Source organism: Enoplosus armatus, chromosome 14 (assembly GCF_043641665.1).
Source record: "Enoplosus armatus isolate fEnoArm2 chromosome 14, fEnoArm2.hap1, whole genome shotgun sequence".
Lineage (NCBI taxonomy): Eukaryota > Metazoa > Chordata > Actinopteri > Centrarchiformes > Enoplosidae > Enoplosus > Enoplosus armatus.
In genome coordinates, this window is record NC_092193.1 from 13,121,658 (window position 1) to 13,236,046 (window position 114,389).

Sequence of the window (114,389 nt, forward strand, 5' to 3'; positions counted from 1 at the left end):
GAGGACGACATAGCAGGCCCATTGAAAAAACAAAACACAATAAAATCCCCCTGTTCCCATATATGGAAGTGAAAAAGCTAGTTCTGTCTTTATTTTGTGATGCTGATATACGTTATCTGTGACAAGTATCTTGTTGCTGTCTTGTTGTACTCAGTTTGAGCCCCAAACCTCAAGTTTGCACACTTTCGCAAGAGATTTTTGGCAGCTTTACTTAATGCAACCATTAACAGTTTTACAGTGCCAGACGTTGTTGTAGCTTTGCAGAATATGAGAATGCTTTCTTACATTTCAGCAACTGGTAGTTACCATCAGCAGTGACTCAGTGCTGTTGTACAACACAGTGTTTGTTTATCTTACTTGCTTTTACCCTATCAGAGGTCAGCTGGATGTTGTCAAAGCAGTTTAAAGGACCATCAATGTTTTTACATGTTAAAGCTCCCACCAAATGGCATATACAGTTTCTATTATTGTTGACCATTTTCCAATGCAGAGGTGATGTTTTAGATGTGAAGATTTAGATTTAGAATGTATTTTGTCTAACTTTGAGTCAGTTCCTGGTTTACCATAATCTCAATACAGAATAAAAATCAACTTGTTGACACTTTAAAATTGGTTGCGATGGAAACAAATGTCATGTTTACTGTGATGGATTCTTTCTCAAGCAAGTTTACAAGACTACAAGTACATTTTTAATTTGTACAAACAGAAATTGAAATGCAACCCATTAAAAACACATTAAGCAGTCATGTTAAAAGTATGTGAATTTTGGTCAATCGGCTGAAACATGCAATAACACTAGTGTGGCACTTTAAAGATCTTAATGGTGAACAGTAAACAATATAATACTGCACACCAGAACTCTAGTCAGAAAATTTTACATAACATGACTCTTCAGGTTTTAAATGAGTAAGTGGCTTTTTCGTATGTTTTGTAATTGTGTTTTTGTCATCCAGCATGCCCCACTGTGGGCAGCTCTGCTGTAAACACTGAGTCATCCTCCCAGCCATTTTACACTTAGTTTAGTTTGAATAGTTTAACAATATATGCTGTATGTAAATTGTCACTTTAAATTTAAAGTTCAATAAAACCTTTTGTACACTGTGGAAATTTTTTCCAGTGTTGGACGAACTCATAAAACTCACAGTACTGTATATATTGTGTATAGTGTTGCTGCTTGTTTTATTGAAGCGTTATTAAATTGAGAGAAATATCCAATCTAAATTCCACTATATGGAAAGTTAAAAGTAGAATTTTAGATGTGTTGTGCATTGTTTTAGACACATTTCTGTGTAATGATGTTTGATTGATGCTTGGCTGCACAGCATGAATTTATAATGATGGAGCCATTAAAGCATGCGTTGGGTTGAATAGTTTGAGGTTAAATTTCCTTGAGGTACAGTAGTTTTGCTTCCTTCTACAGACACAAACAACCAAGCCTCTTACTGAGAAATAATAAATTAAACCAAACTATTAAACTAAAAGCACACAACTTTTTTCTTTCATATGAAATGATGTGGAAGAAAAGGACATCTAAATCTCAATTTGTTTTTTTTTCTTTTTTCCTATAAGCATAATACATTTCTAGAGGATACGTTTTGATTGTAGTTACATTCAAAGCTGGTATCCCCTTACAAGGTGAACATTTTAACCTCACTTCTGTTGACATATATAGGAAGGTGAAATCAGAGCTGGCTTGTCTAGCATCTTTCCACAGTGTCATCACAAACAGACCTGAGTTTGCTCAAATACAGACAGGACACGTCTTTTTTTGGACAAGGTACAGTTACGACACATGTGGATTGAATGAAGACGGGTCATCCGCGAGGTGTCACGTGGGGTCTGAAGCCAAGAGAAATGTGTGATTGGAGGAGGGGGAATTTTACATCTGGAATTAGTACTCCCATCTGTTTTTGTCACATTTTCTGATTTTCACACTAAAATCACTCTGAACATTGTCCTCCAACTGCTCAGCCAACACAGTCCAGAAACATGTTGATACACTCATCTCAGCCACCTTCAGTTATTTCTTTCTGCTCAAAGTAATGAGCTTACTTAGCAGTAGGAGATTTTTTATCTTATTGGTGGAGGTTGTTGGGGCTGTATGCAGCATGAAAGACATACCTGCAGACACTACTTTGGGGTTAAAAAGGGACCCCTTCACCTCCTTCACTTTTCGGGTTAAAAATCATGTAACCTATATTTTTGTTAACAGTTTATATTCTCAGTAAAAAGACAGTGCTGTTTGTAGCAGAGATGCAAATACAATATTATCCATCAGACAGTATCAGGTATCTTAAAATGCTCAAGCTTGGTAAGATTAATACTTCCATAATGGGTCATAGGAGTTGGAAAGAAATACATTTTTGTCCATGCATACAGCTAATAATTTCTTTTTTTACATTTGGCGTGGCATTGATTAACCCGATATTTGAGGCATGGAGAGGATAGTCTGCAGTATTTGAAAGAGCAGAGTGCTTTTACCCTTCTGCCATTGTATGTTATATTAATAGCATGACACAGATGAGTGCTTATTCGCTGTAGTACTCGTCTCATTCGATTGAGGTGAGATTAGAGAAATTGACAAATCATCCTATCATCCTGACCATTGACCAGCATCTGTATCTTAAGTCCTTCTTTACATGTGTTATTGTGTCCCTCTGTCTTTCTGCTGTCGTTGTGAATGACGTGGTTTTAAGAAGCGATTGTTTTAGGCAACTGACTGCAACTAATTACCCTGTAAATATACATACACAAAATGCTATACATAAATGCTGTAAAGTGGAATTATTCAGCAGTCCGCATGCCAGGTGAAAACCAGTACACTGTTTATTTTTTTATTAATGTGAGAGGGTCAGTTCATGTCAACATTCTGGTAGAATACAGTATGTTTTGGTCATGAATCTGTCTTGCAAGTTTTAGTTTAGCAATATTTTATTACATTAAATAATTACTCCCTGTGCCCTCTGCCATTGCCCCCTTTTTCCTCTTTTTTTTTTTTCCTCCTCATGCTCTTTCTCTCTCTGTCTGTCTCTGCATATAGTGGGGATTGGCTCTGCAGTAGGACAGTATAGTGGGAGCTGAATATACAGCACCATCACCATATCTGTGACTCTGGGTCTGATGCCAGCTTCCTCCCTCCCTCCCCCTCTCTTTACTCCTCTCTGACCTTTCCTTATTTGCATGGATGCTGTTGTTGAGGCATTTTGCTGACCTAAAACGTCCTTTTATGCACATTACACTTTGTGAGGGCATGTTCCCAAGGTAGCTGGTGCCATATAATCTTTTGTCTTTGTGGTGCAAGGTTATATGAGCACAAGGAAGGAAAAAATATTAGGTGTACAGTAAAATACTTTAAATGCAGCAGTGTGTTAAGTTCATGCTGCAGTAGAGGTTGTGCAGAATGTCTTTGTCCACTACACGGCCAGAAGAACGATGATGTCTCAGCACACAGCACATCCAAACATTTGTGTTTTGTCTTTAGTGAATCTGAATACTTTAAAGACTAGTGATGTACCATTCTCTCTCTTCCTCTCTCTGCTTCATGGTCAAATCTCAGTCTCTCTGCATCTTATTTTTAGCCTGAGCACGTTGTGTTGTGGCACCACCTAGAGTGGAAAGTTGCACATAGTTTTGCTTTTATGACAACTCAGTGCAACGCTGGTCATCCTGGGCCAAGTCGCATAGTGAGATTTTGAATTTTGGCTTTTGGATCATGATGAGCAAACAAAAAAATCTTTAGAATACATTAAAAGGAAATCAGATGATAGAAAGCACGCATTACCAATGTAAAATATTTTACACCAGTGTGAAATGTTATTGTTTTTCTGTGACGCTTCAACAATCCTTGTCTTATTGTTGATTACATTCAGTCCTAAAAGTATTGAGCCATACTTTCTAAAACCAATTTTGTAAGAGTTTGTTTCCGTTTTCCATTTATTATGAAGCACTTTTTAACTTTTATTTTGAAAAGTGCTTGCCTACTTACTCAGACAAGAACAACAAACAGTGGTGGAATGTAACAAAGTACAATTTTGAAGTACTTTACTTCAGTATTTCCATTTTATTTTACTTTGTACTTCTACTTCACTACAGTTCAGAGGAAAATACTCCTACTTTTTACTCCACTACAGTTATTAGACAGCTTTATATGATGATGTTATACATTCTGATGTATTCTGATGCAAATTAAACAACTCAGTAATATATAAAATAGTTAGAATTAGCTCCAGCTTGACTGCTACTTGTACACTGATTCATCAGTAATAATAATCCAATCATATAATACTATAGCACACATGAAGGCCATTTTCTGCATTGTGCTTTTGATACTCTTAAGTACATTTTATTTATCACACTATGTACTTTTACTTAAGTAATATTTTTCAATGCAGGACTTTTACTTGTAGTATTTCTACTATGTGGTATTTCTACTTTTACTTCCTCCATCACTGAGAACCAAGTAGGCCTACATTATTTGTGCTGTACATGTTACCGTCAACAAGTGACCACTACTACTTTGCCTCGTGCCACAGGACAGGGCTCTGATCAACTTTATTCACTTACATTCATCACTAATATCACGTGACTACTTTTATGTAAGGATCTGTAATTCTAGATAAAGTTAGGGTAGATTTTCTTTTCTTTTCTTTTCTCGCCCTGTTAATACACTTATGGCACACACACACACACACACACACACACACACACACTGAGGTGACCGCTGTTGACACCTGGGCTTCCGTAACGCAGTGACTGAGCCATGAACTTTCTGGTAGTATCACGCAGAGCCTACGTAAAGTAACACCTTTGTCTTTAAAGCGGTGGGCTGCCGCTGACGTAGGCTCTGCGTTGTCCGCTTGTTCCCAGTGGATCTGCGGGGAAGGAAAAAAAACACAATAGAAGAAAAAAGACAAACTATTGGCTGTTGGGCTCCAACATCTGTGCAGCCAGCCTCGGGTCGTGCAGCCCTCGTCGCCTTTTAACTGTCAGCTCCGCATTACCTCACTCGTGGCCGGCCTGCCACTTACCCCTGCAGTTTAACTTTGGCGTGCATGCTGCCTCTCCCCCTCTCGCTCTCTCACTTCCTCTCTCCTTTCCCGCTATTACGTCCGCTGCTGGTAAAGACGCGGGGAGACAGTGCTGTGTGTGTGTGTGTGTGTGTGTGAGAGTGTGTGTGTGTGTGTGTGTGTGTGTGTGTGTGTGTGTGTGGTGGTGGGGGGTGTACAATTAAGAGCACATTGTAACGTCCTTGCGTTGCCTGCCGTGGCGGAAGAGGAGTGTGCCGTGAACGCGAATGACCGTCGGTGGAGGAGAAGAGGATAGACACAGAGAGAGAGAGAGAGAGAGAGAGAGAGAGATAGGGCTAGAGAAAGAGAGAGAGAGAGGGGGGAATCACTCAAGATGCCTCGTTTTAGCGTAATTTGTCCTGCAGACTGTGCCCTTCCGGCGTGCTGAGGGCTGCTGTGAGCCTGTGGAGAGAGAGGCTGGCTGGCTACGCTATGCTGCCTGACCCTGCTGTGTTGTGATAGCGTTGCCCGATTGTTTGGATTGAGGAGGGCTCCCATCAACCCAAATCAATGAGGATTCTGAGGCCATTCCTTCAGAAAGGAGCGCATATGCTGCAGTGTTTCTGTGGACAACGATCGAAGTCGACCACTATCACCAACGGTGAGAGACAAACACAGCGCCATAGCTTTGTAGCTGCCTTTTGCTTTGCATGCTTTCTCTCTTGAGTGATGTAAAGAAAAGGGGGGAGATATAGGGAGGGGGGGTGGTTTCATTGGCCACTCGACTGTGTGAGTAACATCTTCCGAGTCTGCAGTAAAGAGAGCCCTTTCCTTGTGCTCCTCGCATCTGTCCCGAGCGTTGTGTGGTGCGGATAGCTGCCTGGCAGCCAGCATCCAGCCGCACCGCTCCGGAGAGGGCTCCAGATACTTCACCAGACCCGAGCTGTATTTGCAGAGGAGCGCGTTCCAGTGCTGCAACCGAAGCGGGCCAAAAAAATGGACAATGCAGGGATCAAGTCATTAAACTTCAGGGGCCTTGGAGAGAGAGAGAGAGGCAGTGTTGTTTTTAGGGCCCCGAACAAGCAGCGCGGTTCAGCACCACGGATAGCGCCATAGCAGCGAGCACTCCAGGGCAGGGGGCTCCCAAACTTTTCATGTTTAAATAGATTTAAATCAAACCATGACCCCAAGTTCATTATATTTTGTCCCAGGTTCCCCATTTGACAAGACAGAGTTAAATCTCAATTTAAAACCACACAACTGTCTCTACACTTAGTGGATAATTGTAATTGGATGTCAGTTGAAACATGTGAGAAGTCTCCCGTTTCTTCATTAAGTTCTGTTGGTCAAATGAAACTACTCCTTGTTTTCCTCCCCAAACTATACTTAAGATTTAACTACTTAAACGCTTGTTGAAAACCAGGCCCAGTGTTAATATATAGTCACTCTAACCTGGAAAAATCAAACATTACTTTTCAAAATTACTTACTTTGCCATCCAGTAGGCCTATGTTCACTATAAAACATGCTACACCTTTGTGATGTGAAGTCTCAATGACACAACCAGCACTCAACAGTCTTTGGCAATAAGCCTAAGAAGCCAGCCATGTCCTCTAGTCATGTCTCAGCAGTCCACTGCATTGCTGCTGTTGTTGACTCGTAACATAACTACACCTCCAAAGTCATTAAAAAAACATCCTTCAGTATTTCCAGAGTGAGACAAAATGCCGTTTTACCGGGGGACAAATATGCAACACCTACTCCTGTCCCCCTCCTGTCACTTGCAGTACATAGGATCTCCTGTAGCTTCAGCTGGAGCGGCTCTCAAATTCAGGGCAGACAATTAGAAACTCCATTAAGCACAGTTGATTCCTCTGAGGTGGTTGGACCAAAAGCAGCACGCACACTGGGATCTGCAGGACTCGGATATAAAGCACCACCAGTCCTTATCCTGCATCCCTGTTCACTGTTAGATGAACCTCATGACCTCAATCCAAACTTTGAGTCAGCTCATAGGTGTTAACACACATGGACGCAAAGCATGAATTTACAAATCTAGTCAAAGCTGTTTAAGTTTAAGGCCGCGTCGGGCAAAGGCTTTGTTTGAAGTTTGTTCCATATTTGTCAACTTGTGTGCTCATTTACAAGTTTAATCTTTTCCTATTTGATTCTTTATTCTTGAATTGTTGTGGTTCTTTTGCAAGAACCCCTTTTTAAAGAGGAGTTCCACTGTGTCTTTGCTGCTCATCCTGTAACATCATCATAAAAATAGAGCTACAATATGATGACAGCAGGCCTTTTGGATTTTTAAATAGACACTGCCCTGCTCATGGCTGATTAAACAGCCAATATTAACTCCTATCTGAACTTGTCTGTCTATTGTACGTCAGCAGTTATGCATGATTGACTCAGTATGTAAATCACTCATCAGACAAAGAGGGATCACACACACTTCCACTTTCCGGAAGACAGGGGCCAGAACCCTGGGCTGGTAATCTGACTGCATCATTTGCTGCTCTGGGGACGTTGGCCCGTACAAGATCATGTAAAGCAGGAAGAGCAGAAAGTGTTTTGCTCTCCAGATTCAGGCACTGTGCCAAAATCGCCTCCCAAGGGGTTTTTCAGTGAAGGATGCTTCTGAGTTTGCTTAAATGTTTGCACCTGGCTTTCCTTTTGTAGTGTCAAGTTTTGCACCTGGCTTTTCTTGTGTTAAAGTTAAATACAGTAGTTGGGGTGTCTGGATTGCAGGACAGCTGCATGGTGGGTGGCATAATGGAGAAACAACCAGTAACAACTTGCGGAAACACATTTCTTTTAATGGCACTGTAATGTGGAATAGTTTTCATTTTGTCAGTTTCCATGTAACATCAAGTTTCATTTGAATTACTTTGGGAACAGTTTGTTTGTCTATCAGTCAATCCTGATGTCTTTGTAGACTGATGTGTGGCTTTTTTTTTTGTTGCATTCTTGTCAAGCACGATTTGTTTTAATGACAAACTTAATTTGTTTTAATAGTCTTAATTAGCAGTTGGTTGTCATCTCTCTCTGCTTGCATTTGTCTGGTTTTGTGGCTTTTTGCTTATAAGTAAGAACAACAGTTGGTAAAATAGTCTTTAATGTAATATACACACTGGTAAAATGTTGAAAAAAACGATCTTGTTTACAATGCAGGGATCTCGCCTCTGCCTCACATGTTGCTGCACTCCATTTAAATTCAATAAGAATCACTTTGTTTTTGTTCATCCATACAACCTGGGCTTTGTGCAGTTATAGTATATATAGTTATTACACTAACTACAATCAAACAGTAGCTGTGAATTGTGCTGGTAGTGATAAAGTGTGGTAACGAGCAGTTCCAGCTATTGTGAGTCAACAAATCTGTCTGGTATCTCAAGGACACATTAGAGTGGGGAGCTTTAGCGAATGGGAGCATCCACTAGTCTCTCTCTCGCTCCCTGAAGCACGCCTGTGGTTCATGCTTTTTTCCACAAGGGGGCAGCAGGTATAAAGGAATTACTGTGAACAAGAAGTTACTCCTGTAGTGGTGGCACCTGAATGAGGGCCACAGAGCTTTGGTTCATGTCTTTCAGTTTTCAGAGATATTTGGTTCCTCTGCTGCAGTGCACAGTGTATACAACATGGGTCATACTTTTAATGATGAAATCCAAAAACTAGTACTCATAAAATGAAAACACGCCAGCTGTACACTTAACACATTTAACATGTTTGCTTCATTTTTGCGCAATAATCAGAATTCTTCTACCACAACAACAAACGACACAAAACATTTGAAAATGTTGACGTCACACTGTTTCTATGCAAATGTTTACAGCGCCAAATCATTTTGATTGACAACTCGAATGAATATATTGCCTGCAGTGCACTCCATAGCAGCAGTGTTTTATTGCTTGTGGACGTATCTCAGCTGGAATGAAGTGAACATCAATTGTCTGTGGTAGAGGCAGGAAGCCTAGCAGATCCTCATTAGGGAATACTTTATCTTTCCTTGACAAAGATGTATGTCCCATGTCTCTATAGCGCTCCACGCCACAAAGTCCCTCCCATTTCTGAGAAAGGCTCTCTTCATACTCCAAACCACCAGCTGATTTTTTTTCTACAAGAAACATATATCACACTCCTGCATATCCGCCAGAATGATGAATGTTATATTGAAGTTGTTATTGATATTTCTTTATGCTGCAGTGACATATTCATTTCTACCACTCACTGGCAACTCAATAAGAACACAAAGCTAGATTAAGAGTTTTGATTTAGACGCCAGCCTTCACTTTCTAACTTTTCTTTTGCTGTCTGTATTCTCTCTGTCTGTCCGTTGGCCTGTCTGTGTTTTTCTGGGAAAAGATTATAGCTGCCCTCCATCTCTCTCTCTCTCTCTCTCTCTCTCTCTCGCTCTCACACACACACACACACACACACACACACACACACACACACACACAGGATGATGTGCTGTATGTTGCCACTGAAAGACATTCTTCACACACAAACACATGTTGTAAGCTGTAGAAACACACACACACACACACAAGTAGAAACACACACACACACACAGGGACGCGTGCACACACACACACACACACACACACACACAAGTAGAAACACACAAAGGGCCAACCAGGGTACCAGTGCTTCACATTCAACACTTTCATCCATTCTATCCAAATCTTACGTAAGGTGGTGGTGGTGGTGGTGGGAGGGGGGGTCGTCTCTCTCCCTCTCTCTCGATCTCTCTCCGGGGTTCGGTTTGGAGAGAGAATGTCAAACCGAGTCCTAGAAAAAGCCTCTAAATGTTTCATACTGTTTCATCACGGGGAAGAGAGAGGTTTGCTGTGCTGCTGAAGACTCACGTGTTCTTCCTCCCACAGTGTGTGTGTATGTGTGTGTGTGTGTGTGTGAGTGTGGTGGTGTGTGTGCTCCCCAGCCCATGCGATAATAAACAATGAAACCAGAGGCCTGCTCACATGCACACAGACACATGTTGGTACACACACACACACACACACACACACACACACACACACACACACACACACACACACACACACACACACACACATTTGCAGGACATATTTGGGAGCTTTGCCTTGATTTACCTGTTTATTCTGGTGACTTATCCTCAACTCTAGTCCCTTCCTTTTAATTTCAAAAGAAAGCAGAGCCATTTAACATTGTGCTGAATACAGCTGCAGTGAAAAACAATCAGTTGGTTTGCACTTGTCCCCAGATGTGATTTATGATAGATATATTCATGTATGCACTCCCCCTCTCCTGCAGGCTCACTCAAAGAGTGTTAAAGGGCAGTTTTCTAAGCTTTGGTGTTGCAGTATTTTTCATGGTTTATGATAAGGGCTATTGCGCTGTTGTTGAGGATGTTGTTTGTAATGTTTTGGTGTCATTTCCATAAGCCATAAATCACATTCATCCATGTGTCACTGTCTGGGTCTTCATGTGTAGCATTGGTATTTTGGGTGTGTGTGCTGCAACCTGTTGCAGGTAATCCTTTTAGCCAGATTTAATGTATTCTGTCGGGCATGTGTGGCCACGGGGTTTTTAGAAAATGAAATGCATGCTTATGTCCCTTAAGTATAAGCTATGAGGATAAGAATGCTGTGTATATCAGCCAAAGCTGATTAAGATATCTCTGTTCATGCACACTTCCTCCAGAACAGTTTAATGCGGCCCCTTTGCTGACCGACGTGTCCCATTTGAAAACTGACTTCTGAATGTATTTGTTATTCAAAGAGACAATTGTGAGGACTAAAAATCCCGCGCGCTGGCACCCACTTCCCCTTGAGTAAATACCCACCCAGCATTTACCCCCCTTTTCCCTTTTTGTTTTATATATTTGATATTCACGTCTTTTCTTGCTGGAGATCACTCCTCTGAGATTTCCTAATACGAACCTCAATCACGTATGATTGCGTTAAAAGAGTTGAAGAGGGAGAGAGAGAGAGAGAGGAGAGAGAGAGAGAGAGAGAGAGAGAGAGAGAGAGAGAGAGAGGCTATGGACCGCGACCGTCCACTCTCGCTGTCGGCGATGTAACACACAGACAGCATCCATTCAGGACGCGCTGGAAACGATTCTTAGGCTACTTTATTATTTGTGCGCTACAACAAAAAGCTCTCTGGCGTGTGTTCGCCTCAACTAATTGTTGCTTGTCTGCCGAGAATCCCTCCCTGCAGGCTGAAACTGGGCTACATCTCTGCAGCATCCTTGCAGAGAGTAGCCTCTGCTGCCGATTCCATTTTTCCCGGCTGCATTTCGAGGTGCCACCGACAGAACCGGGGGACCGGACCGGGCTCACAAATCTGGGCTCCTGGACCAGCAGCGGACGGGTCTCGTTCATCGATGTGCGTGGAGGAGTAAATGATTAGTGGAGGGAGAAAAAAAGTTAGGATCCTTTCTCCAGCCACGCACGAGCGTCTTGTGCATGGATTTAGGTTGATGCGAATTATTAAGCCAGAAGGATAGTGCTGGTGTGCAGATGAGGATTACGAAGCCGTGCTCGTCGGACGCGGCTCTGTTCACCTGGAATACCTGAGGCTCTCCAATGCCACGCATCTGCATCAACTTATCGACACTGTTGCATGCATTCACGGCGGATGTGTCGGCCCCTGTGGCCTAGCCCGTAGATGTATGTTTCATATAAGATCGGTCGCTGTTGATTCGAAGCGCTGAGTGCCAGAAACTCGCAGCAGCTGAATTACACGCCACTGTCCCCCTCGAGAGGATGCAGCCTGTAGCGCAATGATGCCCGGGACTCGGGAGGATTTTCTGAGCAGGATGACATTTGGTTGAAGCACTCGTGGACGGAAAACACAGAATCAACTCTCTCCGGGTTTTTTTTTTTGTTTGTTTATTTGCGCCAAGAAGCTGCACCAAGATCCGACCTCTGCCGAACTAGACTCTCGGTTTTCAGACTCGGTTCGGGGAGATGGCCGCGATCGCCAGCTCCCTGATCCGGCAGAAACGCCAGGCGAGGGAGTCGAACAGCGACCGGGTCTCCACTTCGAAACGTCGCCCCAGCCCCAGCAAAGACCCCCGCTCTCTCTGCGAGAGGCATTTCTTGGGGGTCTTCAGCAAAGTCCGTTTCTGCAGCGGCAAGAAAAGACCCGTTCGGCGGCGACCAGGTCAGTGCTGTAGATTTTCTTTTTCTTTTTTCTTTTTTTACTGATGTGTGTTATGTGTGCGTATGGAAGCGGTCCCCCCTACCCAACCCCCCACTCCACCCCGCCCCTCTTTGGAGCAGCAGATGCATTATACTGCAGTCGAGGGCTCCAATCTGAACCAGAGGAGAAGGTAGATTTTCTCCGCGGTGCGAAAAATCCACCTGTTCCATTAGGTCTCCTTGTTGTCTGTCGATCCACCGCAAGACACAACCCTCCCACATCCCGAGCAGCAGCAGCCTGAATGTATATAAGACATGATCTATATGCCGTGACGTTACCCCTTTACTGCTCTGATCAGAACAATCAAGATGCTTCTGTGTCCCAGTCAGAGCTTGAGTAGGGTTTGTTACAGCAGCTATATTGTCTATTTAAGCCTTTGATTGTGCACATTTTTCCAGCACCCCCCCCCCCCCCCCCCCCCACACACACACACACACACACACACACACAACACACAACACACATAGACCTACACACAACTTAATGAGGCTGCTTTACATTTTTTAATTCAATATTTCAGCAGATTGGGGTTCAGAGGGGAGATAAGTTGCACCGCAGTGCACCAAGGCTCTTTTGAGATTAAATGTTTTAATGGTAAATGTTTATTGCAGAGAGAGAGCTTTACTGCAGTGAAGGGAGGTATAGCTTTAGTGATTAAGAGCTACTCTGGCTGTATTGATAGACATAGGCTCCGTGCCTACTACACTCCACAGTATATAGCCTTCCCCTTTTTTTTATTCTCCCGGGTCTGCTCTGGTGCACAGATAACAAACCCGCGGTTGCAAGTCACCCCTCTCTGAATCCAGATCTCTCTCTCTCTCTCTCTCTCTCTCTGTTCTGTGATGAACAACAGCCAGGTAACTCTCAGAGTGCCTGCAGACAGACTGATGAGGCAGGAGGACAGACATCAATTTCTAAGGCAGAAAGAGGGAGGACGACAGAGACAGACAGCCAGACAGACTTAAATTAAAACCCTGTCACCGCGCAGCCTGTCCTCAGACAGACAGACAGACAGACAGACAAACAAACAATCCCGGTGCCAAAAACTGCCACAAAACAGCCTGAATAGAAACACGAGCAGACAGACAGACAGACAGACAGACAGACAACAAGCCAATCAGGCCTCCAGACACTGTTGGGCAGGTAGGTAACTCCTTTCACCTGACACATACATGGCTAGACAGACCGCTCAAAGACAGACAGCTGTATATCCTCTAATTGATCATCCTTATATTTCCACTGATGCCTTGCCATATATTTGCATATAAACCAGCCGACACTGGAGAATTTATGAATTCTGCCTGTTTAAAAGACTGTTGTTTTTCCTTCTATTCCCCCCTTCGTAAGATGCACCCTCGAAACCTCCACAGGTGTCCCATAAGGGCTGCAGGCTAGGTCAGTAGCTCAGCCTCCATCCGTGTGTGCTGTGTTTCTTCTCGTCTCCACCCCATCTCTCGCCCATGTCGACTCCCCCTCGGCCAGGGAGGGGGGGGTGGGGGTGGGGAAGGGGGTGGGCTGGGGAGGGACAGAGAGGGAGGGGAAGGGAGGGGCGGGGGGCTTCAACACCTGTCTGACAGCCGACGACCCTCTCCCTTTGCTGATCTCTTCTTTTTTTCTATCACCCCTCCTTCTGTGTGGCTTTCTTGGATTTTTTAAGCTTAATTTCTGACCTGTTTTTTTGTTTGTATTTTTTTCCTCGTAGCTAAAGCTTCTCCTATAGCCAGTCGTTTGTCGCTCCTCTGTCTCTCTCCTCTCCTTGTCTTTGGCTCTGCCTCCTCTCATTTTGTTTCTGCCTCATTCTCTTTGTCAGTCAATGTCGGATCAGTCTTTATCCTCGCTCCTTGTTCTGTGTCTGTAAATATGTGTCTAGTACTGCTGTGTAAGTGTAGTAGAGGCTCCTACTATAGTGTACATTGGTGTATATGGATATGATGTGTCTCTCCCTGTCAAACACTATATCAGAACAGGTGATCATTCACCATTTCATGGTCATGACACCATTTGTCGACGTACCTAAATGTTTTTGTCCTTCTGTATTGGTATGAAGTAAATTTATTGGCGTTTTAATGGCGCACACACACACACACACACACACACACACAGGATGATATGCTGTATGTTGCCACTGAAAGACATTCTTCACACACAAACACATGTTGTAAGCTCTGGAGTTTAGCTGGGAGCCCGTTCAGACCTGTGCTTACATGAACACACACACAAGCACGCAGCGCACACTCTGCTAAATGATTGGAACTGATGAGCCGTCTGCGCTTGGGGGAGCCCACGTTGAGGCCTTAATTTATGGAAGTGTAGTTATCACGTGTGATTTACTGATGTGTACACTCCCATGTGCTTTCTCACACACACACATAAGCACACACACACACACACAAGCATACACACGCATTCTCCTCACCCTGCCTGTGATGGATGATGAAGTGCCTGTCCAAGGAACTGATGGCCCCACCCCAGGGGTAGGTGAGTTGGGGACTGATGGTCAGGGTGATGTACAGTTGAGGTGAATCCACTCTAGCTGTGGGTCACAACACTCGGCTTAGTCTTTCTACGGGCTCTCCATACTTGTCTTCTGTACAGTATAAATCGAGCTTATGCTCCTGTAATTATTGCAGGGATCAGCTTTCAAGTAAAGACCTAACATCTGCTGTTAAAAATGGTACTGGCTGAAATTCTGATCTTTTTTCTCTTCTGATACCAAGGTTTGAAAATGTTTCTTTCTGCCAGAATCATTTTGGGTTTAATGTGCCAGACTGGACCGCACTGAACTGCATGACCTCCGAGTCTTGTTACGACCTTGGAGGACAGTCAGGCTCACTCGTATTGCTTTATTCCAATCACATAATTTATCGGAACATGTTGTCAGCCCTGCAGAGCAGGCACTTTCAGTTACTGAATGTTTATTTAGGCACATAAAAATGAAACCGAGCATCAATTCAGTTGTGACAAAATGCTTAATTTGTTTCTTTTGTCGGGCAGAGAATAAACAGAGGATTAGTAACATCCAGCATCTGAGTTGTTGTCTGATTTCAGTGGAGCTTGTCTCAAAATCTCTGCCATTGCAAAAACAGCACATTACTGTTTGGCTGTAGAGTTTCATTATTCACAGTAAACCTTAAGCATCATATCAACTGTATTAGTTATACTCTATCTCTTCTTCTATCTGCACTCAAAATGAGTTTCATGAATCTCAAAGCTTTGCCTCTCCAGCTTTTCCTTGTCAAAAGCCACAACCCAAGTCTTGTTCACGCTAATGGTGTCATCTGACTCCGGCTACGGCTTTTACACAAAATCAAAAGACCTGCCAGACATTAGACGGAGACCACACGTACATTTTTTTTACACATCTCTTTTCCTGGCATGGCCTGAGGCTGGGAGGCTTTCTTTGCCCCGAGCTAATCCTCCTGAAGTGTTGGGCGCTTTGAGCAGCACCCTGGCCAGGCGCCAGATGTCAGAGGTCGGTTCAGGGTTATTGCAATGAAAAACAACTCTAGAAACTTTTAGGTCAGTTTCACTGGAATCCTTTGGGGTGAACCTGTTGCCTGTAAAAACTCAGAACCTCCTGGTAAAGGGAGAATTTCATTGAATATCAGTAATATCAACCCAAAAATGCACAGTTGCTTCATACCAAATAAAGAAACCATTGGCATGTCGGTGTATATTACAAAGTGATTTTAAAGGGGTAAGGCATTATGAGAAAGTAAAAACATTCTCATTGATTTTCCGTCATGGTGTTCTCATTGTGAAAGCCCTCCAGTCAAACCTTATTGCCATATTTTGGGATTATGTGGTACAGCAGATGACTCATTACAAACTGCCCATCATAGTCGTATTGATATTCATCAGTTGGTAAGAGTTAAATAAAGGACTGAAGTGGTTCTAGTGCTGTAAGTTTAAGTTTTTTTTTGTTAGCAGGCTGGATTGTTCCACAAGAACAATAAGACTTTTTCAGTGTTAAATTTTTAAATGGTGAATTATAATTGAGTGTTTAATTGATATATTTAGAGATTCACTTCATAAAGTGATTGCTTAATTTTGTATTGCAATTATGCAATTCAAAAACAGTTTTAAAAGGCTTTAAAATCTGAGCAAATATCAGAAAACACAGGAGTAAATGTTTTTAAAGGCATTAAGTGATTTCAGCAGTGAAAAGTCTTGAATTGTTCTGTTGGAACACTCCATCTTCCTCAGCCAACTTGTCTTTTTTAATAAATTAAACACCGTGTATGTTTGTGAAACATTTGTTTGTAAAACATTTCAGCATTTTAAAATGCTTGACAAGAACAGCTGTGAGTGTGCAAACACTTAGCTGAAGGCAGAGGAATCAGCTGTTTTTGTGTGTTTTTTGTCACATTTATGAGGATGTTGCTCTGACATATTCTTGGTGGGGATGGGGCTGTGGCTCGGCCGATGGTTTGTGTGTATGTGCGTGTGTGCGTCTGTCGTGTGTGTGTGTCTCTGTGTGTGTCGTGTGTTTCAGAGCCGCAGCTGAAAGGCATCGTGACACGACTGTTCAGCCAGCAGGGCTTCTACCTGCAGATGCAGCCGGATGGAACCATCGACGGCAGCAAGGACGAGAACAGCGACAACAGTGAGTGGAGCATTATGGAAGCTTCAGCTTCCAGCATAAAACATTTAATGGAAATGAGTCACATGGTTATATAATATATTACCACATTATGCTTTATCATTTTTAATTCTTATATAACTGATGCCAGCCTAAAGCACTCCAAAATTAGTTTAAGATGCCCTTGTTGAATTGGATTATCACGACAAAAAACCCACAATTTTAAAGGGAACTATTCACCAAATTCCACAAGGCAGAATGCCCTCATTTCTGCATCTGGTTATGCAATAGTATGCATGAGATATGGCTGTAGACATTAATGTGTCAAAACCTACTCAGATGGTTTATGAATTCTTATCCAGCCTTCTCAAAAAACATACCTTTCACGGTAAGTAAATACAATATTTATGGAGTATCTTGTATTAAAATTTCTATCCCTAAGTGAAATTAATTCCAATACCCCTCGTCTGTCTAAGTAAACCATTTCTTCTGTGTACACTGCATGATTGTAAGTGTCACATTGTTTTGATTGATTCAGCTCTGAAGCGTGTGTGATTATCACAGCAGAAATTCCTTCCTGGAAAAGCCCATCGCCTGAAACAACTGTAGCCCCACGGCTTCACTCCCTGTCACAAAGATCCCTCCCAGAGCCACTTTTTTCTTTGCAATATTTCACCGCCGATCGACTTTCCATACTGGACTACCAGAGGATAAATAGTCTCCAGGGTATAGTCCCCTAAAGCCTCCGATCTCACAGGGACAGAAAAGGGGAGGATCAGCAGAGTCTGTAGAGAGTCTTCTATATTAAAACATATGGGCTTTTTGTAACAATATGAAGGATCAAGGAAGAGATATATGTCAGTGGAGAATGGTCGCCAAAGCGATAATGACGACACTCCCAGTCTGGAGTGAAGCCAGACAGGAAACCAATCATGACCTTTCTTCTTTAAAACATCCTGCCAATCTCAAAGGAAGTCAGAGCCAAAGCTGCTGGACCGTAGCAGTCATGCGGTGAAAAGAACGGCCTCTCCCTGTCGCTCGTCGTTTTATATTTTTTATGAGGAGATAGATCTTCAGTGAGAACTACTTATAGCATAAATGAAGGGTCTTCAGAACAAAAAGGATTACTGCACAAGCAGGGGGAAAAAAAGGAAAAAATTTCCACAAAATGCATCTCCTCTGTGCACCTTTAACTCACTGCTGTGTTTTTGGAGCCTCCATTGTGTTCTAAGGGTTTTAGCTCACAAGGTTTTCGTTGCAACGGAGGGTTTCCCCACCTCCTAGAAAATCCTCCTGTTAAGCAGTCCCTCTGGCCCAGGGATGGAGGAATGCAGTGAATAATTTAGCCACAGGAAACTAAAAATACCACCTTCTCCGTTTGTACCCAATGAATAATTCTCTATATGAGATGCCTCGAGCTCGGAGACGGTCCGAAGGAAGACACAGTAAGAGAGCAGAGGGGAGCAGGAGGTGCAGCTGGAGGAGCTGGAAGTGTAGAAGGATGGAGACAGAAAGAGTAAAAGACAAAGAGAGAGTGATTAAGAGAGATAGGAACGGACGTAGTAGGTTTGGTATTCAGGTCTTGCTCTGAACTATTGATTGCCCGGCTGGATTATTAGAATAATAGATTACCCCCACCCTTGAACCACACCACCCTCTGACCTGCAGCATCCTCAGCCGCAGCAGATGGAATACGGTAATTTGTTTTCAGGGGGTGGTTCAGTGGAACTGATGGGATTGAAGAGCCTGATGCCGCCTGCATACTAGGTGTGACCTGAGCCTGGAGAGCGTTCCAATTCCATTTTTTATTATTTGCTGTATTTCTGCGCTGAATGACAAAACGTCAGACAAGGAGACAACTGAACAGAACAGATTGTTACTGCAGTACATAAAACTGCTTTAGTGGCAGGCTGGCTGAGCTACGCTTAACTAACCGCAAGGGCTGTGAAACACCATTCAATTGATTAACACCCATGTTCAAATTTGACCAGTTATTAATTTAATTGTCAGCAGTTGATCGCCTGCAGTAATTACCTGCACACGCTGAAGCGCTAGAAGGATATTGCTGGTTAAGAGACACCTGCGGTATCAGGCATTCACACTCCGTCTCGATGCTCCTTGTTGATGGATGGGATGAAGCAAGCACTTTTTTTATTAGTAGAAGACCCGGTCACTAAATTCAAGCACTTTATCAACTCTGACACTCTGAAGGAGTGTCACCAAAATTGAATTAAATACATTATTAAACACTGTGTATAAGAAGACAGACTAACACACCTGTACTGTACTGTATATACACCAGCTCTCCCATCTTTGGATTAGCATTTCTCTCTGGATTTGGAAACGTGCCTGTGGCATTTGAAGTTTAGCTCAGTGTTTCTCTAAACCTTTCCTGCACGGTTTATTTCCTGCTGCTCCAGTATCCCTCACATCAAATGCACTTCCTTTAGCCTACCTGCAGGATTTGCTTGTAGCCGATTACTGCTCCACTGGAAGCCGTTTCAAGGATTTTGCTTTATTGGGCTGTTTGAACCCATTTTGCCTGGCCCTTTGACGATACAATATCCCTGGAAAACTCTTAAAGGATAATTCCAGTATTTTTAAACCTGAAAAGCTAAAGGTTCTGGAATTGGTCCAGTAGATAGCCTCAGCCGGCAGCCGCGAGACAGGCTGGAATGGCTGCAATGTCATCCTTGGGGGCAACTGCGCCCATCAAAAGTACATCCACTAAAAGTGACAGGCTCAGATTGTTATTCTATGTGTCTGACAACATTATGGAAAAGATCCCTACAGAGACCTTTTTGTTAAAGAGTAAGATCCTTTTTGTTTAACCAGAAATAAAAGTCTCACTCAAGGAGAAGTCCTGATCTGAAATCTCACGAGAGGTGAGTTGTTGCAGGAAGATGACGGTGGAAACGTGAGATAGTAAGTGAACGTACTTTAGACAGGCGCCGTTGTTCCCAAGGATTACGTTGCAGCCATCGCAGCCTGTTTCGTGGCTGCCGCCTGAGGCGAACTACTGGACCAATTCTGAAATTTTTTGTACCTATTAGTCATTTTAACCCCAAAATATGTAAAAATAAATAAATAAATAAATAAATAGAGCCCAGGTTTAAAAATGCCAGAATTACCCTTTAGCTCTGTCCCTGCACCAGCCTAGGCGCTCTCTTTTCTCGGTGAGAGATAGGATTGAGGTTATTAAGGAAGAGAAATCGCCTTCAGAATAGACATCAGGTACTCTAGCAGCAGTCAATGCAGCTGTAATTATGGAATCCATCAACGGCTGGAGCTGCAAATTAGAAAAGCTGGACATTTAGAAGGTAGCTGAGTGACAGCTCCTGTCAGTTGTGTAATATTTTGGCAGGCGAATGAGAGCAGGGACGGCAGATTGTAATTATAGCAAAATAGTGTACCAGCACTGCATATTTTGTGTCTCTTTCGCTCCCGCTTTTCAAGCCAAGCTATTATGGTGAGTCTTTTTGAGGGTCCTATTGCAAATATGACTGCTCAGAAAAAGCTAGAATATGTTTTGATAAGTTGAAAGTTGAAGGTGCTAATGGATTCACATTCTGCCTTTTATACCCCAAACATCGGCTCTCAAGGGTATAACTGCAAGAGAGGCCAGTGTGTATCACCCGCGCCAGTGGCCTGAGGGCAGAGTCAAACCATTGGCAGGCGAAGGCAGCACGTCGATATTTACTGAGTGAAATTGAATCTGCTCGGAGGACAGACCCATGTTGGCACGTCTCCTCTCGTCCCTGCCAGCTTTATCTGATAGTCCCCATCGGCACTTGCAGAACAATCATCCCAACAATACAGGGAGTCTGCAGTACTCAAAGAGTGTCCTGACACCTTCACCGAGCCAAAGCCCATGAAAGGCACAGTTCAGTACTCGCATTCAACAGAACTTACCCACAGAGATAACGGTTATTCATTTGTCGAATAATTAGACTTGTTTTACAGAATGAGTAAAGCCTCTTAGATGATTGGGCAAACATCCTTGACACTAAACAACATGTCTAGTTGCTATACTAATTCTAGATCTGTGCTGTTTTATCAGTGCTTGTATTACTGTGTTAAAGTGGCGGGGTACAGTTGGAAAAAAGTGATGTCACAAATTTCCATGCACCAATCACTCAGCACTCAGTAATAATTGAATGAAAATGTGACAAGAGCTGCGGGGTTGTTTGCTTATGTTGCCAGGCCACTGTAAACCAAATCTGATCACACCACACCCACACAGTCCTGATGAAGCAGATTAGCGTTTAACAAATAATACCTAAAGTTAATTATTTAGTCATGAATATTTAATGTTACAGAGAAATACTTGAAGCCAGGGGCTTTAAGATTGGCATATTTGCAACGGATGAAACTAGTTTTTCTTGCCAAATACTGTTCAAACCAAAGCTGTTGCATACAAAGTCACATAAATGTAAGTTAGTGTGAAATTATTGTCTTTTCGCTACATCTACATCGTATGTTGTCTGATTGGTTGAGGACAGTTTTATTCAGCTAGCTGGGTAGCCGTTGACACAAAACAATGACGCTTGTTGGATGCTCTGCCATCTTTTTTGTATAATTTCAGTTATCTGTCACCAGAGAGTTTTGGATTTCTGCTTTAACGTTAATGCTTCACTGTCACACTGAGGTGCGTCAGTGTCCCCATTGTCCATGTCCTGTGCTGTTCACTTTACTGCTGACAGATAGCCAAAGAACAGCGAGGCTGTCATGTCTACAAGAGTTAAGTGAAAACTCAATTGTCCTATTCTGTCCTTTCTGTCTGCTGTCTCTCTTTTGTCTCTGCCTCTTTGTATCTGTCTGTCTGACCCTCCCTCCCTCACTCTCCCTCATTCTGTCTGCTCTGCAGCCCTGTTTAATCTTATTCCTGTGGGTCTGAGAGTGGTGGCCATCCAGGGAGTGAAGAGTGGCTTCTACATTGCCATGAATGGCGAGGGCATGCTCTACAGCTCGGTAAGATACAACCCCTCGCACCAGTCACACTCATAGGTTGTGCACGTGTGTGTGTGTTACCAGCATGTGTATTTCGTTTACATGTGTTGTGTTTTGTTCAGTTTGTTGTCTCTTTTAATATCCCACTGCAGCAAATACTCAGCCCTTCCAAACCCTTTCATCTCTACTCTATACGAGAGCTCTTCAGATGTGCCTTTGTGTTGCTGTGCAGCACTTATTCCCCCCCTTTGTTGTTGAAGCAGCACCGCGCATGTTTTACATTTAATTTGACATCAAGTTCAGTGCTCAGCCCTTTTTAAAAACTGCTTCTTCTTCTTTTATGGGCTACTAACGTGGGCTTGTTAAGTAGCAGTGAAATTCCACTGAATTGTCTTTTGATGTGGTGACGGCGTTGCTTTGTTCAACTTTCATCTTGATCTCTATTCAGGATTTTTGCCGTCATGAATGGATACTACACTGTAAAAACATCCCTTTTTAGAGACTTTTCAGTTCACTCTGAGCTGTGAAATGCCATTACTTGTTTCTGATATAAATCTTTTATCAGAAATTTGAACAAAGTGTCATTTCTCATATTAGCCAAATGTACTGCATGATTATAGAAGTTCCACACTTGCCTTGAAAAGAAGTGGAATTATCTCACCACATTAGCAGAGATACTCCTTCGAGTTAAAAAAAAAAAAAATCATTTTAGGCTCAGTGGGGGAGTAAATATTGTGAAGACGGATGTTTTATTTGCAGTGTAAGATATGAGAAGCATATAGGCTAGTGTGGGTAGCAGATGCATGAGCGGGGGTGGACACAGTCACAGATGTCAGTTGGAGGAAACATTAAGTCGTAGCTGTTTTGACAGGCTTCTGGAGCACGTTTGTGGAAATGAGTTGCAGTGGGAGAGTGTGTGTGTGAGAGAGAGAGAGAGAAATAGGGGGGGGGGGGGGGCAGAGATTTAAAGACAGGAAGATATCCCTAGTTGGCATGGTTATATAACCCTCCAGTCTCATGGTTCCTAATCCAGTTGAAGATAGTGTTACAGAAGAAAGAAGAGGATGGGAGGGCTGCGTTACCCACAAACCTCTGCTGAGGGACTTTGTGATGGCGGCAAGACAGCTATGATAAATGAGCTGAAATTCACAAACTCTGCTACACATCAAGATTTTAAATATGAGAGGAGTTTATAGAAGTCAGGTTAGGACTCCTTTATAGAACAAGGTAACAGATTTAGAATTAAATTTGCATGACATTGTTACTTTAACTCTTATTTTTTGATGTGGGAGTTTCTTAAGTTGTGGTGAGGTTTTATGGATTTCAGGATTGTGTCGTTTAGTGTCTGGTGCTTCTTTGTGTTTTCTTTTGTCTTAACACCTTGGGACCATGTTGGAAATACACTTAAACATGTTATCCTTTGGATTTTTGTGTGTCTGATAATACATAAATTAAATCAATCAATCAATCAACTGCCCATCAAACTTTTTCTTTCTCAGAATACTCATAAAATCCTCGAAGGACGCAGTGAAGCGAAGGTCTGTCATATTGCAACTTACTTTTATTGATAAGGGAGCCGCTTTACTGCGAGAGCGACGGGAGAACATTTTGAAATAGACCACATAAATGGCGTACACGCTGCATTTTTTTTTAAATGTGCAAAGTCTAGTAAATTCAGTGCCATTATTTCAGAAGAAGGAGCGTTCTCGCTCAGTACAACTTGAGCACAGCTCAGTGCCTCGACAGATGTATGAGCACTCACAAGTTCACAGAAGGACGTGCAATAAATGCGCAGGCTGTTATGACTCACCCAGGTAGACGGATTCATTCATAACTAAAGGCTCATAAACAAGCGCACAATTCACAGCCCTGCTATGGGGCTTATAATAACCCTCCACCCGTCTATCTACGTCTAATTAAAGTTTAATCGTGCCCAGATAGAAATCTTTTAATTTATTAAATTGACTCCTAGTTGGGGACGCTGCATGACCCCCCACACACTCCCATCTTTGATGAAATCCTCATTTGCGTCATTTTGATTATTGTTAACTACAAGTGATTCACTACATCATTGTCAAACAGCAGCTTTCAGCTTGACCAACATGACTGTCCATGCATCATTTTAATCATCATTTTTATGGGCGGAGGAACACAATTTTTGACCTTTCTATCAAAGTTAGAGGGGGTGTTTGTCAGAAGGCAAGGCATTTTTGCAGTAACATTTGAAAGGCTGTTTTAATTAAAGCCACGCAGTGAATGCAGTCTCTGGCCATATGGAGGAGGTCCGGTTCCTCAGATGTGAAGTGTGGGAAATTAGCATGCATTGGTAAGCAGAATGCGGGTGGTAGGCTGGATCACAGGGAGGCTTATAAGCCTTGGAGAGCCACAGAGTGCTCATAAAGAGGCTAAATTAACATGCAAACCACTGGATGAAAGCACACATTGCCTCTGTTTCTCTCTCTAATTCCCATTATTTACCAGTTTCATTTACCAATACAGATTATGCATGTGATAAACAGTGTGAGAACTTGTTAAGCGTTTCCAGAGGGATGTAACAGGGAACATTTCTAATCTTTATTCACACTTTTATGAGAGCTCACATGGTGCAATCACAGCTATAAAAGAAGTCCTTCACTTTCATTCCTCATACTTACTCACATTTACTTTTATTATTATTTGTCCAGGTCTTTATCTTCTTCCCCACCTCCCTCTCTTATTCTTGCTCTCCTCTCTCTTCTTCAAAGTCTCCATCACACTTTTTTTTTTGCCTCTCTAAACTATAAAGTTTCTCGCTGCTTGTTTTGTTGCCTTGTTTTGTCTTCCTAACATCTGAGAGTGGAGATGCGCAGCTCTCTCCCTCGCCGCCCTCCTGGGAGATAATTACTGAGGGATATCCTCCTACGTCTCTAACTCTCGCTCGTTTTTCTTTTTCCTCTCCCTGCTTCTTTGCACTTGTCTTGTTAGTGAGGGAATGCGACAAGCTTTATCTTCTGTGTGTTTGAGATGATTGTGTTGCAACACAACTTTGGGAAGCCTTTCTCTTTAGTTCTTTTCATCTGGGTGTCAGGTAGATAGCCATTTTTTTAGGGGTGAGTTTACTATTACCGTTGATCAGTTAAGTGGAGCTGATGTAGCCATGGGTGAGCAGGGTGATAATGCTTGTGTGGAGTGTTTAGCAATGAAGTGCGTGGGGGCTGAACATCTACAATGAAGAGCTCCCTTCCATTATTTATAACACTTCTCAATATGACCTAGTTTGCTGCACAGCAGTAACCACTGTTTTCTCTCTCTCTCTGCTATCTCTCTCTCTCTCTCTATCTCTCTATCTATCTATCTCTCTCTCTATCTCTCTATCTCTCTATCTATCTATCTATCTATCTATCTATCTATCTATCTATCTATCTATCTAATCTCTGCATGACAAACATCCTCACAACATATCTGTCCATAGCCACAAGCCCGTACACTGCGGCCTCTGAACTGTTCTTACTTTCTTTCAATCGGCTACTAATTTTACTGCTTCTTATTTATGTCACCGGCAAAAAAATGATGTGTCGCAGTAAAACCTTCACTGAAGGCCCTGAGGGGACGAGTGAGAGAGAGAGAGTTGGTGTGGAAGGTCAGGGGAGAGCTTCAGAATTTGTTCGGGTGACAAATGATGAAGGGCTTTTGTGAGTCGCCTCTCTACCCCCCTCCCCTCCTCCCTTCCATGTCTTGATCTTTTTCTGTCTCTAGAACAAAAATGGTTAGAAGGAGTTGGTGTCGTTGTGTTGAATCAAAAAACTTTAGGGAAGTCTGTGTGTGTTTTTGGGTGCATTAGTGCTGCAACTAATTCTTTTTTTCAGTTTATTGGTTAATTGTGTAGTCCATAAAATGTCAGACAACGAGTGTGCATGCACATCATAAAGTTGCATGTTTGAGTTGACAGTGCTGATGACAGGTAATGGGTTGATGGTGCTGTCTAGAGAGAGAGACAGAGAGAGAGAGGGAGAGTGTGTGTTTGGCTAATAAGGGTGTTTCTCCAGGACATCCAGAGCATTAGTATGTGTTTGTGATTTGATTTTAGCCATTAACCATCAATGTCCTCCCCTGAGGAAGTTAGGGAAGGACAGAGCAGTGCCTTGCTTGAAAGTGATTGACTTTCAGAGTTAGACAGAGAGAAAGATAAATATGGAGGGGAGGAGAGGGATAGAAAAAGTGAGAAAGAGAGAGTTTTTCAGTTTAAGTAATGTCTAGACAATCCCCGACCTGAATCTCTCCCAGAATAATAATGAGCTCTCCGGGAGTTCCATGGCAGGCCTGCGATTCTCACAGAGGCCAAAGCTCTCTGATACACTAGTGGCTCAGGCCCATATTTAAATGGAGGCTGCCCCGCACCCACATATCCTCCGCATCTTTATCTAAAGCCAAAGGACGCCTTAATGCAGAGCCGGAGAGCTGCCTCCCTCCTCAGATGGAGCCCGTATCTGATTTGGATTCAGGATGCGTTCAACCCAGTTCTGTTGGCAACCCAGTTTCATATCCATTACATCTTGCTCTCTTGCTTTGTGTTTCATTTTACATTTCCTACACCTGCACCCCCCCACCCCCCTTGTCTTTCCTCCCTCCTCCTTCCTCAATCTCCACAACACACACAGACACGTATCACTATAATCAGTTTGAATGTACTGAATCATCTGGAATATTTGTTGCTGTTGTTTGACATTGTGTGGCAACAGAATTAAGACATCCGGATGATAAGATAAGATGGCTGACACGACAAAAAAAATCATGGTTGAACAGGTGGCTTAGTGGTTAAGTGATATACTATGAATCAATTCCAGCAAGATATATTTTGTTGCATGTCATACCCCTCTTTCCTCCTGCATTCCTGTTTTTTCAAACACAGTTTACATTAATTAATTAATTTTGAAACCTGCATCATTTACATCCATGTTTACCTTGGCTATCATAATTCTTGCATGTTTCTTTGGGCATTAACTCAACAACCATTCATCAGTGAAATAGCATGAGGCCATCATATACCTCTGCTTTGATAGACTTGATGTTAAAGCGTCCCTATAATTGTTAGTCACTCTTCTCCGCATCTTGTTTCACCTGTTCGTCTTCTTCATGTCTTATTGACTTGCATTGACTACAAATGTGCATATCTGCCCTGTGAAGTCAACATGTCTGTGTATTGCACCACCTGCACGCTCGTGTGTGTGTGTGTGCTTGTAGAGCAGGAGAAGCAAACAAAGTGGGGACCAGCTCGTCAAATCAGTGCCCCATTATTTCCTTGTTTAAGATCTGTGCCTGCAGAATCACATCTGTCTATTCTAAACTAGTCGAAGTTGTTGTAAATTCAGCTGGCAATGTTTGATAAAAATTGATGCAAATTGTTATGTGCTGAAACTGCTAAAACATTAATATTCTGTCCCCAGTTTCATGCTGTTTGCTCACCGGGTCTCAGGTGGACGTCTGTGTTTATTTGTCTTTAGCTCCCTACTGAGACTCCTAATGCTGGCGAGTGAGCAGTCTCACGCGCCCAGTTTCACTAACAAGTCCTTCGCCTTTCTCCTTCAGATCACCACAGAATATAAATAGGCGTCCTTGTAATCAGTTTACCATCACTAAGCACAGTCCTGAAATGTGGCACATCTTTTTTTTTTCTCCTTGTTTTGCGGCGGTAACAACTTTGGCTGATTATGTATTCCTGGCAGAGGAAGCGACAGGGGCAAACCTGTTGGCGTGCATTTTAATGTATGACAACATGTGTGTTGAATTAAGTTTGTGTGTGCAAGTGGCTGTTCGCCTTCCGTGCCTTTCCCTCCCTGTGTGTTTTCTGTGGTTCACGCGTGTCCATTAGGGAGAACTCATTAATCACGAGAGACTCCGACCCCGTCTCTTCACCTCATATTTCCACTCAGTCATCCACAAACAAGGTACTCTGTCAAAGACTTCAAAGTCACTTACATTCCACCCCTATCATTCCCAAGCCACAGCCAGGGTGCTTTCTAAACTGCTCCAAGCCTTTTCATAGACAGTAACAGAGTGTCGTCCTTGTGGACGAATTTGGAGGGGATTCTACAGCGTGTCAGCAAAGCAAAGTGGCCAATTGTGAAGGGTAGGACAGTAGAGCGCACTTACGTGTTTGTGTGTGTGTGTACTTGGCCTGATTTGGGCTCCAAACAGATGAAGATGGGATAAAGCCTGCTGGTGTGTAATGTATCACTGTCTTCCCCCCTGCCCACTCAAACACATATGTTCACACACAAACACAGACGCAGCCAGACAGGCGTGACGTGACCCCCAGTGCCCCAGCAGAGAGAGAGATGTCTGCTGTTGGACAGTGTGTCAGCAGGCACTGATAAACTCCGCCGCCTGCTCTCCACAGAGCTTGTCCTCCCTCCTGCTGACCAGCGAGACGTCTCCACACCGCCGACCATGTGACCTCACCTTGCAAGAGTCCTTTACACAGCCTGCTATGCACTGCTGTGTCTTAAAAAGGATGGTCATGAACACTGCGACTCATTTTGCCGAACAGTGGCGTGCCGTGCGAGCTAAGACACAGATGCACATACTCTTCAAACAGCATTGATTTTGATTGGGATTGGGAGTTTAAATCTGCACTAATCGATATTTTTACATGAACAATTGATTAAATTACAATGTGTAATGTGAAATATGTTGCTTATAGTGACAAACTCACAGAGAATGATCACCAAACTCTGCAGTTCCCCTCAGCTCTGCTGAACTTTTAAGCATCTTTCAACTAATTGTTTAGTTAAGGAGAGCACAACTGTACTATTTTGATTCATTCTCACAGTTCTCATCAACCCTGTATTCAGTCGCAGCACGCAGCTGCTCTGATAAATCAAATGTACGCTAACTGCCTGGCAACAAACGGCAGACAGGCTCGTGAACATAGTGGAGCATTTAGCAGCTAAAGAGCCAGATCATTTTCTCAGGAGTTAATGGAGAGCAAAAACAGAGCTGTTGCTCCGCGTCTGCTGGATGTGTAAATACGTTGTTTGCGGGAGGTTCACCATTACAACTGTATAAGGTGGTAATATGTCAATGTTTTGTTTACAGCTTGTTGTGCTGCCCCCAAGTGGCCAAAAAATATGTTTAACACGTCACACATGTTAGAGTTGCTTATTGCATAATGCAGGTCCTGCAAACAGCTTTTAAGGGTAATTTCACCTGAATTACAAAAACACATATTTTTTCACTAACCGCTATTGTCTAACCATGCAGATAGATGAGATTTTGAAATATCCTTTTCTGACATTTCTGCCTCCAACCCAATACAATGGAGGTGAAAGGAATTTTGCTTGTGGTGCTTGAATCATTGAAAAATGACATTTTAAAAATTCAAAAAAAAATTCAACATTTCTTTTCACCCTTTATTTTAAATGCTCCACAGACCTCACAGTGAGCAGTTGTCATAGGTACTATTCAAAAGAAAGTATTTGCTGAAAGCTATCCACAGCAAGAACAGCATTTTTTGTGGTCACCGCCTTTGTGTTGGAGTGGAAGTAGAAAAGTCAGAGACTGATATCTCAAAACCTGGGTGAATAAAATCCAAACTAACTGACAAATGAATTGTTTGTAGTATGGGTGATGCAACCGTTTAACATAATTTTCTCAGCCTCTCTCCTCCTCCTTCATTCTTTATCGTTCATGCTTTTACAGTCTATCTATCTATCTATCTATCTATCTATCTATCTATCTATCTATCTATCTATCTATCTATCTATCTATCTATCTATCTCACTCACTCACTCACACAGACACACACACACACACACACACACACACACACACGTAAACAGTCACCTCCAGCAGGAAGCAGAATTGGGCTGTCAGTCAAATGGACAACCTTTAAAGGGCACAGGACTCTGCAGGAGATATTAATGAATGAAATACGGCACCAACACCCAAACACACACACACACACACACACACAGACAGTACAAAGCCAAAACATCCACCAAGCCAGCTGTTCCACATCACCCGCGTCTATTTTTTGACACACACGACTTCCCTGCCCTTCAAACTGACTGCCATTAGTTTTTAATTTAGCCTCTTGCAGTCAGGAAGCATTCAGACGACGAGGAGAGCAGAGATGAGGCGTATGGGTGATGAGGTATGGCATCCACCTTGTCAGTGCACGTTAATCAGCTCACCTGCTTTATTAAGTATTTATTAAGCATCTTTTTGTTATAAGTAAGACGGTCAAGAGCATTGTTTCGTCTCTTGAACGGTCATGGCAGTAATCTGGCACTGTACTCATTCCCGACAGTGTATCCAATATCTGGTTCTTTCCATTTTTCCTGTCATTCCTCTCCTCCTGTGTGTCCCCTTGACACTTTCTCCTTGACTTGCTGCTTTGATAATGAAGCAGAGAGATAAAAATCTTCCATTGTCCACCATTATTCTAATAAGGCTATCATTCTCATTACTTGGATTCATAGAATATGTGTGTGTGTGTGTGTGCGTGCGTGTGTGTGAATGTCAATACAGTATGTTTGCTGACCTTGGCAATATACACATGCTAGTGGTGAGAGCCAATATTGGCAGAGTGACACAGACCAAGCTTTCTTTTTTTTCTCTCAAATGAGACTTCATTAAAATCATCCGTCTGTTTTGTAGCTGGTCTGCATGTGTCTTTGATATTTATGTGGGTACAAACAATTTTTTATTTTGTGTGTGTGTGCATTGATTCATATGTGCTGTATGCCTTCCTTAATGTACGAACCCACATGCCCATAAGTGTATCAAATATCCCCAACTCTCTCTTTTTACAGGAGATGTTCACGCCGGAGTGCAAGTTTAAGGAGTCCGTTTTCGAGAACTACTATGTGATCTACTCATCCACTGTGTACCGGCAGCAGGAGTCGGGCCGGGCCTGGTTCCTCGGCCTCACCAAGGAGGGACAAGTCATGAAGGGCAACCGGGTCAAGAAGACTAAGCCCTCGTCACACTTTGTACCCAGGCCCATCGAAGGTATGACAAATCTTGTTGAAAAATGTTTTTGGAACATTTTTAATGTTTCTCCCTTTTTGTGGTTATGCATGTACGTCATTTACTATAAATTGGGTATACTTTACAGGTAATTACTTTCGAAAGCATTCCGAAAAAAACATCTCTACAACAACCCATTACATGAAAATGTGGTATGAAAACTAGTTATTTAGTTATAGTTTTTAAACCAGCGCTGTGTACATCTTGTAGCAGTGTTTTTAAAAACGTTGACTAATGTAAAGCATTACATTAACAAGTCTTATTTTCATCAAACCAACTCCCAGAAAATGATCAATAAGGATATTGAAAAACTATTCATGCATTTAAAATGTTTCGATTTGTAGACGACTATCTAGTTTCAGATATTACACAATCCTCCGACAAGGAGTTTTCTCAATAAATGCAGTGAAACTACTGTACATTTACTGTGTTGGATGACATATCTGAAGCCAGCTTTAATGTCTGTGAAAGTTCCATTATTGAAATTAGTGGAACAGTGGTTGCTCTGAAGATAGGGAAGAATAATCAATTAATGGTGTAGTTTGGAAAAGGCGGTGGCCTATCATACTCTGTGCTCTATGTTTTACCTGGCTGCAAGACAAATTTCCCCTCAGGGACAATAAAGTCTGTTAAATTTGTAACGCTTAATATTTACAGAAATGATACTGCAATATACAGTTATAATAGGATCTGATGACAGATTAAAATAATAGTTTAAGAAATACACTTGTTCACTTTCTTGCAGGAGTTATATGTGACTTTCGATACCACACTCAATATGAAGCTACAACCAGCAGCTGGTTAGCTTCGCATTAGCATAATGATGTGAAACAGATAGCCTGGTTCTGTTCAAAGGTAGAAAACAGTCCACCTACCAGCACCTCTAAATCTCATTATCACCGTATATCTCATATCTTTTATCCGTGTTAAAACCGAAGTGCAAAAATGACAAGTTGAGGTTTTATTACAACATTTTTCACTTTGGTTTTTGAACGCATCAAACTAACACGATATAACAGGTTCATTAGTGAGATTTAGGGGTGCTGGTAGGTGGAATTTGTCACCTTTTTAAAGATCCAGGCAAGCTTTCCCCCGTTTCCAGTCTTTATGCTAAGGTAAGCTAACTGGCAGCTAGCCATAGCTTCATATTTAGCATGGACGTATAAGAGTGGTATTGATCTTCTCATCAAACTCTCAGCAAATAGGCATATTATTTTATTATTTTAAGTTCATTGTTTGTGTCGGGTTTTCTTAAGTATCAGGCTCATGAGAAATACCTTATTTTATCCTGAGCATTTTTTTAGCTGTTGTGGGTACAGGTTTATTTTTAAATATCACCTCTAACATGTTTCTAGTGAGAGCAGTGTTTGATAGATATTATTATGTGATAAAAAAAAAGTGCTGACATGGTCCTAATTCCCCGTCTTATCCCTCCCAGCCTGGTATAATTGTCCCTCCAGCCTCACACCTGACCTTGTCTCTGTCTTCACATCCATCTCTTCAATCTGCTCTCCATTGTCCCCTTTCTGAGCTCCTCCTCTCTTTGTCCTCTCGTCTCCTGTCCTTCCGTCTCCTTTCCTCTCTTTACATCTCCACTACAGTTTGTATGTACAGGGAGCCGTCAATGCATGAGATAGAGGACAAGCACCGCTCCAGGAAGAGCTCAGGGACTCCCACCATGAACGGAGGGAAAGCTGTCAATCAGGACTCCACATAGCAGCGGGGGGAGGGGCTTCCAGCAGGGGGGAGTGGCCTCATCCTGACTCAGGGGGAGGGGCCATAGGAAAACTCACCGCCCCCCAAAATACGCACCACCATCCCCTCTGACAGAAAAGAGGGCGTTGCTACGACGAGGAGCTATTACTGTACACCCAAGACAACAAAAACAGAAGTGAACTCTTGCCTGTGAAAACCTTTTAGATGAATTAATATGAAACCAGAGGATATATATATAAAAAAAAAACATTTTCAATCAGGACTTGACCAACATTTTATGCAAAAAAAGAGAAAAAGCTGTGATAAACAAACAAAGGAATGGTGGTCTCTCTTCACACAAATACAAATATCTATCATTTCCAATTTATGCTGTGAAAAACAAGCTTTAATACATGTTCAATTTTCATACATTGATTTCTTTTTCTTAATGCTATTGCACTCTCATGTGCTTTATTGTGTTATTGTTGTCAGTAAGAACTAGGACATCATCATCATTACTGATCTGTTTATCTTATCATGCCAGTTACTCTCATGGTTATTCGGGCTCTTTTTGTTTTTGTTCTTGAGACTAAAGAAAGTTTTTTTTCCAATTACCTTTCAATTTTTTCTCTCATAATTTAATCTTGAATGCACTGTCACACTACCTGCTCTGGTGTGAGGATAAGACTGAATGTATTTGATAGTTCTCTGTGTTGGACTCCAATGGAAACAGAGTGCTTAGGGTGGGATGTAATTTACTCAGGTGTGTACTGTAAGTGTAACTAATGTGACTAATAGGACGGATAGGGCTGTTTCAAATCCTCTTAACATGAACTCCCTCTACGTTGTTCTGCTGTGACAGGACAGGACTGACACAAGCAATACAATAGAGAGCAGTATAGCATGTCTCTATATAATAGTAATAACAAGCTGACGACACATTTCTGTGGTTGCTGTGTTTGAAGGCTGACAAAGAAAGTTGCCTAAGTATGTAAAAGTCGGAATCATAGGAAAACTGTTTTAATATAGCTTCAATATACTCTCAACATTTGTAAGGGTTATTAGGTTTTAAGTAAAGAGATGTCCAAACTTGCCAAAAATGGCAAAAGAAGAGTATTCTCTATAAAAAAAACAGAGAGGAAGCTAACGACCAGCATCAGCACTATGAGCCATGGCCAAAAACGGCCACTTCACATTTGCACCTCAAGAAACACAGACCCCTTTCTCTGCTGTTAGCTAGGCTATAACAACAACTCTCTGAATATAACTATATAACAGTATTCAGGCTTTCAAACTATATGGACAAATCATTAATTAATCCTTGATAAAAAAAAAGACCTGCTGTTTTTTCTAAGCGTGAATAAGGATGAAAGTTGTTTTGGCGGGCCTGGCAGTGAAGCTATGTGTTGACTAGTTTTCAAGAAGTTCTGCTGTTTCTGTTACTTTTATTGTGAGAGCATTAGAGATCTCTCAACACTGGTGGACAGGGTGCCTGACTGTTTAATAATCCACTGACCTGACTTGTTGATATTTTCAATGTAAGGCCACAATCATTAAGACTGTCCATTCACAATGGAAGCAGAACGTCTCATTGAGGAAACCAGTTCATCTGGATTTAACCAGGTTCGGGGAGAATGACCTACCATCCTGGTGAGAGCATGTCACCGTTTGTTTTCTCTAATCCATACCGTATCCACCCCCCTGGTTTTGTGACCCATGAAATGAGCCATTTGCTGCATTGTGGAGGAAAGCTTCTCTTTCATAAATCAACATGATGATAGGGCTGTATAAACAAGGTGAAGTGACTGGTACAACGTGTACACTGCATAGCTCATTCCTAATCCCCAATTAGTTTGTCTAACTCAGGAAGTCCTACAATTGTTCCGTGAATGGGGCCAGAAATAAAGGCTGGCCACTCATTGTCCAGCACCCATTGCACAAAGCCTGGCCACTGGTGTGGTGTTTAAGGAGGTCAGGATGGGGTCTATGGTGTTTTTATCATTAAAGGTGGTGTACAGCTAAGCCTAAGCAAGGTTAAGAAGGTTGAAAAAGGAATTACAGGAGCCGAGATAAAGCATGAACATCGCATGACTGTAAGAGTTGATTGGTTTGATTTTGAGGTGAGAGCTAATAAAAGGTTGCTTTCGAATTTGGGGAGAATAGGTCCAAAACTTTTTTATGCAACGTTTTGATCAGTATTTTAGCGAGAGTTTACACATCTCTCCTATACCTGGTTGGAAATCATATGCTAAGTTGGTGGTATGTACAGTAAATAGCACACATATATAGATATATCATCATGGATCTAGGAGGGTTTTCCACGGGGGGCCCAGGTCCATAGCTGGTGCAAGTTACCTCCAAGAGCGGTAACGGTAGATTAGTTCAACCTCCACAGCACCTACAGCATAACAGTGATACATACAGCATATTAGACGTGACACTGAAAGTCAGCAGGCAAGACCAGCATATATAGGTATCTTTTTATAGAGGTTTATATTGGTGCAAATGAGATACATGTGGACTTAAAGCAATGCATGAAATTGGATATACTCGATGTCAACTGTTGACAGCAGAATGAGAGGATTTGAGAAAGGGATGAATAAAGCAAGGAGGTAAAAATAGCCGATGTGAGAGAGCAGTAAAGGAGAGCACTTTTCGGGGGGGGGGGGGGGGTTATTGATGTATGAAAGGGTGAGCAAAGGCTTTGGTTGTATGTGATATTAAGTATAATTTATTAATTTTTATGTTTGCAGATGATTTCACTGCATTGGAACACGCTCATATATGCATTATGAATTGTGAGATGAAAAAAAAATATGCATTGATAATAAAAATCAGAATGAAGTTAGTGATTGTTTAAGAATAAAGACTATGTTATCAAAAACGTTCACCTACGCAGTGATTGATTCAGTGTCTTGTTGATCATGACTGGCAGCTGTTATGTGTATGTATTTGATTAATGTCAACAACAAGAGAAGCAGCAGGATAAGCAGACAAACTAAATCCATCAACGTGGGTTTTCTTTTTTTATGCGGTTCACATTCAGAAAATCCAATCCGTTTCCTCCATCAATTCACTGGGGGTGATTTATCTTCTCACTAGCCCCTAAATCCGTTGTGTCATTTTGGGATGGCGCTCCTTCGCCCTTAATTCTCCCGTTGTCATGGAAACAGACCTTCCATGCCGTCTGCAAGGCGAGTGAGGAGGAGGAGGAGGAGGAGGATGAAGGCTCCCCTGACTTTCAGGACGTGGCTTGTCTTCTCTCCTGCTGATGGCTGCAGCACAGAGAACAGCAGAGAGGAGGAGAGGAGGGGGAGAGTAGTATGTTCTCTTTTTATCTGTATTTGAGAAGTGTGCAGCTCTGCAACCTGGGGGACAAATGTAATGATACCCCCAACAAGACAGACAGAAGGGGGTGAAAGAGAGAAAAAGACAACAAAAAGATATAGAAAGCAGATCTATTGAGCTAATTGCTAACGCTAGCATGGCAGCATGCTCACTGTAACAATGTTAATGTGCTGATGTTTAGCAGGTATAATGTTTACCAGCTTCACTGTGTGTTAGCATGTTAACATTTCCTAATTAGCACTAAAGTTCAGCTGAGGCTAGTGTGAATGCCAAGTTTTGAAAGTGTTTGATCATAAACCAAAATGTTGGATAAACTGGAATTTGTGCTAGATAAAAAGTTAAGGAATCACCAAAGTTATTATAATTCATCCTGAGGGAGACACAAGTATCTGAACTGAATTTCATTGCAATCCATCGCGTAGTTTCACCCAAAACCACCAATGTCAACATCATGGAAAAGTCAGGGAATCAGTTACACCAGTGGGGGTCATCTTCTGGAAAACATGAATGCCAGTACTATGTAGTGCCTATCCATCCAGTTGATGTTATGATGTTTTCTCAGGATGAGCAAAAACTAAATCAGAAGGCTTTTGGGAGATGGCTAAAGTAATTTGATTAATGTCGCAACACATATCATGCCAATCCATCCAATAGTTGCCCAGCAATGACGTGAATAACCAAAAAAGTCAACCTGCTGGAGGTGCTAGAGGAAAAGTCAGGGGATCACCAAAGTCAATAGGATTCATCCTTTGGGGACCATGAATGTCTGTACAAAATTCCATGGCAGTCCATTCAATAGTTACATAGATATTTTAGTCAGGACCAAAGTGGTTCGACCAGTCAAAAACCCTGGTATCTGAGGTCACATGTGTCCTCGTACAGAATACATCACAACAAGACACACATTGCTGATTGCATTGTTACCCAGATGTGTGCAACCCCAAAAACACAGTAAAAACTGCTCACCTTTTATTACAATCAATATTCTGTCCTGTTCACGGCTTCCACCTCTGTAATTAACTTCCACTAAGCGCAGAAGCACTCACATGTATTTTGTATGTAAATGTATTCACATGTTAATAACATGTGGGTACCTAATTAGAATCAGCATATTAGAATAGTGAATCTACCACAGTAATAACTTAACATTATGTGGTAAGTTATATGATAGAAAGTTGGCATTAAATGCATTGCACTGTGAAACACATATTTGTCTTAACTTACAGACTAGGAAAAGAACATTGCAGCTTCAAAACAAAAATGACAAATGATTTAGTGTTGCATTTATCTCAATATCAAGCAACCTTTTTCAAAACTAGGACCTAGCAACCTCCAAAACCTCCTTGCAAATTTTTGCATAGGGTATATGTCTAAATCGAAATAACCTTGATTTCGAAGACAGATACTTGATCACATAGCCAGGAATCATTTTAGCCAATAAAGTTGTTTGGACTTTGATGCAGGGCAATTGTATTGGAATATAACATTGCTATTGGTAATATTTGGTGTATACCCTCCTCTCTCCTCTAATAACTGATCTGATGTGAATGTGTTGGCTAATGGTTGTTTTAACTTTTGTAGTGTTGTTATGTTTTCACAAAGTTGTCGTATATAAATGAAATGCCAGCAGGGTGGCATTGTCCATTGTTCTGTTCAACACACCATTAGGTCTGAAGTTCCCCAGCATTTTGATCCATGATGTGATATCTAAACCAGACTAAGGAGACTAAGCCATGGTGCTTGAAGCTATCTGCTAACACATCTTAGCATGTTAGCATGCTAACTGTTGATAATTAGTAGTAAACACTAACAACAGCTGAGGATGATTTCATTAGTTTTGTGGTCAAGATATTTCACTTAAAACCACAAATGTCAACCTCATGGTGGCACTAGAGGAAAAGTCAGAGGATCACCAAAGTCATTAGGTTTCATCAACTTGGCACCACGAATATCTGTATCAAATTTCATGGCAGTCCATTGACAAGTTGGTGAAACATATAAAAACTAAGACGGCTGGTGGCGCTGGAGGAAGTCAGGGGACGACCAAAGTCAATAGGATTCATTCACTTTGGGCCATAAAGGTCTGTAATTTCACCTTAATCAATTTAATAGTTGCTGAGATATTTCAGTTCAGTGTACTGACTGACAGAAACAGTGTACATTGTCACCTTGCTAGCCGCTAGAATGAAAGACTCTTTCCTCTAGTTCCATCATTGGGGCCAAAGTTCCCACTTGCACACAAGAAATATGAGAATCTAAGATTGCCATGACATTTACTGACACCCTCAGGCTCCCCAGGACCCAGAAGATGAACTATTTCCATTTTGGACACTCCATGAGCCTCCTCTAGTGCCACCCTCAGGTCAGAATATCAGGTTTCTATACAAGATATCTGACATCTCACTGAGATACAGGAGCTGTGAAATTTGATTATCCCAGCAGGTTGCCTGTGAATACTGTAATCACACTCTGCACCTGATATAAATTGGTTTGATACTTTGATCCCTTAAATTTGTTCATTTAACAGACAAAACAGGTGGTGGTTTTAAAACTACACTAAATTAGTTTTGACTGCTTAATGCCATGCTGTGTATTTTCTAAAATTCTCATCCCGTGGTACCACATCATTCCATTCAGTCCTCTTTTCTCTCAAACCACCTGTGTTAAAATGTGGCAGATTTGTGACAGAAAGACTGAATGTTTTTCATTGCATTTTAAAAGGTCACAGCTGGCACAGTTTATGACATCTCTGAGATACAAAAATCCCTTTGCCAGGATTATGTCAAATACATCTCTGTGTCATAAGTTACATTTTTTGTTGCCAGTGTCTGCCGTGAAATCGCTCTTCTTCCTTCAATAAGTATCGGATTAAGTATTTGTCTCTCATAAAGATAAGATATACTGTAGTTACTGGAGAACTTTTAGGTTTTGCAATTAGCTGGGTCGACACCGCAGACATCTATTTATATCTATTTATTTCTATAGTTGTTTATACAGAAGTGTACATGACTTTGTTTGTCTTCTGCAGACTCATGAGCACACAGAGTAAAAATATTCTCGATCTTTTCTCTGTCTACCTCTTTTTGTCCTGTTGTGTTGATATGTGCCTGTGCCACTGGGACTCTACTTGTTTCTCTTTTCTCGTCCTCCCCAGGAGAGACTGAGGGAACTCCTACACAGAAGTGGGGCGTTCATTCTACTCATTAAAAATAATTGGTCTCTGTTCAATTAAGGCTCAGTGATGCTCCTTTGATCTAGCTGCTCAGTGTTTTTTATCTGCGTCTTTTACATCCAAATCAACTGCTCAGAGTTGGTAAAAGTATTGGATAATTGGTTCTAATGTGTTTACTTCCGGAAGATGGGGGGGGGGGGTGATTATGAATGTTGAATGAAATGAGTTCTGATGGTTAAAGAGACTGAATTCTGCTGCGGCACCTTGTGAGACAGTCCACCGTCCCGAGATGATAACAACTGATCGCTCTGCCTTCTCTCTGCCTCTCGTTCTCTGTGATTTGCTGCTTTTGGCTTCTCCTGTCTGCAGATGAGCACTGCGAGGAATACTGCAAGCAAACACGTTCACCTGCGAGACATAAAACACATACAAGTTCACGCACAGTGCACACATGCACCCACACACACTGTAATCCCACTCACCCAGCCGCCCGCCCACTCGCACACTTTGTATTTGTTACTCTCACACAGTCTATCACTTTATTGAAGAAGCTCTGCAGTATGAGCATGTTAATGTGTGGTTCCTGTTACAGAGGGAAGCTGTTCTGTTGAATCCCAATAGCCCAGGGACAGAAAGGAGACTAAGCCAAGCTTTGACTGCAGTTATGCTCCAACACTGCTACTTTAATAATGTTCTCTCTCATCTCCTAGTGCATCCTCTTTGCACCTCTCTCTCCCTTCCTTCCTCTACTTTGTCACTTTCCTAATCTCCATCCCCTCTCCACCTCTCCATCCAACTTGATACATTTCTTCTCAATCTAGCCTTCTTTTTCCTGCAACCTACGTCTGCTCTACCTCTTTTTCCTTTCTTTGTGTTCCACCTAGTCATCTTTACTTGTTTGCGGTTAATGAGTTCATGTAATTCTTGTCAAGTTTACCTCACAGTTCGACTTGCATGCATAATACAAACATGCACAGTGGAGATCGATGCATTTTTTAACAGAGCGGCCTCTAGGATATGCTGAGCTACTTAAATGCGTGCTCATCAGTGCAACAATATGTGATGTTACAAGGCATATTTTATGCACACCAGCACACATGTGTCAGGAAATATGCAAAAGCAATTTGTGAATTGCACACTCACGCAGGTGCATGCATAAGTGCCATGCACACAAGATCTTTTGTTTCATTGTAGATTGCATGGCAAAACTACAGAACACTTAAATAGGGGAAAAAAATAACCATCAATCATTGAAATTGATTGAAGGAACATCAAAGACAAGATGAATTGATGTCTTTAAAGTCATTGGTTTATTGCTTTGCTAGTCTACCATGAAGATCACTTGGAAACATCAAACACACTGCAGACATTTATTACATTTAAAGTCTATCAGGATTTAACAAAGAGAAGAACAGCCTCCTCTACTGGAGCGAAAATTATACTAACCAAAGTGGGCCCATATAGAAAGAAATTCTTTGATGTGTTTGATGAATGAATGAATGAATGAATGAATGCGAGTGATCTTGATTGATTTAAAATATAACAGATGCACAATCAAACACTCATTTCAACAGGCCAGTAGAGCACAGTTCAGGTCACCGAGGAATCCTGACAAGTTTTTCAGCTCCCTGCAGGACTCTTTTAGCCACATCTCTTTGACAAGCAGCATCAGGTTTCGCAGAAGCTTTTTCCACCTGTTCATTTAGCGATCATTACATATTCAGGGCCCACTTCATTGTGAGCACCTCCTCCCGACTGTCAGGTGCACTGTAAACAAAGCAGGCATGCAGGTTCAAGAGGGTCAGCTATTGTTCAACTAACTGCACGAATGAGAAGTGGCTGAAGTGCATTTCAACAGACATGAATGTTGATACAGTTGTGTGTAGTTCCTGCACCCCAGAAACAGCCAACATGTTGAGATTCATCACACAAAACTGTTAAAGTTTATTGAGAATGGTGAAATAAGACATGCATGTCAAGAGAGAGACTATGTAACTTTTGCTGGCGAGCAGCTGCTGTGGGCACAAGTGGCACGTATGGGATAATGCTAAAAGATTGTATAACAGCAGCACAAGTAGAATCATAAAGTCAGTGGACTGACTCAGTAATGTCAGTTACACAGCAATACTATTCTAAAGTTTGGTAACATAAGCTAACATTAACCACTATAAGCTACTGGTCAAGTAAGGCTGTCATAGCAAAAGCAAAAGAGGACTGAAATGAGCAAGTTTGTGTTTTATTGCATATGAATTCAAGCGGAAGGATGCATTAAGTGTTGTTTCAGATGCTACCAAGTCTCACTTTAAGATAACAAATGGATGGCAGGATGCTAACAAGCCAGGTCCGCGCAGAGGCTGTCCTGCTAATTGTTGTGGGTGACCTGCCATGCCTCAAAGAATGTAGTCTTTACTGGGTTTATCTAATAAAATGAAAGCTGTGTAAGTAGTCATCATATTCAAACATAGCTTGCAGTGTTCCACTATTTTTATATTATACACAGGCAGTTTAATTTAAAGGTGAAAGCTAATTTAACATCCAGTCAACACGAACAGCAAGAAGCAATACATTAACGAGTATGTTAAGAGAAAACTACATTTAAGCTATAAATTGAGACTTGAAATATCCATTTCAAGATTTGACAGTTCTGGCACATCAGTGAGAACAAAGTTAGCAGGCAGTCCAGATTTTCCAGAAGAAGATTCTGCAGCCGGGTCTGCGAGTCTGAGTTGTCTTGCCACCACCCAGTCCACGTCGACTCTTCTCCTGTTTCTCTGTGTCTGAAGCTCCTTGCAAGATAATTCCATTTTCAAATTTGGAGAGTTTATAAAGCAAGTCTACTAAATTCTGTTTCTTTGTCGATTCCTGTGGAAGAAAACAGTGGCATGGTGTAAATATTGAAGAATTCTAAACATTCTTAAATGTCACTAAACATGAAACACTTCACCATGTTTGTATCTCAGGGAAATGGGAACTTCTACCAAAATGAAAATCAGTTTATCGTATGTTACAGAACTTTTCCATTTGTTGCTCATAACCAGAAAGGGAAATGCAAAAATTGTGTTAGTGCTAATCTCTGATCTGCAATTTCATGGAGGTGCAGCTCTGAGGATAATCAAATGACAGATATCCGACAGGTTAGCTCTGACAGCCTCCAGAATGACTCACTGAGAGTGAAATTACACTTTTAACAGATCAAGATCAATAAAATGTGTGTGCACAAGCAGAGACAAACTTTGTAAATTGAAAAGCTGTCAGCAGGACATTCAGATGCCTGCAGTGTAATCGTAGCTGGGATTCAGGGCCTGGTTTCAATCATTGGAAGGGCACACTGTACTTTCACAACATACATAAATTCTTCAGTAGAGGAGATGTTAAAACAGAAATAGCGTAACAAGCACAATAAGTACTTCTTACCTGTTTGTCCTGTAATTTGTCGAGCCACGACAATGAGTCTTGTTGAATTTGGAGGTCTTTAAATTCCTGCTCAGTCTCAGTATTTTCCGCAACACATGATGCAAAACACAAAAGTGACAGAATGCACAAGATGTGGGCCATCCGTATATGGGACATCTTGCTTATGTGCTTCTTGTTGGGAGAATTCTTCTTGTTAAGACACCACAACATCCACTGTTGCTGTGCACCTTAACTGTAAAGCACAGTGACACATCTGTTTTTAAAGTGGCACACGGGCCCAAAAAGGGAGGAGGAGTGTGCAGGTTATTTGTGTGATGACCATCCTAAATTCTGTGTTTGCCCCCATCAATGCACTCAAGCATGTGCTATGTAATTTACAGCAGTCATTAGGAGTGAGACAAAAGGTCTAAAAAAGGACACTTTAACCACCCTGGTGTCATCATTTACATAAACACACTGTAATCTGGTTGTATAAGTGAAGGTCATCCTGATGCTGTCATTGGCGTAACTTGTAAATGTGAAAGATCCCTTCTGCCTCCTTGTTTAAAAGCAAATCCTTGTAAGCGAATTGCGATGTGCACTCATGTAAAATAAAACATAAATGGCGCTGACATGGGGGAAACAATGATTTCATTAACCCTGCTGCGCCATAAAGTTGAATCAACGGGCAGCACAGAGACACTGGGATACCCAAAGGCCATAAAGGTCAACTTATCATTTGTTACACCCTTGTGAGTTTGTTCTGGGCATCTCCTTAATGAGATTTCTGCTCTGTTTAACTTAACAGTTCTACTGCATCTGAATTAAGGCGTATTTGTCACAGGCTATAATGACTTTGTAATGGTCTGTGTTGAAAATATGCAACTGCATTATGTGGACTGAACATTTAGTAACCCTACCTTTTAAAATCATCCTGTTTTAATATTTGAGGGTTATTAGGTTATACATGGATGGCAAAGCGGGTCAAAAGACTTAACATTGTAAATTCAGGTTGAAGGAAAATGGGAAAACAAATGTACATATGCTGTATTTCTTTCTCTACACTTTATGGTTCAGTCCAGGTTAAGCTAAATAAACTTTTCCAGCTAAATAAACTGAAAAGTGTATTTTGTTGGAAAAGCTACGACCAGCTGCGACCAATACCTAAGTAAGAAAAGATCACTCATAGGAAAGTATTATCTTTATTCTTTGCAGGTATACAATGAATCAACAATTAAACAATTATTTATCAAGTTTCTCTATGAAGGTGTATCTTAATTCCCTGTAGAATTAGGCTTAAATGTGGTCCCTTATGACAACTGCAAATAACTTGAAGTGATGAGTTTGAACAGTTGTTACTCAGGATTTTACCAATTTACAGTATACAGGTATAAAAAATAGTAAATATTCTCTACAGTTTGTATAGAAAATGCCTTCATAGTGAGAGGTTTCTAGAATCACAGTTATTGACTTCGCCTATAGTCACTCTGGATGGAGATTTGACCTAAACTGGCAAACCTAAATGTGTTTCATGCATTTCTATAATATCCATTTTTTCAAAATACACAGTCTGACACTATTCAAAGTATTTACGCTTCAACACATGAAGCTAACCTGTAAAAACATGAACAGATGTCTTTCTAGTCCATGTTAAGACGTGTGTGGAGAAAACTAAAAGCATGTGTCCTTCTCAAGAGGGAGACAACCTTGAGGTGCGTCAACCTTTCAACAAATCGCCATTCTAACCCAATTAGAGAGGTGTAGAAGCCTAATATAGCTGCCTAAACAATTACTAAGTGCACTGTCGGGAGCAGAATAATCCTGTTAAAAAGGCTACCGAGAGCACTTTACAGCAAGAGTGTTTCTATCCATGCTGACAACTGTCTGCACCAGGCCATGTAAGACTTATTTAATTCAAGGTGGCATTCAAGGAGCAGCTGCTTGTTAATATCAGGCCTTTCAGATGTGTTGGAACCAGAGTCTTGATGGGTTGAGATTTTGCTCCAAAAATGTCAAAAATTAATTAGATAATCAGTATGATAACACAGGAGGGTTCAGCTCTCCTTCAGCTGTTCCTTGTGTTGGCTGGCTTTCTTACATAAGCATGTGAGGCTGTTTGTTATTTCTGACTCTGAGCAATCGATATCTTGGAATATCTGCGTGCCAAAAAGCAACAGTATTTTGAACAGTGTTATTTAAGCACATTATTGTGCCTTTTTGCATCTAGCAATATGGGGAGTTTGCATCTATTGATCACAGTGACAGATACAGATGAGCGGACTTGAATGACTGTACCTTAGGGGCGTATTGCTCAACTGATAGTTTTCTGTGTGAATAGGGCAGAGAGATAAGATGTTGAAATGAAAAAGAGGAATGAGGCTATTCTGGATGTAAAATTATATATTTATCCAGATTTGGTAATAGCTTCTTTCAATCCACTGGTCAAATTAGGTTATCAATGGGCAGATTAACATACCAGAATAAGAACCATTACTTCTCTTCATTTGCATTTTATTTTAATATCTTTTCCTCCAATTGACAAAAAGAGAGAAATGTCAGATGTCACAATATGTGTTCTCTCAAGATCTTAATGTGCTTTTTTTTGTCCAAAAGCCACAGAGGCAGCAGCAGTTTGATTGCAGCGTTGTTTCCCAACAGTTAATTTAGAAATGGATTGGAAGAAGTTGCAGGCAGTATGAGTCATAAAGTCTTTCCATGCACCATTTAACATGCTGAAATTCAAAGACATACTTTTAGGGTGAGGGCACAACAACGCAACAAAAGTGTCATATTTACAACATGCTGCCTCTCCAGATGTCATAGGAACATTTGTGTCATTTGTTGTGACCTCATACTTTTTACATCATCCATTGACTGCACCAGTCTTCTCAGGTCACTTGGAACAACAGCAGCAAACACACGTCAATGACATCAGCAGGGTAGATGATCGGTTAATTTCTCACTAGTCTGGCAGTTGCGCGCACAAATCAGGACATTTGGTGTGCGTTTTTGTCCATGTCACTGGGTTATTTATGATATATTTAACATCAATACCAGGAACATTGAAGACAAATTGCAGAAAAAGAGAGGAATGTAGGATGAAGCATTTAGAGTATTGTGGTGGAAAAAAACACCCTATGTAAAAGTAAGAGACTGTGTGTAAAAACTTAAATAGGCTCAGTGCTGCTATAGCTACTAGTATTACTACAACTACTAGTACACTGGCACACTACAGTCTCTGTGGGATATAATGGCTCACAAAATGTTTCATTAATTTTAATGCACATTATCTTATATAACAACTGCCATTAAAGATGATTGGCAATTTGGTTAAAATGTGTTGAAGTGTGTTTTATTCAGAGCTAAGACTCATAAACACAGATATGTAACATAAAGACGGCAGTTTAACAAACAGATATGCACACTACACACTACCAAGACTGTTTTATCTCACATTTCTCATATTTTCATTCATCAAATGGCATTGAAACAGGAGATACTTGACGTTAAAAATTGTCTCCACGTCTATCATCTGTCCCAGGTTGCCATGTTTTCCTGCAGACTCGACAACGGCTGATAACACTTTGTAGAGAGGGTCCCTTCACTGTCTGAGGAATGGGTTTACTATAGGAAAGAACAAAACACGCACAAACACCAAGTTAGAAATGTTATTGTAAATTCTGAGTTTTGGATTACAGCTGTACAATAGGAAATCAAGAAAACCAACGCTAAAGAAATCATTACAATTAGCAGCTGTTTAGGTCATCATGACACACAAAACCCTGTGAATGATGTGATTTAAACTGCAAAAGAGAGGCAGAGGAGAACAGTTTACCTGAACATGTTGTTGCGGTCTAGGGAGGCCAGCCAGTAGCTGTAGGAATCAGGGTAGTAGTTACATGTTCCTCTGCCGTGACACTCAATAAAAGGCACTTGGCGGAAACTTTCAAGACATGAGCCAGGAGAAACCAGGGGCTGTGAGGAGCCCTCTGCTCCAGCAGCCGTTTGCTAAAATGGATGGAAGGTCAGAGGTAGAAAATTACATGGAAAATGGCATATGAGAAGATTCAGGAGAGAAAAACACTGATTTCTTTACCATGACAAATGAGTATCCGGCCCACAGGGACCCCCAGCCTCGGGGACATTCAGGTATCAGAGTTGTCTGGCTGTGGACGGCTATGACATTGGAGGTGGTTTCACACACTGAGCACCTAAACCGCACATGCACACAGACATCCACATCAACAGAAAATGTACTGTATTTTGTATTTGTTTAGGAAATGTACGCTAATATATGAATCTAAGTATTTGTATGTATGAACTCCCCCACCTGCTGATGTAGGAGGCCAGCTTATCTCCTGTGATGGCAACCATGTTGGTAGGCATAGGCGTGTCAGTGGACAACCAGTAGGAATAGTCATTGCGAGAAGCATAGCGGCAGTTTGATTCTGTGTCACAGAACAGGAAGGGCATGGTGGAGAAACGGGGGAGGCAGCTTCCCATGGTGCCTGAGAGACAGTGTGAGGTGTTAGAACAATGTCATAAAATGACTCAAGCAAAGACAAAGGTTTTTAAGATGCAGAATCTGCACAGTATTTCTGTTCATGGAGGTGTCCATACCAAGGTCTTGACCATGAGCTCTCTCATTTCCGTTGATGAAAAGAAAGGAGTAACCAGAGTAGATGAGGCTGGTGCCATGAGGGCAGTCTGGGATAAGGATGCTCTGACTGTGTCTAGCTATCAGGATGCTGTCAACATAACCTGGACCACCTCTGCCTGGCAGCCCTGGAGGACCCTTGAGGCCTGGGTCTCCAGGTCTGCCTTCTGGACCTGCAGAGTATACACATCATTAACGAAGACAATGAAGTACCAAGTGACATTATGTGGACGATTTTGTTTGAGGATATTTTTGGGTAAGGGGGTGTACTACAGTCTTTGTTACCGCTAACTCTCAGCTGTTAGACAAGGAGTGTGTTTTTAATATGCAATTCATATGCCGGCAAGGAACTTCACCAAAAGGGAGTAACGCAAGGTCCAAGTTTTCCCACTAAATCCCTAACTGGCTTCCCACCACATACACAAGTGCATTTGATGTAACACACAACCCAGCCAGAGGTACTGCTGCCGATAGTAGAACACACAGACACCTTTTAACCCACACCCATGCACACACCTGGCGGTCCTGCTGTTCCTTTGTCTCCTTTGCGGCCAGTAAACCCTGGCTGGCCGACTGGGTTAGAACCGCGCTGTCCTTTGACGCCTGGCTGGCCTGGAACACGAAGTGCAAAGAAAACCAGCTTGGTGGAAGTGGCAGAATTTACAAATACTGTATATCATACAACTCTACAATTATTCATTTGGTTTTAACAAGCAAGAGATAAATGGTCCATTTAGCAAAAAGACATCAAACAGCGTGCAGTGTGCTTGGCTTTGAAGAGTATGAGTACCTAGAACTAAAACATATTAGTACATTTTAAAAATTTGGACCTGAGTGGCCTGGTGGTCCAGATGGTCCAGTGCTCCCTGGGGCTCCTCGATTTCCACGGGGACCAGGTAAGCCAGCAATTCCTGGTTCATATACTACCCTACCAAATGCTGGTTCACCTTTGAAACCTGTGGGGATAGAGTAGGAGCAATTAAAAAGCTACTTCCCCAAATATATAATACCTGTGGTCCATGGCTGGTCTTCTGGAATGTCTAGAATTTGTGTGCTAAGTATTCAAGTGCTAGACAGGTTATTTCAAGTGGATTAAGTTTAGAAGATATTAACAGGGCTCATTGTTATTCCTGGTTATTCTGAACAATAGTAAGACAGACTTTTGCCGCACCAGGTCGTCCAGGAAAACCTTTCTTCCCAGGTGGACCAGGCAGACCTGGGGTGTACCCAGGATCTCCCTTGTCACCTAGAAAACACACACAGGTCATAAATAGATAGCGAGGAAATTAGCTTGCCCTCACACACTATTGCATGAATGCCGTCTTATTAGAAGAAAAGTGGAGAAAAAGAAAAGAAGAAAATGAATCCTCATAGATCTTATTTTTCTGTGTCCACTTTATTCTCTATCCCATTTGTATTTCATCTCAGTTGTGTGAACATAAATCACTCGTGGACTATCACTCTTCTGTGGTGACAGATCTGCCTTTGTCTGGGGAAGATTTCATAGAGAAAATCTAATCTATAGGCTAAAGTTGAAGTGATAGATTACCAGGGGGCCCTTGGATTCCAGGAGGACCAGAATCACCTCTTGGTCCCAGGCCTCCAGGTCTGCCTCTTGCACCCTGGGGAGGCAAATGAAACAATGAAAGGTCAAAGATGAGACTTTAAGTATTACAGTGAGATTTTGAAGACTCAGCATTAGAAGCTCTGTTATGACATAACAACAGATGATGCTTAAAAGTAATCTCATTTTGGTTAATCTGCTGAAAGAAAAGTCACTCTGTAAAAAAGTATTCAGACATTGTCATTTTTAGTGTGTGCTGATTGCATCTTTAAGGTCACATATTTTATCATACACTTATCATTCACCTCCATTGTTAAATACAAATATGAATGCAGAACACTGGACTTCGTCTAGAAACTTTTTTCATCATTCATTTATCATGCATTCCTCAAAGAATACTTGCTGGGGTCACTTACAGATGGTCCTTGAGGGCCTGGATCTCCTGGGGGTCCATTATAGCCTGGTCTTCCTGTAAGACCTGGGTCCCCTCTGTCTCCTTTTAACCCAGGCACTGTGGGACCTGGACGGCCAGGTTGGCCAGGTGAGCCTACAGTTACAGTAGGTAGGACAGAGATTGATGGCTGTCAAGAGTCATTTTAGTATAATGAAATTACGTACATGGCAACTGAGAACCGAGCAAAGAAAATATGGAACCAATATGTCATTATATCTTTTGGACTTAAAACACCTTTAAAAGTATTGATGTTTGTACATTATGCAGAAAAAAAGCTACACCAGAACATGAGGTTATATCCCACAGCTCATACCTAAGAAGTGGTCTATCATGCATAGTGAGCTAATGAGTCCTGACATTGTGGTCTGACTTAGTGTCACTTTTAGAAAAGGATATGTGAGACCCTTAAATCCTCCAGCAATACATCCTCACCTAGACTACCAGGATTGCCAGGATGACCACGGTCTCCTTTTGACCCAGGAGCACAAGTTTCTCCTCCTGGTAGTCCTCTCGGACCAGAGACCCCAGGTGGACCTGTAAATCCTCTGTCTCCTATCTGTCCAGGACTCGCTGTAACATGCAAGCCAGGGGGTCCAGGGTTCCCAGGGGGACCTACAATACAGAAAGGCATAACTGTGCACCAAATGTAGGTTTTTTTGGTTGGCTGGAGGTGTTTTTACAATATTTAAAAAGAATATTTCAGTTTCCATTCATTAGTATCCTTCTGAACAGTAGATCATCGTCATCATCTCTTTCTTTATTCACACCATTGTAAAGATTTAAGACGCTAGATCATGAATGTATTATTGTTCATAATATGGACACCATCACATGTACAAAACTCTGCAACACATGTTTTGTTTGATATTATATGAATACATTAACAAATAAAGAGCCACTTTATGTAACATATTTAATAATAATGACGCAACATAATAAGACACAACATTATGTGATACACTGAATCTCATTATTCAACTTCTAGCATGTGGAGTGTATTGCTTTAATATCTGGTGAGAACAACATGACAAGTTGTATGTTAGTAAAAGTCTTGAAAAGGATGATGTCACATGTGAGACTCACCTGGCTGACCTGTGTCCCCACGCCTGCCAGGCGTCCCTTCAATTATGACTGCAGAGGAGAGATGGTAGGACAGATAAGTTTTGACTGCAGCCGTGACTTTGAGGGTACTGTTAGATATGAAGGAGACAATTGTTCAACAGGCCAGTGGTTCTGACAGAAGGAAAATATGTACTAAGAATACTTATTGGTATGTGCCATACAGGACTTTTCATGCAGGATTCCTCTTACCAATATCTCCTTTTTGCCCTGGTGGTCCAGGGTACCCATCCCGGCCCTCGTTGCCTTTAGAACCTGGATAACCACCGACACCTGGCGGACCTGGGTTACCTGAGGCAAACAGATGAGGCTGAGGTTAAACTTCACATCAAGTATATAAGAGTGAAAAGTACAATACATGACCAGTCCAAGTCTTTACTACAGTAAAAGTTTCACAGTGGGTTGCACTTTTAAAATATGTTCTTCATTGATTTGGTGAAATGTAAGGTATAATTATATAGTAGAAAATACAAAAAACAAGTATTTCAAAGGACTTTGCCTGGAGGTCCATTAGGTCCTGGGCGTCCTTTGCTTCCTGCAGGCCCATCTGAACCTTTAGGCCCTTGATAGCCTGGTGAACCTGCAATAGCAAGGTGGGGACAAGAGTGGGGTGGCAATGTTTACAGAGTGTGAGCAAAAAGTACAACCCGACACAAACTGCCTCATTTTTGTGACCAGTGGTAGTGACCATTTTGTCCAACAGATCCTGGGTCTCCTTTGGCTCCAGAGTTTCCTGGTAGACCTACAGGTCCATAAACACCAGGTTCACCTTTCTGGCCCTTGATCAGATTAATATTGCTCGACCCTGGTTCACCCTGAGGACAGGAAGAAGAATAAAGAGAAAAAGAGAGAGAGAAATCAGATTACATTCGACTCCGCAGCATCAGTTACAAAGACTCAAACTTTTTAGATCAGTCATCAGTACCTTTTGTCCTGCTAGTCCAGGCAGTCCATATCCATGGTAATTATGCTCTCCATTAACTCCTTTGTAACCACGTGGACCTGGTGCACCATCTGGACCTGGCTCTCCAAGGATTCCCTGATCTCCTTTTATTCCCTTTTGGCCTGTGAGATTAGAGGTATGAATTAGTATGAAAGTGTATATGGCCTTAAACAAAAGTTTAGGTTTAAAGTTTAGGTCTCACCTGGAGGCCCTCTGACTCCTGGGTCTCCAGCAGGTCCTCGACTTCCTTTTGAGAGCACTGGTCCATCAATACCTGGATCACCTGGGGGACCTGGACACAGATAAGCACACAGCACAGACATACAGTTTCAAAAATGGTTAATATAGCCAGATTGATTTGATGAACCAAAATACTAACAAATGTATCGTTACAAATGTGAAACAAATTTCAGACCTCTTTGTCCATGGCCCCCTGGTGCTCCCTCTATCCCGCTCTGCCCTTTTGGTCCAATACTTCCAGTATCTCCACGGAGACCAGACAAACCAGGATAACCTGACAAAGTACAGGTAGAGTTATAATATTATCACCAGCTCATAAACGAGTATACAGAACAACAATAAGACTTACAAAGACTGCATTTATGACTTCACATGCACTCTGCAATAGAAAATCTTCTCGACTACCAAAATCTTCAATGGAGTTAAAAAATCAGTGGAGAGAAAGATTTATTTAAACCTGAAAAATAAAACTTTTCTTTTTTTTTTTTTTACAAAAAAGATCCCTTAAAACATTTCAGTTATATTTTGTTAAACGACTCCATCTCACAGTAAGAGGCTATAGAAGGATATCCTTATGAAAGAGTTTACTGTAAAGCTTACCCGGATTGCCGGGGTCCCCTGGGGGCCCAGTAATGCCTGATATTTGTATTGGTGGTTGGCCTGGAGTACCACTGACACCTGGGTCCCCATTCATGCCTGGGGGACCCCGGGAACCTTTGGCTCCATCTGGGCCGGGGGCACCTGTAAACAGTCATGGGGGCATTAACTCCATCATAACTGGGAACCACACATGCAACTACAATGAATCACCAAACATTGTTCAGATCTTAATTTACCTTTATTTGTTAAACATGTGTAGTTGATATATGGGGATTTACTTGTCCGTGAAGGTGTGTGTTTGCATTTGTGTGTCACCTATTTGGCCTGGTGGTCCTGTAATTCCAGGCAACCCTTCTGGTCCATATCCTGGTATCCCACCTGGTCCAGGGTCTCCGCTCAGTCCTGAAGAAATCCAAGTGGAACACTTAAAACCAAGCTCTAAATACAAGTCTATAAATACATACAATATTCTACAATTACAGAGTCTGTAGATTCTTACAGTCACACTGAATGATTTTGATCTGAACTTTGATTGGACGTAATGTTTTCCTATACAGTACATAGTTAGGTCACTACTTGAAAATATTCAAAGTTGTTTGAAAAACTTGAAAACCTTGACTTCACATCCATTGTGTACTCAGGAATTAAACACTATCAAATGAGTGTATTGGCTTCTCAGAGAAACAATGCCATACCTCGTTGACCAGGCAGGCCGCTTTGTCCCTTGATCCCTTTTTGTCCAGGAAGCCCATGTGAACCTGGCACTGATGGCCCAGTGAAACCTGGTTCACCAGGGGGGCCAGGATGACCAAATCCTGGCAAACCTGCATTCCCCTTCTCTCCTGGCAAGCCTTTAGGTCCTGGGAGCAGAGAGACAAAGAGACAGAACAAAATTGAGGTGGGGAACTGAAGAGACTATGGAGGGAAGAGAATAACGAAAAAACATTTATTCTTTATGTGTTTAAATTTGTTAGAGGGTATTTAATTATGGGGGAGATATTAGTTGACATTTCACCCTCCTTATCTTTCACCTTCTGCATTCATTGTCCCTCTGGAGTTAACAGTAAAGTACATCACATGACTTCAATATACACTGACCTGGATGTCCTGAATGACCATCTGGCCCTGGTGGCCCCTCTCGTCCAGGTAAACCAGCTTTACATGAGTCTTTATTACCAGATAGCCCTGGGAGGCCTGCAGAACCTTTACTTCCTGCATGTAGCATACAATAAAGCAGTAAATAGATGAACACGTGTTTGTAGGAATATGCATGCATGAATGCACGTGTCTGTTTGTGTTTGGATGAACCATACATTATCATCTCATTATATATTTCTATCTGTGGGCTATAGTTTTATAATTGATTAATGAGTACTGTGCCTTTTTCTCCTAGAAGACCAGGATTGCCAATTAGTCCTGGATTCCCAGGTAAGCCAGGGATCCCAGGATCTCCTACAGGCCCCTGAGGTCCGTCTTCTCCTGGAGGCCCTGGGGGGCCAGGGGGGCCAGGGTCTCCAGGGCCACCCTCACCCTGATAATCACAAATATACAGCACATTATTTATTTTTTCATATTCACACATTTCAGTGTGCTTACAGTATGACATTGTTATAGTGGTGTGCTATGCTAATGCTGTGCTAGTTATCTATCATGACTTTTCACTTTACACTAAACCATACAGGGACACTAATCCTCTGCACTCAATGTAAACTTTCATTATACTTCATACATAAGTTGTGGCAGCAAAAATACTCAAAATCAATTTTAAAGACCCTAAGAAATGAACACTTCCAGGAAAACTGTTCCTTCCTTAAAAACTGTGCATCTTTAGCGATTACCTTCTCTCTGCACTAGTAAATAAAAGGTACAACCAATAAAGTCATCACAAATTTAAATCCTGGAAACATGGGGAAACAGCTAGTCTGGCTCTGATCTGCCTACCAGCACCTCTAAAGAACCTTACTAATTAATATAAGTTGTTATTTTTTGTCGTTTTTTTAAGATGTGAAGTGTAAACGACAGGTTGAGGTTTTACTGGGGGTAATGTGCAAAACGATTTTTTGGTTGGGTGCAGTGACATCCACTGGTTGCCTGGTAACATCGCGGTGATGGCTAGCCTGAAGAGAATTAGTAAACTTTAGACACAGCCAGGCTAGTTGTTTCCCCGTTTTGAGTCTCTAAGCTGACTTGCTGCAGACTGTAGCTCCATATTTACTGTCTAGATAGTGAGGGCATCAATCTTCTTATCTAACTATAAGCAAAAAGCGAAAAAGCCTATTTCCCAAATGTCCAACTATTCCTTTGAGATTAACCCCTTGCTGTCTAATCTCCCACCCCAACAGAAATGACATCACATTAAGACAGTAACGATACCATTTAATTTTTCATCTGCATCTGTTTTACACAGTGTAAACCCTGAAGTTAAAACTGGATATCTTTAGTTTTACCTTTTATTTTTCTTTCACGTAATGGCCAATAAAGGACTGTATATACTATATGTAGATGTATACTACTGTATAGAGGATATACATATAGAAAATGTTGTTTGTGTCTCTGACCTTCGGTCCTGGAGGACCAGGAGGGCCTTGTTGACCTGCCCGACCAGGAAAGCCCCTACCTGGAAAGCCTGGGAGACCTGGCTGCCCCTTGTCACCTGAACGACACACATACACAGACAAACATACACAGTGATAGAAACATGAATGATACATTAATTCAATCTGTCTTTTTTTGCTTGAGCTCAGTAGCACATGGATTACCTTTCTGTCCTGGGATCCCCGGCCTTCCAGGAAATGACATGTCTCCTCTTTCACCTTTCTGTCCTGGAAAACCTGGTGTTCCTGGGATACCTGATGCTCCTTGATTACCTGGATGTTTGTGGGTAAGTATGAGAGACTTCCATCATCTATTGTATGGTAATGTAAAGACCATCCATCCATCCATCCATCCATCCCTCCATTAATCAATCCATCAATGACACTGCCATGCTTACCTGGGTTTCCAGGTGAGCCAGGCAGACCATTAAATCCTGGTGGCCCAGGAAGTCCTTTGGTGTGGATGTGGCTAGGTTCCCCTTTTTGGCCTACCAATGAAGGAGGGAGAGAAGAAAGGACATACAATGGCCATCAGCCTTTCTATCTGTCTACTTGTGTGTTTATGTATAAATGTCTTTGTCAAATTGTATATCAGTCAATGTGTTTTTTTACCTGGAAATCCAGGCTGTCCTGGCAGGCCAGGTACCCCAATATCTCCCTTACTTCCTGGAAATCCAACAGGCCCATATCCCACTGGCCCAGGGTAGCCAACTGGTCCCGGTCTGCCTAAAGGCCCTGGTGGACCTGGGAAACCACGGTCTCCCTCTGCAGCAGGGAAGGGATACTAGAGAGTGGACAGAACACTTGTTCCAACAATCACTAAAATTCCTTATTCTGTTGGATGAGTTCTTGTACACGACTGAGAATTTAAGAACTTTGAAGCATCAAAATGTGACACCAAGCTCACTTAAGTTCCAGTCTGTTGAGACCTTCTCACCGAATCCCCCCGAAGCCCTTGATTGCCTTTACGACCTGGTATCCCAGGAAACCCGGGGAGGCCATCTGCACCAGGCCTGCCAAGCCGTCCTGGGTCTCCGTTCTCCCCCTTTATCCCAGGTGTGTTGTAGGAGGAAGAGTCTCCTTTTTGTCCTGGATGGCCTGGAAATCCCATTTCGCCAACAGGACCCTTCAGAGAAGAATGATTGTTTACAAGTGTTTGTAAAAAACAAACCAACAACAAACTACCTTTTTAAAGACATGCTTTCTTACTGGTCTTCCAGGTAAGCCTCTAGGTCCTGGGAAGCCTGGATCACCTTTAGCACCTGGTCCTTGATTGTAGCCTGAGTGGCAGAAACATACAGAATGTCTATTCTAGTTTTAAACGTTTCATGCTCTCCAGTATTACCAGTAAAACTGAATTTGAATGTGGAAGTATAACAGAGTTGGTAGAATCTGTGTGTTTTCATGCAGTGAATGGTTTCACCAGGAAAGCCAGGTGGACCACGGGGGCCTGGTGGTCCTGGGGGTCCTGATCCGACACACTCATAACAGGGCTCCCCCTTCACTCCTGTACAGGGCATAAGCATGGCATTGAATACTATATTTTCCTCACCCTAACTTTTTCTTCTTACTGTTTCTGGTCCAAACTGTTATCTTATCAATAAATGCGAGTTAGCAGGTCAGAAGAGATGTCAAACCAATGTGAAACAAATGAAATTGTAAACATTAATTTATGAATAAAACGTAGTTTCCCACCTTTCATTCCAGACATCCCATCATATCCCACAGGTCCACGTATACCAATCATTCCCTTTATTCCTGGGAGACCCTTGATAATCCTGTTAGCTACCAACAACAAAGTTCTCATCATTCTACTAGTTATGGTTTCCCAATACTGCCACATTTTATAACAAAAAAAAAAATGCTTTTCTTTTCATTATTGATGCATTTTTGTTCTTGTACTTGAAATCTAAATAGTCAGCCCTTTACTGACTGATCAATAATGTCCCCATCATACACCGTAACTGCAACAGTTTGAAACATTGATGTTTGTGTATACCCACCGTTTTTTCTTTCTTTTTAAAAAAAATGTTCACCATGTAGTCACTGATAAATGTTGGCTCATTTGTTAAACACAAAGAGCCTGATCAGATCACAACATTTGCGTGGCTTTAAAGTAAACGTTCTTTGCTGAAGAGAGAAGAAAGAAATGTTTCACAGAGGAACCACAGAAAGTGGACATTGTACAGTATTAAAGCCCCATACACTGGTTACAAGCCTATAGCTATTCATATCAGAGTTTAAAAATCCATGTAGACAGTCTTGTCTAGTAACTGCTCCTGCCCCATAAGCTTACTATAACACGGTAGAAGCCTATAGAATAAAAGATATCAAAACGGAAAGGTTTACATTACTGAACAGTTATCAAGATATTTGAAGTAACTACTGGTTTTAAGGAATATGGAAGCAATACCAATAGTAGTAGTAATATTAGTAGTAGTAGTAGAAGTAGTTGTTGATATTTACACATACTTCTGTCTTCAGGAGGTCCAGGTGGGCCCTGATCCCCAGGAGGCCCTGGATCACCAGCATCCCCATCTAGACCTGGGAGTCCCGTATAAATATCCCCTGGCTCCCCAGGGTCCCCTTTGGGCCCTGGAAAGCCACTGGGACCATGTGAGCCTGGCACATGAATCCCAGAAGTATGGCCTGTATAAAGTAAAGTTAGAGACTGTTAGCAATATATCTAGGGAAACCAAATTCATCCGAGTGATTGGTAGATAGATAGATAGATAGATAGATAGATAGATAGATAGATAGATAGATAGATAGATAGATAGATAGGATGAGAATAGCTTCTTCACTGCACACCTGGAGGTCCATCTGGTCCACGAAACCCCACAATACCTGAGAAAAGAATAGTGACTTGTGTTATTTCTGTATGTGCGAGTATGCTGCAGGAAAGCAAACATGATTTTCATGTTATAACCACCACCACTACAACTACAACAATAGAATTTGTTACAACTCAATCATGGCAGACCCTGACTATGGCCTTTGACAAATAGTGAGATGAAAGACAAAGAGACCAGTACAGCAGTCTGTTTATGCATTATGTTCATCTACCCGGACGCCCGGGAGGCCCAGGTGAGCCTGGGGGACCAGGATCTCCATGGTATCCTTTGAGTGGTTCAGTCAGAGGCCCAAATATCTGTAAACAAAACCACAGGTGGCATTATAAAATCATGGTGGAATAACTGGATTCACTTATACTGTAGAACAGTGGTTCCAAAACTTGTTTAAACCATGGTACCCCTTTATAGTGACTGTGTTTCCCCCCATACAATCATTTTCAGCTTGATGTAAAACATGTGACATGTATAAATCAGATCATCAGACGTAAGAGAATGAAATAATATACATATCTATGTATAATATGTATAGATAAATAATATAAAGCTGTGGCATTCTGTGAGACAGGTAGTTTCCCCTCTCCATGAAAAGCTATAAGCCAAGTATTCACTATATAGACTGAATTTACTTATTTTGGTCGTCTGATGAGCCCGTATAAGACTGTAGGGCTGAGATGTATCAGTAGTTCTTTGAGCTCTGTGAAAACCTTTCCAACTCTTGCTCTCACAGTTGTTATTTCTGAGTACTGTGTACCTGGAAAACTTGCGTACATGAAAGTGTGTTGGGTTTCTATAGCAACCAGGAGCTGTCGTCACTAGTCTTAGCTGCGTCATTACCGTATATTTAACAATGTTTTTACTATGGTGATGTAGGTGTTAATTCATCTGTTTTGAAATGTAATATGAAAATGTAGTTACTTGAAATATTGCCTTGTTTTTTAATGTTGATAGAAATGTACAGTAAAAAATTAAAAACCCTTTGCCCCTCCTCAAGGCACCAAAATTAAAAACCCTTTGCCCCTCCTCAAGGCACCAAAATTAAAAACCATTTGCCCCTCCCCAAGGCACCCACTTTGGGAACCACCGTTGTAGAACGCACTTTTAAAATGCACAAGAATAATTTATCATTATCGTTCTCTCATCAGTTCATGTTTCAAAATAGATTACAAAGACAAACACACCCGTTTGGTTAACTGGATCTCGCCATTGCTTGCACAACATGTATTGAAAATACTAGAATCAAAATATCACAATAACATAGGTTTAATAAGTCGTTTAATAGTTTAATATTCTGATCAAACTCACATCTACAGATGGACCAGGCGGACCCCGATCTCCTTTTTCACCCTAAAATTGACAGAATACAAATGAAGCACAATGATACAGTACAAAGCATACCAACCCACCAAAAGAATGGGTATTGTTTTTGGCTCTGACAGATCACTGACCGTCCCTCCTGATGTCCCTGGATATCCTGGATCACCTCTGGGACCAGGCCTTCCCTAAAGAAAACTATATTGTATTGAAATGACACACACATAATGACATAATAACTTTGCACACTACATACACATAGAAGAACAGCACCCTAAATCCATGTTGTCCAGGATCACCATCCTTTCCTGGCTTTCCCTGTAAGGACAATTAAGGACAACAGTGAGGAATTGATAGGTTCTGCTTTCTATAAAGAAAATAGTTTACCAAGGGCCTCAGGCATCCTCTAAGTTACTTTATTACTAAAAATATATATATTTTTGGTTGGCATTACATGCCAGTAATCATTAAAGCAATCAACAGTTGGGATTACATATGGATAGATGTAAATAGCAGAGACCCCTCAAAAGTCATTCAAATTGTCACTTGTCATGTTGGGGGTCTTTGATGCGTTCCTTAAAAATATGTGATACATTCAGATGCAATGAAATCAGATTGGCCTGGTGTCTCAATGTTCTACAAAATTGCAAGGCATTGCAAAGCTATATCCACTTCAATGTGGAATCAGACTAAGTTTTGTCCCAATACTTGAGCTTAACTGGTGGGCTTTCAAAAGGGAGCTACAAGGGGGGTAAAAAGATTGTAGGGATTAAGGGAATTGCTGCATCAAAATCAAACTTCACAATAAATCACATTAAATAAGAACACACATGCAAACACTAGCCTGAGATAAAATAACCAACCATTCACTCATAAATTCAAAAATTATAAGGCATAAATCCCAAAACACACACAAACAAACACCTTTCACTTGAGATGCTTACAAGCAAACACACAAGTGGTGAAAACCTGCAGTTTTCTGAATGCCTCCCTATCCTTCTGTCTATCCTCCAGGAGTTGCCCATTAACGAGTTTAATGACAGAGGGACAAATGAATAAGGGTCTTCTTTATTTTATTTTATTTCTTTTTCCTGTTTAATAACATATCACATGCTGCATTACTGCCCTCTGCTGGCCATCTTTTTTATTGACCTATTCCCAAGGTGTTACTGGCAACCCTTCAATGCAAAGTGAAGAGGTGAAACATAGAGAAAAATATGGTGCAACAGTCAAATAACACACCAAATGTTTATTTTGGGACACCACTACATTTCATATGTATGCACAATCAGAAAGGGAGGCTCAAAGGTGAGGGCGAATTGAATAAATGGCAGGTAGTATCTTACTTGTGGACCCTCAAGTCCTTTGTCTCCCTTTGCTCCTTTGGTGTAATAGCCATAACCAGGGTCTCCCTGAGATCAGGTTGAGATAAGGTATCAGAGAGATAAAGACACAACATTAACAAGGCAACAAATGTCGGTGTAATTCCAAGTACAGAGTGTCATTGGTGTGAATTTTAAAGAGAAACTTACTGGTGCACCCTTGCAGCCTTTTCCTCCTATATCTCCTTTGTCTCCTTTTACACTCTGAATAGGAAATAAACCTCAGGTTATGGTTCATTAGTTGCAGTGACAACAGTTGCCTGTCAGTCTGTCTGTCCAACATTTATGTCCCAAATAGACCAAGATATTTTCATAACAACTAGCCAATTTGCCATAAAACATTCCTAATGTTTTTGATGACCCTGTGACCTTTCTACTAGTACACCACGAGGCCACAATATCCAGTTCTACACAAGAAATATCAAACTATAGTGAAAAGATTACAAGGAAATTTACTGAGCACATTGTCTTTCCATTTTGGACACTTCTCTAACATCAATTTCAGGTCACCTTGTCGACAGCCTCTGAATCAACTGATCCCTTCCTTTTCTTCCTTTTACTTTTTCCATTTACGAAGAGAAATTAGCATTTTTGTCCGGCCAGCATTTTGAACCTCGACTAAATGCAGGTTGTGTGAAAGCCTGCTGTTCAATCAGCCACTGAAATTTTTGGAAGCTGTTCCAGCTTGTTAAGTGTGACACCATTGTGCTTATGTTTCAATTTGATGTGGGAAAATACAAACAGTGTGAGATGTGTTGCCTCCTGTGCACTGGCTATTTGCTATATTTGCTGTCATTCAGGGAAATTGCAATCCCAAAAAACATGACAAGCTGATCAACCACAATGAATGTGAAATGGTTTATGCATTTTACAATTCTGCACGACATAAATGAATGTATACAAAGATGGATGATATATTAATAATGAATAACATTATGCAAATCACCTATCACCTTTAATTGCTTCAATGCAGCCATGATCCTGCCTTTCACACAGAAAACACCACTGCTACTTTTTACCTCTGTTACTGTACCTTTAACACAAGACTCCCAGTGAAAAACTCCCTAATCCGACCTGGTGGCCCTGGTAGGCCTAGTGGTCCTGGTCTCCCCTACATCAAACAAATTGACATGCACACAGATAATGTTATGATCATGTCACAGACATGGTCAGAGGTAATGAAAAAATAATGGCACAATGTTGTGTTATCAATGCATCCTCTCTTTAATTAACAGCGTATTTTAAAAAAATTACCTTTGGTCCACGAGGTCCTGGGATACCGCTTATGCCTTCTTGACCCTGTAGGATGGGAAAGCATTTGTAACTTGTTTGTATGTTTTTTGTACGTTTTCTCCCAGTTTGGTTGTGTTCAGGTTCTCACGTTTGCCCTCCTTATTGCTGCCATGTCCCGCCTCTAATACACTACATCCTATCACCACCATTTTCACCTGTCTGAGAGGAGTTTCACAGGACACCGTGAGACTGTATCCCATGCAGATATTCACACTACATTCCAAAATACTGCCCGTCCAAAGAACAAGCACTCCGGCCAACCAGTGGTAGTCACAAAAGCAGCAAGTAAAGGTTTCTACTTCCCCAGGTCGTGTGAAAGCTGCCAATTATGATAACTGGAGAACCAGGTCAAAACAAAAACCTTGCAGCTGTGGGTTTTTTTTCCTTGTGCCACTTAAACACCCAGTAAATACTCAAACTCATTATCACAGGTGTAATCTGTCAAACACATACACACATATGCAAAGAAATATTCATTGCCATTACCTTAGATCCTGGAGCCCCCGAAAGACCAGGAAACCCCTTTCATAAAGAATGCAGGCAGTTATATCAAGCATCACATAATAACTTTTCCAGAGTGCTAAATGTACTCTGTGCAAGGCAACCAAAAAAGTTTACTCACGACAGAGCCCCGTGGTCCAGGGTCCCCAAGTGGTCCATACTCTCTAGGGAAACCTGGATCTCCCTGAAATATAAGGGAAGTTTCCACTTAACCTCCTAAGACCTGACATCCACATGCGTGGACATCACATTTTGGGTTATACCATAATACTTAATTCTGCTTATATGGAAATTCAAAATTGTCCCCATATGTGGAACTACCACATGTCAACAGATGATGCTTAGTTTTTATACTTATCAGGTCCCAATAAGCCCAAATAGCAAAGAGAAATTAAGATAGAGCTTGGGTCTTAGGAGGTTAATATAAATACGTATAGAAGATATTCTAATCTAGCACTACTTTATATGTCTCTACTTTATGGAAGTGTCTTTACCTATAATAGAAAATATTGCACACACAAAACTGTATTATTATTAATGCAAAAATGGTTACCTGCGGCCCGTCCCTACCAGATGGCCCAGGTGGCCCTGGTGTTGCATTCACTGATACCCAAGATTCACCCTGTGAAATACATTTATTTAACATTTAAATTGATAAAACTATTGAATTTAGTGTTAAAATAGCTTAAAAGGTATGTAGTACTGCGTGGAAGATGTTATAATATGTCATGGTTGCAATTGGTTACTGGTTGTTACTGGTTGTAACTAAGTTCATAGTTGGGCTCAGCAGGCTTCATCACTCATCTTTATGTATCTGTGCACTTGACATGCATGCATGTGCTCAGAATTAGAATGACCACATTCAATTTCTTCTGGGTTGCCACTATGAAACGACCGCATTAATGTTAGTGGAACAGCAGAATGACTTTTGACTGTGCTTATAGAACAGGGGTTACAAAAAACAAACCTATTTCACATAGGCTTCGCCCTCTAAAGGGTTTCAAAAAGCTTACGATGTCAATCTAGTTAAAAATATCCACTGCCCATGACACAAACATGACAATACAGCATTAGAAGTGTAAATGGTCACAAGTGAACTCTTACACAGTAATCTCTCACACTCATAAGTCTCGAAGTGCTAAGAATGTGCCTGACGAGAGAACCAAGCATGTTGCCAGTGAATATCTGAACCCTGACTCTCGTTTGGAGTCTACACTGCAGCTGCTGGCCTCATCATGCGTACTCCCATGGAGGTGTCTATGAACACTTACTTCCCAGAAGTATTTACCACAAACCACAAACATGGCAGATCTTTCTGCAAGACTAATTGATTTACTGGAAGAACCTGCCCTTGCACATGTGTTTGGCACATGGTCTCTATGAGGGTTATTTTACCTCGGGAATCACGGAAATGTAACAGAACGTGCCCCTCATAGTAAACCAGATGAATCTAGTTTCTTTACACTAAACATGTGGAGTGGTTTCTGCCTATGCATATAATGGGTGCAGCTTTAGGAGATGTCTCATATTTTCTAAAGACCAGGGGTAGCCCAGGCAAAACAAACTGTCCATCCATGTTAAAACACAGCAGTGTCACCACTACTGGAAGAACTCTAATAGAAGGCGAGTTGTTAGCTGTGAGGCCATTGCTAGCATGTGCTCATGTGGCCGTATATGTATAACTGTCACTGCTGCCAGTCTGCTCCAGGTGGGCAGATAACCCCAGTGGGGGTCAGAGTTGAAGCTGAAAAACTGGTGCAGTATTTTGACATCCTTAGCTAAGACATGTTTTTGCCACCATCACATGAAATATCCATGAGTAGACTGGTGGAGCAGGTACATACAAATTGTCACTCTACAGATACACAAAGATGACTGGGTCTACAGAGTCCACAGATCCACACCTCAGGGCAAAGTCATGGGCAAATCATGATTACAACGATAATAATGCTCGTATGAAATCACTTTTTGATGTAGTACGTCTATAATATACACTCTAGTAACACTCAATGCAAGCAAATAAACATTATCAGTTTTTGTCCTGAAAATTAGCTTTGAGAATAAACACATTTCTTGTTGCAAATAAAGGTGGAGGGACAGACTTGATAGAAAGAAATAAAACAAAGAAAACAAGTTATTGGTCTCTCATGGACTAGGTACAAAATGAGCTCTGAGAGCTTGGGAAGGCAGAGAGGGCGCCTGCTAGTGCAGCGGCATGTTATTTTTTTACTCAGTGCATCAGGATCCTACTAATAAACTTCTTAAAAGGCAGTAATTGCTGAGCAATTCTGCAGTTTCACTCTTCCTAAATACGAAAAGTACTTAACAACTGGCCCTGGGGGGCGCAGCATACATTGTATTACCTTCGGTCCAGGCAGACCAGGTGGACCCTGTAAAGTAAAGACAAAGGTGAAGCAAATTTCAAAAATATTAATTGACGGTTAATTTCGGAAACTGATAAAATGTGTATCAGAACACTTGATTACAATATAATTTTACATAACATAAATAAATTGTTCTGATTTTGTGTCTTACTGGATGTCCATCAATGCCGTTGGCCCCGGGAATACCAGGAGGTCCATCTTCTCCCTTAATGTACGTAATGTGTTCAAGATATGCAGAGACTGGTTCAAGTTTGTTTGAGAATAGAAAAAGTGTTGTACTCAAAGCTCCATTATACGAGCACCTCACAAATAAACTTATCTATTACATGGAAGACATAAATGATCTCACTTATATAGCGCTTTTCAACCTTCACAGTTCCCAAAGCGCTTTACAGCTAAGTCTCATTCACCCATTCACACACCAATGGTGACCGAGCCATGCAAGGTGCTGGTCTCCATCGGGAGCAACTTAGGGTTCAGTGTCTTGCTCAAGGACACTTCGACTAACCACTGCGCCACCATGCCGCCCATGCTACGATACCACTGTTAATCTGTAATATTGTCTTACATCTGTTCCATTGCAGCCTGGGGCCCCTGTAAGTCCTGGAGGCCCTTGTAAACCTGGAATACCCTGGAAGAGAATATCAGCAGAAGTTAAAAAAAAATATGTATATGCAGGAACATGCACTTACACAATACATAAATCAGATGTGGAACAGAGTAACAGAGATGTATAAGAGAGTAAGACACCTCACCGGTAAACCATGAGACCCAGCAAATCCTTCTTTGCCTTCGGGTCCCTGTAATGACAGTAACAAAACCAGTACACTTTTTAAAACACAGGAGCTACAGAGTGGATACCTGGTCTATATACCTTGTCTATACACATACAAACACATACTACACACCAGTCATTTCAATCATAACTCAATTTTCACTGACAGAGACATCAAATAAACACCCAACAAACACCCAACAGACACAAGCTTGGAGAGCACAGTTATGTTACCGGATCGCCTTTTGGCCCCACAGGTCCATTAGGCCCAGTGTTGCCCTGTCAAAGACAACAACGTTTAATTAATCTTAGTGATCTAGTAAGATGCACTATAAGCACAACTAAAAGTGTTGTCTAGGTACACAAGGAGAAAGTGTAATTCATCACAGTCTATACACAATTTGAGTCAATGTTGCCCTCTGACAACAGTACTGGATTTGGGGGTATAAAAATTCTACCTTTGGTCCCATAGGCCCAGCATGACCATTTGATCCTGGCCGGCCCTCTGGCCCTGGGGGACCTGGAACTCCTGGAAAACCTTTGTCTCCCTGTGTGTGTGAGAGAAAGAAAGAGAAGGAGAGGGGGCAGACAGATGGCAAAAGACAATAATCAACAATAGAGGTGTTTGTAAAGTGTTGGTCTCGTTAGTCCATAGACTAATGATTAGCAAAGTGAAAATTAAAACTATTTTATCACTCACTAACAAAGTGAGTAAATATTACATGTAGTTTTAATGAATGTGTCTATTTGAATCTAAAATGTCCTTCATGATTGCATTTTGCATACTTTGTTGACTGGCTTATGCTAGCCTGAAATGTCAATCAACACTGCAATCAATGGAATCTATACAGTCACAAGATTTTTTGCAGAGCAAAACTGTATCAGACCAAAGAGGTTTCATGTGTTCTGCTCTGTCAGCTTGAAACTCACTGAAAATTTATATAAAATGAAAGCAACTGGTGTCTCCTTACAAACTTAAAATACTATTTATGAAGGATGTTGAGACAAACTTAACAATAAGCTATTCATGCTTTTTTCAACTAAGATCTCTTTAGACTCTGTACCTGATCCGACTAGTTAGTGTACCACTGGAAAACTGCACCACGCTGAGGTTTGACAGTAGCATTGTGCACCTGGTGCCAGGTCTGTTTTGAAAGCTTTTTAAAATCAGTGAGACCTCAGATGATAAATTAAAAATAGTATTTGTGTGGTAGTAATAACAAATATAATAGGCCTTCTTCACTGAAGACTTTAACGTGTCACAGTAGGAAAAACACAGGTGTAAATAATAAAATGAATGATGGCTGAATTCCATTTAGCTGCTTCAGTTTCAGGGTCCTGGTATGGTGCATGCTGGCTCACTGTCACACTGTCATGGCTTACTGCGATACTTGAATACAACAGAGCCATCGTTAATGTTTTTAGTAACACCTGTACTTTTCCTTCTATGACTACTGTTTAATGTGCTACTCAGATGGGATAATACAGTCGTATCAAATGAGGAGTTTATACATTTAATTTTTATTACAGTGCATGTACATAACCTGTTGTGTAATGTACTTGAATCATGGGTACAAACGTATTAATTGTGACTAGAAAAAGGAAGTGTTTTACACAGACAAAAGATGATCCACTTACCCTGCTGCCTTTCACCCCGTCACAGCGGCACCTTGATTTTTCATTGCACACACACTAAAAAGAAATTGGAACATTGTTTAATATGTATTGTGTAAAAACAATGTCCAATTACTTTGATCTTATATTGATTTAGAAAGCAGTGGTTCTCAGACATTTCCGGTCATGCCCCCCATTTTCATGCTTCCCCATACCACTGTAAACCAATTTCATTTCTATCAACCATTAACCATATCACAGAAATTGGTAACAAAATGAGTCAAGCTGAACATGGACTACATGAGCCATTTCACTTGAATCTTGATTGCCTCGCTGGCGTGAAAGCACTCTTGTTTTCTTTCTTGTTGAATCAGGTTTGTTAACCCCTTAGTCCATTCCCCCCCCCCACAGTATTGTGCACCCCTCCTTAATAGCTCTATGCCCCCCAGAGGGCTCCACCCAACAGCATGAGAACCACTAGGCTACAGTTACTTAAGGAGGTCTGCTGATTTGTCTAACTTGGGACAGGATCAATTGCGACTTTTACAAACATTATGCTGATGAATAATCTGTTATTCGCACAGTTAAGAGAGTTTACTTTGGGAAGATTTGTGGATGCAATTTGCACTACTGTTTATCAGCAGGGTAAACGGCTCGTTGGATCTAACACTAAAAAGGTGGAGCTACAGTGATAAAAAAAACTGTTGGATGCACAGTGGGCTGTCTGTAGGCTAAACAATAGGTCAGTAATAGGTTGTAAACTACTGATATAATGAACCATTATCAGTTAACATAAAGTTATTTCAGATGCATTACGTTTCCAATTCGCCTTAGCCATAAACCAGAGTGTACTGCTCCTGGACAAAAAGGACGAACACTGTGTCTGATATAATTTCTCTTATACCTTAAAATAGGTCGTTTAATAGTGGCCTTTTTACTTATAATGTAGGAGATTCATTCTATTACCATGAATACATCAATGGCTGGTCTATATAAGCATGATAATGTAGATTATAATCATAATTCATGATCTTTAGCCCTAAAATGACTAGTTTCTTTATCAACCTAGGGATGTGCAGAAGAGTTTTTTATAGGAGAAAAATATGTTAACTAAGAAATAAATAAATGTCTCTGCTAACCTCTCCATCTAGTGCTGGATGCCTGTTTTGCCTTTTTTCCTTCTACCATATCCTGTCCCTTTTCCATGACCCTCCATAAAAAGGCCCACCAACATAGCCGTGTGATGAATACTGTACACAGTGAAGTACATGCATCTGTATCTCTTCAGGATACAAGATGTTTGCAGATAAGCATAGACACTACGGTTACAAACAGATCACAGTGTTGTATATCAAAGTTAAGGCAGTAAAGAATGAATGGCGCTAACATTATACAGGAAATACACAAGGAACATACTGTTACAGAAAGATGCTTTTCTCCCATAAACAATGATTTAGTGGGTTTTGGTGGGGGGTCTGGGAGAGTTACAGCAAAAGAAAGGTAAAGTTATACTAACCAGCATTATCTAAAAATAATTTTTTAATACTGATGTATTGCTTAAGAGGGCAACAGCTATGATAAAAGCTCAGTGATAAAGACAGTGTTAGTTTTTTTCTTGAACAAAGCTCACCAATCAACCATCATAGCTCAGCAGCTAACCCAGTCTCTGCAGTCTAATATGAAAGAAATAACATGTGCGTACAGTATGAAATACAAGCACTGATGAAAAAAAACAAAGTTGTGTTTGCGTTTCAATACCTGTGCAGATAGGAGTCTGTGCAGTTAAATTAAATCAGATCTTTCTACAATTTTGTGTCAGTAAGGAAAAATGAAATATCTTACATTGTTGGCCCCAGTGCCCATCAGCATCACAGCAACCACGATCAGAGGGAGTACGAACATTGGCCTTCCCATGACTTTTCCTTGCTCCAGTTACATCAAAAATTGTGGAGCAACCACCCCGTGTCTTTTTGAGCGTCCTCTTTAACAACCAGCCTTCACATTACAACCATTACACCCACACTTTAAATTAAAGTTCTCCGTCTGGGTTCAAGTAGATAGACAGTAGATAGACAGGACAGACCAGAGCAGTTGTTTAACTTGACCCTGAAGAGGGAGGCGGTCTGAATTTACTGTTGCAGTCAACACCAATCACCATCCCTCTCCTCCCATCTCATTCCCAACGCTTACAAACAGTGACAGTTACTCTGTTTGGTTTTTACTGATACGGAGGCAGGAGATTAGTTTGCATCTTGTCGGAGATTATCCTGCTTGGGATACACTAAAACGTTTATGAAGATTAATTTGAGCTTCTGAATTTGGGTGAGTTGTGAAAGTTGTTTTATGTGCACATATATATATATATTTTTTGAAATCATAATTGCATGTACTACATTTCATCTCAAAGGAAGTTATTCTTTACTGTCGCATAATATCAACTGGCCCACGGCTCACAGGTGTCTTTGGTGTTTCATGCTTCCTTTTATCCACCACAGAGGGCAGCACTGAGGCCAACACTCACCTGTTAAACAGCCTGATGAGATGAGAGATGGGATCCTCAGTTACTGTTACAGTGACTCTGTGCCCCCTCAGGTGAGTCCCACTAAACGTTTATTATTAGCAATAAGAGAAATGTGACATGCATTTTATTATTCTGATGTCTGTAGCAGCACCCATATCTGATGATTGTATGAATTGTAAACATTTATGAGGCATGTCTCATAAAATTCACATCCCCTACTTTGTAAATCTACTTACCTGGAGACAAACACACGTCTTGCCTGTTTACTCACATATTCAACACATCTGCATACTTGCATTCCAATATGTAGACTTTGTATTAAAACTGACCTCCACTACACACACACATACAGTTGCACTCACACAGACTGTGGTATCACCTGCAGAGTGATGAGAGTTTCGGTACATTCTAGCTGGGGCTAAATGAGACTACAGTTAATTTATTGCCACTATTACATTCACAGGTGGATCCTTGCCCTGGTCATCTTGGTGCAGCAGCTCAATGCAGTAAGACTTTCCTTTTTAAGCCTTCATTACAAATACATTTGAATTACAACAGAATATCACTACTATGACAACATTTAAATCTAAAAACCTTGTAATGAATCATTTTAATAAAGTTAAATTGCATAAATATACCATGAATAAAATCATATATACAAAAATACTGTACTATATGATCGTATTGCTGAGAATAACCATGATGAATTACAGATTTTAAGAGTATGTTTAAATTATTTAGTGGACTTGTGCCTCAATAGATTAAATGAGCTTTTAAAGTACACTGGGTGAAACACATGCACCTGCTAAGCAGTAAAATAGTCCTGACATAAACACTAATTCTTAATTTATTTGTTGAGACTACTTTGTGACAATGTTGTACTGGACTGCATTGCGCAGATGTTTCCAACATTTTGTCACCTCATTTAAATATGGAGAACAATATCACAACCACGTTACAATATACCCTGAGTTTCCAGTTTATTACATTGTGTACACTACAAGCTAATGCAACCTAATACATCAGTGCACTGAAGGTTATCATGTTTGAGTTTTTGTTGTTTAAAGGTGTTAATTCAACTCTATGCCTCCTCCCCTCTCATTTATGTAAATGGGGAGGACAAAACATTGGAATACAATGCAGTTCAATAAAACACCATCACTAACTACAGGCTCAAGACTTACTACAGACTTGAATCAACACCTCTATGGCAAATGCTGAGCAACAGGGGTTTCAACTTTTATTACAACTTAATTTTTGTAAACCCTGCTGCGACAGTAGCCAGGAATGTAGTTCAGGCCTGTCACAAACAACAATCCATCAACGCAATACCAAGATAGTCCTGAACCTGATGCTCTTACTGCACTTTATGTCGGTGGGTGTACGTGGCTTGCTGTATGTCAGTGTGCTCCTGTTTGTGTACACATCTTCAACTGAAAAATGTCCTACTCAGTATATATCAGGATTTAAATTATTTTAAACCAACCAACAAACAAATTTAACAAAATGATCAGAAATGTTTGTATTTTTGAAAAAATTAATATTGGCTGATACTTGATACTGGTATTGTCATTGAAATTCCAGTATAGATCAGGTTATACTGTAGTGTATCTAGTTGCAAAACAGTGTTAGCTGGATACTATAAATTCTATCTGGATGACATTGGCTAGCTTTGTTTTTATGACGAAAGTGCTACCACAATGTTGCATGCATACAACAAATCCACTCCTACCTCTGCGCTACTGGAGAAGGTAGGACATCAAAAATCAATTTGTCCTTTAAATTATTAGCACATATTAATAGCTATTAACGATACACATTTAGCAAAGGGCCCTACATAGTATCATGCTAGTTTAAAGAAGTAGGTCAGAAGTGTTCTCTTGTTCCTATTGGACCGTTTGCTAAAAACCCTCCCCCAACATACAAGTGTCCAATCACATCTTAGCAACCGTATCTAGGCGCAGCAGGTCGAACGTGTTCAAGAGACTCCAGTAAGATCATACCTGTACCCTCAGTTTGTCAGGGTTTTTTCGCCTTAAGTTACCCATACCAGACACACAACAGAAAAAGTGAAGGAATAAATGAATTACATTCTGTGTTTGCCTGCTCTTACGTAAAAGCGCTAACGTTAGCATAATGGTGAAATGCTAACATACGGTGATAGCGTTGCGAATGGTAAATAGCGCTGCAGGAATGAGTCCTAAAACCCGGCAATTAGTAAGCATTTTTACACTTCCGGTTCCCTCGTCTCGAAGTCAATGGGTTTTTTTGAATGGGTTTTTGGTTAAATGCCTGAAATAAGGTCTATGGTTATGGCCAGCAGATACACCCCTCGTGAATTTTGAAGCTTTTACGTTAATTAAAAAAGGCGGTTGCTAACAAGTTGTTAAATGAGACTACAGCGGTTGTCACGGACATTATTAACGTCTTCATGCCGAACACTGAAAGTCATCTACTCACTAGTCCGCCTTTACAGTCTCGTTGTGTTATACTCTATCTCACTGTTTATATATCTACATATATCGAAGTAATACCACCGAAGTGTAGTTCGTTTATAGCCTAACATTAGCGTTTTATTTCTGGCGATTCCATTTACCCTTCAAAAATCATAAAAGTGGTGTTCATTTGTGAAGATTATCATGCTGAACAAAACGTGTAAGTACCACGTTTGCCACAGAGTTTATTTTCTGCAAATATCCAAAATCCCATTGGCGTTTTGTTGAGGGAACCAGGGCGATTCTAACTTCCGGGTTGGCCTACAAAAATACGTCATCCCTGCAACACTATTGTAGTTATATGGTTATTTTATCTTTGACGAACATTAACGCGATGCCACCACACATCGGAATGTACTGCACGTTGTAAAAATAGTTTCACTTTTGTAAATATTTAATAATTTGCTTGGTTTTCAATGTTCACATTCTCAGAAAAGACCTGTTTTCTGTTAAGAATGTGTTTTGATGATTAACAACATTTGATATTTAGAGTATTAGTTAACGCTAACTGCACCATCAGCCGACGTAAATGCTATGCTAGTTGTGACGTTAAGACTAAGAGCAGGCTGAACTTTTAGGAAAGGTAATCAAACCTGATATGGCAGTGATGTCGAGCATGGCCGTGAACTCGAGGGGTAGCCAAAGTCCTCGGGTTAGTTAACTGTTGTAAGTTATGTTTTCTGCTGCAAGAGATACCCATGAATGTTTGGACCAAAAGAGAAAGTGGGGCAACAGATGTGCGATAGAACTACATTTCACCAGTATAAACTCATCCAAATATTTAGTAAACTTTGAGAAAACATTACTAAATGTTTGTGTCAAAGGCATCTCTGTGCTGTAAAACTCCCTGTACACACACACACACACACACACACACACACACACACACACACATCGGTGGGATACTTGACATCTGGAGGTGAGAAAGATGTTAGTGCATTATGAGAATGATGAAGCGCTCTGAGCTTTCTTCCTCATCAAGGTCAGAGCACTCATTATTTACCCAAGTCTGTGTGAGAAGACTGATTTGTTTAAATCTTTCTAGGACATTCCACCATCCACAGGGAAATGTGTTAATTCTCAAGGCTAATTCTCCAAGCTGTAAAATACTCAGGAATGGCAGATATGCCCACACCACAAGCTTATCTGATGTGCCTGCTGATGTCCTCTGTCCCCTTACTGTCGTCTGCTCTGCTTGGACATCACACATATACACACACACAGCCTCAGCCAGTCTCCATCTCTCTCTCTCTCAAATGCAATATTGATCAGTTTTACTACATTTAAGGTCTATGGTTTGTCTCTATTTGTTGTTTCAGGGGGGGATTGAGGGCCCATGTCAAGGAAGAGACTGCTCTGTATGTCAGTGTCTTCCTGCCAAAGGTGCACAGGTATGAACTCTTTCTTCTCATGTTGTGATATATTGGCAAGTTATCCTTAGTTACCCAAGTTACTCAATTATGAATGAAAAAAATTGTATTATTAGAAATTATTAGATGATTTGACAGATATTGTTCCTAATAGCTATTTGTAATAAAACACATTTGTACAGCACAACGTTATTGTTATGTTATTCAACTATCCAGGTGCAGTGACTAGAGGTAAAATACTGAATGGTCCTAAAGGGAAAAAGTGTTCTTAATCCCAAAAGTGTCACTCTCAGTAACAGTTTTATATACATCACTTTCCTCTTTGTAGGGCGCTCCAGGGAAGCCAGGCCAGCAAGGCCCCCGGGGACCAATGGGGCCATGGGGACGAGAAGGGCCACCTGGGGAGAAAGGCAGGAGGGGAGCAGAGGGATCACATGGCCCAGAGGGGCCCAAAGGAAGCCGTGTTAGTGTGCATGTTCATGTGCATGTTGTGTCTAAACAGACACAGTTAATCATCAAGTCTACATTATTAAACTTATTCAAAATAATGTGTTGCCAGTGATTGAGAAAAAATAAGGGGTGAAAGTGGGAGTAAATAATGTAATCTAACTCTGTACTGAATGAATGGTGCCCATATTTTTTACATTTCAGGGCAAGATCGGTGTTCCTGGTTTTCCCGGTAATAATGGCTCATCAGTGAGTAAACCACTATTGTACTGACAATAATAATCCCTTAGAGGTGAGTAACCCTCTGAGGGGATTGCACCAACTTTCTTCCAAAAGGAATTTAGAATACATCCTTGATAATAATGTCAGATATAAATACATCATGTGGTATTACCAACTGTGTAACTGCTCAGTTCATTAAAGATACAATATTGGAGACTACACCAGAAAAGGTGCAGTGATTTGAAGCATATGTCTGGTATGCCCTCTAGTGGACACATCATGGCATACTTTAGATGAAGGCCTGGTTTCCTTCTATGCCTAATGCAGTTGCATCCTCACTACTCAAGTGTTTGTGTTCAATAAAAATTCAAGTTGTTCATCTAAATCACTATATAATTATGACATATTAAATATAGGCTATGAAGAAGCTATGACTGCTCAATATTGATTCTCAACTAGAGTCCGAGAGGTCGTAATTGTGCCTTGTTACACTCTGCAATTATACTTCGCCACCATAATTGTACTATATTGTTCAGGGCCACCCTGGTCCAGGCGGAGAGCCTGGTTTGCCAGGAGTGGATGGTTGTAATGGGACAAGGGGGCGACCAGGAGTCCCTGGTATTCCTGGTTTGGAGGGTCTCCAAGGGCAACCGGTGAGTAGAATTCCTGTTCTGATGTTACTATTAGCCATTATTCAGTCAGGTGTGAGACCTTCTGATATCCTTCTCTAACTTTTCTACAAAGCGTAGGGATTCTGCAGCACACGATTTATGTCCAATGCCAGCATTCAGAAGCAATGCAGGATGTACTGTGACATTCAAGATTAACTTTCTGTGGGAGTTTTATGAAAACATATAAATATAAAATACTGTTCTTCTTGTTTTTTTAATACCTATAGCTACTATTGATAATATGTCTAATGCAAACATTTGCTCTGTCTCTTCTTGTCAGGGATCACCTGGGCCTAAAGGAATGAAAGGAGAACCTTTGAATGGGCCTGCCCTTCCAGGACTTCCTGTAAGTTCCCCTTATCTGGAGGAGCTCAGATAATGATGGACTTTGCTTCACCAGTGTCAAAACCCTTTGGTCTTTGAGCAGTTTCATAATTATATGCAATTTACATAGTCTGTAAATATTCTCATCATTCTCACCTTTGTTTAATTTTATCTTACAGGGGGAGCGTGGTAGAGATGGAGAACGTGGGCTACCTGTAAGTTTTCTTTTCTTATTTTGACAGTAAAGCAGTATCCCTCAATAATATTATGCTAATAAATGAAGCAGTGATTACGTGCTTTAAAACTTACACTCTCTACTTGTAGTTAAATTGACTCAACTTCATGTTAAGTGTCTTTAACATTGTGTGATTTTTTTTTAATTCAGGGAAGACAAGGAGACATTGGGCCTAAAGGCCACACTGGCCCTCCTGGCCTTCCTGGACTTGAGGTGAAAAAGTTGTACTTTTTTTATATAGGTCATAATTAAGAGGTGTATTACTGTACATGCACAGTATCCTGCATTATTAGACCATTAATATTCATGATCTACAATACAAGAATAAATGTATTGCTTTATCTGTGAGAATGTATGTGTGTGATTCCATTTAGGGCTCTGAAGGACCTAAAGGTGTGAGAGGACTACCAGTGAGTCACTTGCTTCACAATCTTTGCCATTGCATGCTGCAAAAAGAAAACCCTTGCATGCATACACACACTCTTCCACACAAACACAAAACCTGACTAAACTTTTGGTTGTTGTGTAGGGCGACCCTGGAGGATCACTGGCTGGCGATAAAGGTGACGATGTAAGAAACCATTTTGCCATTTGACAGCTCTGTGCTGAGGTTTTGCACTGTGTGTGTGTCTGTGTAAAAGTGCATTTGTGTGTGATGTGTGTGTGCTTCTGGGTTTGTGCATATGTATGGATGCATCCAACTTACAACCCAGCAAATGTCTTTACCCCTTTAATTTCATATTCCAGGGTGAACAGGGCCCACCTGGCCCACAAGGACCAGAAGAAGTCATAGAATTTCCTCCACACTTTCTTCCATCTAAAGGTTACAAGGTGAAGGCAAAGCTCTCACTTGTATTGATACAACAAACACAGACCTGTATAAAGACAGATCCAACTTTATTCAAGTCTTAAAGGTTTTTATGGCATCCCATTAATTTTAATCAGTCCAAACAGCATCATCATGTCGCAGTGCCTTCTAATTTAAAGTTGCAAATCAAACTCTACCTTCTCCATGCTTCACTATTTTCTGTTATGCTTCTCAGGGAGACAGTGGTCTTCCTGGACCATGTGGACCAAAGGGCATAAAAGTGAGTTTTATACTGTCTGTTAGCATACAGGCCCGTTTGAGTGAAAGAGAAAGGTATTTGATTTGCATTCTTCTTCCTTATCAGGGTAGAAGAGGAGACTACTACAATCAAGAAGTTAAAGGAGAGCAAGGAATCCTTGGTTTTCCTGGAGTCCGGGTAGGTGACTTAACTCAGACTGCGCCATGGTTTTAGACTTGCACATGCATACACACATACAATAATCACCCCATTGTTCCCATCTTTAGGGTCTTCCAGGATTTCCTGGTAGAGATGGACCACCAGGACTTGAGGTACACCTGTATTATGATTAAGCATTCTCTTGTGTTGCTATACCTAGACTATTTCTTTAGGTTAAATACAATGATATATTTTCAGGGATTACTTGGAGAGAAAGGACTTCCAGGTCTCATTGGAAGAGTTGGACCTAAGGTGAGCTTTGCATAAACATCAAATGAATCTGCGTCACAATTTGAACACAGAAAAGACAGGACAGATGCTTACTGGCATCTTTGCGATACCTTTGTCCCCCTTGCAATTAGAGGTGTACTTCAGACGTAGGAAAAAAAGTGAAGAAAAACAATCTTTCCTTGTCTGCTGCCCTCTGGTGGTTGGTCAGTGGGACTATCACATTTATTAGACAAGACCAGTGATCCTTGATCATTCTTCTCATCTTTGAAATATTATGTATCAGTGGCATTTTCTATCCATGACCATGGTTTCTGTCTCTGTTTTTGCTTCAAACAGGGTTACCCAGGAGATCCAGGTCTCCCTGGTCCCCTAGGCTTTCATAATGGAAGTGATGCCAGAGGTGAGACCACTGCAGTACCTACACTCTCCTCACAGGTTGAGCGCTATCCTACATATGATAATCCTAAATCCTAAATATGATAATGAAATAAATTAAATAACTTTAAGAATTAAAGTCAAATAGTGTACAACCTTGGACTTACTGTTTTGGCCAATACAATCTCTATAGTGACATCACTATCACTGTAGACTTGCACTCAAGTAGGGTGATTAAAGTATACTCCTCTCAGAATGTTTTGAGTCTCAAACACTCTGAAAGGTGGCTGTGAAATGCTTTTAGTTTCAAGCTATGGTCATCTTGAATAATGTCAGTTGCCACAGGTTTTTAAAAAGCATCAAAATGTATGAAAGGTATGAATTATAGAAACTTCTCAAACCGCTTTTGCAGCATAATCCACTTCCCTACTGTTTATCTGTGTGTTATATTTTCACCAAAATTACTTGATATTAAATTGTCTGACACACTGATTTTCTTGTGAATTGATGGCTAAAATTTTTAAACCCTCCTGTCAAGTTAGTAAACAAGCATAATTACTGTATGAGAATTATCAAGCATCTCTGACTTTTCCACGGTACTATGTCTGTATGGTTCAGGTGGTAAAGGTGATCATGGGTATCCTGGATTGCCTGGCCTCCCAGGTGACCCTGGATTCATGGGCATGCATGGACCTCCTGGCCCGCCAGGATTAACAATACCAGGTGAGAGTTCAGCTTTTGTCTCTGGTCTCTAACTTTCAGGTTACTTCTGACTTAATGTACTATATATCACTGAGTGTATCACTCACTCTGGTCAGGATTTGATCCATTCCTCTGCTCTGTCTCTCATATTGGCCATCATAGTTCACATCAGCAGTTATTGCCACAAAGTTGCAGACACAAATGAGAACCCAAGCAGACTTCATTTGGAATTAAAGGTTCCATATTATATTATGCTCATTTCAGCTCTATATTTTGTGTCCTGGTAACCCACTAGAGTAGCTTTGCATGATTCACAGTTAAAAAAGTCCTTATTTTTCTTATACTGGCCCTTTATGAAGCCCCTCAGTTCACCCTCTGTCCAAAACAAGCCGTTTTAGACAAACTGGTCCTCCAAAAACGTGAAGAGTAGTCCTGAGCAGAGCGGTCGAATAACTTAGACAGACTGAGCTGGTGGATGAGCGTGTCCCTGTACTTTGTGGGTGTCCTGTGTCTGGATCAGATGACCTGCTGGGGGGGTGGCTGAATGCAGTGACTGTATAGTTGTGACATCACAACCTAACGGAAGTCCTGACGGCTCGTTTAAAGGCACAGTTTCTGAATGTGGGCTGTGTGCATTTCTCCGTGGACTGAGCTGTTTGATACGTATTTATAGAACACCCAGACCTGCTTTATAATCAAAAAAGACATGGAAATCTCACTTACTACAATATGGGACCTTTAAGGCACAGAAAACACTGTTCGCTCCAGGGATTGAACAAAACAAAAAACATATTGATGAAGTGAGGGGGATGAATTTAAAAGTGACACAGCCTGGGGACAGAAGCTTCTCTGGAGCTTGGTGGTACAGCACTGGATACTTTTATATCTCCCAGATGCCAGCAGGGTGAACACGCTGTGGCTGGGGTGGCTATTGTGTTTTAGTATCCTTCATGCTCTACACCTCTCCGATATCTGATGCACGGTAGATGGCGGTTTTTATCACCCGCTGCAAAGCCCTCCTGTCCCAGGCCATACACAAACCATGCCAATTTGTAATGTTCACCGAGAACTTGGCATGGGAATTTTGTTCTCTTAAGTTTCCTTAAGAAGTACAGCCATTCCTGAGCTTTCTTAACCAGGGTGGAGTTGTGAGATGACCCTGACAGGTTCTTTGTGATGCATTTTCTCTCACACCTTCCTAGAGGAGCCAGGTTTTCCTGGTCTACGAGGGCCCCCTGGTCCCAAGGGCTACAAGGGAGAGCCAGGAAGGTATTATGACCTTGAAAGCAATCTGTTTCCGGGACCAAAGGGAACTGAAGGACCCCCCGGACCTAAAGGTGTCATAGGCCGCCCAGGTCCTCCAGGTATATTAATTTGTCTTATCAAATACAAAATAGTTTCCTATATGTGTTAGTTACTCACAAATGTAGTTTCATTATTTGAATAATGGCAAGCTTGTCTTTTTGCGCATTTCAAACCCTCTGGTTTGTTTCTGTGTGTTTCTGTGTTTGTCTGTGTGTGTGTGTGTGTGTGTGTGTATCTGTGTGTGTACATGGCATCCTTGATGTGATCGGATCAGGATGTGGAGGTGAGTTCTCAAATACTTAAGTATTACTTAATAAGTCCACAAATTTTAATATTCAATTTTGCATTTAAACTACTTGCAGAAGTTTTTAACTTATGTTACCCAATATTTGTGGCTGATTGATCCACAGATTACTACTGTGAGCCTGGTTACCCAGGGGTCCCTGGTGATCAAGGACACAAAGGATTTCCTGGAAACAAAGGGCGCACAGGAATTAAAGGTGATGTGTGACTGTTTATATGTATTAGTTGATCCCACTAACAGAGATTGTGTTCTTCTCTGGTCTACTGACCTCTGGTCAAATCTAAAAACACCCTGTGGGAATTTACTGGAACAGATTTGTGATTTCCTATAGTATACATTTATTCGCCTGTGTGGGTGGCTGAGTACGTATAGTTGTACAGTATGCAAACGTGATGCATCATAGTCATAAATTTTTGCCATCTGTGTCTCCTACAGGTTGTCCAGGGGAATGTGATTGTAGGTCTGGTGGGGGAAACATAGGCCCCCCTGGTCCACCTGGTTATACAGGAACTACAGGATTACCTGGAACTCAAGGACTTAAGGGAGACCCAGGACTGAAAGGAGATGAGGGCCCAAGAGGACCACAAGTAAAGACTGCAGGATTCAAACTATATAAATGCAATTTTCTGTTGTTCATGTTTGGAGGTCTGTTCTTTGTCATTAACACAGAAACATAGTTTTCTATTTGACTTTGTGATTTCTTGGAGGGCTTTCAAGGAATTCCTGGTTTAAACGGACAGAAGGGTCAAAAAGGTGACTCTTTTGTGACAGGTGTTAGAGGTGAGCACCTATTTATGCCAAACCTGTACTGTACACAGTATTATTATATAAGCAAGTCTTGTCTTGTAGGTATTTTAAATGCTTGGAGAGTTCTAAGTCAAGATTTTATTCAATTGTCTATGTTTACCAAACACTACAGTGAGGCAAACATAGTGTACTGTATTCTGTGCAGTCTGTTTACTGTAGCTTGAAATAAAAAGTTGGATTTGTCTGTTGGTAGCTTTGTACTTTTTGTCAAATAAGAAAACAAAGATCTCTGTTTTATACATACCAATTTATAGATAATGTCTACCGTTTCTTTTTGATGTTGATAGGTGCCAAGGGTAACCAAGGAGTCCCTGGACATTCTGGTCCTCCTGGAGCAACAGGAAGGCCAGCAAGTGATGGCCCACCTGGCCCTGCAGGAGACCCTGGACCACCGGTGAGTGTGTACATTTTAAGCAATGTAATGTAAATGTAATTTATGGAACGGATGGTATGATTAATCGTAGCTGGTTAATTATACTGTATATGTAAACATGTTCCACTTTGTTACACTCTGTTTGGTTCTGCGGTTATGGAATCAGTTAACATTTTTGCAGGGTGCTGGATATGCAGGATTACCTGGTCTAAAAGGCGACCCTGGTGTTGCTGGACCCAAAGGGTTTCCAGGGCTTGTAGGCCCCCCTGGTCCTGATTTTCCAGGCCCCAAGGGGCTACCTGGCCTGAAAGGGAATCAGGGACATCCTGGCCCCCCAGGAATTCCTGGACGTCCAGGCCCTCCAGGTCAGAGACTGGGTTGAATTCAGAGATTATCAGTTGGTTTTAAGCCAGGTGTCACAGGCTCAAAAAGCATGTTGTATTTGTGTCACCAGGTGAAATTGAGAATTGCTGTTATGAAGTCGAGATTGGATCACCTGGTCCTAAGGGTGAGCCAGGTTTACCAGGTAAGGTGTTACACATGACATCTTGAAAATCATCACTGCATCCAGGCACTGTAAAAATTACATCTACTATTCAAAGATGATTGTTACATTGTTTGTTGGCCAGTCCAAGTGCCATGTCTATTGACGAAAAGTTGCATTTCTTGGCTGTCTTCCAACCTACAGTTACCATTCAAGTGATGTTTTTGTAAAATATTATCTCAAAAGTTGATTGCAGAATTGGTTGGACATAGTAAGCCAAGTGACAAGAGTGAAACATGTTTTCTTTGGCCCCTGTAGGGATTCCAGGTGAGCCAGGAAGTGACGGTCTCCTGGGAGCTCCAGGATACCCTGGCCTGAAGGGCATTAAAGGAGATGATGGTGAAACTGGAGGGATTGGCCCGCCAGGTAATTACTAAACTAAAATGTTGTCAAATTAGAATTATACAAAAATTTTAAAGATCTTTCTCTTTCTCCAGGGTTGTTTGTATGCTTATAGGTCTGTCTTATTTGTAAAAGGACCTCTAGGTTTGAATGGGGATCCAGGTGTCCCTGGTCCCAATGGAATTAGCCTGGACGGCCCTCTCGGCCCTCCTGGGTTACCAGGACACCCAGGCAGGAAGGGTATCCCAGGAGATGTCTTCTCTGCCAGGCCAGGTGCTACTGGCCCACCTGGCCACCCTGGGGCTGTGGGGACACATGGACTCCATGGCATTTCTGGAAACCCAGGGTCTCCAGGTAAGTTTAATTTATATTTAGGCGAACACAAACAAACCACTCAACAACAGCTTTAATTAGTGTAGTTTAGTTGGCCTGTGTCACAGAAAGGAATCCGAGATTTCCTCAATTTATAGTGAACTTCCCAGTCTTTACTGTACATCGGAATTGGTTGACCATTGGTGCCTCGGAATTACAGGCGTACAAGGCCCACCTGGACGACCAGGTTATAAAGGAGAGCCAGGAATCAGTGGTGACCCTGGAGCCACTGGTCCTCCAGGTCCACCCTGCACTGTGTATGATCTGAATGGACCACCAGGACTTCCAGGAAACCCTGGACTGAGGGGAGTACCAGGTGAGCACACGTCCCTTAATTCATTTATAATTAATTCCAGAGTATATTCAAGAATATTTTGTTGTAAAGCTGCCATTCAACCCCCATTAACATATTTCTCTCATTGAATTTTATAATGTTGCATAGGTTACCTTGGTCAGAAGGGTTATAAGGGAGATATAGGTCCACCTGGTCATGGACAGAGGGGTCCACAAGGTTTCCCTGGCCCTCCCGGTGTGTCAGGCCCAGCTGGACCAAGAGGCCCCACTGGCCCCTCAGGAGATCCTGGGATAGATGGCTGGCCTGGACAGAAGGGTGAACCACTTGTCTGTCATTGGAAACTTTTGTGAAAAGCATTATTTTTTTTACCTGATCATTTAAAATCATGTAAAATCTTTTTAGTATAGAATCTGACAGCTGCTTGTTTACACCATCCAGTCAGTTCGTCCTAAAACTGCATCTCCTATTTCATTCACACACAGGAGCTGGTTGCTAGTCAACATACTTTTATTAACTCAATCAGCTGTACTTGTTCCTCTGTACACACTGCCTCCAGGCCCTGACAGTGATCGCAACATCTGATCACCAACATCACACTCCAAACTAGAGGGGTTATGTCACTGACCATTTATAGGGTTCAGGCATTACATTTGATCAACAATGCGTTATATGTAAACCAGTCTGTCCAGATTGAAATGAGACTCTCCTTTCAATTCATCTAGGTGAAAGGGGGTACCCTGGCAGGGCTGGGGCCAGAGGTTTACCAGGTCGCCCTGGACCTCTGGGACCCAGAGGTAAACAGGGAGAGAGAGGCTTTAATGGTCGTCCAGGTGACACAGGAGACCCAGGACTGCCTGGTAATAAAGGTAAGTCTTTCTATACAGTGCATACCATGTGTGTTTTTTAATAATTGAGTGGGGCCAACAAGTATCAAAATGTGAAAATATCACAGATGTTTCAGGCCCTGTGACTGTAATCAACATTCAGATATAAATGTGTGGCTAGCATAGCAAAATATATACAGCACATTTTGTGTGGGTATATTACAATGGAAGGATTAGGTGTACACACAAAACATTCTATTCAGTAAATACTAATGCCATAAATCGTAGTTTGATGCCAACATTCAGAACCTTTAACCTAGAAATATAGCATAAATGAGATAATTGCAGCGCACTTGGCCAAGACAAGGTTGTCCACAATAGTTCTAAATCAGACTGGCAAGCATTTCATCTCAACTCTATGGTCCATCCAGGTTTACGTGGTCCACCAGGATTACCAGGACCATTAAGGGTCGTGAATGTAACAAAGGGCCCAATAGGACTTCCAGGAAGGAAGGGGCAACTAGGACAAGAAGGACCTGCAGGTAATGGAGCTGTCACTTAACATCTTTTTTAAACAAGACATTTTTTTGAATTCCAAGTCACTTCACTACATACCATAGATTGTGATAAACAATGTAGGACTACACAATTTTTTATTTTATTTTGTTTTGTCACTTATAGGCTCAAAGGGCCCAAGGGGAGTGCCGGGTGATTCCGGGGGTGATGGATGGCCTGGTCCGCCAGGATTTAAAGGCAGCACTGGTGCTCCAGGCAGGGCAGGAATAGCAGGACCTCCTGGGTACCCTGGAATCAAAGGTTTCCCTGGTCCAAGGGGAGATCTTGGACATAGTGGAGATCCGGTACACAATGAACCTAATTTATTGTCTTCATAATTTTAGAGACAGCTGTCTGTGTCTGTGCTCAATTTTTTAATATATGTCCAATAGATACCCAAATACACTGAAAAATGGCTGCCACTTCAGTCACATAGTGTCTTAGCAGCATATCATTTCCCTGTAATGCACAGACACTTGTCATCTTTTGTGAGGATTACCGCATGGCACAGCTAGTCCTAGATTACTTATGTTATCACATACCCTTGAATACATATATTAGTGACTTAACTGTACATCATTTATTATATGTCAGTCTCAGAAGTGATGTTAAATCATTAAAATGTGTTGATGTCTGTCAAAGGGAGATCCCGGGCCTAGGGGATATCCGGGTATTCCAGGTTTACAAGGATTTCCAGGGGCCAAGGGTGAGTCAAAAGAACAAATTTCATGTCATGGAGAAACATTTAAATTTATTCAACAGGATATGAATCCTAAGCAGATTGGATAATTTAATTAATTTTTTTCTGGTTTATAACCAGAGATTTTTTACAATTGTTAGAATAAATGCAAATACAGTGAAGTATATACAACAATAAAGCCCAATCTCTCAGGATTTTATACCTGTGTCATTAAGTTGGACTGAACGTGATGAAACCTGTCCAAATCTGTTCCAGGTGAACCAGGACAAACTTATGGACAGCCTGGTCCACCTGGACCCAAAGGATTGTCAGGGGAGGATGGACCTAGTGGTGAGTTAAGAAAATGCCACACTGAACAGAAGACCTACTTAGAAATTACTTCAAATGATGAGGTGGGACTAGAAAAAAAATCTCCATGATCCTTGAAGGAAGTTTGTCAGTTTCTTAGACTATATACATTAAGTGGATATATATAACTAAATGTATGTCCACAAAATAATTTCCTCAAGCACCCAGAGGGAGTCCAGGAGATCCAGGTGACCCAGGACCCCGGGGAAAGTCAGGACAGCCTGGAAGACCAGGCATTGTCGGGGAACCAGGAAGACCAAGTGGGCAAGGTGGACAAGATTTGAGACGAGAAATAATGTACTGCAGAAATAATTTTACAATTGGATAAATCAAGGAAAGCTGCTGATGTTCATCTTTGAAAGGAATGATAACTTATAGTCAGATTCAGGAGAGGAATAAGAACTTGCACCCCAGATGTCACACAGCAGTATTTCATCAGAGAGAAAAAAATGAAAAGTAAAACAAATTCTCATATGCTCCTCTAGTCATTAAAACAATATGACTCAGTTCTTAAATGTTCTTGTGTTAGTCCCTCAAGTAATTTGAATTTTGTGCTTTTTGTATACATGTTGGTTTGAGCTTTTTTATGTGTGCCTCTACAGGCTTCCCTGGGCCTCGTGGCCCATCAGGTCGTCCAGGTCTTCCAGGTTTTCCAGGTGATCGTGGAGGTCTGGGACCACCAGGCCCACCTGGCCCATATGGGCCTCCAGGTACGAACATAATGTCAGTTGTTTCTCCCATCATTGGATTGGCAGGGTACAGGCATTGTGTCAAATATGCTATTTGTATTGGCTATCATTTGGCTTGAATTATGTGTCAAAGGAGTTGTAAGAGCCATTAATGAATAATTAGGGCTTTGCTTATCTTCTGTTGTTGCAAGTAAAATTTCAGAGGACACATGGACAAAGGGAAAACATGCACCAAAAAAATCTGGGTGATTTGCTAAAGGAAACTGCTTTTGAGTGCTGAAGACACCCATCAAGATTATTCTTATGTTGTATTATGATGATTTTATGTTAGGGCCCCCTGGGCCACCAGGTCTGAATGGACTGGATGGCCTCAGAGGTCCAACAGGCATGAAAGGAACAAACGGTAAGAGGGATAAAAAAGTGTATCATCATTTTCAATATAGTTCAGTAATCTAATTTGTTTGCATGTTTTTTATGGTGTGTCTGTTGGTATAGTTTTTTTTTTTTCATATAGTATGTAGTACATATGTAATATGGACGTACATGCAAATTGCCTGAAACAGAAATGTTGAAGTTTGGTTTCAGCAGAACCCTGTGCCTTTCACTTAAATCATACAAACAAAATTGTAAAATTTAAGTGACAGTACACATCAGAGCATAATATATTTTATTTATCACTTCAAGGCATAGATATCCCTGGCCCTGCAGGACCAGATGGTTTTCCAGGAGTTAAAGGTCTAAGGGGCCAGCCAGGGCCTCCAGGAGCCACGTTTCCTGGCCCTAAAGGACAGAGGGGCCCACCTGGCAACACAGGTATCATATCTATTATTATCAATAGTGCATCTACTATAATGGTGGGGGAGCAATGAAGAGTTAAAAACAAACATTTTAAGTTTCAATTTACATTTTGAATACAGTTTCACACAGGCATAATTTAGAAAACATACAATTTAACTCATTTTGAATTATTGTCTCCACAGTCCACAGGGATAGTGTTACCATGCAATAGTCTGTTATGGTCATTTGCTGTTTTTCACTGTCCTTTTGTTGAGTGTGGTTACTGTTCTATTCCTCGGTACAGTGTATACTCTGAGATAAGGTATTAAACTTTTCTTCCCTCAGGTCTTCCAGGCTTACCAGGTGAACCTGGTTCCCCTGGCAAAGAATGCTGCAGGCCTTTGCCAGGACCCTATGGAGATGTAGGATATGAAGGACGTCCAGGACCCCCAGGTGTGTGCATATTTATGTTTATCTGTTTGTCTGTGTTTGTCTCCATCTTGTCTCAGAGGTCATGTTTAACTGTGGGTATTTGTGTAATTGTATTTTTTTTTTAGGTCCTCTTGGGGAACCGGGCCCTCCAGGCAGCAGCATTTTCTCCAACGGAGAACCAGGTCCACTTGGCCTCCCTGGGTTACCAGGTCGTAAGGGAGATAAGGGCCTCCCAGGACCTCTTGGGTCTCAGTACAACCCAGGCTTTACAGGACCAAAAGGTACATTACAGTGCGAGACTGCTCAGTATTTACAGTGTTCCCATCCATTTGAATGCACTCTAAATGTTACTGCACTTTAACAGGTGAGAGAGGTCCTGCTGGTCCCAGGGGTCCTCTAGGACCCAATGGTCAGAAAGGTGTCCCTGGGCTTTGGGGCCGCAAGGGATTAACTGGTTCAACTGGAGACGCAGGTGAGTGACACCGTAGCTAAAAGATAGGCACAGTTTTTTTGCATTTTACCTCTACTACAAGTGACATGAGGAGAGGGAGGCAGGGAGTGTGTGTGTGTGTGTGTGGGAATTTAACAACTCGAGTACATTTTGTCAAGAGTATTATTTAAGTGAGTCTAAAATAAAAAAAGTCTTAATATTCTTCATTTTTTGTTTCACTTTCATTCATTTAGAATTTATTGTATGTAATTTAGTCAACACTACTGAAATGTTGTGGTATATGATACTACAGTTCATCTGGTAATCAATATGTTATGTTTTTATCCAGGTGCCAAAGGTGCTCCTGGTGATTCCGTCAGTAGACTTTCAGGGATTGGTCCCCATGGACTCCCAGGACCACGTGGTAACCCAGGATCTGTTGGATTCCCTGGTGATATGGGACCTCCTGGGACTCCAGGACGTAAAGGCAAGCAGTGTCTAGTATTCTCTGTGTATGTATATACTTTCTGGTCTGTCTCTGAATAAATCAGTGTTTTTTTTATTATCCTCAGTTGTATTTGTCTGTGTGTATATTTGTCCTTGTTTATTTGTACCTGTGCTTTCCAGGAGAAAAGGGTAATATAGGGTCTGTGGGCCTCCCTGGTGTACCAGGTCCTCATGGTCGTAATGGTCCTGTTGGAGATCCAGGAGATGTGGGTCAGCAAGGTTTCACTGGACCTCAAGGTGAATAATTAGGTGCAGTCATGTAACGATCCCAATGCCTGCCAGAGGCGTTATAGTCTCCTTATACAATACACTGACTTTATGTAGAAAGGTCTGGATAATTTTGGCTGTTCAGTCAAGGCTACAGATAAAATGATTGACTTCTTAAAATGACTTCAATTTATAGCTAATGTCATCTCATTTCTTCCTCGCTCTTATCCTCCCTCCATGTCACCCACTTGCTACTTGTTGAACCCCTCCATCTTCCAGGTATCCCAGGTCCACCCGGTGATCCAGGTGAGCTAGGCCACAAGGGGGCGTTGAGGTCAGACTTCCTTTTGGTTATCCACAGCCAGTCAGTTCAGGTGCCACGGTGCCCTGAAGGCAGCAGTCAGCTTTGGGTGGGCTACAGTCTGGTCTTCTTGGAGGGGCAAGAGAAGGCTCACACTCAAGATCTGGGTAAGGGTCTACATAAAGTGATACTTTTGTTGGTGTCTTGAAATCAGTTTATCCATCAGTCCAGTCCGAGTCTATAGGGTTAACAAACAACCATTCTTCCTATTTCTCTTTTACTCTCTTTTCTTTCACCTCCTCTTCCTGTAGGCCAGGCTGGCTCCTGCCTCCCTGTTTTCTCCACCATGCCTTTCTCCTACTGCAACAAAGCTGCCTGTCACTACTCCAGTCACAACGACAAATCCTATTGGCTCTCCACCACCGCTCCCATACCCATGATGCCACTCTTTGGCCAGGAGATTAGCTCTCACATCAGCCGCTGTGTGGTGTGTGAGACAGTTTCGCCCGCAGTGGCTTTTCACAGCCAGGATCACACAGTCCCTGCATGCCCACCTGGCTGGAGGAGTCTGTGGACAGGGTACTCTTTCCTTCTGGTGAGTGTGATTAAAAAGCCTGATTGTGAGTTGGAGAGAAAAGTGCTATCAACTTACCAAATGCGTACCTGCTTTCTGAACTTTCTGTTCAGCACACAGGGGCAGGTGATGAGGGTGGTGGCCAGTCTCTGACTTCTTCTGGTAGCTGCCTTAAGGATTTCCGGACTCACCCCTTCATAGAGTGCCAGGGTGCCCGCGGTTCCTGTCACTACTTCGCCAACCTCTACAGTTTTTGGCTGATAACCGTTAGTCAGACAGAGCAGTTTAACACCCAGAGGCCCAGCACCATCAAGGCAGCCGACCAACAGCGACGCAAGGCTAGTCAGTGTCATGTCTGCCTCAGAGAACAATGAAGGACCTCTTGTCATTTTTAGTTGTAAGTTTAATGGTTTGTTTTAACCCATGGAAGCCATTCCATTTTCAAAATCTAATTCTGACCACCACTCAGGGTTATAGATGGGGACAAAAAAATTTGCAGCTTTGCAGTGTATACACTGTTACCTTTCTTTTTTTATATGATGTTGCTGTCGCTGTATCTTTTTTCTGTCATTAGGTGCTATTTCCACTGATTAAAATGTTTGATAAGTGATCATCTTGCTGCTGTACATTAAGATTTTGTAAGAATCACCTTTTTAGACTAGTGTTGAAATCCTAATTAAATCATCCTTTAGGAGAAATACTCTGAAGACCTTTACTTCTCCACCTGAGTTGTGCTCCTCAATTAAGATGTTTAAAAAAGTTAAGAGTTACGAGTCACTCAGAGTTCAATAGCTACAACAGTTGGAAAAACAACAGTCTACATGCAAAAATCCCAAGATAGGAGAAAATGAATCATTTCAACAGGATACAGTTTTCCATAGCGGGTTTCAAGTTCATATTTATTTATTTCTCTCAACAGAACCCAAGTGACAATCAGAATACAGTACTTTTTTCCTCAAACATGTTTTTTCCTTTTCTTTTTTATTACGCAAAACAAGAGAACACTCAGTGCAATAAGACAGAGGACTCTGACAGTGCGGTGCTCTCTCTACCTTTTCACAGTGCACGTTTATACACACAAAAAGATTGTACATCATCATTATTACATTTCCAACCTCCACCCACCAACATCATGGATAGGGCAAAGTGAATGTCTTAAAACAATCATTTTTAAAGATTCAACTTGCATACAGTGTAGCTTGGCACACACACAAACACACACAGCTCCCTCCCTCACACACACGTACAGGTACAACACAGAGGGACCTCTGTAGCATTGATTCTCACCAGCGAGGGGGTACTGCACTTGTACTCCACTCTCCATGAGGGCTCGCTCATTTGTCAAACCCATACTATTTTGGCAATGTCAACATTGCATTTTAATGTGCTAAAGAGAACCAATTTAGATGATGTAAGTAGGAGGTTGAGGTAGAGGGAGAGAGCAGGAGGAGAGGGACGTAATGTATGTAATCAGCCTGATTAAATGTAATGGAATATGATGGGTAGTGCAGCTTTTTCTTTTTTTTTTTTTTTTACAAAGCCTCAAAGATTTGTAGGCCCTTGTGCAACCCCTGTCTTCTTGACTGGGTAGAGCTGTTGCCATGTTATAGGTCCTTCAACGATTTGATCTCTAAAATGGTTGCCAGCCAATTGAATTGGGAATATTGTCAGAGACAACCAATCACAGATGACTGCATGTCACACAGCCAGCCTCCTGAGGCTTTACCTCCCAGCCAATAAATTAAAACTTACATGGCACAACTACCTTTTTAACATTTTCAAAAATATATATATAAGCATAATCTTGAAAGTTATTTCTTAAGCAAGTGCATATGGCTATTATAATCTGCAGTAAAATTAAGAAATGTTCTAAAAGCTCAGGTGTTGATTGTACGGGCTGGTCGTTGGCGTCAAGTATTTACACTGTGTCATGGTCCTCGCAGTGTGCATGGCAAAGTAAGGGCGCTGGTACTCGCCAGCTATTGCCACCAACCCCATTTGAAATAACCAACTGTCCAAAGTGCAACCACACCCATATCTAGCTTTAACAGGCTTTGGCTGGTTTTTTGAAATTATACTGTTAATAATGTATGTTCTAATTTACTACCTCCCCAACCCACCCTCATAGTGTATCTTAGAATACAGCAGAAACATTTCACACTTTCTCCGCCGTCTACAACATGCCAGCCAACAGGTTTTCTTATAAAACGATTCAACCGCTTTCGAAAGGCTTTGACGTAGTGACTACACAGCTTCTTACTGTAATATACAAACTGAAGCACACAAAGTTTCCTGTTTCTGTTCTAGGACCAACTGTTGTACATTCTAGAACATACCGGACCAGGCATGGAGGGCGCTGGAATCTAAAGCACGTTGACGTTAACTCCTCAACTTACAATACAACAGTGAAAATGTAAAGTATATATAGACAGAATTGAATAGTCCATTCATTTTAGTGCTTTGAGCGCAAAAAAAAGAGTTGGGCATAAGAAAATTATGCTACTACAGTACAAGTATTGATAGATTATGCTTTCAAATGTAAAATAACCAAAACAAAAATAACATAAAAACAAACATTAGATTGCATCTACATCTACTATACATAATTTAAGCTGCTTTTTAATCCCCATCTCATTTAGAAAATATCTATTCATCAAATATCTATTCTACTAATTATATTACAAGAATCCAATCACAGGAAATAGAAAAATATCAAATATCACCAGTGATGATAAGAAAACATGACAACCTGAACGAGCAGAAATATTGCTATGGTAACCACCATTGTCCTTTTGACATCAGCGAGTATCATCCCTCTGGTGCTCTTATTGGCTGTCCTGACGCCCCTGATGTTGCAGGGAAGAATCAGCACAACGCAGAGGAAAGAGGAAGTGGGTAATTGGGGGTTGTGTGGCAGGGAGGTGTGAGTGTGTTGTTACTGTCAGATGGCCGTGTCCCAGAACACAGTTGTCTGTGTAGGGTAAGGGGGAGGACGGATCTTTTTGACCCCACTGCTTTTCCCCCAGCCCGGGAGGACAGATGCGCTTTCCTGCTTGCACTGACTCCGCTCCAGGTGCCTGTCCTCATTCCTGTCCGGAGGAGGAGGCCTCTCCTGAGATCTCTGCAGGTGTGGATGTTGTCTGGAGCGGATCTCCATGCAGAGGGTGCGTTTCCTCTCGATCTGTTCCAGCATGGTGGTGTCTCCACAGATCCATGGCATCTGGGGCATCTTAGGGGCAGAGTCAATGCATTAAGTGAAGCCAATACAGTCAGTCACACGCTTTAAAGCCCCTAAAACTCGGCTCTTATGTATTTCTCTATAACATTAAATTAAAGTTTTCAGAGCCTGTAACAGGTTAAAAATATAGGTAAAGAAAAACAAGGAAATTTGCATACCTGACTTTGATGTGTCTCTGCTGCTCTCCTTTGCGGAGTTCCCTTTGGGGAGGGGTTAGCAGGCAGAGAAGGTGAGCGGCCATACTTAGGTGCTGCTTTCAGATCTACGAAGGGAGGAAAAAATCACACTTTTCATCATATGTAATAAGCATTGTTAAATGCTAAATGTTAAACTGGATGCTTTATGCCACATTCATATGATCAATACGAGATTCACTTGAGAATTTGAGGTCTTAAGCCTCACCATTTCCTGTTCCCGTGGTCATTGGTGGGCTACCAGATGATCTCCCGTGGTGAGTAGGTGTCGTTGTGGATGAATGCTGCCCTGACGTTGTGCTGCCATTCCTCTCTTGTGCTTTTGATTGGTCCATGCGTCTGGGCGTGCCATCTGATCTGTATCCTCGTTCTTTACTATCACACCTATACTCCATTGCAGAGGGGCTCTTTGTGATCTTGACATCGTGATGATGCTGCTCTGAGCCATTCAGACTTCTGTCTTTGCTGTCCCGTCTCACTTCGAGTCCAGTTCTGCTCAGATCTTTACTGTCCTGCCTGGGTAGAGGAGGAGGAAGATCTCCGTTGTGGCAACTCCGGTCTCTCCCCTCATGCTTGGATTCAGAGCTATAGCCAACCCTGTCCTTGCTGTTGCTGCTTCTGGATGTTTCCTGTCGGGGTAGGATCTCAGGTGGCTGGTCTATTCTACCTTCATGTCTATGCTCCATGTCATTCCTTACTCTCTCTTTGCTATCCTGTCGGGGTAACAAATCAGGGCGATGGTCTTTGCTCTCATGCCTATATTCTGCTCCAGTTCTAGCCCTGTCTTTGCTCTCTTGTCGGGGTAGAAGCTCAGGTGGCCTGTCTCTGCTTTCATGCTTTGAGTCCACGCCGTTCCTGGCTCTCTCTTTGCTATCCTGTCGTGGTAAGAGCTCAGGTGGCTGATCCAGCAGTCTTTCTCTGCTTTCATGTCTACAGTCTACACCGTTTCTTGCCCTTTCCTTGCTGTCTTGTCTTGGCAACAGCTCGGGTGGCTGATCTAGCAGTCTCTCCCTGTCTTTGCTGTCCTGTCTCAGCAAAGACTCCATTCCATGTCCCCCGCTCCGATCTTTGCTGTCTCTCCTTGTCATCAGGTCACCATTGCTAATCCCTCTGTCCTTCGAGTCTCTTCTTATCAATGGAATGGGTTCTACACTGCTGTAGCCCTGGTCCCTGCTATCCCTGCGAACAGTTGGTGCATCTACACCGCTACAAGTACGGTCTTTACTGTTGCGCCTGTGCGGCAGTGCCTCTACATTGCTGCTCCCTCTTTCTTTGTCTCTGTCTTTGTCTTTGTCTTTGTCTTTGTCTCTGTCTCTCCGGTGAGAAGACTCTTTGTTGTGGCGATCCTTGGAGTCTCGCTTGGACTCCTTGCTGTGGCTGTGGCGCTCCTTGCTTTCACGCTTGGACTCACTGTGAGACTTGCTTTTGGACTCAGCTGTAAAAGAATAAGGGAAAAAATGTCAGAAGACGAACACTTAAATGATTCTAATATCCAAGCTTATTATGCTGTAGGCGATAATACATTGAAAATATTGGCTAATAACAATTACATTTACATGACATTTATTAAAAAATAGCAGTGAGCTGGATAAATTGTTTAAATATAAATTCAAAATCAATTACATATTACATTACAAAATAATGTTTTTCTGCTTCAAGTTTCTGCACTACCATCATATATCCGCTAGGTGTCACTCACCACTCACTGAGGCAGCTGCAGTAAACGAGTGGAATTAGATGAGTCAATATGTGGGCTAACAGGCATTAGGATTATGTTCATCGTGGTATATAATAATAAACAGTTTGCTAATATTGTATGTTTTTACTGTATTCTTCTTTCACCTTAAAATGTACACAATAATACACATGATGGTACCATAGAATAACCACAGTAACCAATACAAAACATATTCTGAAACATTCACCACAGCCATCGGATGTCTCTGTGTTTAACTTTCCAGTTTCTTCATGCACCACGACATTGTGTGCTCTGACTCTTCTTCAGCGTGTATGCATATAATATTTCATCCCCTGTGCATAACAAATGCTAATAGGGAACCGTATGTATGTCACTGATTCAATGCTCAATAAAGACATTATAGATCAACACTGCATACATAAAAAATGTATTTGCATGATTGATTTCCATGTAAGCTGTGCATCTATATAGTTTCTATATGGGCTTTAACATACAATGCCATGCACAAGCATCCTTTGTCATGTCATGCGTCATACATGGCTTTTTAGCGTGTGTGTGTGTGTGTGTGTGTGTGTGTGTGTGTGTGTGTGGCGATTAACCAGTTGGTAAGTGGGTCAGACTAGCTGTTGCTGCTGCAGAGAGGGAGAAAACAAATTAACCTCCATTCATTGTGTTAGGTTTGTGTGCTCATTACACCGTGTGTGCTTGTAGCCAGTCACAGAGCAACACACACACAACCTGTCAGGCCTTTAGCCCCATGTGGTGCTTGTACACAGGTGTTGGGATAAAAAATAGACCTGTCAGCACAGCCCACCCTTCGTGTATAGAAACCATATGAAAAGTGTTTACAATCCATTTGGGGCTAGAGATCAAAATACTCATTGGTAGGACATCACTGGGAATTCCTGGCTCCTAAATGTACCCCTTAACAAACAAGCTAACCATCACTTCATGTAAACCAGTAATGCCACAGATATATTCAAGACCAATTGGCACATGTATACACCAACTTCAAGATGTATTTATCAGTGAAGTCAAAATAGGAAGAAATTAAAATTTGTCCACTTCCACTATCCTCATGTGCACAGCTGCCACAGCTACCTAATTGGCTTAATCATGAGAAGGGTATGTGCTGATTGGACAGAAAAGAGAATCTGAAATCCTCTGATCAGGTGTAGATTTGAGTTCAGAGCCATATAGCCATTCCCCATCAGGAGCTCATTGCTCAGTTGTAGACCGGCATGCCCTGAGCTGTGATTGGCTGCGTTACCCATGGGGAGGGAATCTGCAAATAAGAAACAGGGATTTCTCCTCCTTCCACTGTTGCTATGTTGTAGTTGCTAAGAGCATTGAGTAAGGATGGATGTGAGGACTTGTAATTCTTTTATGATTTATGTACAAAATGTGCTTTAATAAATCTCTTTTTTGGAGCATTTATTTGAGGGTTTTAGTTCAATTTTTAAAATGCATTCACATTGTACAGCTCAGCTCTGAAGAAGAAGTAGAATTAGAGTTATATGTCAACTACAGGGTTAAATGTCATGTCAAACCACACTCTAAATCATTAGATGCTCTCTATTAATTTATTAGTGACCCTTTTCAAATAATGCATGACATGCCTCTACATGAACTACATTATCCTTCATGCATTAATGAAACACCCTCTTGCTTATTTAGTTTAGTTTAATGCCTGCAGTCATCAATCTTTTATTCGTTTACATTACATTTAAAAAATATTCAGGTTTCGCATGGCTATTTTAACACAAAAATAATGGTTGCATTATGCATGAGAACGAGAATGTTAATTTGTGACTGACTGATAATGTTGCTGGCACCAGACTCGCCATATGATAATGTGAACGTGTTTTTACATCCTTTTTTGTAAACTTTGGGAAACTTGTGCACCTATATAATTATAAGATAATTATGTTTCCCTTCACAGCTGAATTCATTTTGGCAGAGTCTTGAGTGTGGCATGGCTATCTGTATTTAAACATGATGTTTACATATTTAAAAGTAATGCTGCCTGATGGCCTAATGCCATGAGTAGGTTTGAGGGGCCTGCTGTCCGCTTTAGTCTCTAATCCCCTCAGATTAAATCATACGATCTGTATCAGACTTGGCTCGCTGGGCCTAGATTAAACAAATGGACGGTTGCAGAGACCTTCCACAAACACCATGCATGGTACTGTAAAAGTGACGCATTCTCTGCACAGCCTCCTAATTTAGCAGGGTTAATTTGGTGACCCAAAACAGGAATAAATGACACTATCATTGGTTAGGGAACTGAAGACTAGTGTACTGCAGACAAAGCATTTAGACACAGACACTGTAAATGTCGTCCATAGACACTGTGTGATGTTACTCCTGCTCTCCTATTTGTTATTCTTACGTTGCAGCGCCTCTCTGGTGTTGGTAGGGCTGCTTTCTGGTTAACTCTCTTAACTAAGTCAGTCTCACTCACAAAATGAAGATATGTACATACAGGGTAAGATGTCTAAAAGGAGATGCAGTTAAAATCTGTCTACACTCGTCAGGAATCAAAGAGACATAAATAAGTTAATATGAGCACACGTGTTTGTGCACTTTGCTTTTCTATGTTCCCAAATGATGAGGCAAATGTGTGAAATGACTCACTCTCTCCAGGCTCTTTAGACTTCCTGCCACTGGCATTTTTCTTCAGCATGTTCCTGCCTGTGGTGAACAAGTTGGTTAGTTCGTCCAGCGGGCTGGTGGGTGTCCGTGAACGTCCCGTTGACACATTCTGCATAGACCCATGGAGTCGACCCCCACCGTCTTGAGGTGGCGAGCCTTTGCCGTGAGGGGTGGCAGAGGCGCTCCGCGGCAGCCCCCCCGGGAATGGCATTGGAGCGTCAAAGGGAGGTGTACGCATGAGACTGAGAGGGGTGAGACAGCGGCCCATGCTGACCGGCGATGGGCAAGCAGAGTGGCTGCGCTGATAGGAGGATGAGGAGGAGGATTTGTAGAGGGTACAGGGTAGAGGAGGCGCAGAGGAGCGCCCAGATATGGTGAGTGTTGGGGTGGCAGTGAGCTCCCTGCGGATGTGTGCAGAGGAGGGTGGCTCGGTGGAAGATGTTGGGGATTTGCTGTAGGATTGGTTCTCCAGCATGGGCAATTTGGTTACATCTAGAGGGGTGAGGGGAGACTCGTCTGAGTTGGGCGAGCACTGCGCTGGCGCCGGTGGGAACACCAGCAGCGGAGGCCGATGGGTGAGTAAATTGGGGAAGGGTGCAGGAATGTCACAGAGGGGAATGTTTCGAGGTGTGGAGCAGCGACTGAGAGGTTCAGGGTCATAGGGCGCCGGGGTGGGACATGCGGAGCGACATCCCACAGGGTCAGTGCGGTACTCCATGTCATCCAGAGCTGGGTACTTCATCTCCTCGTACACAGACTCTCCCGGCTCCTCATCCTCACTCTTCAGGGGCTCTCGAGCTCCGACATCAATCCCGCCCATCTCTATGTAGACAGGTTCATCTTCACAGTCGTCTGTAGGGCTGTCGTCACTCTGTGGAGGCGAGGGGTTGCGTTCGCAGGGGGAGGTGACGTGGTGGAGGGGTTTGGATGGGCAAACCCCGCTGCCTGCGTGGCTCTTGATGTAGGACTCATCGAAGGAAACACTCAGTTGTGTGTTGGGGTTCCTCTTAGGTTTTGGTGGCGGCACCCTCCTGCAGTCCTCACTGCATCCTTGAGCTCCTAGGATAGAGAGAAAGAAAGTCTAAACACAAATCCATTGAGAAAATCACATTTACAAGCACGGCCTGATAACAGACAAGTATGCAGTATATCATTTGTTTTCTGGATTATTCATTTGTGTGTCAGTCTGACTGATATTTTTTTGTGGTATGAGACATGACAAAATAATGTTGTCTGATTACAGAGCTATCATACACAACGCTATACTGAATTTGCCAAAAATCGTGTGAATCATTTCTCATTAATATAAATCCCACTGCAGTTTTGTGGGTCAGATGTAGGTCAACATGTATAGTTGTGAGCAATATCTTGAGTCAGATATGTGGGAATAGTTGAGGCATATGCATGTTTCTAGGTCACATATACGGCAGTGGAGCAGTATGTGAGTATAGTATCTGGGTCACACATACTGTGGAGCTTCTTTCTGATAGTGGTGACGTAGCATTGCAGTGTGAATCTCTTTAGATGTGGTGCAGTGAGGCTATGGTACAGTGTTCACTAGATACTACTGTACATTACGGTCCTAATGCTAGCTTACTCACAGTAGACAGCGCTCTATACTACTGAGGTGCCCACTGTGTATTTCTAGGTCAGACACTGAGATGTTTGGATAGGAGTGTCCCTTTCTCTGATAGGCAGGGGGGAGATAAGTGTAGTTAAGAGCCGGACCGTGTTTGAAACTGCAGATTTTACACCTTTAATAATTCAGATGCCAGATGGCCCAGACACACGCACACTTCCCGTTAACTGTATGACTCACCACCATCACTACACGCACGCTTCATGCCTACACATTCAGAGAGGGAAATTAGGACAGGCATGTACACATTTTATATCACACAGTCTCACAACCTGTGAAGTCAATCTTTCCAGAAAATGGGAGTCTATGGAGAATATATTGCAGAAAGTTAGATAAACAGGTATAAATAAAACGAGTATTTTTGTATGTTTGTTGTGTTGGAAAAATAAGAAAATAACTAAATAACTAGAGATAAAGCAATGAAATCAAAGTCAAGAAAATCCAGTAGTTGACACAAAACTTAAAACTGAAAATCAAATCAGAATATTTAATTTTGTTTCGTAGTGATATTTTGCACACCTTGCATTTCTCCAGGTTGATGTTGATGATGCTACTTTGAACTGAAGATAAAACAGGCCTTGGTTCCACATCTTCTCCTCATTACCACTAATTAATACGGTGTTAATATAAGATTTGGTTCAACACAGATGTGTTCCTGGTATGTGTTTAATTGGACTGACATGAGACTCACATTCTCTCTCTCCCTTTCTTTGTGTGAGTATGTGCATACTTAGTGTAACTATGCCTTTTTTAAACAATCACCGAATGCATTATTACAACAGGTTTGCATGGAGGACCTTGAGGTCTGTTTCAGCACTGATGATGAATCCATCCCTCCAAACATCTCTTACTCCCTGTCCCTTCTCTTCCTCTCTCTGTTGCTCCCTCTTCTCCCCCTCCCCCTGTAGCGGATGTGTTTACCCGCAACCCCCACCCCCTCCCTCTCCTCCTGGGGAAAACGAATCTAGGTCAATCGCTCCTCCTGAATGAATTCTACTCCGACAAGCTCCTCCCCTTCCCGCTACAGCGCCAGCTACAGAGCACGCAACCCTCCCCTCAGCCAGGGACACCCCCACACTCTCACTCTGATTGGCTCTGAAGCCTCAGACTTCAGCATCTCTAGAGCCTCATTGGCTCGAGCTGCTCAGTGATTCTGTGATTGGCTGGGCTGCAGGGGGTCTTGTTTCTGTGGGATGGTTGCCGTGGTGCCCAGGAAGATCTGTGTGCACATAGAGAGATCCCCACCAATCTGAGCCAGGCTGGGTGACTCCCTAAACATCACGTTGGCAACGAAGCATCCAAACTGAAATGGAGTCAAAGCTTCCTGCAACCTCTAAATCTTTTTGCTCTCACAGCCACCTGCCTCAAAGACTATTATCATACTCTAAATGTCAGTATAATTTTGCAATGCTTATTTCTTGTACAGTGGGCTATTTTTTTCTAATAAAACTGTATGGCTGTGTGCATTTGTGTGTGTGCATTTGCTACAGCAGACATCGTATCTGTGGCTTGTTGAGGGAAACATTCCTTTAGCTCAATTAATTCCTATCTCATTCATTAAAGCCTTTCATACACTGAGTTGATGTGCTATAATTATTCCCTCATCTTCATCCATGGCCAAACAGGCATATTGTGTTTGTTTATTTTGCTTCAGAAAACTGACTGACATTGCTGCAGGGTGCTTCTGCTGGCTCTCTACTAAGGAATCTCTCAATTTTGGCCTTGCCAGTTTTAACTGGAAGGAAAAGTAGTTTGGCCTTTACTGGTGATTTGCCTCGTAGAAATATTAAAGTATGTCAATTTTAAATGAGGTGATAGAGCTGTCAAGACACTTCTGCCTTCTTTATGTGCACGGAGAGCAGCTTTGACAATTGACTGTGTTACCACAGTACTGATCCATCTACTGGGGTAAAGTTACAGGAGCTTCAACTTAATACACAGAACTTGTTACTATATTCATTGTATCAGGACATTACTCTCAGCAACAGAAACTGCGACAGTATTCATAGCCTGGGACCTCTAATGAGTGAAAGACAACTTGGACATACAACACCTGAAGATTACGTGCACAAGCCACGATAAGCCAAAATGATTACATACAATACATTTATGAATATTCGTTTCTGCCATGCGTCCCAGATCTTTTTTACTCTTTAATATTCTCAAAATAGAATGACCATTAAATTCCCGAATAAACAGAATCCGCCATGGCCTTAAAATGCAGCTATTACGAAACACAAAATAATGTAGGAGGGTATATTTTCCAAGGCTCAGGGCTTTGAAGCAGCACAAGAAATATACCAGTCATTCATATGCATCACATTAAGATCATTTCACTCTTGGCTCAACGTGTTGTGAATCTTATACTATATGATTTATCTGTGGGGCAAGAGAAAACATGTCAGCAACCAGTATATTTGTTTAACCGACAGTAACAGAGCTCAGTGAAAACTGAAATTTAAGCTTTATAGATTTTGGCATCTGCAGTTGCTCTACCATGTGTACTTAATCTTTCTGGAACATTGGTACATTGGTCCACTGTCATTCAAACATACTAAAGAATGTTAGGCAAAAATGTCCAGGCTAGTCAGTGTAGCGCAGCACAAATCTCTTTTAAATATTCCTTCATATGAAGCTAACTGAACTGCAGGTTAGCACATTCTTATAGTTGTTATTGTCTAGTCCCAGATGTTTTTGACCATGGTTTAACCCCATTATACTTATAGTTCATTTGCCACTATGGTGCTTAGTGTGAGGTATGCAGTGAATAGCTAAATGTCACGTCATTGTAGGAGAAACAGTGTTGAGGAGGGCACTGCAGAGAGCAGCTATATATAGCAAAGCAGTTTGGTGTGAAGTGCCACCACCACTCACCGTCACATCTCTCTCCACGACAGGTGGACATGGGATTGTGGTCCACCGCCTCAGACGACATGCTCAGCTTGGTGGCTGGGTCCCTCCTAGGCTTAGGCGGGGGCTGCTTCCTAGAGGTCGGGCTTCCCACTTCCTCCTCTCCTCCGCCCCCACTGCTCCCACCACCGACAGAGTGGAGGGACTGGGAGCGTATGGAGAAGCCCTGCCCACAGGCGAGGGCATGCGGGTGGGGTATGGGCATGCGTTCCTGGGGGTCCGGCATGGTAATGGAGCCCATGCGTAAGTGCTTTCCTTCAGTTGCTATGTCCTCACCCGTCCTAAAACAGACAGAGAGGGGTTGAGAGAGAGAGAGTGTCAAAGGAGCAGAAATATCTATGTAAATATGATGATGAATGATCTAAAAAGAAAAAAAATATTATATTAGTTTACATCATTGGACTGAAATCTTGACCTAAGTTCCCACATCATGCCTGTTCCTGTTAGGAGACAGCACAAATAACACACCATACTCTGGCATACAGAGTCATCATGGCTCCATTTGTGTGGGCATTTGTGTGTCTGTGTGTGCATGTGTATGTATGTGTATTTCACTCTGTGCAAGCAGCTCAATTGATGAGAGCGCTAAGTTAACAATAACAGACATGTTAGTGCCACTGAAAACAGGGTCTCTTTCAGGGCAAAGCATTGATTTGAGTTTAACCCTGGATATGACCGATGCCGCTCACACAACCACACACATAATGACACCATGGAAGTCCCCAAGCCTGTATGCAATCAATCCCTATAAATGGATGATTGGCCTGAATAGAGCGTTAATGATGTCTGAGTGTTGTGTGGTAATGGGGGAAAGGAGGGCTGTGCGATACACACACACACACACACACACACACACACACAGTGTAAATGAGTAAATGAGCTCAAGATCTGACTGTGTTTATGGAAAATGGTTTGTACAAATGACATGATATGTTTGCAATGTATACACACTTTTTCACTGCAGTTGACATATCTATTTATCTCATATCAGAGAGTCGCAATTAAGCTTAATGTCAGAGATTTGTTTAAACAAATGGTATGAAACAGGATGAATTTGCATGTGTGGCTTCACAAATCCCTATCTTGCATGTGCATGCGTGTGTGTGTGTGTGTGTGTGTGTGTGTGTGTGTGTGTGACCCCTCGATGTGTGACTTTGCTGACTCTGACTCCCTCCAGGCCAGCTGCTGAACAGAAGGTGCTTGGTGGGGTGGGTTCATTGGTCAGGGGCTTAGCTTTGCCTAGCAACAGGGTACCCATAGAAACCAGACACAAAACCAGCTGCCGCCGCACAACAATAATAAAAGCACACGTGCACATCAGGTGCATATCATAACCACATCACATTTTGTTTAAAGATGAAAGTGGTGATACAAAAGAAAGGCACCTACAGCAACATGTGGAATACTATATATTATTTATAGTATAGTATATTATATTATATTAAAGAAAGCTGGGGAAAAAGTAAACATGAAATCACATCTTTAGTGGATATTAATGGATTTTCTGTGTAAAAATATTAATCATCCATGTTTGGGCTAAATGGAGAATATCTTCATTTCCGGCATTCAGCCACAGGTGTCAGCAGTACAGTGTTAACAGTCTTTCCCTCTCATATGTTTTAGGTGGGCATCTGCTGCGACTGTGTGCATGCACACCCATATACATGGGTTGTGTGTGTGTGTGTGGGTGGGTGGGTGTGACTGGAGTAGTGGTGACTGGATTATTTATAGGATATTTGCCCAGTGATTGGCTAGAGGACAGACCACAGGTGCACTTGGACCAGTTGGAGTTGACTTGTCGTCGGGCAGCTCTGGCTCTCTCACTGTGACACCATGCGACAGGAAAAACAACATCAGAGAGGCGAACAAAACACTAAAGGAGATCTTAAGAAAAAAAAAAGATTGAATAAAAAGATGTCTATCTGTGAGTGCATGCATGTGTGTGCGAAGAGCAAAGAAAGGGAAAAGCAGCCGTTTGGAATTTGCAAGCATATGTAAATATAAGTAAATGTAAGTGTGTGTTTTTGTGTATGTATGTATATTTTTGAATAGACTTGCATATAAGTAAATTTGTGTGTGTGTGTGTGTGTGTGTGTGTGTGTGTGTGTGTGAGTGTGTGTGCATGACTGTTTGAATAACTTCCTCTGATGAAACACAATAAAAGAAAGCAGAGTGTGATAGCAGCAGGCAGGAAGGCCCGCCTCACTCAAACCTAACGTGCTGATCTGATTGGCCTATGGCTGTTCCAGCTGTCACCAGGCAGAACACATCTCCTGCAACTGAGCTCACACTTAATCTCTCTCTAACAGGTCCCCCCCCCCACTCTTAAACACATTTGCTCTAACAAGCTCTTTCACCCTCAGACAATCACACAGGCCATTTGTGTCTATCCTAACCATTCCCACACACTAACATATTCTATTTTCCTGTTGTCCACGTACATGCACACACATGTACACAAGCATGCATGTACGTGCTTGAGCACACGCAAATGCAAGCATGCACACATGAATCCTCACACTCTCTCTCTCACTCTCAGTCAGTTACTGTAAAAATGGGTCGTCTCATTGACCTACTTATAGGCCTCATGAAAAATCCAGTTATTTTTTAGACTCTTCCTCCAGTGACTTTGTATTAATATTTTAGCTTTAGCAACAGCTGAGAGACAGTGGAAGGATGGCAGGACAGTAGATGCCACTTTCCTCAGGCATCGCCCTGTCCCATTCACCAAGTTACTGTACAGGACTGCATCAGATTTATAACAATGGAAGCAGAGACATATTGCTGGCAAGTGATAAAAGAGAGGCCGGGACAGATTTTGGAGTGTTTTTTTTGTGATGCCTGAGGTATAAAGTTGAACTCAGCTTTGATCATGCAAGTGATATGTACAATGTGTGCAAACAATCACGGTGGCAGCGGAGAAACAGCTCTTTTTGAATCACATGACCCTTTGACAGAAATGTGCACAATAAATCAGTTAAGAAGAACCACATCTGGTCACATATAAATGCTCAGCCCCCAAAAACCCACATCAATGTAATCATCTGATGCACAGCTAAAACTCCCAACAGCTGCTAAAATACTGTGTACTGTGTCAGACAGAGTGACCAAACACAAATGATCTATAGCTTCCATGACAACATCAGACAGCATTTCCCATAAGCCTTCCCGCTGCAAACGGATGTTTGTTTAGCATGTTGCACCATTAAATTAATTGTTTGACCATCAAAGTGGAAAAAAGTGTTTCTCTACTACTTCATGGGTGTTCTCTCAGATAAAATGTGCATCCACTTGATTGATGTCCTCTTTAATCACACATCAAATTGTAATACTACTTATGAGTACTGTAGACTAGAAAAAAGACAGCTCGATGAATACTTTTGTTTCTTGACTTGTAAAAATTACACATTTTCAAATGAGTCATCGGTCCTAAAACTTAATAAACAGGGATGTTATTCCATGTTTGTGCATAGAAAGAACCACCGAAGCAGATTTATGACTTACGGTCATTGCTCTTGAAGCAGAGCTTTTGTGTTTTTCATTGTTAACCACTGAAAAACACTAAACAAACTAAATGAAAAAAATCCATAAGTTAGTCCACAGAGTGTTTCTTGGTGTTGCTCCATACTCTGAAGTTCTGCTCTAAATTTTCTTTTGAGACACAGATGTCCCATTAACATCCCAATGACTCTGTGACTCATTGCTCGCTATTCTACTCCACAACGCAAGCACGCCGTGTCCACATGATAGTCACGTGGTGAGTGCGTGCCTCTTATTTGCTCAAGTTTCGGGATGCCACACAGTGGTGTTGCACAGTGCTCTAATTGCTTGCTCATCACAATGTGGAAACAGGGTGCAGCTGCACATGTGACTGATCTCTGATGAGGTCGATTGGAAAAAACAAATCTTCTCAAACTCTAAGGAAGGGTCTTGACAATGATACATCTTTCTACACAGTTGGGGCATTTTCTTCAAACAAACTGGAGTTAGATATACATAAATTACAACCAGGAGTCTCTTAACATTTCTCATTCCCACCCTAACACACTTTCTGTCACAGCCCACACCATTCCTTATTAATTCTAAACGCTCTCCATCTTAAAATGGAGCAGCGACGACCTCCATCCAAGGACAAGTCCCAAATAAGTCTAAAAGTGAAAAATTAATTATCCTCTATAGATCATGGGGTGCACCAGTCCACACTGGCAACCCCCAAAACATGGCAACCTGCCATTGCCACAGGGACCCTCTGGCCACTTGTCCCACTTCCTTCCAACCTCTTCCTGAAGTGAACCCACTGACATCCTTGCATTTACGGAACAGAATCCTATTGGTGTGCTGTAGCAAGACTTGTGAGTCTACTTCATATAACACTGTGAAGTCCACCACTATCCTGTCCTATTCTATCTGAACCAGATTCTTAATGCATGTTTTTATGGGATATCTCTGTGCAAAACGTTTGTCAATGAGTCTGTTGTTTTTCCTTTCTTGAAGAACTCTATTTTGTTTGCTTTCTTCCTACCTCCTTATGGCTTCCTCCTGTTTTCTCTTCTTGTCGTTTTTCTCCTGCAGGTATGTCCTATTTCTCTCATTCCTGGCGTGGTCCAAGTTCTGAGCTACCAGGCCGTTGTAGGCTCTCAGCCCATTCTCCTCAACATACTGGAAAAAACGGAGAGTTTCCTCTTCTTTGGAGCTCATCATTCTTCAAGAGTTTCCACAGCATTCTGATAAAGACATATTGAAAATGTTAGTGATTATTGTTTACCTTAAAGAGATACACAGAATACTATTAATAATGTAGTGGTCTGAATGCAAGACAAGCACGCAGTTATGTCAGTAATCATTCTCTCAACCTTCATTTTTTCAAGGTCAGTCTTTGTGAGATGAAAACCGATGAAGCGAGATTGCATCAGGACCATAATAATGTCACACAGATGAGTTTGTGTGATGTTGCAATTGTTTTTAATGTTCCTGACTGTTGCCGTGGAGTTCATGGCCTATGAAAGATTCACAGACTTGCATCATGCTTGTGTCCACAAGAGTAAACGTTTCCCCTGGAGGGTTACAACATCTTTCTCTGTCATTCATTGTGCACACATACATACACAAACACACATAAAAGCTCACATGCACACGTGCAAACAGTCAAGACTCACTATCGAGCTACAGTTACTCATAACCTTCAGTTTCAGTTTTCTTATTGGCTGTGGATCAGTAGCGGCTGCTCATTTTCTCAGTTGTGTTTGCACATTTTCTGGCTGAAATTATTGGCTGTAACCGAGTGGGTGTCTGAATGAAACTGAAAAGGGGCTTTCATCTTCTGCATTTGTAATATGTTCTGGGCTCAGATGTTAAAATATAGTACTCCTGGGACCAGCCACACAGATTAAATTAACCAATCTCTCTAGACTGTGATGCATATGCGGATATCAGCATCAATCTTATGTTTAAGATCTAAAAATAACCTCCTCTTGAGTTGTTCCTTGCTGCCTTTTGATTCTGTAAAAAGACTATTACCAACAGCATCATTGTCATGAGAACGAGTGTGGATGTTTCTGTGAGGAAAAGCCTCTTCAATGAAACATCCACACTGGTGCAATCATACTATAATTCCAACAGCATTGTTTGCAGCCACTTAAGATCCAAACACAGCATGGAGCAGCTAATGATGTGACACATGCGCGTACAGTATACATTTGCCCGAAAACATGTGCAACTGCATGCAACATAGTATATACTATGTGCAACAGCCGAATGTGAATTTGGAGAGGCCAGTGGTGGCAAGAGAAGACAGTGCATGCTTTTATATAGGTCAATGTTTTCAGATCAGCCTAAGACTCATGCTTGTTTACGTGTGAGAGAAGCACTGAGTGTGTGAGTGTGTGAGTGTGCATGGGGAGGGGGAGGGAGCTTGTGATAACTGTATGTATGTTTGTGTGTGTGTATGTGTGTGTGTAGGCAGGCAAGGGCAGCGAAGGGGGCGGGGGTTGCTGGGGCTTGCCAGATGGAGATTGCAGGGCCAACTGAGAGACTGGCCATTGTCTGGCCATCCTCAGCATCCTTCTAACTCGTGTCTGTCTATCAATAAGTCCAGCATGGGGCCTAGGTCAATGGGTTTATCTGCCGGTTCCACTCCCTACGAAGCATTCTCAACACTCCCTACCACAGGTTTTTACCTGCATGAGGAGAGAACTGATAAGAGCCAAAAGAACCACCATCTCAGAGCAGAGTTCAAACTAGGGCACAGGATCCTGGTGTCAACTGGTGTAGAGATATTTTCCCCCTGATTATCACCAGGTCTTATCACTGATGCACAGGCACAGCCAGAGATCTGAAGCTGTACAAAGCAAATAAATCTTGGTTTCTGAGGAGAAACAAGGTGCACCAGTTAGATGTGTTAAGGGTGCAGCAATAGGAAGGCACAGTTCAAACAGTGTTTGAGCTGAATTAAGCCTGCCTGCCTAATCCCTGTAAGCCTGCAGCAGCACTCCACGCTAGAATCAGCTTGTTTATCACACTGTTTTCACCAACCAAGCCTTTCACATTGGATTGTCCTCCCATAACTCATCGATGTAAAATGCTATTTTTATTTGTTAATCTCTATAAAATCTGTCAATTGAGTAACCCAATTTTTTTTTACAACAGCTTTATTTTCCTCTCCATTCTCACTCTTTCCCCTTCACTTCACTGCATTTTCCCTATCTCATCTTTTTTGTCTCCCTTTGCCCTAGCTGACATGGGTTGCAACAGTTGGAACACAGAGGTGCACTTTGCTTTAAAAGTAAATGAAAGTGGCACACCGTTTCTGTTTCCAGGCAACCATGTCACAGGAGAAGGGCAGCATGGATATTCTAGAGACACAATGTCAAAAAGATTGCAAGGCCAATTGTCTGGTGACAACACGTGTGGACACTCATGCACGCACATACACACACATATCAGTGCAGTACAGTGGACCAAGTAAAGCTTAACATGTAAATCCAGGCACACATAGGTGCTACACTTGGCAGCTATGCTTTTGGGATTTTTATGTGGACTTGAGTAGAGAAAAAAAACACTTTTGAATACTTTATGATGTGTATAGCATGAGCATTTGTTGGCATATACATATGCCATATCTTTGTGGGTCTGTGGGTCATTGTTGTGTATAAGTGTGTTGATGAAATGATGCATACTTACAATGGGGCTGTGTCCCTGCTGGTTTGTGGACCAATGTGTCTTCTGTCTTCCCCTGATAAGTCCAGTGCACGCTAGTGAACTCTGACCTATGCTGGAGCACCAGTGCACTATTCCACTTAAATCCACATAGACGTCCATCCATTGTATGTTCCAACTGATTGACTTGCTAGAAGGAGACCCTGTGACCCAGGATAAGGCTGGTGCTAGAGGGGAGCTGGGCCATTGGGTGCCCAGCCCAATGCTCTCTCCCCTGGGCACAAAAGGGAGAAGCGACCCCTCCAGTCCAGATGGTGCCGAACTCCAAGCCAGGTGCCAGCTTCACTGCTCCACACATCTGCACATGCTAGAGACAGAAGGCAGACGCAGCGTAGCAACAGACCGCACCCGCAACCGCAAGCATGACACAAATGTACACTAACACACTCTCACTCCCCTTGCAGTGGCAGACCAGGGCACTCACAGTCTTTCTAATGCTTCTTTCCCAGAAATGTCTCTCCTTCTGCTTCAATATGTTAGAATGCATAAATGTCTCAGAGTGTCGCAAAGGTGAAAGGAATCCTCATCCACAGCGCCCTGAAGGTTGAGACCAAAGTAAAGCAGAGTGGTGTGCGTTTCCAGTTATGGCATTTCCTGCTGGCTGCCTCTGTCCTGCTCGTCCACACAGGTCTGTACAGTCGGTCTGTGCTTAAGCAGATGACACCGGGCTTCCCAACTATAGATCACAACAAGAAGAACACGCCCACTGCCTACTGTAGCCACCTTCTACTACAGCGTCATCCTCTCTCCATCTGACTCTCTCCTTCCTTTTCGTACACTCCTACTTCTCTCGCTGTGCGCTTTTCAACTCCTCCTCATAAGCACTCACACCCCAGTCTCTTTCTCCAAGTAGTCGTTTTATGTTTTTGTCTCGTGTGTCTCGCCTGCCTTTCCTTTGCAGCTGCACTGTAACTGGAGCCTGAATGTGTTTTTCAGCTTTCAGCACCACGGAGAGCTCTCTCTGTCAGAGGGTGAGGGGGGGGGGGGGGGTTGAGTGGGTGGGCACACTCAGAAGGGGCCAAGTGGAAAGATGGGGAAGGGGGGGTGGGAGGAGTCACTGGGTTGCCAGAGTGTGACCTCATTAGACACTACCTCCTCTTCCCCCGGCAACCACTGCGCTCCCCCTCCCCAACCCCCCCACCCCACCCCCCCTCTATCTTACAGCTCGTAAACAAGACCACGACACAAAAACACTTGCAGTGAATACACCGTGTTGCTCTCAAGTGCATTCATTACATGTACAGTAGCCAAAACAAAGCAGAACAAAACAAAGAGGAGCAAAGGCATGAAAGCAAAACACACAAAAAGGGACAGCGATACTTTGCAATTTCCAATACACAAACGTTGTTGACGTGCTGATGCAAGATTTAAATATGTTTGCATAAACAAACAAAGCAAGCAATCCAGAGTAGAGACTCGTTCCCAGTGGCCACAAAGATGAACAGGATGAAAGCAGGGATAGAGTTGAGCCTGAGTTGTGTGTTTGTCAGGGGGCTACTGCGGCTGCCGTGTACTTCTGCTTGACTGTCTGGGGGACGAGTATTGGTTTCAGTAGTGCTGTCGGTTGTTTATGTGGTGGGAGCGCCTGGTATATGGTGCAGAAGCAGGGGTTGAGGGAGGGTGAGCAGTGCAGGTGGGGGTGGGGGTGGGGGGCTGGGTTGGCTCGGATGGATTAACACCGTCGACACAAAAGGATTAGGGAGCAGAGATCTGTTGTTTTCATCAACCCTTCCCTCCATTTCTCTTAACCCCCGCCCTTCTCCCCCTCACTTTCCCCCTCCCTCTATCCCTGGTTCTGTCTTGCACTTTGGGGGGGGGGGGGCGGATGCACCAAAATCAGTTTTCACAAACATGTGGTGGTCAGTTTAGAGGAGGGAAGGGGATAATGGGGTTGTTAAAAATAACGCAAGGGGAGGGGGAGCCAAAAAGAGCAACAACGCACTGGTGAGTTCAGCAGCAGGGCTAGGGATGAACCGCTGTGCTGGACTGCATATGATTATCAAAAGAGGCATCTATTTTGCAGTGAGGAGAGGAAATGTAAAATAGGGTGAAATTAAACAGCAATTCTCTGCACCCAGTTCAAACACTCCTCTCATAACAGCACGCCACATGCCATAAATAGCCAATTGCTATGATCTCACTGAGATAAAATGCTCTGTCAAAAAGGTAGTCACCCCCCTTTTTCTGCCTATTGTGAGGGATGTGGTCGACTGGTCCCACACAAAGCAAGTCACTCCATCCAGACCAACTCAGCACACGCACCCATGCACATGCACATATACACAAAGGCCCCAGTCTGACCTCCAGTGCACAGCCCATGTGTACGATCTCAAAGGAAGTATTTAGATCCCATCAGAGTTCAATGAACACAGACAGTGAGGAAATCTCAGGGGTGAATGGGTTAAACTAATTTTTCCACCTATGTGCACAACAGTACTTTGTTTTGTGAACAGTGGAGGACACTCCCTCAGGGACAGGACGAAGGGTGAAATAAGATACAAAGCTTGTAACTTTTCAGTTCACACACGCTTACAGACACACAAAGACTTGCACACAGAGAGAAAGGCATCCAAACTGCCTGAATACATTATTAAAGTATATTTTACTGTATTCACATTCATTTGTAGCAGCATTTTGATAATTAAATTATTATTTTTGTATTGTACATGTTTATCAAAGCTGATGAAGCTGATTGTGGGAAGATACTCAGTTTAAGACATTAGGTGTGATTATATGGGCTGCAATAGGTACCAATGAGTACTTGTGAATGTAAGAACCAAGCCTCACACCTTCTAGTGACCATCTCAGGCCCACTGCATTAAGCGACAGATAACTTGTGGGCTGTCACAATACATCTGATCAATTTTCTGATTCATTCATTTGCTAACAAGCCAATAACACGTAGTCAGCCAATCAGTCTTTTCAGTTACTGGTAAAGTAACATAACTTTGACAGTTCATGTATGTAGTGGAGCATTGTGAAAGTAATGACTGTTTACAGATACAGACCAATGTGCCCTGGAGCACACGCCTGGTACTCGGTTCAATCATGCAAGTAATGATGTTGCATTGATCCACTGCTCTAACAGGCTAATGAAGAGTGTATAAAAACCATTATACCAATCAATTAAATGCCACTGAGGAAACTGAGCCATTATAAATAGAGCAAGCATTCTGCTTTACAAGGTTTAATTAAGTGTGATTTCTTGCTATCAGGGATTGGCACCTACACATGGTGCTGCTGTAAATGGCATCTGCTTCGAAAGAGGGCGTGGGGCGGCATTCAGATTCTTGAAACCGTCTGTGAAGCATAGTGGCATTCTTTGTTTTCTGTCCTCTCTGGGAGTGCCATGCAGGTGAGGATGAAGGCAGCACTGGGAGGACAGATAGTGAGACAGTGGCACTGAAGATGTCAGACTCTCATTAAAGATGCAGCACGGCTTACTCCCACTCCTCACATCTCCACCCGAGAGAAATGGAGCATAAGGTTCTTGCTCTGACCAGCAACGTGCAGACATTTGACCATTCCATGTTTCATGTATGCACACACGTGCTACAAATGTATGCACCCCTTTCCCAGTCAATGGACAATATATCCTATTTAGCAATTTCTGAGTGCAAGATGCAAAGTTTGTGCCAAAATCTTATCCACACATTCCTTAGAATTCAGCTGCACAGCATGAGGTAATGTTCTACTTAATCAAGCTGCTCAACACTCATTTATCACCACTTCCTCCCTCCAGAGATGTCAAGCTGAGGCATGTCTCTAACGACCACCCTCCACACTTCCCGCTGTTCCACCAAGACAGAGAGGTGAAAATGGGAGACTGAATAGCGTAATCTCTCAAACAGGCGGTTGAGGGCTCCAATCTTGGGGGTTTAACCCCCTGTAAACCCTTAAATCCCCAGTTTAGAGGGCCAGAACTGATGGGCTAAAGCCCCCAGAGATTGTCTACTAACTGCTAGACTCAGACACAGCATGAAGACACAGAATGAAGGATCCCCTACCAGGACTACTGCAGCCACTTCATCCTTCCATAGTCCAAGCAAAGGATTGGATGGGCTTAATTGGCATCAGAAGGGCCACAGTTATGTTCATATGGTTAAAAGAAGGTCAGAGACAGGTATCTGATTATGGTGTAAATACTGATAGATACTGTTCTTCAGTGATAATAAATTGATGCTGTGTCAATGTCATGTTTTATGCGATGACTATAAGGATGCTAGGGTTGACTGATGACCTACTGCCAACCACTAACTAGGGATACAGGAGAATATTTTACTGGCTGGAGAGAAGACAGTGACTCCCTGTCACCTCAGACAGGTTCAAATTACAGAAAGCATGTGGTCCTTGTCACCTCCTACTGAACTTATTTTGAACTTTGTTAATGGTACTTCATACAGAAAACTCAACCTGTGTAAATGAGCATCAAGGGAGTGTGGACTCTGAAAACTATTGGCGCCATCTGCTGACCAAGTTCACTAACACTTGAAGTACTAAACGTTTGTACTGAAGTATAAACTTGAAGTTTATTTCTGACACATTTTAAAACCTCTCTTCCCTCACGAATGGAAAAAAGGCTAGAGGCAACAGCATCAGGAGGGTCCTCTGTAGTCTATAAATCTCTCCGTGGAAAGTAAGACATTTGACGATCTCACTGTTGCTGAGGAAAAATTATAATATTTATATAATACAATATTACGTTTTTGCTTCCCCTAAAATAGTCCCACTGGATCCTAACAGACAGGTCGTAGTTGCAAAATATAATGAAATGCAAGATCTGAATCTGCAAATTCCAAACTGAAATTTTTGGGTGCACTTAATAACGTTAATGATGGCTGCAATCCACTCAGGGAGGCCCTGGTAATGTGCGTACTGGCTGAGTAGAAAGCTGTGACACTTAATGGAATTGAGCCACAGTTAATGTTATTACTTCCACCTGCGCTTTTCCTGCTTTGACAAGCCAAACGTCCACTGTAGAAATGCAAATCATTTATATTAAAAGGTATGTCCATTAAATGCTGCGTTGTTGTTTTGATCCCCTGCTCCTGTAAAGAAAAAGAGGGGCGTCCTAGCATTTAACGACCTTAATGCAGTCCAATACAGAAGCTCTGCAGAACCTTAGCTACTTCTTTTCGGATGCTCCTTAATGTAAGTTTGCAACACCTGTAGCTGTAACTTTATCTACCAATAATAATACGACTCGCAACGAACTGGGGCTAGCTAGCTCGCAGTATTTAGGTTAGCATATTTCATACCTTTTCCAAATCAAAGTTCAACAGTTTGGTTCATGCTAGCCTGCCTTACGTAACGACGTCGGAGGGCGGAAATGTAGCTTCAGAGAGTGTCTGTTAATTAGCATGGGCTGTACAAAGGAACAGGTATCATTAAAACGCCTCACCTTTGCTCCAAGCAGTTAATCTCAGGTAATTTAACAGTTATCGCCTCTGAGTGTTAGTTCCTGGTTACTTTACTAGCATTAGCTGTCGTTAATTTGAGTTATAGGCTCTTCCTCCATGGCCTAAACACCGGTGTGTGTCATATGCTAACCCTGTTGTACAGCATCAGTTAAATAAACAGACCCAACGACCTCAGCATTGCTGCTTCAGCATTGGTGTCTTGCACTTTATACCATGATATCATAGAGCCTTTTTTATACTCAAACACCTAATATATATCTGTCCCCAGCTCCAGTGGCATCCTGCCTGAGGAATGAATGGAGAATTTTGAGTTACAACTCAACTTCACAGTTCACTTTATTTTGTGTAACTGGAGGACTGCAGCAACTGGTCTGTTTCATGCTACTTGACCACCACAACAGGCAAAATCTCACATAGGACCTAGGTAAATCAGGTGGCTTCATAATAGAGTGGAGAGATAGAGTACCCATTAGTTGTTTATGCTTATTGTTGACAGTAGTCTTGAAATTGGTTTGAGCTTTGTCCCTGTTCTCCGTAGTCTGCAGAAATGATCAGCTTTCTGGGTCCTGCCGGAGCGATGCAGAGCATAGCGGTTTCTGGCAAGTCGATGTCCCTTAAAACAAGTTTGCCAGCCTCTTCTGACTGCCCCTGTATGCTGTCTCCACATCTGTACTGTGGTGAGATGGCAGATCATTTACCAATTGTGGAGGTGAAAGCAGAAGTCTGATCGTTTATCAAGCAACTGTCTCATATTACACCTCTCAGATGTCTTTGGGCTTGTTTAGTTGAAACCGAGCCCAATACCTAAAATAAAATGTGTACTGACATTGATTAATGAATGTACACTGTGATAAGTTAACAGTGCTCAGATAAAAGTCTCCTATAAAATGAAACGGCTAAACTCGCCTTTGAAACGCATATACTCCATACCAGCAAGTACCATCTCAGTTCAAGCAATGGTTTTGACAAATGATTCTCAGAGACACAGTCATCAGTGTTGATGCTAACCCCCAAGCTCCAGGTCCTGAGACTGCCTGGATCTTGACACTGTGCTTGATTTGTTTATTGTTAACGTAAAACATGTTGGAGGCGTTGAGACTAATTTAAGAACACATTTGCCTTCCAGGAATGGAAGAAAATATGAGAGCATGGCGTACTGCATGCAAGCACTTTCCTTTCTCCTTAAGGTAAGTAGAGACTGAGCCCAGAGTTAGTACGTCATCTGGGAAGGATACAGCAGGAAG

The 114,389-nt window shown here is 41.9% G+C and overlaps 5 protein-coding genes across 10 annotated transcripts; 2 read left to right on the forward strand and 3 right to left on the reverse strand.

Moving 5' to 3' along the window:
• Window positions 1-5,576: 5,576 nt before the first annotated feature.
• On the forward strand, window positions 5,577-32,454 carry fgf12a (fibroblast growth factor 12a). 6 transcript variants are annotated; one of them, XM_070918302.1, is made up of 6 exons: window positions 11,962-12,161; window positions 12,227-12,326; window positions 16,751-16,802; window positions 21,646-21,749; window positions 30,521-30,719; window positions 32,339-32,454. In XM_070918302.1, exons 1-6 carry the CDS (start codon window positions 11,962-11,964, stop codon window positions 32,452-32,454), a joined length of 771 nt encoding a protein of 256 aa, XP_070774403.1. The 6 variants fall into 6 exon arrangements, with proteins under 6 accessions (XP_070774405.1, XP_070774403.1, XP_070774402.1 ...); XM_070918301.1 differs by lacking the exon at window positions 12,227-12,326 and adding an exon at window positions 13,544-13,591 and having other exon boundaries at window positions 11,962-12,157; window positions 16,692-16,802; XM_070918304.1 differs by lacking the exons at window positions 11,962-12,161; window positions 12,227-12,326 and adding an exon at window positions 5,577-5,667 and having other exon boundaries at window positions 16,692-16,802.
• A 9,165-nt stretch (window positions 32,455-41,619) lies between these two features.
• On the reverse strand, window positions 41,620-42,507 carry LOC139296387 (somatostatin-1-like). Its single transcript, XM_070918782.1, has 2 exons — window positions 42,367-42,507; window positions 41,620-41,814 (listed from the first exon to the last, which is right to left on the reverse strand). Exons 1-2 carry the CDS (start codon window positions 42,505-42,507, stop codon window positions 41,620-41,622), a joined length of 336 nt encoding a protein of 111 aa, XP_070774883.1.
• Window positions 42,508-45,851: 3,344 nt separating this feature from the next.
• Window positions 45,852-68,545, reverse strand: LOC139296034 (collagen alpha-5(IV) chain-like). The gene is made up of 52 exons (XM_070918293.1): window positions 68,474-68,545; window positions 66,656-66,709; window positions 65,476-65,565; window positions 65,252-65,296; window positions 64,998-65,042; window positions 64,811-64,873; window positions 64,394-64,447; window positions 64,222-64,248; window positions 62,412-62,480; window positions 61,980-62,042; window positions 61,844-61,879; window positions 61,319-61,363; window positions 61,098-61,175; window positions 60,215-60,268; window positions 60,029-60,094; window positions 58,956-59,000; window positions 58,817-58,870; window positions 58,674-58,715; window positions 57,583-57,667; window positions 57,328-57,363; window positions 56,989-57,165; window positions 56,212-56,301; window positions 55,940-56,023; window positions 55,726-55,796; window positions 55,454-55,642; window positions 55,129-55,300; window positions 54,915-55,004; window positions 54,682-54,789; window positions 54,481-54,575; window positions 53,303-53,453; window positions 53,021-53,134; window positions 52,618-52,782; window positions 52,238-52,324; window positions 51,923-52,063; window positions 51,498-51,596; window positions 51,285-51,374; window positions 51,065-51,204; window positions 50,828-50,954; window positions 50,639-50,719; window positions 50,332-50,430; window positions 50,104-50,151; window positions 49,453-49,632; window positions 48,983-49,113; window positions 48,552-48,624; window positions 48,174-48,248; window positions 47,833-47,958; window positions 47,519-47,614; window positions 46,966-47,175; window positions 46,676-46,853; window positions 46,442-46,556; window positions 46,181-46,353; window positions 45,852-45,969 (listed from the first exon to the last, which is right to left on the reverse strand). Exons 1-52 carry the CDS (start codon window positions 68,543-68,545, stop codon window positions 45,852-45,854), a joined length of 5,016 nt encoding a protein of 1,671 aa, XP_070774394.1.
• Window positions 68,546-69,179: 634 nt separating this feature from the next.
• Window positions 69,180-88,549, forward strand: LOC139296033 (collagen alpha-4(IV) chain-like). Its single transcript, XM_070918292.1, has 47 exons — window positions 69,180-69,223; window positions 69,616-69,658; window positions 72,967-73,038; window positions 73,346-73,480; window positions 73,669-73,713; window positions 74,223-74,339; window positions 74,638-74,703; window positions 74,861-74,896; window positions 75,067-75,129; window positions 75,291-75,326; window positions 75,446-75,487; window positions 75,664-75,747; window positions 75,960-76,004; window positions 76,089-76,160; window positions 76,250-76,294; window positions 76,380-76,433; window positions 76,749-76,812; window positions 77,406-77,510; window positions 78,692-78,853; window positions 79,069-79,077; window positions 79,205-79,294; window positions 79,534-79,685; window positions 79,806-79,878; window positions 80,193-80,299; window positions 80,460-80,643; window positions 80,733-80,804; window positions 81,081-81,188; window positions 81,300-81,518; window positions 81,697-81,852; window positions 81,979-82,146; window positions 82,554-82,697; window positions 83,087-83,197; window positions 83,337-83,515; window positions 83,853-83,916; window positions 84,166-84,240; window positions 84,420-84,527; window positions 84,861-84,968; window positions 85,279-85,350; window positions 85,632-85,760; window positions 86,070-86,177; window positions 86,282-86,437; window positions 86,521-86,628; window positions 86,936-87,073; window positions 87,214-87,330; window positions 87,580-87,768; window positions 87,913-88,196; window positions 88,289-88,549. The coding sequence occupies exons 1-47, from the start codon at window positions 69,180-69,182 to the stop codon at window positions 88,547-88,549; spliced, it is 5,019 nt and encodes a 1,672-aa protein (XP_070774393.1).
• Window positions 88,550-91,116: 2,567 nt separating this feature from the next.
• On the reverse strand, window positions 91,117-105,211 carry nyap2b (neuronal tyrosine-phosphorylated phosphoinositide-3-kinase adaptor 2b). Its single transcript, XM_070919603.1, is given in 8 exon segments — window positions 91,117-91,404; window positions 91,572-91,663; window positions 91,789-92,213; window positions 92,334-93,042; window positions 95,944-97,020; window positions 97,784-97,788; window positions 100,465-100,791; window positions 105,033-105,211. Coding segments are annotated over 8 exon segments (3,102 nt in total).
• Window positions 105,212-114,389: the final 9,178 nt, after the last annotated feature.

Excerpts from the sequence above, each read along its gene's own strand:
- fgf12a (XM_070918301.1), top strand. The coding sequence starts at position 11,962 with ATGGCCGCGATCGCCAGCTCCCTGATCCGGCAGAAACGCCAGGCGAGG. Across the intron at positions 13,592-16,691 it reads CCATAAGGGCTGCAGGCTAG|AGCCGCAGCTGAAAGGCATC; the intron begins GTCAGTAGCTCA and ends CGTGTGTTTCAG. Across the intron at positions 16,803-21,645 it reads GGACGAGAACAGCGACAACA|CCCTGTTTAATCTTATTCCT; the intron begins GTGAGTGGAGCA and ends TCTGCTCTGCAG.
- LOC139296387 (XM_070918782.1), bottom strand. The coding sequence starts at position 42,507 with ATGGCCCACATCTTGTGCATTCTGTCACTTTTGTGTTTTGCATCATGT. Across the intron at positions 41,815-42,366 it reads ACAAATTACAGGACAAACAG|GAATCGACAAAGAAACAGAA; the intron begins GTAAGAAGTACT and ends TTTCTTCCACAG.
- LOC139296034 (XM_070918293.1), bottom strand. The coding sequence starts at position 68,545 with ATGGGAAGGCCAATGTTCGTACTCCCTCTGATCGTGGTTGCTGTGATG. Across the intron at positions 65,297-65,475 it reads CTGGGCCTATGGGACCAAAG|GGCAACACTGGGCCTAATGG; the intron begins GTAGAATTTTTA and ends TGTCTTTGACAG. Across the intron at positions 58,716-58,816 it reads CAGGGACATCAGGAGGGACG|GGTGAAAAAGGAGATCGGGG; the intron begins GTCAGTGATCTG and ends TGTCAATTTTAG.
- LOC139296033 (XM_070918292.1), top strand. The coding sequence starts at position 69,180 with ATGGGATCCTCAGTTACTGTTACAGTGACTCTGTGCCCCCTCAG. Across the intron at positions 79,686-79,805 it reads AGGGCCCAAGAGGACCACAA|GGCTTTCAAGGAATTCCTGG; the intron begins GTAAAGACTGCA and ends GATTTCTTGGAG. Across the intron at positions 80,300-80,459 it reads CAGGAGACCCTGGACCACCG|GGTGCTGGATATGCAGGATT; the intron begins GTGAGTGTGTAC and ends ACATTTTTGCAG.